The 112,637-nt window shown below is 36.9% G+C and overlaps 4 protein-coding genes, 1 non-coding gene and 2 pseudogenes across 5 annotated transcripts; 3 read left to right on the forward strand and 4 right to left on the reverse strand.

Moving 5' to 3' along the window:
* The first annotated feature begins 13,586 nt into the window (after positions 1-13,586).
* Positions 13,587-14,015, forward strand: LOC148575129 (uncharacterized). The gene has a single exon (XM_088506073.1). It carries the CDS (start codon positions 13,587-13,589, stop codon positions 14,013-14,015), a length of 429 nt encoding a protein of 142 aa, XP_088362199.1.
* A 5,876-nt stretch (positions 14,016-19,891) lies between these two features.
* Positions 19,892-19,999, reverse strand: LOC148575130 (small nucleolar RNA R71). Its single transcript, XR_015905985.1, has one exon. It is a non-coding gene; the product is annotated as a small nucleolar RNA R71 (small nucleolar RNA).
* A 14,979-nt stretch (positions 20,000-34,978) lies between these two features.
* Positions 34,979-36,793, forward strand: LOC148575131 (uncharacterized). The gene is made up of 5 exons (XM_088506074.1): positions 34,979-35,317; positions 35,372-35,866; positions 35,963-36,007; positions 36,107-36,351; positions 36,412-36,793. The coding sequence occupies exons 1-5, from the start codon at positions 34,979-34,981 to the stop codon at positions 36,791-36,793; spliced, it is 1,506 nt and encodes a 501-aa protein (XP_088362200.1).
* A 4,267-nt stretch (positions 36,794-41,060) lies between these two features.
* Positions 41,061-43,478, reverse strand: LOC148575132 (disease resistance protein RPV1-like; annotated as a pseudogene).
* A 2,594-nt stretch (positions 43,479-46,072) lies between these two features.
* Positions 46,073-49,659, forward strand: LOC148575133 (UDP-glucose flavonoid 3-O-glucosyltransferase 7-like; annotated as a pseudogene).
* Positions 49,660-55,185: 5,526 nt separating this feature from the next.
* Positions 55,186-55,647, reverse strand: LOC148575134 (disease resistance protein RLM3-like). Its single transcript, XM_088506075.1, has one exon. It carries the CDS (start codon positions 55,645-55,647, stop codon positions 55,186-55,188), a length of 462 nt encoding a protein of 153 aa, XP_088362201.1.
* A 15,391-nt stretch (positions 55,648-71,038) lies between these two features.
* On the reverse strand, positions 71,039-80,794 carry LOC110268969 (disease resistance protein RPP2A). The gene is made up of 8 exons (XM_088503699.1): positions 80,170-80,794; positions 76,557-77,622; positions 75,815-76,272; positions 74,405-75,509; positions 73,882-74,160; positions 72,722-73,546; positions 71,381-71,884; positions 71,039-71,226 (listed from the first exon to the last, which is right to left on the reverse strand). The coding sequence occupies exons 1-8, from the start codon at positions 80,625-80,627 to the stop codon at positions 71,167-71,169; spliced, it is 4,755 nt and encodes a 1,584-aa protein (XP_088359825.1). The 5' UTR covers positions 80,628-80,794; the 3' UTR covers positions 71,039-71,166.
* Positions 80,795-112,637: the final 31,843 nt, after the last annotated feature.

Consider the following 112,637-nt stretch of genomic DNA (forward strand, 5'->3'; position numbering starts at 1 on the left):
TGTATTGTTTAGAACATTTTTTAAGATTAAAATCATTTACATTGACTTCAAATATAAGTGAAGTTGCACAAATTTTTCAACTGGGATGGTATTTCAATATCATTACTTTTCTGGAGTGTCATTAGATTTGAAACAGTTGTACCCAACAATTTTTTTGCTTCGCCATCAAATAGTACAAAAGTTGTTGTACCACTTTGATCTGAAACCTTTAATTGAATTTCGAACCTAAAATAAGTATTGAGTTAGTAACTAATAATTTAATAGATGAGATTATGAAAAATATATAGAATTACCTTATTGTTGGATAGTGTGGTATTTGATTATATGTGCCACAAATGTAGTTATCTCCTTTTTCATATGCTTTCTTCTTACACTTTTCACATTCAACATAATTATTTCCATTGAGTAAGTTTGAGATGGTGTGTAGTTCGAAAATAAATTTTTTGTGCTAAATTTGATGTTATTTGAAGGAATAATAATAAGAAACTTATATGAGTAGTTCAAATAGTATGGATTTTGAATATTTGTAACGTAAAATTTATCATGATTAATAATATTATTATGACATATGTAATATGGATGTTTATTATATTGAATGAGTAATTTATAGAAATTAATAAATTAATTATTAGAATTATAAATTTATTGTATTAAATATAGAAATATGGATTTAATGTCTTTGTAAGTTACAAATTTGGTTAGACGCTATTAATTTCTAATTATTGCCGATGGTAATTATTGTATTATTTTTTGTATATTTTTTTTGCTGATTTGGAAATAATAGATGATTTGGCAAAAACTGAGTGGTTGATTCTAAAATTTTGCCAAGTAAGCGATGTTGCTGACATGGCATTAGTAGGAGAAGAAAAATGTCTTAAAAGTAATATGGATAAACTTATGTATCTACTTTTATATATTAAGAATAGATTATTAGTACCGTCTGCTACACATCCAAATTTTATTATCATCCAAATTCAACCAAATAGACCCAACACCAACAAAAATTACTCTCATTAAAAGAGCGTGTACACGTGCTCAAAATCTCCAACGTTACTCTTTGTGCTCTAATATGAAAGACCGTTGTTCTTCTTCTTTTTCTTTCCTCATGCTGCGTATTTTTTTTCTTTTTCTTTTTCGTTATTTTTCTCTTTCGTTATCATCATCACCAACAACACCAACATTTTGCTAACATATTTATTGGTTTTAATTTTTTCTGGTGACATCACTAAATAATTTTGGTTTAATTTTTAGTTTATTTAAAGTTAAAATTTGAATTAATTTCGGTTCATTTGTGAATTATTGAAGTTCACTTGATGCTGTTGATAAGTATTTGATGGTTTATCAGTGGCTAAGATTCAACCCCCTTCTCTTAGCCACTGATAAACCATCAATTGGTATCAGAGCTTGGTCTCAAAGGGATCAAGCTTTGCAGCTTGGAGAAAAGATCCTGATGACAGAAAACAGTGGTTCTAACCTGGTGACCTACACTCTGACGGAAGGGCAGTCAAGCAACAGACCTCCTCTCTTTAATGGAAAGAACTACACTTATTGGAAGGAAAGAATGAAGATTTTTGTCCAATCAGTAGATTACAGACTCTGAAAAATTATCTTAGAAGGTCCTCAATTTCCAACCACTACAGGAGCCGATGCTGTGGTTTCACTCAAGGGTGAAGCCAGCTGGACCGAAGAAGACAGAAAAAAGGTGGAGCTCAACGCCAAAGCTGTCAACTTGTTTAACTGTGCAATCAGCTTCGAGAAATACCAACGGGTATCAAGATGTACAACAGCAAAGAAAATCTGGGACAAATTACAAGTCACTCATGAAGGCACAACTCTAGTGAAGAAGACCAGAATAGACATACTAAACAGAGAGTATGAAATGTTCTCAATGAAGGAAGGAGAATCTATAGACGAGTTGTTCAAAAGATTCAATGTCATCATCACTGGCTTGGATGCTATGGGAATCACATATTCTGAATCTGTGCTTGGGAGGAGAATTTTGATAAGTCTCACAAAAGAGTGGAAAATTAAGGCAATAGTAATATCTGAGAGTAGTGTGCATGATTCCATGACATATGATGATCTGAGAGAAAATTTACTTGCATTTGAAAATACATATTTGAAAAAAGATACTAAAAGAAAAGGAATAGCTCTCAAATCTGTTACTGACCCCCTGGATGATGAATCCAGTGATTATTCTTCTAAAAATGAATTTGTTTTGTTTGCAAAAAAAATCAGGAAAATGGTGAAGCTAACGGAAAGGAGCAAAGGAAGCGGTTCAAGGAAACTAAGGAAAGATTCCAGCACTGTGATCTGCTACAACTGCAAAGAGGTTGGGCACTTCAAATTTGATTGCCCTAAACTGAAGAAGGAGGAGAAGCCAAAGAAGGAAAAGAAGAAAGGACTGATGGCCTCATGGGAAGACTTGGAGAACAATTCGGATGAAGATGAAGAATCAGAAACCAAGTCTCAAACTTGTCTTATGGCTGATCATGTTGAGCAGGTAGTATTTTATAACCCTGACACTGAAGATCTTCATCTCATGATTGATCATCTTTCTGAAAAAATAAGATGCTTCTTGCTTGAAAACCAAAATCTTGAGTCTCAAATTGAAATTCTTAAAGTTGAAAATGATTTTCTAAAAGAAAAATTGAGAAAATATGAAACCACTATTGATCTTGTTGAAGAAAACAAGCGGTTGAAAGCAGAAATAAAAAGGTGTGAAAAACAACATTCTGTGGTTGCATATCTTAACTGTTTTGAAGAAAATGAAAAGCTGCTCAAAGAGGTAAAAAGACTTAAAGAAGACTTAGCCACATTTGCTCAAAGTTCAGAAAATTTAAATCAACTATTGGCTAGTCAAAAACCTCTTTATGACAAAGCTGAGTTGGAATTTCATAAAGCTACAAAATTTGTTGAAAAACCTTATTTTGCAAACATAGCATCATCTTCAAATGATGTAAGGTTTCAAAACCCAACAAGCTTTGAGAAAACAGCTACTCATAGATTTTGTAGATTATGTGACCGGAATGGCCACTTTCCCATTCAATGTTTCTTTGGTGAAAGAATGATTGGAAACAAAGTTTGTAAAATTGTTTTTTATTATAATGGATTGGGACAAAGAAGATGGTTTAATGTGAAAGGATCCAAAAAGATTTGGATACCTAAGGTCACTTGAGCTTATTTTGTAGGTTTGCCTAGCATCTAAGCAAAAGGACAATATGTGGTATATGGACAGCGGGTGCTCTAGGCATATGACCGGAAAAACAACCTTCTTCATCAAGCTTGATAAATATGATGGAGGGTTTGTCACTTTCGGTAATAATGGAAAAGGAAAAATAGTGGCCATTGGAAAAGTTGGTAAAAGTTTTTCTTCTTTTATAAATGATGTTCTTCTTGTTGATGGTTTGAAACACAATTTACTAAGCATTAGCCAATTATGTGATCTTGGGTATGAAGTTATTTTTAGAAAATTGGATTGCTTAGTTATTTGTAAAAAATCTGGTGAAATATTGTTTGAAGCCAAAAGATGTAACAATGTGTATGGATTGACTCTTGAGGATTTAAAAGATCAAAAAGTAACATGCTTCACTTCACTTGAATCTGAAAAATGGCTATGGCATAAGAAATTGGGTCATGCAAGCATGTACCAAATTTCTAAACTTGTTAAAAAGAACTTGGTGAGAGGAATTCCCAACATTAAATTTGATAAGGATATTACTTGTGATGCTTGTCAACTAGGCAAACAAGTAAAATCCTCTTTTAAACCTAAAGATGGAATTTCCACCAAAAGGCCATTAGAAATGTTGCATATTGATCTTTTTGGTCCAACAAGAACTCAAAGTTTAGGAGGTAAACATTATGGTTTGGTTGTGGTGGATGACTACTCTAGATTCGGTTGGGTACTTTTCCTAGCTCATAAGAATGATGCTTTCCATGTTTTTTCAACTCTTTGCAAAAGAATTCAAAATGAAAAAGATTTGAAAATTTTCCACTTAAGAAGTGATCACGGAAAGGAATTTGAAAATCAAAATTTTGAAAAATTCTGTGATGATTTTGGAATTGCTCATAATTTCTCATGTCCTAGAACACCTCAACAAAATGTGGTAGTTGAAAGAAGGAATAGAAGCCTTCAAGAAATGACTAGGGCTATGCTATGTGAAAATGAGGTTCCAAAATTTCTATGGGCCAAAGCTATAAATACAACTTGTTATATTTTGAATAGGACTATCATTAGAAAAGAGTTAAAGAAAACTCCTTATGAGCTATGGAAAGGAACCCCTCCTAATCTTAAGTACTTCCATATTTTTGGATGCAAATATTTTGTGCTTAATAATAAAGAAAATCTTGGAAAGTTTGATCCAAAATCCTATGAGGGAATGTTTGTTGGATACTCTACCATTAGCAAAGCTTATAGAATTTACCTCAAAAAACATAGAACCATAGAGAAATCCATACACATTTCTTTTTGTGATACTAATTCAATTCCTAGTGTTGTGGTAGAAGATGATACAGGTTGTGAGGATATTATGAACCAGGAAGTTAGTGAAGAAAATTCCAAGATTGTCCCAAGTGAAGATTCTGTCCACCCAGAAATGTCTCATCAGGATGGAGGAGACATTTCCAGTTTGTCTCCTAAGCCAGTAAGAGAATCCGGAACAGATCAGAATGGTGAAGCTCATCAAAGCAGTTTCTTACCTCCAAGGCCAAGAGAATGGAAATTTTTGAAGGGTTACCCCCATGATTTTATCATTGGTGACCCTTCCCAAGGCGTGACCACTAGATCCTCAAGCAAGAAGCAAGTTGATCAAAGCAATGTTGCTTTCTTGTCCCAACTAGAGCCTCTCAATGTAAAGCAAGCCCTTGAAGACCCTTCATGGGTTAAAGCCATGGAAGATGAGCTTGCTCAATTTGAAAAGAATGAGGTTTGGACACTTGTACCCAATCCAAATGGTAAGAAGGTACCGAGCACTAAGTGGATTTTTAAAAATAAACTGGGTGAGGATGGTAGTGTTGTTCGTAACAAGGCTAGATTAGTGGCCCAAGGTTACGATTAAGAGGAGGGTATAGATTTTGATGAGTCTTTTGCCCCGGTTGCAAGAATGGAAGCAATTAGGTTGCTTCTTGCCTATGCTGCCCACAAGGGGTTTAAAATGTTTTAAATGGATGTCAAATGTGCTTTCCTTAATAGATTTATAGATAGAGAAGTATTTATGGCACAACCCCCCGATTTTGAAAATAAAAAATTTCTAAATCATGTTTTCAAACTTTCAAAAGCTCTTTATGGGCTTAGGCAAGGTCCAAGAGCTTGGTATGAAAGGCTTAGTGCCTTCTTGTTGGAAAATAAGTTTCAAAGGGGTCCCATCGATACTACTTTATTATTAAAGAATCTAATGATGATATTCTTCTTGTTCAAGTTTATGTGGATGATATAGTGTTTGGATCGGCCAATGAATCCTTGTGTGAAGAGTTTGAAAAACTTATGACTAGTGAGTTTGAAATGATTTAATGGGAGAACTAACATTCTTTCTTGGTCTCCAAATTAAACAAACTCCTAGTGACATTTTTATTCACCAAGGAAAATATGCTAAAGAATTAATCAAGAAATTCGGCCTAGAAAATTCCAAACCTATGGGAACACCAATGCATCCAAATACTAAACTTGAAAAAGATGAAATTGGAAAAGTGTGAGTGTATGTTCAAGGTTTCAATCTCACCCAAAAGAATCCCATCTTTCAGCCGTCAAAAGGATCATTAGATACATTAAGGGAACATGTGATTATGGCTTATGGTATCCTAGATCTAATGATTTCTGTGCAGTAGGGTTTTGTGATGCAGATTATGTGGGAGATCGGGTGGATAGAAGGAGCACCTCCGGAATGTGTTGCTTCCTTGGAAGCTTTCTAAATATGTGGTCAAGCAAGAAACAAGCCACAGTTGCTCTATCCACAGCCGAAGCTGAATATATATCTGCCTCTGCATGTTGTTCACAATTAATTTGGTTGAAAACTCAGTTGGAGGATTACAAATTAAAAATCAATAGTATACCCATATTTTGCAATAATATGAGTGCAATAAACATTTCTAAAAATCTTATTCTGCACTCTAGAACCAAGCACATTGAAGTTAGATATCATTTTATTAGAGAACATGTGCAAAAGGGAACTATTGATATTCAATTTGTAAAATTCGAAGAACAACTTGTTGATATTTTCACTAAAACCTTGTGTGAAGAGAGATTATGCTCTTTGAGGAACAGTTTGGGAATATTAGAATTGAATTCTATTGATAAATTGTGAATTTTCTGATTCTGTTTGGTTTTATCTCGTAGGTAGGGAAGAGACAAATCTGGCTGTGCGTGGAACAAAGTCATGAGATAGGGGGAGACCAAATCTAGTGTTAGTAACAATGGGCCCAACCAATCCTTCTTGACCCACTCCATGACTCTGGCCCGTTTGTGTTAATCATCATTTTAAAAATAGTTCATTTTGGTAGCTATCATATCATATATTGTTAGGAGGAGTTCTTGTCACATCATAATCTTTTTCCATACCTTCTTCCCTTGATTCAAGGAAAAGATCCAGCAGTTACTTGTTTAATTTTTAAAATTTTCCTTGTTGATAACCGCACCACTAAATGCTCATTACTCTAATTAATCTCTCTCCACTCAGCATTTATTGTGGTCTCTCCCTCTCTCCTCTCCAACCCATTTGGCCACCTCTTCATTTCCTCACCTTCCTATTCACTTCTCTCTCATTATGAAAAAGAAGGTAGCGCCTAGAAGAAGCAACAGAACCCCACATACCAAAGTTCCTCCATCTTCTTCTACTCCTCACACTCACACTCATATCTATATTCACTCTACTTCATCTTCTTCACTTTCTTCTCAGTCAACCGAAGCCATGAGGAGAAAAGTCATTGCCCAGAAAACCTCATCTCGAAAGAAGATTGGTAAGGAAAAAGAACCTGTGATAGAAGAAGAAGAGGAGTCACAATCCTCCCCACCCCCATCACCTCCAAGGAAATCAACTCCACATACCTCTGGCCGCAGCTCTCAGCGCACAAAAGGATATGTTCTTCGAAACAAAAGAGAGCCTCCAAACTTGGATTCTCTTGATTTCAAAAACAAGTACAACAAGAATCATTCACATTTTGATCCGGCTAGGTTCAATTCATGTGCTGCTTATGAGTTTCATTCCAAAGTTCTAGTCAACCGCAAACTGTGTTCATCTTATGTGGTTTCTCTGGAAAATCTGTTTGAAAAAGGTGTTGATTTGTCTACTTTATTTGATAAAATCAAATGGACCCCTCTGCTCGAGATCCGTAAGCCAGTTTACCCAAATTTAGTTCGTGAATTCTATGCGAACATGATGTACCACGATGGAGAAATCCACTCATATGTCAAGAAGGTGCACCTATCTCTGAATAGAGAGACCATCAGTGCTGCTCTTGGATATGAAGATACTGGACCAATGGCATATATGACAGGAAAGTGGGATTCTCAGGTTGGAATATCCTATTAAATTGCTCTCATTTAAGTTTGTGAGAACTTCTCTGCATTGGATGGGACGGTTTTGACTCATAAAGCTCTTGGACCTGTAAGAGCGTTACTTCACCGCATCATTAACCATATCTTGATACCTCAGAGCGGATCATATCAAAGGGTAACAGTTTGTGATACCCTGGTTTTATTTTCTGTTATCACTTCATCTCCTATTTCCTTTGCTTACTTAATAGTTTGTCACATGTGGGAATGTGTACAAAGTGACAAAAAGGCAAACTTGTCTTATGGTATATTTCTTACATGCATTTTCGAACATTTTAATGTTGATGTGCTCAATGAACCTATAGAGAACAGGGTTTCAACTTTGAAAGGAGGAGGAATTTTTGAAGCCATGAAAGGCAAAAAGGGAAAAAGCGCTGTTGAATCAGATGATGAAACTGAATATCATCACTCAAGCTCTTCCAAACTTTCTGACTCAGTCAAAGATGTGTTGCAAGAATTCTCTCAGATGACCCATTTGATGATCATATCTTTCAAGGAGGCAAGAAAACACGCTTATAAGAATGAGAAGGCTTGGAAAAAGTGTCATGAGAGAATTAATTTGTTAATCAACAGCTTTGGAAAGGACATGGGTGATGCGGATGAAGACAACGAATCCCTGGGATCGAATGTTAATCTTTCTGATGTTTGATATGCTATTGGCTGATAGTATCTTTTGAACTCTGTTACTTTTTATTGCTTTCTTATTTTGGTATTTTGTAACTATTAGATACTTGTTCTTGGATACTCTAGACCATTTTGTTTTGATGAAAAACAAATATTCTGCTTGATTGTATGCTGTTTTCATTTATTTTGCAGGACCCCCATTGATGACAAAAGGGGGAGAAAAGTTACGAAAATTAAAAAATAGGAGCTAAAATCTGAATGATTAATGATTACCCCTGTGATTATGTGCTCTAAATTTTTCCTATGCTTGTGATACAATTGTTTACTCTTTCCATGATTTATGCTCTGATTTTTTGCTTATGTGGTTCATGCTTTGAGTTATGTTTGATCATTGTATAAATTAGCTTGAGCTCTGATTATATTTTTGATGTGTTATCTTACCATTGTTTAGTATAAATTGTCTGAATAGTTTGGCAGGAAATCCTTTTAATAGGAATTATTTGTACATGATAGTTTGAAGTATGGTTATATGTTGAAATGTACTCTGAAGGTACTCAAGCATGCTTTTGGTTGTTTAAATGAGTAGAAAATTTTTTAGATGATAACAAATCAAGTTTTGTTTATCACTTCACATCTGCTTAAAAATCAAGCTGTTCAACATTCTTTAATATCCCATATGTTGAATACATTGTGGCTGTGAGCTTGGTTTTAAATGTTACAGGTAATGCTTCCTTTAATAAAATGGCACATATTAAGGGGGAGCTTTGTAACAATTGAAAAGGGGAAGGATTACAAACCAGCAAAGGGAGTACTCTAAACCTTTACTCTTTTCCAATTCAAATTTTAATAATGTTTGTCATCAATGGGGAGATTTATGAGTTTGAAAAACTCCAAATTAATTTGATGATGATCAAACATTATTAAAATAATTAATTACAAAATTATTAATTTAAATTTTGATGCACATTAGTTGATTAATAATTTTGTGTTGTGCATATTTTGTTTTGGGCTGAAAAATGACAAGCCCAATGTGAAGTTAAAATTCAGCCTTGGTACAAAAAATGTTTTAATCAGTATGGCTGTATTGTTATTATAGTTGGGCCAAAAAAATCTTTAAGCAAGTCCAATTAAACCTTTGGTAAAAATCCAACTAGCTTGGTCCGAATTAAAAAGAAAGAAGGAAAGGGGGTAGTGCTTGATTAGTTTCGGTTACCCTTACTCACTTTTGATGGAATTCAAATTTTATGAACTAGCTTTAATTGTCTTGGTAACATGAAAGAGAAAATGCAAGTGATTTGATGGCATTAAATGGGTTTTACACGTTACTAGACAAAAAGCATGGGAAGTTGGTTTTAATTGATTTTAATTGATATCACTCATTACTTCCAAAGCTTTCCTTTTCTCTTCTCTCTCTTCTCTCTCTTCAGATTCGGTCACATCCATCAGAGGAAGATGGAATGAAGAACAAGCTATCAGATGATGGAAGAAGAAGCTAGAAGCAAGAAATGAGCTAAGGTGATGATGGCCTTAGTAAAAAGAAAATCTATAGTAGGGTGTGACTGAGATCTTTGCCACAAATGGTAAGATGTGGTGAAGAAGTCTCAAACTCTCCATACCCAAAAATGGAAGAGATCCAACTCGGTCAGAGAAGAAGATCCCTGAGGCATGACTCGTCTCTATTTTTTGTTCACCCATCACAGAAGGTAGCTAGAGAGGCTACGTGAAGGAGGAAGCAAAAATGGAGCAGGAGGAGCTGTCAAGGATCAAGCACTCATCAAGGGTCAGAAATCCTTCTTGGGGACCAAGTCAAGATGGAAGGCTCAGATTGATGAAGCTTGATGAGATGGGATGAGGAAGAGGTAATTGCATGTTGGATTTTGCATTCGGTTTCCTCATCTCTCTCTCTCTCTCTCTGGCCGAACCGATTTGTTGTTGAAGAAGAAGAAGATTAGCACGGTTCAACTGTTTCAACCTTGGAGGCTTCCCCTTCTATAATAAGGGTGAACATCCAAGGCTTGAGGCAAGGAGAAAAGAGTGAAAGCACAGAGTTCTCATAGCTACCCAAGCTAACAGAAGTTCTTCTCCTTCAATGTATTTCATGTTGTATTTTTCTGTTTAATTTTGTCTGTCTTGAGTCTCATGGAAAAAGGAAAACATTGAGGTTTGTATGAAAAATCCATAGAGAGGAAAAAGGCAGAGTATACAAAATTAAAAGAAAAAGCCATAGATATCCTAGAGGTACTTTGTACATCTATGTTGTGTATCATGATTCTGTGGGAATCCCCTTATAAGTTGGGTTAACACTTAGCAGTTGAAAGCTTGGTAGGTGACCAAGTCAAGTTCAGGATTGGGAATAGATTCTGGACTTGTCCCGAATAGGAAGGGTAGTTCCTAGGGAGAATTAGTGTCTGTAATCAAGATGATTATAGTGAAATTTCATCATTGTTGTGATAGAGACTGGATATAGGCTGCATTGCACTTGGCAGATAAACCAGGATACTTCTTGGTCTGATTCTCTCTTTCTCTTCTACTCCATTTCAGTTCCTGTTGCTAAGGAGACAAAATTGAAAAATATCTCCTGACTGGGTACGAGACAAAAAGAAAATGTCTCGTGTCTGGTTATGAGACAAAACACAAAAAAATCTCCTAAAGCTAATTTAAAAGGCTGCAAGTATTATTACTCAGCAAAAAAGGGATAAGATTCAACCCCCCTTCTCTTAGCCACTGATAAACCATCAGTATTGATCAAATTTTTTATTTTTTAAGTAATTTCGATTCATTTCTTAGTTTAATTGAGGTTCATTTAGGTCTAAAAATAAATTCGATGTGTTTTTGTTGATGATTGAGTCTCTTTAACAAAGAAGAATGAAATTATTCATTATCACTTTTATTCAATCGTATTAGATTCCATTCAATTTGTTTTGAAAGTCATCCCAACTATTGGGACAAATTGTTCATCAACAACACACCTGAATTGCAAATGAACCGAAATATTATTGTAATAACACCATTGTGTAATAACAAATGAACCAAAAATTGTGCAATCTATAAACTCAGAAACTCTTACATTCTATTCAAATTCAAATTCATAAACAACATTGTTCTTAACAAAAAATGATTTAAATTATTCATTATCATTTCATTCAATTGTATTAGATTCCATTTGGGCTCTTTCAAAAAATTCCACTTCCCTTCCACTTCACATTATCAAGTACAAGAAATACCTTTGTACATGAAAGTCTTTTCCAAAACCCAAGACTTTCTGGGTCAAACTTACCCACTGTTCTTGTATGTTGTTCTTTGAAACAATAACGAATCTCTCTTTCCAAGATGTTCAAACGAAACAATATTAAAGAATAATTATCCAACATTTGTTTGATTATGGAAGACTTTTTATTTAATAGTAATGATCTGTAATGCGTATTTATTTTTTGTTGAGTTTCTAAATGTTATATGCTCTATTATATTACTGGTAGGATCTAACCATTCTTAATTATCATAATTTTTGTTAATAATGTATAATTATTTATTTTAGAATTTATAAAATTTATGAGATTATTTTACTGAATATTAGTCATGACTCTTTTTGGATTGTGACACAATTGAGGAAGGTGATGAATTTGTTAACCTGGCTATTTATGCAAATGGAGGCATCGACAATGCTAAAAGCGACCAATTTGATGAAGCCAAGCGTAGCAACAAGGAGACAATGGAGCAAACCATTTTGGAACAAAAAAGGTAGAAGTTTGATGAATTTATCTCTCATTCCAATAAAGAACTAATTAGGAGATATAAACAGTCTATATTGATGGTTTTAGAAACCCATAGTTTGTTCCAAAAAGTATGGAATTTGGTTTCTGAGAACTGCAACTAAGCTCTCTGTCCACTTCATTGATTCTTTTTCTCAAGCAATTATTGTTGAATTTGATTTCGTTACATTGAAGTGGTTATGTCCAACCAGTAATGGAAATCCAATCCCTCAAGTAAGAGAGCATTTATGGCAACATCTTACTTTCCTTTTTTTCCCTTATCATTACAGGTTATGCCTTTTTGTCTCGCAATTGGTGATTTTAAAATTTTAATGGTGTCTTATACCCTTATGAGGTTAGAGGTGGTCTGTTTAACAAGGGTAGAGTTGCTCAGTTTGAGACTTTTTGGGAAGAATGTGGAACACTGGACAGAGGGGGGCTGCTGAATCCAAATTTACTTGGTTCCATCATAGGCAAGATAATATATACATTCGGAAAAGGTTAGACAGATTGTGAGCAAAAGAGATTGGCGCCTTGTTATTCCAGAAGCATTCCTTGAAAATCTCCATAGAAGACTGTTGCGGCCCAGCCCAGTTAGCCTCATGGCCGACCCGGCCAACGTAATGCCTCGTCGGATCCGGGGGGCCGGTTTACGGGGCACCGCACAACCGGACCTTGACCCGGGTACCTCTCTTCCAAGGAGCCAGCTCACCTGGCAACAGCTGGCAAGGGGAAGCTTCGCGGAAGGTGGGTCTGTCCTTGAGGGCCCACTTTTGACACGGTATATATGGGGAGGGTCCTACCCCTCCCCCAAGGTACGTCACCATACCCTTATTCTCTGTTACCTGCATGCTTCCTGACTTGGGCGTCGAAGTGTCATTGCAGGTGGCTCCCCCCATATTACACCGCGAGCTCGGGAGATCGTCTACTTGCGTGTCACCCATACCAGACCTGGATCCAAGCTTACCCCATCAACATCCAGTGATCAACCTCGACCCGTCCAGAACCTCGAGTAACCGAACATTGGTGCCGTCTGTGGGGACCAGTTGACATGGACTTCATTCTGGGCACTGTGGCGATGGACGACGGAGGCGATCCACGCGGGGAGGAAGGCAGGGTGGCCACCCACTCGTGAGCGCACCAGATCCCCCCCGCGGCAACCCGAGAGATGACCCTTTGGAGGAACAGGTAGTGATAGCGCCAGAATAATACAAGAACTGCGCCACATGGTGCAAAACCTAGAGTGAGAAGTGGCCAACAGGGAATGCCATCAACCGACTCCTAGTCAAGAGCGTTTCCGATCTCCTCAAAGAGGAGAAAGAAGCCTCCGAAGAAGTCACTCCAGGCGCACTCCGAGCCCCCGGACAGAGTCAGAGAGCTGGGAAAGTAGGAAAGTGCCCAGGAGACGACGAGATCCCGTGATTTACTCCCGGTCACCAACAAGAGATACCGTAGAGAAAGACCGAGAAGGCAGCAGGGAAGGAAGAAGGAGAAGCCGACCACAGCATGAACACAACAGAGAAAGGTCAAGGAGAAGCCGACCATACAGAGAAGACAGCAGGGAAAGACCGAGGAGAACCCGGTGACCGGTGGTCATGTGGGCGACCCCTTTCCACCACTCGATCCTTGGAGTTCGGCTGCCGAAGCACTTTGATAAGCCAACAGATATGAGGTACGATGGGACTCAAGATCCCCAGGAGCATCTAACAGCCTTTGAAGCCAGGATGAACCTGGAAGGAGTAGGCGATGAAGTAAGGTGCCGCGCTTTCCCCGTAACCTTAGCAGGACCGGCGATTCGTTGGTTTAATGCCCTCCCTCAGGGCTCCATAACCACCTTTGCCGACATCAGTCGTGCCTTCTTGGCTCAGTTCACCACACATATCACTAAAGCGAAGCACCTGATCAATCTGCTAGGAGTAACGCAAAGAACCGGCGAGCCGACCCGAAAGTATCTAGATAGATTCAACGACGAGTGTTTGGAGATTGACGGCCTAACCGATTCGGTGTCCAGCTTGTGCTTGACCAACGGGTTATTGAATGAGGATTTCAGGAAACACCTTACCACCAAACCCGTTTGGACAATGCAAGAAATCTAGAACGTGGCTAGGGAGTATATCAACGATGAAGGAGTTAGCCAGGTCGTGGCAGCCAATAAGCGGCAGCCCGCCTACTCCAATGCTCGCCCGCCCGGCAGTGGAAAAAGGTCGAAGGAGCACTCCAAAGATGGAGGATCAGCTAAAACCTTCAAGCCGTTTCCCGGGTAGGGAAGTTCACCAACTATACCCCTCTATCAGCTCCAATTGTTGAAGTCTATCAGTAGATCGCTGACAAGGGCATCTTGTCGAAGCCCCGACAACTCAAGGACAGGATGGGAGGAAACAAAAACCTCTATTTCAATTACCACAAGGGCTATGGCCATAAGATCCAAGACTGCTTCGACCTGAAAGACGCCCTGGAGCAAGCTATTCGGGAAGGAAAGTCGGCTGATTTCTCCCACCTTATAAGGGAACCGAGGAGGCGGGACCACGATCGATCAACGAGGACAAAAGCTGAGCCGTGAGACAAAGACGGGAGCCCGAGGAGGACAATGAGCGCGGCCTCACTGTTGTAAACGTGGTGATCGGAAGAGATGTTCCCCCCAGATCAAAATCGGCTATCAAGAAGGACGCCAAAGTCTTAGCTATGTCCTCTGGCCCCACGCCGCCCTCCCAGAGGGTACCGTCGATATCATTCGGCCCCGAAGATCAATGGTTTGACGAGGTCACAGAGAACCCTCCAATGGTGATCACATCTAGGGTGGGCACCGGCTTAGTGAAACGGATTCTGGTAGACACGGTAGCTGATTCCAATATCATGTTCCGCAATGTATTTGATGCTTTGGGCCTACGGGATACCGACTTGAGGGGCCACCAACACGGCATGGTTGGTCTAGGCAATAACTTCATCAAGTCCAACGGAGTAGTTTCCCTCCTGGTCCTCATCGGTGGAGGCCGAGGAAAGAGGTCGCTAATGGCAGAGTTTGTTGTCTTAAGAGACTCCACGACCTACAACCTCATCTTGGGGAGGAAGACCATCAACGAGTTTGGGGCGGTGATTTGCACCAAACTGCTATTAATAAAATTTGTTGCTGATGATGGGTCAGTGGGGACCATCAGGAGAGATCTAGAAATGGCGGTCGCATGTGACAACGCCAGCCTCTCCCTGAGGAAGAAATCTAAAGAAGCATCCGGTGTCTTTCTAGCTGACCTGGATGACAGGGTTGATGACAAACCCAGGCCGGAACCCGAGGGGGACCTCGAAAATTTCAGGGTCGGCGACTCGGATGAAAAGTTTACCTTTGTAAACAAAAACCTGCCCCATGACTTGAAAGAACCCCTGATGGAGATGATCAGAGCCAACGGCGATTTGTTTGCCTGGACTCCGGCCAACATGCCGGGAATAGACCCCCAGTTCATGTCACATCAACTAGCCGTGAGACTGGAGGCAAAGCCAGTGGCCCAAAGGAGGAGAAAAATGTCCTAAGAAAGGGCAAAAGAGGTGGCCAGGCAAACGGCCAGTCTACTAGAAGCGGGCTTCATCCGGGAACTCGACTACTCGACGTGGTTGTCGAATGTAGTCTTGGTTAAAAAGCCCAGTGGGAAATGGAGAATATGTGTGGATTATTCCGACCTTAACAAAACATGTCCCAAGGACTCTTTTCCCCTTCCCAACATTGACGCTCTTGTTGACGCGGCGGCGGGTTACCGGTATCTGAGTTTCATGGATGCCTATTCTGGGTACAATCAGATACCGATGCACCGGCCAGATGAAGAGAAAACGACGTTTATAACGCCAGGAGGGACATACTGCTACAAGGTAATGCCATTTGGGCTGAAGAACCCAGGGGCTACTGATGCACCACTATTTCGTGGTACATCTTGTACTTAATTGAGTGGATTTTATCCACTATTCTCACATTCAGTCATGTAATTGCATGTTTTACATTTTCCTTCCTGATTTTGTGCTATGATTGAAAACATGCTTCTTTGGTCTTAATTTGGCTAATTTTAATCATCTCTTATTACCATTCAATGCCTTGATATGTGTTTAAGTGTTTTGATGAGCGGATAATTTATACTCTTTTTGGCATTGTTTTTAGTATATTTTTAGTAGGATCTAGTTACTTTTAGGGATATTTTTATTAGTTTTTATGCTAAATTCACATTTCTAGACTTTACTATGAGTTTGTGTATTTTTCTATGATTTAAGGTATTTTCTGGCTGAAATTGAGGGACTTGAGCAAAAATCAGATTCAGAGGTTGAAGAAGGACTGCAGATGCTGTTGGATTCTGACCTCCCTGCACTCAAAGTTGATTTTCTAGAGCTACAGAACTCCAAATGGCACGCTCTCAATTGCGTTGGAAAGTAGACATCCAAGTCTTTCCAGCAATATATAATAGTCCATACTTTGTCCGAGTTTAGATGACGTAAACTGGCGTTGAACGCCAGTTCCATGTTGCAGTCTGGCGTTCAGCGCCAGAAACAAGTTGCAAAGTAGAGTTCAACGCCAGAAACACGTTACAAACTGGCGTTCAACTCCAAAATTGACCTCTCCACGTGAAAGCTTCATGCTCAGTCCAAGCACACACCAAGTGGGCCCCGGAAGTGGATTTCTGCATCAATTACTTACTTCTGTAAACCCTAGTAGCTAGTCTAGTATAAATAGGACTTTTTACTATTGTATTTTAGATCTTCGGATTCTCTTTGATTAGTTTTATGCTATCTTAGACCTTTATGGGGGCTGGCCATTTAGCCATACCTGAACCTTTCACTTATGTACTTTCAACAGTAGAGTTTCTACACTCCATAGATTAAGGTGTGGAGCTCTGCTATTCCTCATGAATTAATACAAAGTACTACTGTTTTTCTATTCAATTCAAGCTTATTCCACTTCTAAGATATCCATTCGCACCCAAGAACATGATGAATGTGATGATTCTGTGACGCTCATCATCATTCTCACTTACGAACACGTGCCTGACAAACACTTCCGTTCTACATGCAAACAAGCTAGAATGAATATCTCTTAGATATCTAATACAGGGGACCGAGTCCGAGATATTAGAATCTTCGTGGTATAAGTTAGAACCCGTGGATAGCCATTCCTGAGATCTGAAAAGTATAAACTTTGTCTGTGGTATTTCGAGTAGGATCTGGGAAGGGATGGCTGTGACGAGCTTCAAACTCGCGAGTGCTGGGCATAGTGACAGACGCAAAAGGATAGTAAATCCTATTCTAGTATGATCGAGAACCGACAGATGATTAGTTGTGCCGTGACAGAGCATTTGGATCTTTTTCACTGAGAGGATGGGATGTAGCCATTGACAACGGTGATGCCCTACATAAAGCTTGCCATGGAAAGGAGTAGGAAGGATTGGATGAAGACAGCAGGAAAGCAGAGGTTCAGAGGAACGAAAGGCATCTCTATACGCTTATCTGAAATTCTCACCAATGAATTACATAAGTACCACTATCCTATTTTATATTTTATTTATCTTTTACTTATCAATTCATAAAATCAGTTTAATCCGTCTGACTGAGATTTACAAGGTGACCATAGCTTGCTTCAAGCCGACAATCTCCGTGGGATCGACCCTTACTCACGTAAGGTTTATTTCTTGGACGACCCAGTGCACTTGCTGGTTAGTTGTACGAAGTTGTGACACAGAATTAAGAACATGAACGTGCATATTGAGTTTTTAGCGCCGTTACCAAAGAAGGAATGATCACGATTTTGCACACCAAGTTTTTGGCGCCGTTGCCGGGGATTGTTCGAGTTTGGACAACTGACGGTTCATCTTGTTGCTCAGATTAGGTAATTTTATTTTAATTTTAAGTTCTTATTATTCCTATTTTCGAAAAAAAATACAAAAAAATTTCTTCTTTTTTTGTTTTTACAAAATTAATTTTCGAAAATCCAAAAAAAAAAATTTGATTGATAAAATCACAAAATCAAAAATATTTTTGTGTTTCTTGTTTGAGTCTAGAGTCAATTTTTAAGTTTGGTGTCAATTGCATGCGTTTCTTTTTCTCATGAATTTTCGAAAATTCATCATATGTTCTTCATGATCTTCAAGTTGTTCTTGGCCAGTCTTCTTGTTTGATCTTTGCATCTTCTTGTTGTGCATCTTTTCTTGTTCTTCATATGCATTTTTGCGTTCATAATGTCTAAAGTTTGAAAATTTCTAAGTTTGGTGTCTTGCATATTTTTCTTTTCTTAAAAATTTTCAAAAATAAGTCTTGATATTCATCTTGATCTTCAAAGTGTTCTTGGTGTTCATCTTGACATTCAAAGTGTTCTTGCATGCATTATGTGTTTTGATTCATAATTTTTATGTTATGAGTCTTTTTCATATTTTTCTTTTTCTTCATTAAAAATTCAAAAATCAAAAAATATCTTTCCCTTTTTCTCTCTTAAAATTTCGAAAATTTGGATTGACTTTTTCAAAAATTTTTAAATCTAGTTGTTTCTTATGAGTCAAGTCAAATTTTCAATTTAAAAAATCTTATCTTTCTAAAATTTTTTTCAAAAATCAAATCTTTTTCAAATTTTCTTAATAATTTCGAAATTTTTAAAATTAATTTTCAAAAATCATATCTTTTTCTTATCTTTATTTCATATTTTCGAAATTAATACTAACATTTAATATGATTGATTCAAAAATGTTAAGTTTGCTACTTGCCTAGTAAGAAAGGTTCAATCTTTAAATTTTAAAATCTTATCTTTTTGTTCCTTGTTAGTCAAGTAATCAACTTTAATTTTAAAAATCAAATCTTTTTAAATTTCTTTTTCAAATATTTTTTTTTAAAAATAAGTTTCAATCAATCACATCTTTTTGTTTCAATCATATCTTTTTTTAATTTCAATCATATCTTTTTCAAATTCAATTTCAAAATCTTTTCTAACTTCTTTCCTAACCTCTTATCTTTTTAAATTTGATTTTCAAATCTTTTTCAATCAATCCTATCTTTTTGTTTCAATCATATCTTTTTCAAAGCTACCTAACTAATTCTCTCTTAAATTTTCGAAAATACATCCCCTCTTTTTCAAAATTTCATTTTAATTAACTAATTAGTTTTAATTTTAAATTTAATTTAATTTAATTTTCGAATTCTAAGTTTAATTTTAAAAATATTTTTATTTTTATTTTCGAAATTTAACTTTAAATTTTTAGTTTTATTTTTCGAATTCTCTCACCTCTCTTCTCCTTCTATTTATTTATTCATCTACTAACACTTCTCTTCCATCCAAAAATTCGAACCCCATCTCCCTCTCTGTGTTCGAGTTTTTCCTCTTCTCTTCCTTACATTACATTCTTTTCTTCTTCTACTCACATAAAGGAATCTCTATACTGTGACATAGAGGATTCCATATTTTCTTTGGTGTTCCCTTCTTTTTCATATGAGCAGGAACAAGGATAAGAACATTCTTGTTGAAGCTGATCCTGAACCTGAAAGAACTCTGAAGAGGAAGCTAAGGGAAGCTAAAGCACAACTCTCTAGAGAAAATCTGACAGAAATTTTCGAAAAAGAAGAAGATATAGCCGAAAATAATAACAATGCTAGGAGGATGCTTGGTGACTTCACTGCACCTAATTCCAATTTACATGGAAGAAGCATCTCAATCCCTGCCATTGGAGCAAACAATTTTGAGCTTAAACCTCAATTAGTTTCTCTGATGCAACAGAACTGCAAGTTTCATGGACTTCCATCTGAAGATCCTTTTCAGTTCTTGACTGAATTCTTGCAGATCTGTGATACTGTTAAGACCAATGGGGTTGATCCCGAGGTCTACAGGCTTATGCTTTTCCCGTTTGCTGTAAGAGACAGAGCTAGAGTATGGTTGGATTCTCAACCTAAAGATAGCCTGAACTCTTGGGATAAGCTGGTCATGACTTTCTTAGCCAAGTTTTTTTCTCCTCAAAAGCTTAGTAAACTTAGAGTGGATGTTCAAACCTTCAGACAGAAAGAAGGTGAATCCCTCTATGAAGCTTGGGAGAGATATAAGCAACTGACCAAAAAGTGTCCTTCTGACATGCTTTCAGAATGGACCATTCTGGATATATTCTATGATAGTCTATCTGAACTATCAAAGATGTCATTGAACCATTCTGCAGGTGGATCCATTCACCTAAAGAAAATACCTGCAGAAGCTCAAGAACTCATTGACATGGTTGCTAATAACCAGTTCATGTACACTTCTGAGAGGAATCCTGTAAGTAATGAGACGCCTTAGAAGAAGGGAGTTCTTGAAATTGATACTCTGAATGCCATATTGGCTCAGAATAAAATATTAACTCAGCAAGTCAATATGATCTCTCAGAGTCTGAATGGATTGAATGAATCATCCAACAATACTCAAGAGGCATCTTTTGAGGAAGAAGCTTATGATCCTGAGAACCCTGCAATAGCAGAGGTGAATTACATGGGTGAACCTTATGGAAACACCTATAATCCCTCATGGAGAAATCATCCAAATCTCTCATGGAAGGATCAACAAAAGCCTCAACAAGGCTTTAATAATGGTGGAAGAAACAGGTTTAGCAATAGCAAGCCTTTTCCATCATCTTCTCAGCAACAGACAGAGAACTCTGAACAAAACACCTCTAATTTAGCAAACTTAGTCTCTGATCTGTCCAAGGCCACTCTAAGTTTCATGAGTGAAACAAGGTACTTCATAAGAAATTTGGAGGCACAAGTGGGCCAGCTGAGTAAGAAAATCACTGAAACACCTCCTAGTACTCTCCCAAGCAACACTGAAGAGAACCCAAAAGGAGAGTGCAAGGCCATTGATATAATCAATATGGCCGAATGCATGGAGGACAGAGAGGACGTAAACCCCACTGAGGATAACCTCATGGGACATCTCTCAAGCAAGAAGGAGTTCCCCCTTTGAGGAACCAAAGGACTCTGAGGCTCATCTAGAGACCATAGAGATTCCAATGAACCTCCTTATGCCCTTCATGAGCTCTGATGAGTATTCTTCTTCTGAAGAGAATGGGGATGTTACTGAAGAGCAAGTTGCCAAGTACCTTGGTGCAATCATGAGGCTGAATGCCAAATTATTTGGCAATGACACTTGGGAAGATGAACCTCTCTTGCTCATCAATGAACTGAATGATCTGGATCAACTGACATTACCTCAGAAGAAATAGGATCCTGGAAAGTTCCTAATACCTTGTACCATAGGCACCATGACCTTTGAAAAGGCTCTTTGTGACCTTGGGTCAGGGATAAATCTCATGCCACTCTCTGTAATGGAGAAACTGGGAATCCTTGAGGTACAGGCTGCCAATTTTTCATTAGAGATGGCAGACAAATCTATGAAAATGGCTTATGGACTAGTAGAGGATGTGCTAGTAAAGGTTGAAGGCCTTTACATCCCTGCTGATTTCATAATCCTAGACACTGGGAAGGACGAGGATGAATCCATCATCCTTGGAAGACCCTTCCTAGCCACAGCAAAAGCTGTGATTGATGTGGACAGAGGAGAATTGATCCTTTAACTTAATGAAGACAACCTTGTGTTTAAAACTCAAGGATCTCCTTCTGTAACCATAGAGAGAAAGCATGACAAGCTTCTCTCAGTACAGAGTCAAATAAAGCCCCCACAATCAAACTCTAAGTTTGGTGTTGGAAGGCCCCAGCCAAACTCTAAGTTTGGTGTTGAATCCCCACATCCAAACTCTAAGTTTGGTGTTGGGAGTCTATAAAATTGACATGATCACTTGTGTGGCTCCATGAGAGCCCACTGTCAAGCTATTGACATAAAAGAAGCGCTTGTTGGGAGGCAACCAAATTTTTATTTATTTAACTCTATTTTTATTTTTATTGTTCTTTCATGTTTTATTAGGTTCATGATCATGTAGAGTCACAAAATAAATCCAAAAATTAAAAATAGAATAAAAAACAGCAAAAGAAAAATCACACCCTGGAGGAAGGACTTACTGGCGTTTAAACGCCAGTAAGGAGCATCTGGCTGGCGTTCAACGCCAGAACAGAGCATGGATCTGGCGTTGAACGCCAGAAGCAAGCAACATCCTGGCGTTCAAACGCCAGGAATGCACCCTGAGAAGAGCTGGCGCTGAACGCCAGAAACAAGCATAGAACTGGCGTTCAACGCCAGAATTATGTTGCATATGGGCGTTGAACGCCCAGAACAAGCATCACTTCGGCGTTTAAACGCCAGAAATGCATGCAAAGGTGTTTTACATGCCTAATTGGTGCAGGGATGTAAATCCTTGACACCTTAGGATCTGTGGACCCCACAGGATCACCTCAGCATCTATGGACCCCTCAGGATCCCCACCTACCTCCACTCATATTCTCCCCTCTTCTCATTCATCTTCTCTTCCCAATAAACACCCTTCCCCAAAACCCTTCACCAATCACCTCAATCTCTCTTCCCTATTACCACCTACCACCACTCACATCCATCCACTCTTCCCCATAAACCCCACCTACCTTCAAAATTCAAAATCACTTTCCCACCTAAACCCACCCAATATGGCCGAACCTACTCCCTCCCCCCTCACTATATAAACCTCTCTATCCATCCTTCATTTTCACACAACACAACCCTACCTTCTATACCTTGGCCGAATACACCCCCCTCACTCTCCTCCATATTTTCTCTTTTTCTACTTCTTTTCTTTCTTCTCTTTCTCGAGGGTGAGCAATATTCTAAGTTTGGTGTGGTAAAAGTATAAGCTTTTTGTTTTTCCATTACCATTGATGGCACCTAAGACCGGAGAAACCTCTAGAAAAGGGAAAGGGAAGACAAAAGCTTCCACCTCCGAGTCATGGGAGATGGAGAGATTCATCTCCAAAGCCCATCAAGACCACTTCTATGATGTTGTGGCCAAGAAGAAGGTGATCCCTGAGGTCCCCTTCAAACTCAAGAAAAATGAGTATCCGGAGATCCGACATGAGATCCAAAGAAGAGGTTGGGAAGCCCTAACCAACCCCATTCAACAAGTCGGAGTCCTAATGGTTCAAGAGTTCTATGCAAACGCATGGATCACTAGGAACCATGATCAAAGTGTGAACCCGAATCCAAAGCATTGGCTCACCATGGTTTGGGGGAAATACTTAGATTTTAGTCCGGAGAATATAAGGCTGGCGTTCAACTTGCCAATGATGGAGGAAAACGCACGCCCCTACACAAGAAGAGTCAACTTTGATCAAAGGTTGGACCAAGTCCTCATGGACATATGTGTGGAAGGAGCTCAATGGAAGATTGACTCAAAAGGCAAATCGGTTCAACTGAGAAGACTGGACCTTAAGCCTATAGCTAGAGGATGGTTGGAGTTCATTCAACGCTCAATCATTCCCACTAGCAACCGGTCTGAAGTTACTATAGACCGGGCCATCATGATCCACAGTATCATGATTGGGGAGGAAGTGGAGGTTCATGAGATTATACCTCAAGAACTCTACAAGGTGGCTGACAAGTCCTCCACTATGGCAAGGTTAGCCTTTCCTCACCTCATTTGCCATCTATGTAATTCGGCTGGGATTGACATAGAGAGAGATATCCTCATTGATGAGGACAAGCCCATCACTAAGAAAAGGATGGAGCCAACAAGAGAGCCTATTCATGGATCTCAAGGGACGCATGAAGAAGCTCATCACCAAGAAATCCCTGAGATGCCTCAAGGGATGCACCTTCCTCCACAGAATTTTTGGGAGCAAATCAACACCTTCCTAGAAGAATTAAGTTCCAACATGGGACAACTAAGAGTGGAACATCAAGAGCACTCCATCATCCTTCATGAAATTAGAGAAGATCAAAGAGCAATGAAGGAGGAGCAACAAAGACAAGGAAGAGACATAGAAGAGCTCAAGGACATCATTGGTTCCTCAAGAAGGAAACGCCACCATCACTAAGGTGGACTCATTCTTTCTTCTTAAAATTTTCTGTTTTTCATTTTTTTATGTTAAATATTTATCTATGTTTGTGTCTTATTACATGATTATTAGTATTTAAGTGTCTATGTCTTAAAGTTATGAATATGAATCCATCACCTCTCTTAAATGAAAACTGTTTTAATTACAAAAGAATAAGAAGTACATGGTTTCGAATTCATCCTTGAAACTGGTTTAATTAGTTTGATGTGGTGACAATGCTTTTTGTTTTCTAAATGAATGCTTGAACAGTGCATATGTCTTTTGAAGTTGTTGTTTATGAATGTTAAATATGTTGGCTCTTGAAAGAATGATGAAAAGGAGACATGTTATTTGATAATCTGAAAAATCATAAAAATGATTCTTGAAGCAAGAAAAAGCAGTGAATACAAAAGCTTGCAAAAAATATATATATATGCGAAAAAAAAAAGAAGAAAATAGAAAAAGAAAAAGCAAGCAGAAAAAGCCAAAAGCTCTTAAAACCAAAAGGCAAGAGCAAAAAGCCAATAGCCCTTAAAACCAAAAGGCAAGGGTAATAAAAAGGATCCAAGGCTTTGAGCATCAGTGGATAGGAGGGCCTAAAGGAATAAAATCCTGGCCTAAGCGGCTAAAACAAGCTGTCCCTAACCATGTGCTTGTGGCGTGAAGGTGTCAAGCCAAAAGCTTGAGACTGAGCGGTTAAAGTCAAGGTCCAAAGCAAAAACAGAGTGTGCTTAAGAACCCTGGACACCTCTAATTGGGGACTTTAGCAAAGCTGAGTCACAATCTGAAAAGGTTCACCCAGTTATGTGTCTGTGGCATTTATGTATCCGGTGGTAATATTGGAAAACAAAGTGCTTAGGGCCACGGCCAAGACTCATAAAGTAGCTGTGTTCAAGAATCAACATACTGAACTAGGAGAATCAGTAATACTATCTGAATTCTAAGTTCCTATAGATGCCAATCATTCTGAACCTCAATGGATAAAGTGAGATGCCAAAACTATTCAAGAGGCAAAAAGCTACAAGTCCTGCTCATCTGATTGGAGCTAAGTTTCATTGATAGTTTGGAATTTATAGTATATTCTCTTCTTTTTATCCTATTTGATTTTCAGTTGCTTGGGGACAAGCAACAATTTAAGTTTGGTGTTGTGATGAGCGGATAATTTATACGCTTTTTGGCATTGTTTTTAGTATATTTTTAGTAGGATCTAGTTACTTTTAGGGATGTTTTTATTAGTTTTTATGATAAATTTACATTTCTGGACTTTACTATGAGTTTGTGTGTTTTTCTGTGATTTCAGGTATTTTCTGGCTGAAATTGAGGGACTTGAGCAAAAATCAGATTCAGAGGTTGAAGAAGGACTGCAGATGCTGTTGGATTCTGACCTCCCTGCACTCAAAGTTGATTTTCTGGAGCTACAGAACTCTAAATGGAGCGCTCTTAATTGAGTTGGAAAGTAGACATCCAGGGATTTCCAGCAATATATAATAGTCCATACTTTGCCCGAGTTTAGATGACGTAAACTGGCGTTAAACGCCAGTTTCATGTTACAGTCTGGCGTTCAGCGCCAGAAACAAGTTGCAAAGTGGAGTTCAATGCCAGAAACACGTTACAAACTGGCGTTCAACTCCAAAATTGACCTCTCCACGTGAAAGCTTCATGCTCAGCCCAAGCACACACCAAGTGGGCCCCGGAAGTGGATTTCTACATCAATTACTTACTTCTGTAAACCCTAGTAGCTAGTCTAGTATAAATAGGACTTTTTACTATTGTATTTTAGATCTTCGGATTCTTTTTGATTAGTTTTATGCTATCTTAGACCTTTATGGGGGCTGGCCATTCGGCCATGCCTGAACCTTTCACTTATGTATTTTCAACGGTAGAGTTTCTACACTCCATAGATTAAGGTGTGGAGCTCTGCTGTTCCTCATGAATTAATACAAAGTACTACTGTTTTTCTATTCAATTCAAGCTTATTCCGCTTCTAAGATATCCATTCGCACCCAAGAACATGATGAATGTGATGATTATGTGACGCTCATCATCATTCTCACTTATGAACACGTGCCTGACAAACACTTCCGTTCTACATGCAAACAAGCTAGAATGAATATCTCTTAGATATCTAATACAGGGGACCGAGTCTGAGATATTAGAATCTTCGTGGTATAAGTTAGAACCCGTGGATAGCCATTCCTGAGATCCGGAAAGTCTAAACCTTGTCTGTGGTATTCCGAGTAGGATCTGGGAAGGGATGGCTGTGACGAGCTTCAAACTCGCGAGTGCTGGGCGTAGTGACAGACGCAAAAGGATAGTAAATCCTATTCCAGTATGATCGAGAACCGACAGATGATTAGTCGTGCCGTGACAGAGCATTTGGACCTTTTTCACTGAGAGGATGGGATGTAGCCATTGACAACGGTGATGCCCTACATAAAGCTTGCCATGGAAAGGAGTAGGAAGGATTGAATGAAGACAGCAGTAAAGCAGAGGTTCAGAGGAACGAAAGGCATCTCTATATGCTTATCTGAAATTCTCACCAATGAATTACATAAGTACCACTATCCTATTTTATATTTTATTTATCTTTTACTTATCAATTCATAAAATCAGTTTAATCCGCCTGACTGAGATTTACAAGGTGACCATAGCTTGCTTCAAGCCGACAATCTCCGTGGGATCGACCCTTACTCACGTAAGGTTTATTACTTGGACGACCCAATGCACTTGCTGGTTAGTTGTACGAAGTTGTGAAACAGAATTAAGAACATGAACGTGCGTATTGAGTTTTTAGTGCCGTTACCAAAGAAGGAATGATCACGATTTCGCACACCATGTTTCCAGGGTTTACAGGGCAGGAATGGCTTAGAGGATAGAAAGGAAGTATGCAAAAGTGGAAGAAATACAAGAAATTAAAGGAACTGCTAAAGCTGTCCAGCCTGACCTCTTCGTACTAATTCGACCATAACTTGAGCTACAGAGGTCCAAATGAGGCAGTTCTAGTTGCGTTAGAAAGCTAACATCCGGGGCTTTGAAAAGATATATAATTTGCTATAGTTTGCACGCTGTTAGGCGACGTGCACGCGTGGATCACGCGCACGCATGACCTGGAGAAAATTCAATCCACGCGTACGCGTGGACGACGCGTACGCGTGACTTTGCCGCATGCTAGACGTATCAGAAATCGTTGGGGTGATTTTTGGACTATTTTTAACCCAGTTTTCGGACCAGAAAACACATATTAGAGGCTACAGAGTGGGGGAATCAAGAGACAACTTCTCATTATTCATACTTTTAGGTCTTAGATGTAGTTTCTAGAGAAAGAGGCTCTCTCATCTCTCTTAGGTTTTAGGATTTAGGATCTCTTCTTTCAATTTTCAGGTTCAATGTTCTTTTGATTTAGTTTCTCTTCTACTTTCATTTATTCTAGCATTCTAGTTTATTTATTTTTCCAATTTAGTTTATGAATTCTCATGTTTAATTTGATTTTCTATTTAATGCAATTTGAGGTATTTCAGATTTATGATTGCTTTCTTCAATTCATAATATTGATGCTTTCAATTTAAGTTAGATTTTTCTAACTTGGCTTTGGAGTTGATTATTATTTGGAGACCCTTGAGTTGGAAGACTCAAGAGTTAATTTGTGATTGGCTCTCTAGCCACTAACGCTAATCCTTCCCAAGGGAGAGGATTCGGACTTGTGAATAGAAGTTGGCTCCCAACTTAACTTTCCTTTATTTAGTAAAGGATAACTAAGTAGAGACAATAACCTATTACTATTAACCTTGAGAAATCCAACAAGGATAGAACTTCCAATTAATCTTCTCCTAGCCAAGGCTTTTTAATTTAATTACATAAAACCTCTTGTTTATTTTTATTGCCTTAATTTATAATTATTTATTTTCCCATTCTTCAACTCTAAAAATTCTCAGAAAACCTATAACCAATAATAACACACTTCCCTGCAATTCCTTGAGAGACGACCCGAGGTTTAAATACTTCGGTTATTACTTTTTAGGGGTTTTGTTACTTGTGACAACCAAACTTTGGTATGAAAGGATTCTTGTTGGTTTAGAAACTATACTTTCAACGAGACTTTATTTGTGAAATTCTTTACTAGCAAAAATCCGTTCATCAAAATGGTGCCGTTGTCGGGGAATTGCAGACGTGTGCCTTATTATTGGTTATTATAAATATTTACTTTTTCGTTTCTTTGTTAGTGTTTCTTATTTTAGGAGTTTATTTTCATTAATTTTTATTAGTTTTTATTTCTTTAGCTACTATGAATTCTCACCCCTTTGGCTTTAAGTTTGGTTCCAATGTTGTTGTAAGGAATGGAAGCTATAATGAGAATAGGCATCAAGGTTGGAAGAATCAAAGATGGGAGGAGCCACAAGGATTTGATCAACCCTCTTGGCAACAACCCCCTCCAATGCGCTATAACCAACAACCATTCTATGATGCATACCAAGACAATAGTCATGGTAGACCTTTTCGCGACAACCAACCTCCACTAAATTACTATGGTCAAGAGCCATTCCAGGGTGCATATCAAGATGATGAATATGGTGGACCCCCTTGTAGTTACCAACAAGCCCCACCATATGCTTATGAACCCCCTCCTCAACATGACTTTGAACCACCATACCAACAAGTCCCTTACCATCAAACACCCCCATATGACCCTAATCCTTACCCACCATGCCAAGAACCTTATGAGCCATACTTAGAAATACCCCAATCCCAACACAATTACTCTCAAGAACCAACACCTCAATATACGCCATCTCCATATCCTTATCAAGAAGAACCACCTCCGTATTATGAGCCCTTTCTCCCAACAAATAAACCCTCCTATCCACCCCAACCTCCATTGGATAACAACACACTTATCTCTAATCTCATTGGTCTCGCCTCTAAAATCCAAAATCTTATATCCCGCAGAAACCAACCCTCCACCTCCAATATTCAACCCTCAAACTCTAGTGCGCTTCCTTTCAACCACATAATGATCTTCCCATCCCATCACCACCCTCCATGGAAGAGCACCCACATCCATTAATCCAAGAGCAAGATGATCCCAACTATGCTATTGACAAGAAACAAGAAAAAAGGGATCGTCTTTGCGAATTCATACTTCATAAGAAGCTAGATGAAGCCCTACAGGTGGAGGTAGTGGAGACCCTTGAAGTCGAAGGAGTGGTTGAAGAATTAGTGAAGGAAGACATCAAGGAGGAGTCTGATTTTGTCTTAGAGCAAAAGGAGGCCCAAAATGTGGAGGTAGGAGAGACCCTTGTAGATGAAGGAGTAGTTGAAGGGAGTTGTCATGGAAAGGAAATCATCAAGGAGGACTACGAGTTTATACTAAAACAACTGGACAAAGTAGCAATTATTGAAGAAGAAGAAGAGGTTGCAGACTTAGGAGATGCTAAACCTCCATGGGAAAGTCCAGTTATAGAGCCTCCTTCCAAGATGTTTGATGTTGACATTGAGGAGGGTGTACAACCTCCAAGGCATATCATGGTTGAAGACTTTGAAGAGGTTGATCAAGAGATGGAGATTAAAGAAGAAGAAGCACAACCCCCTATGCCCTTGGTAAGCCATGAAGAAGAGTTTGAATTGGAAGAAAGCTACCAAGAGGAAGAGGTTGAAACTGAAGAAGCTCGCAAAGAGGTGGAAGTTGCCAAGGGAAAGCTCAAGGGAATAGAGCTGGAAATCACCTTGCCAAAGTTGTTGGAGACCTCTCTCCCAAAGCCATCACCATCCATTCCTCCATTCAAGTGGGTAAATCTTTCATCTCTAAGCTTAATTAGCCCACTTGAATATGGGCTACTTGAGATGGATGGTCAGCTTAGAGCTCTTTGTGGCTTTAAGAGTAAGAGGGAGATAGTTAGTGATTGGCAACACAATCCTAGGTTCGTTGTGGTTGGGAGCTCAAAATCTAAATGTAAGGGTTGGTGTAGAGCTCGAATGAATGGGTCTAGGAAGCTGTTTGGATGCCTTAGTGAGAACTTGGATTGCTTACCAACCGGATGGAACCATGATGATCAACCTGAAGACGGGTGTAGACTCAAGATTTGGGATCCGGGAATATATGAGGATCAATTTTGGGAGCTCAAAGCTTGTGAAAAATCCCATCAAAGCTTGGAAAATTTACTTGGTGTTGATAGAACTAATTGGAAGTCCAAGCATTGGTGGAAGTTTCAGGATGAGTTCAAGCATAAGCCACCATGACAAAGAGCTCACCAAATGTCCAACTTAAGGACTTTAACTAAAAGTGATAGGTGGGAGACAACCCACCATGGAATGATCGTCTCTTTTTATTCTTAGTTTTATTTTATTTTAATTTTATCAGTGTTAATTCATAAATTCTGCATCATCACCTGCATTTTGCATTCTGCATATATATAAAAAAAAGAAAGAAAAGTGCGTCCCACGCGTACGCGTGGGCGACGTGTGCGCGTCACCCGTATTTTAGTCACCCCACGCGTAAGCGTCAGCGACGCGTACGCGTGGATCGCCAGATCGGCGTCAATGGGTGATTTGGCCGAGAGTTGTGCTGCCTTGGTGCTGGTATTGTGCGTTTAGCACAACCAGTGGTCACGCGTATGCGTGACCGACGCTTACGCGTCACTAGGATTCTTGCTCACCCACGCGTAAGCGTGGATGACGCTTACGCGTCACCTCTTCTTTTGCACACCCACGCGTACACGTGGGCAAAACTTACGCATCGCTTCGCAGATTCCATTCTTCTCCTTTCTTCTCTCCCTTCTCCTTCTTCTCTCCTCCTTTCTTACTTCCTTCTTTATCATCTCTTTAACTTCTCATCCCTCCTCACTTTCATTCCATTTTACTTAATTTAATTACATACTTTCATTCATTGCATTTTAATTTTATGCATATTTTTACTTCTTTTCTACGTTTATTATTTTTTCATTGGTGTTAAATGTTCTTATTCAACTGTTGTATCTTTTCTGGTATTATTTTGGTGCTTCGTGACTTGTTTCCATTGTTGGGAAATATTATTTATAGGTTAATGCTAATTTTTTATGATACTTGTATTCCATTTGCATTGACATGAACCTATATTGTCTTTCATTACCCACACTCTCTCCCCTATTATTGCACTTTTTGCACTATTGATATGCCATTTGCTTCTATTATTTTCTCATTTGCATGTTGTAGCTACCATGTAATTTAGACCCTCATTATTTGGCATAAACCCACCCATATTTTATTTGTTTTCTATCTTTGCTCCTGGGTTACTTTTCCTCCTATTCCTCTTCTTTCAGGGTGGCCACCGAGAAGGGAAAGGAGAAGTTTCTAAATGGGGCGAACAACAAGTCCATCTGCATAATCCACTAAAGAAAGAGCATCAGTTGGAGCAACTCGCCCACTTGCGCATCTCAGCATGCACCGAGGACGGTGCAATCTTTAAGTGTGGGGAGGTCGATACCGATCTCCGTGGGTTAGTACCTTCCTGTCTCAACACCAATGTTTAAATTTTCTTTGTAGTTAGTTGTTGCATTTGCATGTTTGATTGCATGTTTGTTACATTTTGTGCATATTTTACCAACTACTTGGTTGAAGTAATATTTACTTTTTCAAGAAACTTTTTAGAGTATTTCACTAATTTGAATAAAATTTTTTGTTAAACTTGTTTGAAGAAATTTTATTTTGGAACATGGTTTAGAGCTCGAACACACAAAATCAGTGAGATTTTGCGCCTACTTGATTGGTTGCATTTTATCAACCAAAATTTTATTTTGGTGTGTGTTGTTCTCTCTAAAATTGTGATCTTTGTCTTGCTTAATTCTATATTTCCATTGTTTGATGTATGCATATACTTATATGATTTAGGCCTTGTTTCACTTAGCTTACATACCCATATGGCCTTAACCTTTTCATTATCCTTTGCAAACCAATTTTGAGCCTATTTTACCCCTTTGTTCTTTACTTTAGCTCATCACTAACTCTAAGCGAAAAACAATAATGTCCTTAGTTTGAATCCTTGGTTAGCTTAGACTAGTGACAGTGCTCATGAATTAAGTGTGGGGAAATTGGATTTGCCAATATTTGGTTTGAGAATTGGGTGTTGTGTATTCTTGAGAAAATATGAACAAGAATGTTAAGAACATGTTTATGCATTCAATACCTTAATCATATGCATTGAAAAAGAAAAGAAAAAAATTTATTAAGAAAAGAAAAATAGAAAAAGAAAAAAAAGAAGAAAGAAAAAGAAAAGATAAAGAGCAAATAATAAAAGGGGACAAAATGCCCAAAGTAAATGGTGAAAGCAATGCATATGAGTTGTACTCAAATTCGGATGCATGAATATGTGGAAAACATAATTAATGGGTAGTTAGACTTTATATTATGATTACATGGATTGTCCTAAGTAAGGTGAGAAGTTTAGGTTAATTAAGGATTCAGATTTTAGTCCACTTAACCAAATACAATCCTACCTTGACCCTAATCCCATTACAACCCTTAAAAGACCTCTTGATTTGTGTATTTGTGAATTAAACTTTTGTTGATTAGTAGAAGAAGAGCAAGACTTAGAAAGCAAGATTAGTAGAGAATTGAGAGAATCGAACCTCAAACACCTGAGCGATTAGAGTGTATACACTTCCAATGAGGGTTCGATGCTCGATTCCTTGTTCCTGGCTTTCATGAGCTATCTTCTTCTTGCAAGTCTATTTGTACTTCATTTTTATGATTTGAATTAGTGAAATCCAGTTCATATTTGGTCTTGAAAGATTTATTTACTTTTCACCGAGTAGGTAAAAGCATTTTGTATTTAGCTGCATTCATACAGATAGGTTGCATTTCATATATTCTACCAGTCCTTTTCACTCTTATAGCTTCTCTTGAGCTTAGCATGAGCACATGCTAATGTTTAAGTTTGGGGAGATTTGATGCACCACTATTTCGTGGTACATCTTATGCTTAATTGAGTGGATTTTATCCACTATTCTCACATTTATTCATGTAATTGCATGTTTTACATTTTTCTTCCTGATTTTGTGCTATGATTGAAAACATGCTTCTTTGGTCTTAATTTGGCTAATTTTAATCATCTCTTATTACCATTCGATGCTTTGATATGTGTGTTAAGTGTTTCCAGGGTTTACAGGGCAGGAATGGCTTAGAGGATGGAAAGGAAGCATGCAAAAGTGGAAGAAATACAAGAAACTGAAGGAATTGCTAAAATTGTCCAGCCTGACCTCTTCGTACTAATTCGACCATAACTTTAACTACAGAGGTCCAAATGAGGCGGTTTCAGTTGCGTTGAAAAGCTAACATCCGGGGCTTTGAAAAGATATATAATTTACTATAGTTGACACGCTGTTAGGTGATGCACACGCGTGGATCACGCACACACGTGACCTGGAGAAAATTCAATCCACGCGTACACGTGACTTTGCCACGTGCTGGACGTATCAGAAATCGCTGAGGGCGATTTTTGGGCTGTTTTTAACCTAGTTTTCGGCCTACAAAACACATATTAGAGGCTACAGAGTGGGGAATCAAGAGACAACTTCTCATTATTCATAATTTTAGGTCTTAGATGTAGTTTCTAGAGAGAGAGGCTCTCTCCTCTCTCTTAGGTTTTAGGATTTAGGATCTCTTCTTTCAATTTTCAGGTTCAATGTTCTTTTGATTTAGTTTCTCTTCTACTTTTATTTATTCTAGCATTCTAGTTTATTTATTTTTCCAATTTAGTTTATGAATTCTCATGTTTAATTTGATTTTCTATTTAATGCAATTTGAGGTATTTCAGATTTATGATTGCTTTCTTCAATTCATAATATTGATGCTTTCAATTTAAGTTAGATTTTTCCAACTTGGCTTTGGAGTTGATTATTATTTGGAGACCCTTGAGTTGGAAGACTCAAGAGTTAATTTGTGATTAGCTCTCTAGCCACTAACGCTAATCCTTCCCAAGGGAGAGGATTAGGACTTGTGAATAGAAGTTGGCTCCCAACTTAACTTTCCTTTATTTAGTAAAGGATAACTAAGTAGAGACAATAACCTATTACTATTAACCTTGAGAAATCCAACAAGGATAGAACTTCCAATTAATCTTCTCCTAGCCAAGGCTTTTTAATTTAATTACATAAAACCTCTTGTTTATTTTTATTGCTTTAATTTATAATTATTTATTTTCCCATTCTTCAACTCTAAAAATTCTCAGAAAACCCATAACCAATAATAACACACTTCCCTGCAATTCCTTGAGAGACGTCCCGAGATTTAAATACTTCGGTTATTACTTTTTAGGGGTTTTGTTACTTGTGACAACCAAACTTTTGTATGAAAGGATTCTTGTTGGTTTAGAAACTATACTTTCAACGAGACTTTATTTGTGAAATTCTTTACTAGCAAAAATCCGTTCATCAGCTACGTACCAAAGGTTGATGAATAAGATATTCAAAGACCTCATCGGCAAGACGGTGGAGGTGTACGTAGACGACATCCTGGTCAAAACCGCCAAAGCTGAGGATCTCTTCGGTGACACGATACGAGGCTTAATCCGCTCAAGTGTGCCTTCGCCGTCGAAGCTGGAAAATTGTTGGGGTTTATGATAACCCAAAGAGGAGTGGAAGCCAACCCGGAAAAGTGCAAAGTGATCCTACAAATGAAAAGCCCGGGATATGTGAAAGACGTGTAGAGGCTGACGGGCAGACTCACAGCGCTATGCCGCTTCCTCGGTGCGTCGACGGCCAAAGCTCTGCCCTTCTTTAACCTGATGAAGAAGGGGATCGTGTTCGAGTTGACCCCAGCCTGTGAGGAGGCTTTCAAACACTTCAAAGAGATAATCTCGGCGCCACCTGTCCTCGCGAAGCCTAAGAATGGAAAAGCGCTATACTTGTACTTGGCAGTAACCGATGAGGCATTGGCAGTGGTCTTGGTGCGAGAGGAGGGAAAGATCCAGTAACCAATATATTTTGTGAGTAAAGCACTACAAGGAGCAGAGCTAAAGTACAGCAAGCTGGAGAAGGTGGCCTATGCGCTCCTGACCTCGTCGCGCAGGCTGCGGCAGTACTTTTAAGGACACCAGGTAATCGTCAGGACGGATCAGGCAATCCGACAAATACTCCAGAAACCAGATCTGGTGGGTAGAATGATGACTTGGGTTGTTGAACTCTCCCAATACGACTTGCAGTATGAACCCAAGCACATGATCAAAGCTCAAACCATGGCTGACTTCCTGGTAGAGGTCACAGGGGACCCTGTCGGGACTCTGAACACACGGTGGAAGCTCCACATAGACGGAGCATCCAACCAAATATTCGGAGGAGCAAGAATCATCTTAGAAAACCCAATTGGACTTGTATATGAGCAGTCAATCAAGTTCGAATTACCGGTGTCGAACAATCAAGCAGAATACGAGGCCTTGCTGGGCGGCTTAGCTTTGGCAAGGGAGGTCAGAGCTACCAGACTGGAAATATGCAGTGACTTACAGGTCATGACCTTGCAGATCAATGGGACCTACCAAGCCAGAGATTCACTATTATAGAAATACCTGGAGAAAATCAAAGAGTTGAGTAAGCAATTCGAGGAAGTCACGGTCCAGCACGTCCCGAGAGAGAGGAACACACGGGCAGATCTCCTATCAAAACTAGCGAGCACAAAACCAGAAACGGGGAACCGATCTCTCATCCAAGGTTTGATAAAGGAACCGGCAGTAGCTTTGCATCTGACTCAGGCAGATCCCTCCTGGATGAGCCCAATCATTGATTTCTTGGAAAGGGCCAAACTCCCCAGCGACGAAAAGGTGGCAAAGACAATAAGGCAAGAAGCGGCAAAGTATGCAATCATACAAGGCCAGTTGTTTAAGAAGGGGCTTAGCAAACCCCTGTTGAAGTGCCTACGTCCCGACCAAACGGACTACGTGCTCAGAGAAGTCCATGAAGGATGCTGCAGTCATCACATCGGAGGAAAGGCCCTAGCCAGAAAGCTCATCAGAGCCGGTTATTACTGGCCCTCTATAATGGCAGATTCTAAGGAATTCGTTAGAAGGTGCAAAAGATGCCAAGAGAATGCCAACTTCCACAAAGCACCAGTGACTGAACTGAGGCTACTAACGGCTTCCTGACCTTTCTCGCAGTGGGGAATCGATCTGTTGGGACCCTTCCCAGCTAGGCCAGGGCAGGTCAAATACCTAATAATGGCCATTGATTATTATACAAAGTGGATAGAGGTCGAGCCGCTGGCTAGCATATCCTCGGCAAACTGCCGAAAGTTCATGTAGAGACAGGTAATAGCCAGGTTCGGAATCCCGGATGTCATCATCTCGGATAATGGAACCCAGTTCGCTGATAAGAGATTCGGAGAATTCCTTGCCGGTCTGGGCATACAACAAAAGTTCTCGTCAGTTGAGCATCCCCAGACTAACGGACAAGTCAAAGCAGCGAACAAGGTCATCTTGCAGGGCCTCAAGAAGCGACTTGACCAGCAAAAGGGAGCATGGGCAGACGAGCTAGTATCGGTCCTCTGGTCCTATCTCACAACCTAGCAGTCATCTACCGGGGAGACCCCTTTCCGATTCACATATAGGGTAGACACAATAATACCTGTAGAGATTAGCGAACCGAGCCCGCGGCTACTCCTAGGAGGAGTCGAAGAAGCCATGGAAAAAGACTTGGTGGATGAAGCCAGGGAGATGGCCCACTTGTCAGAGACGGCTTTGAAGCAGAGGATGGCCCTGCACTACAACGCCAAAGTACTCAAGAAAGAGTTCAGGCAGAGCGACCTAGTCCTGCGACGTAACGACGTCGGGCTACCAACACCTGGGAAAGGAAAGCTGGCGGCAAATTGGGAAGGCCCGTACCGGGTGAAGGAGGTGCTCGGCAACGGCGCCTACAGATTGGAACAGCTCGATAGCAAAGAAATACCAAGGACTTGGAACGCGATTAACCTGAGGAGATTCTATCCCTAGCAGCCGAGGCATACAAGGCGAGCAGGAGTCCCACCGGTTTAACCGGGCGAGTAAGATCTGTATTGCTGTATGTGGGATCGTTTGTCCTATGTTTATTGTTTATCCTATGTATTTTTTGCCCTGCATTTATATTACTTGACATTATCATGCCCAATTGATTTTGTTCAAAACTCATCATATTCTCTTTTCGCGCCCAAATTATTAAAACAAAACAAAACGGCACCCCGGGACTGATCACCCCGAGAACCACTAAGCGAGGAATGCAATAAACGGCGGTCAAATTGTTAAAAGCCACAAGTCGGCTCCAATAACTACCAAGCAATTAGTTACAAATACGCCAAAAAACGGCAACCGAGTTTACCAAAACAATATTTGTTACATATACTCCAAAAAACGGCGGCCAAGTTTGCCAAAAGTATATAGAAATCTACATATTACAAAAGTAAAGTACAAAGGCAAGACCAAATCACTTCTTCGGCATGTCGAAAATCTTGCCGTCCTTGATAGTCTTGAAGACGCTAACAGCTGAGGTGTCGAAATCGAGGGCTAGCAACTTTACTTGAGCCTTGAGGGCCTCCTCGGTCATCAAGATAGTGTTCTTCCCCTGCTTCACAGTCTCTTTATACTTCCTTTTCAATTCAGCCGCCTCGTCTTTAGCTGCGGTTGCCGAGGCAAGGGACTCATCACGCTCCTTCTCGACTTCTTTTACCTTGCCCTGGGCAGCGTTGAGCTGACCCTCCAGAGTCATCTCCCGCTCGGTAAGCCGCGCCACGGCGGCATCAAAAGTCTTAACCTTCTATGCGGCAGTAGCCAGCTGCTCCCGAAGTTATTGAACTTCAGCTTTATATTTGTTGTTTGCTTGAATAGAGGACTCAAGCTTGTTCTCCAAGGAATGCGTTCCCGCCAGAGCAAACTCCACCTTCCTTGCTATAGCGGCTCCTTGGAGCAAGGTACGATACATCCACCTTGCCTGCACAGGAAGATCCCCACCATGGAAGAAGTCCTCCGTGCCCGGGAGCAGTTGGGAATCGATTATAGTTTTCGGCATTGAAGTTCTTCTCCATCACGGTAAGAACTCCCTCCGGGATAGAAGACGGCTTCCTCTTTCTTGGGTTGTCCACTATCATCACGTCTGGATTCTCCACCTTGATCTCTGGCTGAGGTTTCGGGCCACCACTAGTCTGGATCACCTCACCCTGGGAGGGCTGGGATTGAGCTCCGACCTCGAGGGCGTTCTGAGGAGGTTCCTCCTGGTTATTGGTGGCCTGGTTCTCGGCGACCGGTTCCTCGTCACTATCACCGGCAAGAAAAGTGTTGAACAAAGCAGCAAGACCAACCTGGTCGCCAGCCATCGACACTACAAGGAGAAACAAAACCCATTAGTCGGTAAGGTGGATAACGAAGCGACAAAAAATAGCAAACTAACAAACGATTAAACGACTACCTACCAATATAGCCTCTAGCCACATTCTGATCCCCCATAAGAAGATGGGGGTTTACATGATTCTTACCAAAGACAGCCAGCAGGACATCAACAACCTTCTTGTTCTCCACAGACAACCCCTTGTATGTCACTTTAGTAAAGACATTAGCCCCCACTCCGAAACTCCAATAGGTCGGGATGCGGCGTTCTCCCTCCAATGTCAACCAGAAGGGGTGCCGACCTTCCATCGGACGAACCTTAAAGTATTTATCCTTAAACCCATGATAAGAATCCTCAAACAAATCGAAGATCCTCCGACCTTGGACAGATCGGAAAGACATAAAGCCCTTCTTGGCTTTCCCCTCTTTAGAGGGATTTGTCAAAGTAAAGAGAAATAAAAAGACTTCAACAGAAACCGGCAGTTCCAAGTATTCACAAACCATCTCGAAACAGCAGATCGAAGCCCAACTGTTCAGATGCAGCTGAGACAGTGCTACGTCACACCAATTGAGTAGCGCCATCTGAAAGGAAGAAAAGGGGATACGAACTCCTAATTGGGTAAACATCACCTTGTAGAACCAGATCCAGTCGGCAATCCGGGGGGCATGCAGATTTAGTTGGTATATGCGCTCGTGAGAGGCAGGGACAAAGACCTCATAATTGGCCTCCTCGTCACCCCCGCCACACAAATAATCGGCTTGTCGGAACTCGGTGAGCTCCTCCAGTTCCATCTGGTTAGAGGAGTCCTTCACGTCGGAGGTTACCCAAGCGTATCGATCATAAGGTGCTCTCACAGCCGGAGCCCGTGCAACAGGACGTTAAGCCATACCTACAATGGGGAGACCACTCACAGTTAGTCTAAGAGGCCGGGAGATCGGTACTAATATCAGAAACTACAGTTTACTTACTCGAAGGCTACAGTTAAGCAAGGGATAAGTCTATAGCCAAAAGAAACAAAAGCCTAAAAAGCCAAACTGGAATGGTAACTTCCCTAAATGCATCTACCTAATACTAATATCTTTCAACATGCAATACAATTTAGAGGAACAACACGCATACAGAAGCAAAACAGGAAAGCAAGCAATATGAACAACAAAACAAAGGGGTACAGGCTGAAGAATGGGAGATGGAACTTACCAAGACAATCGCGCTAATCTAACCGAAAGGATGAGGGGCCTGAGCGAAACAGCCGAGTTGCAGCAAGGAATTTGGAACGAAAAAGGAGAATATGAAAGGAATGTGATGATAGTAGAAAGTGGAAAACTGAAGGAAAAACTGAATGAGAAACTGAAAAGGAAACTGACGCATGAAGAAGCGCGAAAGACAGGGGTAGAATAGTCATTACACACGGGGTTTTGAATAACCCATTATGAGCATTAAATGCTCGGCGCAAAAAACGAGGTGAGAAGCAGCACACCCCTGCAACAAAGAAGCTCACGCGCCCAAGAGACGCGTCCCGGTCACGAGCTATCGGCCAACCGACACCACACGCGATGGGAAACAGAACGCGCCACCTATGATGCTCACGGACATAGCTGGCGCGTTGGGGGCACTATTGCGGCCCAGCCCAGCTGGCGTCATGGCCGAGCCGGCCAACGTACTGCCTCATCAGATCCGGGCGGCCGGTTTACGGGGCACCGCACAACCGGACCTTAACCCGGGTACATCTCTTCTAGGGAGCCAGCTCACCTGGCAATAGTGGGCAAGGGGAAGCTTCACGGAAGGTGGGTCTGTCCTTGAGGGGCCCACCTCTGACACGGTATATATGGGGAGGGTCCTACCCCTCCCCCAAGGTACGTCACCATACCTTTATTCTCTGCTACCTGCATACTTCATGACTTGGGCGTCGGAGTGTCATTGCAGGTGGCTTCCCCCATATCACACCGCGAGCTCGGGAGATCGTCTGCTTGCGTGCCACCCATACCAGACCTGGATCCAAGCTTACCCCATCAACATCCAGTGATCAACCTCGACCCATCCGGAACCCCGAGTAACCGAACAAAGACAATCTGATCATTGTCCTATTCTACTATGACTCAGTGGAACCAAGCAAAGGAAGGGTGATCATCGGCTCGGGTTCCAAGCACTATCGGTTTCTTATCATGGTTTTTACTTCTTGAAGATGGATCCTGGTCTACTGAATCTGAAGAGATTGATTTACAAGTCTTTGCAGAGCAGCAACTCCCCCAATTGGTTGTATAAATCTTCTTAAAAATGTTTCTAAAGATATGGTGAGAACAACTATTATGAAAATGGGATCTTTCAAGGCACCAAATAGAGCCAGCTAAGTGTAATTCATATATCAGGTAACTATGTAACTGGCTGGATGGCAAATGATGCTTTAAAACAGCAGAGAGCTTATATAAGATGGTTAGAGCCTGAGCATCAGGTGCAACATATTTGGTATCACAAGACTTATGATAGATTATATATCTATCAATTTCTTTTTTTAATTTGTTGTACACCTAAAAAAAGAAATACCAACAGAAAGAGCTGATTAATGTAATTTTAATTTTAAGCAGGTGACATTGTCAACTATAGGTTATATTATTAGTACTTCAAAGGTTCAAATGTTTTCCATCATATTACCTTTATTGAGAACTAATTTGGCTCAAGAATCACAATTTCTCAACTAAAATGATTCATTCATATATTATAAGTTTACAGGGACTAATTAGAGCTCTTTCAACCAAGAAGAAAAGTTTTTTTTTTTTTTTTGCAAGGGTTTTTGAACTATAACATTATTTATTCAATGGTCAGCATTTCCAACAATATTTTGAAATACCTAAAAGAATTATAAAAAAGGAAAGAAATTATAAACTATTTTGATGATATACAACTATTTTAGCATATTTCTATCTACAAAAAATGAAGAATAAAATGATAAAACAACGATATAGACAAACCTGCAAAATATTCTCTCTGAGTGCCTTTGTGATAGAACAATTCATTCTCATTTGGATTAAAATTGAATTCAAGGAATTTTCTGATTCAGCAACATCACCTTCACTGCAACAACCAACTGATGATGCACATGATGACACTATCATTTCATTGCAGTTTGTGACATTACAAGTATCTGAAGCTACATCTCCTGTTATTTGGAGTTGTGAGCCACACTCCATCCTAACATTCTGAACCTGTGGAAGGTCTCTGATAATGGATGCTAGGCCTTGAGAATTTCTATTTGGGACTACTAATATACACAATGCTCTTTAATCTTAGTAGTGCATAAGGCACTTGTGTTATGGCAGTTTTATCTGCCATCAAAGTTGCCAATGATTCCATCTGTTCTATGTCTTCCTCTAGCTTATCAATCAATGAAAATCCTGAGAGAATGAGAGTTTTGAGAGATTTCAACTTGTAGATGCTTCTTGGAAGTACACAAAGCCCTGAACATCCTTTCAAATTGATTAGAAGAACTTGCTTGAGATGTTCAATGGTATGAGAAACCCAAGTCAATTTTGGGCAATATTTGAGTATTAACTTTTCAAGATTGGGCATATTTGAAAAGTCAGGAGTTTGTGTCAAGTGTTGAGAATGACTAAGATTGAGAACTTTTAGATTCTTCATCATCTGCAAGAATTTTAAGGAGATGAATTCAAGAACTGAAGAAAAAAAACTAGATTTGAATATATGAAAATTCACTTGAATTGTTTTTAGAAATTTGTTAATAGGTATATACTTTTTTATAAGAATTTCATTAATATGAGAAAACAGAAATACAGAAAAGGTTCCCAAATAAAAAAACAAAACACAAAACAAACACCTATAAGAATGCAAAGCTCTCCAATCGTTCAACATGTCTAAAAAGACCATGAGCTTTGTTTTTCTCACTTGTTCTTGAAGTTTTCTTTGTTTGAGTGCTATGTCCAACCACAAAAGTAAATGAAACTCAGAATTTATACCTGACCCTTCTTCCATACTAGGTCGAGTTTGCTATATTTGAAGTCAATGGCAACTAAATTTCCTTGATAAAAGTTTGCAGTTGTATATTCTGGAGAACATTCATGCCAGCACAACCATCGAAGATCTGTTGAAAGGTATTTAAAGTCTCCAACAAGTTGCACATTTGCAAACTGAAGCAATCTCAGTCTCTTCATCTCCTTAAATGCTTCTGTCTTTAATTGAGTTGGATTCAATGACTTTGGCAGGTTCAAAGCAAGTCCCTCAATAGCTTTTGTTCCCTATAAATTATAGGAACCAATAATTAAAATTGGATTAAGGGTAGCTAAAAGAGCACTAAAAACTCTTGATAATACATTAAGCACTTCCTCTGGATTCCACAACCTACTACGTTTCTCAGGTTTCATTGGCAAACTCTCGCGAATAATTTCTTTTCCCATGTCTCGCAGCAAACCATGCATGCCAAGTTTTCCCTTAGTGTCCACAGTAATAAGGCATCGTTCCATAAGAACATTTATTCCAATTTCAGCTGAATGCCCGTAGCCATTTAATATATCAATCACATCATTTTTGTCCATTCCAATAAAGAAAAATGCTACATCAAGAAATATTTCTCTATCCCTATCATCACTTAGACCATCAAAACTTATTTTAAGCTTCTTCTGTACATCGTTGTTTGGAATAGCTTTGAATTTATTCAAAACATTCCTCCATTCATATACTTTCCTATTAAATAGATGTGACCCAATTACCTCAAGAGCCAGTGGCAATCTCTCACAATATGAAACAACTTCATTAGCAAGTGAAGCAAACTCTTCTTTTGGACATGGTTCTTTGAATGCATGCCAGCTAAAAAGTTCAATGGATTCTTTGTCATTTAACTCTTTCATACTATATAACTTGTCAATTTTAAGACAACTTAGAAGATGGTCGTCTCTTGTTGTGATGATTATTATGCTACCGGGACAGAGTATTAAATCTATGCAGCATACATTCACCTTAATTAAAATTTTTTTTGACAATTTATTATATTAAAAATTTTATTTTTATTATTAATGAATTTATTGAGTTGCAATTTCTTTTCTTTCTTTGTTATGTTCCAAAAAGAGTTTCAAAAACAAATGGCAACTATAAATCAATTTATGTGCATATAAACCATAACATCCTACAAACCTGAGGCTCAATCGATGATTCCTTCATATACATTTCTCTTCCGATGTCTTGTAGTAAATGATTCATGCAAAGCTTGTCCTCATCAAACCACACAAGATTATGCTCTTCAAGTCCTTTAATTGCTCTTGGTGCGGCATTACGTCCAGCTTCTTGTAATATCTGATTTATATCATTTCGATTCATTCCAATAAAGAGATATCTCAAATAAGCTAGTTCAAAAAATATTTCCTTTTCTGCATATCCAACAGAATCTATGTTTTCTTTTAAAACCTGCCATACATCTTGAAAGGGTTATCTTTTGAAGGTGTCCAATACATTCTCCCACTCTTCTATACTTTTTTCAGATACAGCAGAGCTAACACACACAAGAGCCAGTGGCAGTCCATCAGAATATTCAATTGCTGATTGTTGGGCCGACCGTGGGGAGCTCTTGACGACCGGAGAGAATTCAGGGAGGAATCAAGTGAGATAACATAAGATGAGAAGACACCACATCCAACTCAAAACCTTAAGGTGTCAAGTTAATGGGTCTCTCATCTTATAAACTCCTCACTCTTCCATGCTTTCTTTGATGTGGGACTAACTTCAATACTCCTCACACTTGCAACACTAACAATCTCCCCCTCAAGTGTGAGCCTCCACATCAAGCACAAACTCCCCCTCTTTCTAGCTCCACCACCACCACAAGTATTCGTCCATCACACCACCGTAAAATATTGCGGAACACGCCGCCCGGACCACTTTTGCCGGGAAGACTTTCGATGCTTCACCTTGAATACCCCTTAAAACCAGACCGATTAAACCATCGGCTCTGATACCACTTGTTGGGAAAATGATGATGTTCCAGAGAAAGTTTGGAGAGGAAAAGATGTCCCTTATAGTCACTTGCGAGTGTTTGGTTGCAGGGCTTTTGTTCACATTCCAAGAGATGAAATGTCTAAACTTAATGGAAAGTCAAAGCAGTGTATCTTCATGGGTTATGGTCACGAAGACTTTGGTTACAGATTATGGGATCTGGTGAGCAAAAAGATAATTAGAAGCCAAGATGTGATTTTTCTTGAAGACCAAACTATTGAAGATCTTGAGAAGACAGATAAGCCAACAATAACTGTTAGACGTTCTGCTGATGATGAACCTGGTCTTTCCACTAGACCTCCTGTTGATGGGGGAGATGTACAAGTTGATAATGATGGTGATGATTTGCATGATGAACCTACACCTCAACCTGAGGTGCCAGATGTTGAAGTTCCACCTGAACCACCAGTTGAGCCTGAATTGAGAAGATCTACTAGAGAGTGTCATCCTTCTCAGAAATACTCTCCTCATGAGTATGTGATGAACACTGAGACTGGGGAGCCAGAGAGCTACCAGGAAGCTATGTTTGATGAGCATAAGGAAGATTGATTGAAGGCCATGTAAGAAGAAATGAAATCCTTGCATGAGAATCATACTTTTGAATTGGTGAAGTTGCCGAAGGGTAAGAGAGCATTCAAGAATAAATGGGTGTTCAAATTAAAAGCGGATGAAAATGTCTCACAGCCAAGGTACAAAGCTTGATTGGTTGTGAAAGGCTTTGAGCAAAAGAAAGGTATTGATTTTGAGGAGATTTTCTCTCCGGTTGTAAAGATGTCCTCTATTCGAGTTGTGCTTGGGTTGGCGGCTAGCTTGAATTTAGAGGTTGAGCAGCTTAACGTGAAGACTGTATTCCTTCACGGTGACATAGATAAAAAAATTTACATGGAGCAACCAGAGAGTTTCGAGGTTAAAGGAAAGGAGCATCTTGTATGCAAGTTGAAGAAGAGCTTATATGGGCTGAAGCAAGTGCCAAGGCAGTGGTACACGAAGTTTGATTCCTTCATGGAATGTCATGGGTACAGTAAGACTTCTTCTGATCCTTGTGTGTATGTTAAGAAATTCTCTGATGGTGATTTTATAATTCTCTTGCTTTATGTTGATGACATGCTGATTGTTGGTTATGACACTAAGAAGATTGAAAGTCTTAAGAAAGACTTGAACAGATCCTTTGCTATGAAGGATTTGGGTCCTGCAAAGAAAATCCTTGGCATGAGTATCACTCGTGACAGGAAGAATGGGAAACTGTGGTTGTCACAGCAGAAGTATATTGAGAAGGTTTTAGAGAGGTTTAGTATGAGTAATTCCAAACCTGTTAGTACTCCACTTGCTAGTCATTTCAAGCTGAGTTTGCAGCAATGTCCTACAAGTGAGAAGAAAAAGCAGAAATAAAGAAGATTCCATATGCATCTGCAGTTGGCAGTTTGATGTATGCTATGGTTTGCACCAGGCCGGATATTGCTCATGCAGTTGGAGTTGTTAGTCGGTTTCTCTCTAATCCTGGCAAGGAACACTGGCAAGCAGTGAAGTGGATTCTCAGATACCTTAATGGTACTTCCAGAGTTTGTTTATGCTTTGGGAGTGGCCAACCTGTGTTGGATGGTTACACAGATACGGATATGGCTGGGGATCTTAATTCAAGAAAGTCTACTTCTGGTTATATGATGACCTTTGCAGGGGGAGCTGTGTCGTAGCAATCTCGACTTCAGAAATGTGTTGCTTTATCTACTACAGAGGCAGAATACATTGATGTTGTTGAAGCTTCTAAGGAACTCTTGTGGATGAAGAAATTTCTACAAGAGTTAGGCATCAATCAAGAGAAGTTTGTGTTATTTTGTGATAGTCAGAGTGCTATCCATCTCAGCAAGAATCTGACGTTTCATTCCAGATCGAAGCACATAGAGGTAAGGTATCATTGGATACGTCAAGCACTTGAGATGAAGTCATATGCACTTGAGAAGAAGTCATATGCACTTGAGAAGATCCATACTGATGATAATGGTTCAGATATGATGACTAAGAGTTTACCTGCAGTGAAGTTTGATTCCTGCAAAGAGAAGACGGACTTGGTGGAGCAGCCTATCCCCACTTGAGTTGGTGAGGGGGAGATTTGTTAGTGGGTCCCCAACCAAGTGGGGCCCACAAGCTTTAAAAAAAAAGAAGAATAAATAAAGAGAGAAAATGGCATAAGCCATAGGAGATAGAGTGAAGCTTCCCGTCCAAAAAAAAAAAGAGTGAAGCTTTCTTTTGAAATTGAAAGCAAGGAAGCAAGGGTTTTTTTCGGCGTCGAAGAGAAGAGAAAATTTGGGAGAAAAGAGCATGCCAACCTTGATTATATTGACTTGGTAAACTTGCTCCATTTCTTATGAAATTTTAGTATGTTATTCCTGGTGTAGAGATGAACATTAGGATATAACTTGCTAGTTGTATTGCCTTCTCTTTTGGCTGATTTGAGATACCCACTTTGTAGGGTTTATGTTGATTCCACCAGTTTTGGTGATGTATTTTGTTGATTGTTGAGATGTCCTAGTGTCACTAGGAAGACTGTTTATATACCCATTATTCTGATAGTGGAAGATTTTACTGGACTAGGTCCCATGGGTTTTTTGTCCCTCTTTTGGGGGTTTTCCCACGTTAAAATTCTGGTATCTGATTATTTAATTTCTGCCATTATAATTGTTGCTTGGAGTATCTTTGGTGTTGCCCATTTAATTGCACAGGTTGTGGGAAAATTATTTCTGGTGCTTCCGCTATTAGACAGGTTCTTGTTTGAACCTTTTGTTGAGTTTTTCCCAACAAAGTGGTATCAGAGCCAGGTTTAATCGGTCTGGTTTTAAGGGGTATTCAAGGTGAAGCATCGAAAGTCTTCCCGGCAAAAGTGGTCTGGGCAACGTGTTCCGCAGTGTTTTGCGGCGGTGTGATGAACGAATACTCGTGGTGGTGGAGCTAGAAAGAGGGGGAGTTTGTGCTTGATGTGGAGGCTGACGATTGGATTTTTGATGGTTTAGAATTTCACAAATGAATTCTCGTTGCAAGTATAGTTCCTAAACCAAACAATAATCCTTTCATACAAAAGATTGTTTGTCACAAGTAACAAACCCTTAAAATTAATAACCGAAGTATTCAAACCTCGGGTCGTTCTCCCTAGGAATTGTAATGAAGTGTTTTGTTATTGGTTGTGAGTTATTTTTGGGGTTTTAATAAGAAACATGAAAGATAAATGGCAAGAAAGTAAACTAAGGCCTAAAAAGGTCTTGGCAAGGGTTGGTGGTCAAGGATCTCTATCCTAATCACTAACCACAATATGAGAATTGGCAAGGATTAATCTCATTAAATCATCCTCTAACTAGTAGTAAAGAAAAGTCAAATGAGCTATGTCAATCCTAGTCCATAAGTCCTAACTCTCCACTAATTCAATTAGTGAGAACTAGAGTCAATGGATCCCAATCATCAATTACTTGGACATTAGTAACTCAAGAGTTCCTAAGTTACCTTTCCAAGCCAAGAACATAAAACTCTACTCTAAAATCCAACCAAGCATTTCATCAAACACTTGGAAGGCATAAAAGGAAAGCATAGTAAAATTGCAAGAAAAGTAAATCTACACTACTCAATTTGCAAGGAATTAAACAACAACAAATCAAATGAACACAATTATTATGATTTACCTTGAATTGAATTGAAAGAGAAAGGAAGGAACAAAAGTAGATCTACAACAAAATGCAAGAACAACATAAAGGAAATTACAACAAAAGGATGGAAGAAGAATGAATGTAACAACAAGGAATTGAGAAGATAGAAGTAGAAGAAGATGAATTAAAATCTAGATCTAAGAACTAAACCTAATCCTAATTCTAGAGAGAAGTGAGAGCTTCTCTCTCTAGAAACTAACTCTAACTACTAAACTAAGCTCCACTAAACTAATGGTCAAAAGTAAGTAAAAGTATGAAAAGTATGTAAAAGTATGTTGATTCCCTTTCAATCCTTGGCTTAAATAGCATCAGAAATGAGTTGGATTGGGCCCACAAGGCTTCTAAAATCGCTGGCCACGTTTGCATTAAGTGGGTCATGTGCCACCATCGGCGCGTCCGGGTACTGTGCGCGTGCGCGCCCCTATGCGCGATGCAACTATGGAAAATCTTATATCGTTTCGAAGCCCCAAATGTTAGCTTTCCAACCCAACTGGAACCGCATCAATTGGACCTCTGTAGCTCAAGTTATGGTCGTTTAAGTGCAAAGAGGTCAGCTTGACAGCTTTCCGGTTCTTTCATTTCTTCATGAGTTCTCCAACTTTTCATGCTTTCTTTCTTCATTCCCTTGATCCAATCTTTGCCTCCTAAACCTTAAATCACTTAACAAACATATCAAGGCATCTAATAGAATCAAGGTGAATTAAATTTAGCTATTTTGAGTCCTAAAAAGCATGTTTTCACATTCAAGCACAATTAAAGGAGAATATACAAAACCATGCTATTTCTTGAATAAATATGGGTAAAAGGTGATAAAATCCCCAAAAATCAATACAAGATAAACCCTACAAATGGGATTTATCAGAGGCTCACACTTGAGGGGGAGATTGTTAGTGTTGCAAGTGTGAGGAGTATTGAAGTTAGTCCCACATCAAAGAAAGCATGGAAGAGTGAGAAGTTTATAAGATGAGAGACCCATTAACTTGACACCTTAAGGTTTTGAGTTGGATGTGGTGTCATCTCATCTTATGTTCTCTCACTTGATTCTTCCCCAATCTCTTGAAGTTGCCTTCACGAGTGTGTTATGCAGATCATTTCAGGAATGTTCTTGGAAGAAAAGCATGGCATATTGGACCTTTGTTTCTTATAAACAAAGACAAAGCTCAAAGAAGAAAAGATGCATCTATTGATGAAAACGAGTGTTTGAAGTGGCTTGACACAAAGAAGCCCAATTCAATTGTTTATGTTTGCTTTGGAAGCATTGCGAATTTTCCGGATTCTCAGCTAAGAGACATTGCTATTGGTCTCGAGGCGTCGGGGCAACATTTCATTTGGGTAGTGAAGAAAAGCAAGGAAGATGAAGATGAGTGGCTACCGGAGGGGTTCGAGAAGAGAATGGAAGGAAAGGGACTAATCATAAGAGGTTGGGCGCCACAAGTGTTGATTCTTGAGCACCAAGCAATCGGAGCCTTTGTTACTCATTGTGTTGGAATTCGACTTTAGAAGCAGTGACTGCTGGGGTGCCAATGGTAATTTGGCCTATTGCGGCAGAGCAGTTTTACAATGAGAAATTGGTGACTGAGATTCTTAAAATCGGAGTGCCCATTAGCGCGAAAAAATGGTTGAGATTGATAGGGGATACGGTTAAATGGGAAGCAGTGGAGAAAGGTGTGAAGAAAATAATGGTAGGAGAAGAAGCAGAGGAAATGAGGAATAAGGCTAAAGTGTTGTCTCAGTTGGCTAAGAGTGCTGTGGAAAAGGGAGGATCATCGTACTCTGATTTAGATGCACTCATTGTGGAGTTGGCTTCACACAAGCACTGATTTCCCATATTTTAAAAATAGATTACTCGTTTTAATTTAGCAACTTCAGTTGTAATTTTAAATCACAAGGATATTTTCTTGCGAATGAGTTATAGCTCAAATGGTATATGATACCATATATATATTAGTTTAAAAAAATTATATTTTTATGATGAAGTAATGTCATTTTTATTTAATATTTCAACAATCATGTCATACTAATATTATGTCTTATCATCAATTATATTTTATTTTATATAATCAATTTGTTTATAAAAAAATATTTTTTTATTTTTTTATTTATTTGCATTCTATTTATATGTTTGCATGTATTAATGTTATTTTCATTCTTTGGATGTTTAGGACATAAATTGATATTTTTTAATCTTTACTTAAAATATTTTTTTAATTTCCTACCATTTTTTACAGTAATGTGTTTTGCATTCATTAATCTTTGGAATTCTAATTTCCTACCTCTTGCATTTTTTTTTTGTAAATAATTAAAAAAATGAATGAATGAGAATGAAAAACATATAAAAATGTTATATTAAATTTAAGAAATATTTGACAATTAATATAAGAGATTAAGAAATAAAGAGTGGTAAGAGTCTTAATATGTATAAGTTGTAGAATTTGAATATTTGTAACTGAATTTTTTTATAATTATCATTATTATGATATTTTTAATGTATATTTATTACATTTAATTAGTACTTGATGTTTCAATTGAATAATAATAGATAAAAGTTTTTTGTTTTAATTTTTTAAAAATATTTTACTAAATAGTGATTGGTTGATTTTAATCTTTTGTCAAATCATTAGAATTGCTGATGTGGCATCATTAGCAAAGAAAAGATGGCTTAAATTCATTGCGAATAAAGTTAGTATCACGCTATCAGCTTTTATATATTACTAGAGAGACCCGCGCGATGCGCGGAGAGGTAGATTATTTATACTATATAGTATATTTTAATAAATATTATATTAAAAATATTTTGGAGAAGATATTATAAATAGATTTTTAATTTATTTATTTTTAAAAAATATATAGGTTATTTATATTAGAATTATACAAAACTACATTTTCATTTTTTTTTTCATTTTTCGATTTACATTAATGGCTACACTTTGTCTTTTCTTGTAATTTTTTTGTTTGTAAATAATTAAAAAAATAAATGAATGAGAATGAAAAATATATAAAAATGTTATATTAAATTTAAAGATTTTTGACAATTAGTATGAGAGATTAAGAAATAAAGAGTAGTAAGAGTGTTAATATGTATAAGTTGTAGAATTTGAATATTTGTAACTGAAATTTTTTATAATTATTATTATTATGACACTTTTAATGTATGTTTATTACATTTAATTAGTACTTAATGTTTCAATTGAATAATAATAGATAAGAGTTTTTTGTTTTAATTTTTTTAAAATATTTTACTAAATAGTGATTGGTTGATTTTTATCTTTTGCCAAGTCATTAGAATTGCTGATGTGGCATCATTAGCAAAGAGCTTAAACTCATTGTGGATATTAAAATTTAAGGAATTTTTGACAATTAGTATGAGAGATTAAGAAATGAAGAGTAGTAAGAGTCTTAATATGTATAAGTTGTAGAATTTGAATATTTGTAACTGAAATTTTTTATAACTATTATTATTATGACACTTTTAATGTATGTTTATTGCATTTAATTAGTATTTGATGTTTCAATTGAATAATAATAGATAAAAGTTTTTTGTTTTAATTTTTTTAAAATATTTTACTAAATAGTGATTGGTTGATAGATAGATAGATGCAAAAGATTTCATTTTCATCCTACATAGCAAATAATTACAACAAACTGTATGGATTTTTTCCTATTAATTAGCTATGAGTAGCAACAATGAGAATACGAGATAAGTCTCAAAGTAGTCCCTGAAGTTGCACTCGAGTCTCAAAGTAATCCCTGAAGTTAATAATTCCTCAAATTCGTCCCTGAAATTGCACTCCGGGACTCATAGTAGTCCTTGAAATAATTTCCGTCCATCCTTGCTACCGGAAAACTGAGCTGGACTGAAACGACGTCGTTTTGTATTTATTTAAAAAAAAACCTAATCCCCAATACGACGTCGTTTTATATTTATAAAAAAAAAACTAATCCTTATCTTCACCAATTCTCTTCTTCACTGATGTTCTTCTTCTTCTTCAATTTCAGAGAAGCAACAACAACATATTCAGAACCAACAAAAATCACAGAATTGAAAAAAACTAACAATTACAAAAAATCACAAAAAAGAACCAACAACAATTAAAAAAGATCAATTAACCTAAATAACCAGCATCAATCAACCTAAATAGCAACAATCACAAAAAATAGTAACAATTACAAAATCAAGAACACAAAAAATCAACCATAGCAGCTACATTAAAACACAACCATCAGCAGCAATAATCATGCAAAATATTAAACAATAATGATTCAATAACTAAAAAAATTAAAAAAAACTCACCTTTGCCGCAGAGAAGAGAAGAAGAATGCAGAGGGAGACAGAGAGGAGAACAGAGAGCAGACAGCGACAAATAGGGAGGGGCTGTCAGCCGAGACAATGGAGAGCGCCTAGAGCTGGCCGTGAGAGACATTCTGTTTGTGGCCTGGAGCGCCTACCTCGTTGTGGAGCTGTTGGTGGGCTTTGGAGTTGCCAGCGTGCGGCAGGCTTGAGAGCAAAGACGGCGGCGACGAAGGGTTGGAGGCGGTTGACGAAGCGCTTGAAAACAGTGGGAAAGTGTGAAATCTGGATGGCGAAGTCGGAGAGCACCTCGATCTCGTGGTGGTGCGAAGAAGCAGATTGGGAACGTGAAAGACTAGGTTGGGGAGGGACGATTGGTGCGGCACCGAAATGGAGGCCGGCGACAGAGAGGGTTGAGGAAAGCTTGCTTGTGAGGGAGAGAAGGGAAAGGGAAATGGCAGATTGGGGAAGGGGAAAGGGAAGGGTTGGGGAAGGGAAAGGGAAGGCTCGGGGAAGGGGTGGGGTTAGCGTGTTTTATTTATTTATTTATTTATTTTTTAAATAAATGTAAAACGACGTCGTTTCCAATGTTCCTTTCTTTTTTTTTTTTTTTACTTCTCAAAACGACGTCGTTTTAAGATTCTGACGAACGGAAAATTCCTCAAGGACTACTATGAGTCCCGGAGTGCAATTTCAGGGACGAATTTGAGGAATTATTAACTTCAAGGATTACTTTGAGGCTCGAGTGCAACTTCAGGGACTACTTTGAGGCTTATCTCTGAGAATAAAGCATGTTATAAAATCATTTCTAATTACCTAAAGTGAAAGCTAAATTGGCAATACTTCTTAATCTAAGACATAGCTTTCTCTTCAAGGGTTGTAAAATTATTATTGAAGTAATTTTTTTAAAAAAAATTATCCCATGAAGTATTAAAAATACAAATAGGCTTCTTAATTTCTTTCTCAACAATTTGATTTAACTAATGGATTGAACAATCTTATAACATAATAAAATTGGAAGGATATTCATATTTTTTTTATGGATTGTAAAATTACTATTCATGTGATTTTTTGACCCAAAAATTATCCTTTTTTCACCGATTTTTATGATTTTAAATATAATACAAAATATTTTATTTAAATCCTATGTAATGATTCGTAAACAATTACAAAAGAATTTTTTTTTTCTATTGGTACCAAAAATCAATACAAAAAACAGAACATAATATGTTATAAGACTCTTTTGTACTAACCTGAATTGGAAGCTAAATTGGCACTCCTCTTCGACCATGTTGGAGGCACATATCTTCTTGTCTTTTTTTTTTTTTAAAGGATTGCTCTCCGCCTCTTTAATCTAGCAATTTTGGGTATTAACTCTTTCAGCCTGTCATTACCACTGCAAATCCTTCTATAACAAAGAGAATAAGACATGGTCAAAGAATGATAATCCATTTCAAGTAAATTATGGAAGCAATACCTACTTTTATGGAATAACAATTTGAAAAAGAGGAACATATAAATGTAAATTGTGGAATAATTTTAAATGCACATTAATTTTGGTTGTGATTGTTGGACAGAACCCGCTAAAAAAAAGGAATACATAAACATGTGCTACTTGCAATGATTTCACAATTAAAATATTATTTATAACAATAGAATTAGAAGAGAAAACGGTAAATTTAAAAATTTTTAGGAAAATACATGGGAAGAATGATGACGTTGGCCTGAGATCCAGAATCGAGCTCCGGCAGAAAAATCGCAACAGGAGGAATGTAGTTTGGTCTGGTTTCTGCAATTTATGCAATGTGGCTCCACCGAAGATGGACATCGCGATGGACAATTTGTTTTGAAGAAAAAACAATGGCTCATGGGACCGGAAGAGGATGTAGGTAGAAAAAAACAATGGCTCATGGGATGGTACGGAGAAGTGTCAGGAGAAAGAGGGTTTTGAGAAGTATGAGAAAGGTAAGGGGTTTTTTTTGGTAAATGTTAATTTGTGTTTTTGTTTTTTTAGAAATAAGGATTGATTTGGAAAAAGTTAAGTTGTTGGTTTTTATTGTGTTTTTTAGTTTCGTTTTGTATTTTTTTTTTTTGTTTGAAAATAAAAGTTGATTTGGCAAGATTTGATTGGTTGATTCTAATATTTTGCCAAGTAAGCAATGTTGGTGACATGGCGTTCATAGAAGAAGAGGAATAACTTCAAAATAATGTGGGTAAACTTATGTATCTACTTTTATATATTAAGAATAGATAAATAAATATGTTGTTGGATTACTAAATTAAAGATACTAGAATAAAAAAATTGATTTGATGGCTAAGTAATGGTCAAAATTAATAAATTTTGGAGAAAATGACAAATAGGTCATTAACCTTTTGATCAGCGGACATTTAAGTTCTCAAGAATTTGAAAATATATTTAAGTCTTTGACCTTTTCAAAACCCAAACATATTGATCCCTCATGTTCACTTGGGTCTGTGAGACCCAACAAAAAAATCAAACGTAACTTCCGTTGTAATGACCTAGTTGATACGGATGCACACGTGAGAGAGTTTTTAAAATGGAACAAATTAGATCCAGAGATTAATGTGTACAGATTTTAAAGAGGTTCAGTTACTTAAATGTATTTTTAAATCCTCAAGAACTTAAAAATCTATAGACTAAAAAGTCAGAAATCGATTTGTCATTTGATCTCAATTTTGATAGCCCCTACGAAAAATGTTAGGAGGCAACACTTTATTTTTAATTTTTTATTCAATTAGAATTTAGAATTTAGTTTAAAATTAGTCAAATGTTGACAAAAAAAATAATAAATTTTGTTAGTCGCTCGTTTTACTCGTTCTCTGTATCTTTGTTTTCTCTCCCAACTCTCTTCAAACCCTCTCAGTCTCTGGTACCTTCACAAACATTGATCAATATGCACATTTATCAGAGGAACAGGATAAGAATTGAATGACAAAATCACGTTCCACTCTAGTCTCCAACAAGCCAAAGATACTCAAAAGGTCATGGCTCATCAAGAATAAAGATCAGAGCATTAAAAAACATGGGAGAATTTAATTACCAGATATCTGGAAGAAACCTGGGTAAAATGGAAGCAGCTTGTTGAAGAAGGGCGGCCTCATAACTCAACATCCTGTGTTCATCCCTTGAGATTCCTTGCAGAGTTCGCGACAAAATCTCCCCAAAATAACCGCTCAGATTGCATACTTGGGAGGGATCTAAGCAATAAAACACGGGCACAACCTTCTGATCTTTCCTTCGATGACACTCCATTATTTTCACGAGTTCTTGCAAGTACAAGGTTGATTCAGCATAAGCTATTGTGAAAACTATGATAGAAACTCTGCATCGTTCGATTGCGCCAGATAATAAAAGTTTATTAATCTTGGGCTCGGTGCCGTCTGCTAAAACATGCAGTCCAACACTTTTGAGTGCATCATAGAGACCTGAAATAAAAGGATGAAGGAACTGCAATCCGGAACTAATGTACGCATCATATTCTTGGTTTTGGGAAGACATAGCAGCGACTGGTTAAAAGTGATGCTCTCACTCAAACATATACAAGCTGAGGCTTAGGAGGCTTATGGAGGAGGCTGGAAGATCTTTTGTCAGTTCGTAGGAAGTTAGAGAAGAAGTAAACAGACTTGATACCTTCTTTGTGAAGCAAATCAGGTCAATGACACGGTTGGGGGTTGGGAATGCGATGCTGCCTCTGTAACATTAATATTAGGACAATTTATTTATATAAAATAAATAAAAAAAATTTACTCAAATATAACAATTAAGAATTAGTTATTTGTTTGTCCTATTACTATTTTATATAATTCGTAGAACTCCTTTCATATTTTAAGATTAACACATAAATTGTGGTATGTTTCAATAATTAATAGTTTATGAAAGAAGTATTATAAACATAAACCATGGTACTTCTCTTACTATTTATAAAAAATATATTGTGGGCATAAACCGTAGTATCCTTCTACAATTTATATATATAATTCGCAAAATCAAAGGACGGATTATATTGTTGGAGAGTTAGAATTTTTGGTGGTGAGAGTAGTGGAGGAAAATCCAGGGGCATCAAAACTCTGGCGTGGTGGAGTCATGGAAGACCAAATTCGTATGTACTGATTGAACGGCGTTGTGCATGTGGCTGGAAATATCGACCAATAGTTTAGTATTAAATATGTTAAAATTTCATCCGTAAGAAGGAGTTAATTTTTTTTTGTTAACTTATATGTTAGAATGTTATATGTGATTTGTGTAATTCATAAGTAATTTATGGATTTGTACGTTAAATTTTGGATTAGTATCGAATTATCCTTTTCGTTAATCAATTGTATTTATTTAAAATTTGATATGTATGGAATTGATTTTTTCGCTAAAGAACCAAATTTTGTTGAAAATTGATTTTTTGTTAGTGAGCCATATTTTTTAAAATTTGATACGTGTCGAATTAATTTTTTTGCTAAAGAACCAAATTTTTTTAAAATTTGATTTTTTGCGAATTAATATTTTCGGGAGTGAAGCATATTTTTTTATAATTTGATGTGTCGAATTAATTTTTTGTTAAAGGGCCATATTTTTTAAAAATTTGATTTTTTATGAATTAATTTCTCCATTAGTGAACCATTTTTTTTAATAATTTGATAAGTGTCAAATTAATTTTTTTTGTTAATAACCATAATTTGTTTAAATTTCATGTGTCGAATTAATTTTTTCATTAATGAACCCTGTATTTTTAAAATTTTATGAGTGTCGAAATAATGTTGTCTTCCACATATTGCAACCCACTAGGTGTATTTTTTGCGTTCAGAGACAACAGAATATGCCTTTGTATGAACGGATTATACCGTATTTGGAGACTGTGGGTTTGTATCACTTGGCTAGGCTGAACAGTCATTAGTTCTGGGTTGATGAGGCTTTACTTAGCACATTCATTGAGAGGTGGCGTCCTGAACAATCACTGATTCTGTGTTATTCTAGAATGATTGCCCAATTTGAAATTCTATAGAAAAAGTCCCAACGGCGGCATCTCCGTTTGACTTATGCCCCATAGCCTCCAAGTTTAGAGTGGAGAAGTGCGGAGGGTACTGCTGTGTGCCGGAACTTGAATGGTTATACTGTGTACGTGGATAGGCACCTGTATCATCATCATTGTCCCCAATTATATCAACAAGCTCCTAGTTTGAGTCATCGTCTCGCATTGCATTCTCAACTCGATCAGGTCCCCCCAACCCTAGAACATCAGGAATAATGTCAGGACTATGATCCATCTCATCATATGTCTGTTGCAGGACACCACGTTCTCGAATGGTATAGAACCAACTGCCTCTGTATGATCCAAATCAGCAAAGGAAGGAAATGCAACATACAGAACAGTTAGTGCAGCCGCAGCCATCGAACTAGAGACACCGCCCATGGCAGTCGAGCCAGGAACCAGGGCTGATGCCCCAGAACTATCGTTACCGACCTCCAACTTCGCATACAACTCGTGTATTCTGACATTTGGAAAATTCCTACGACAATGAAACAGAACCCAAATATCTTCATCGGCCGTTATCACAAACGTATCAAACTTCACACCGGTTGATACAACTGTGATAGGGATCTTATAAAATAACTTCTTCAACCACTTGCTCCTAAATACCCCAAACTTCTGCAATATGCTGTTCTTTAGATCTGACAAAGTATTTGATGAACTAATAAAAACACTCAAGGGTTCTCTGTCAGTGAACTTCACACCGTATTTCTTGCTTCTATAAATTTTTCCAGAGCAATGCACTAGTACTAGGAAACTCTCATCCTCACTTGCCATTGTGAAAATGATCCTCTTCATCACAATTGATTTTCACCGAGTATATATAGAATTTTTACTCTTCATAAACCGTAGAAGGGTACCACAGTTTATGTTTGCATGACTCCTATTTATAAACCGTGAAAGGGGTATCACAGTTTATGTGTATAGTGCTTTCTTCATAAACCGTGGTAGGTTTATGTGTTAATCCTAAAACGTGCGTGGAAAGAGTTCCACGAATTATATAAAGTAGTAATAAGACACGCAAGTAAACACTTCTCAATTATTGTATTTAGGTAAAGTTTTCCTCCATTTATTTCATTTACGTAAATTGCCCTTAATATTATATGTACGCATTATGTATGTATGTATTATTTATTATTATTATTATTATTATTATTATTATTATTATTATTATTATTATTATTATTATTATTATTATTATTATTATTATTATTATTACAGATATGCTACACATCCAAGTTTTATTGTTATTCAAGTTCAACCAAGTAGACCTAACACCAACAAAAACCACTCTCATTAAAAAGACGTGTACATGCGCTCAAAATCTCCAACGTAACTCTTCGCGCTCTAATATGAAAGACCGTTCTTCTTCTTCTTTTTCTTTCTTGATGCTGCGTCTTTTTTTTTTCTTTTTTCGTTATCTCACCAATAGCACTAACATTTTGTTAACATATTTATTGATTTTGATTTTTTCTGGTGACATCACTAAATAATTTTGGTTTAATTTTTAGTTTATTTAAAGTTTAAATTTGAATTAATTTTGATTCATTTGTGAATTATTGAAGTTCACTTGATACTGTTGATAAGTATTGATCAAATTTTTTATTTTTTAAATAATTTCAATTCATTCTTTAGTTTAATTAAGGTTCATTTGGATACAAAAATAAATTCTTTAGTATGGACAATGTAGCTTTTGGTCAAATGCATTATTCCACCTATAGTTGTGTCAATCATTTTGGTTGTTGCATTCATAGTAGTTCTGCAATGTAAGAGAAAAAAATGTTAAAACTCATCGTGAGAGAAATTCGTCAACTTTGGAAACAAGAAGCCTTTCCTACTATGAACTTGTACGAGCAACTAATGGATTTAGCAAGAGTAATTTAATTGGAAAGGGTGGATTTGGATCTGTATATCAAGGGAAGCCCTCTGGTGGGTTGATAGTTGCAATCAAAGTGCTTGATTTGGATTCAGAAGCAACATCAAATAGTTTTGAAGTGGAATGCAATGCAATGCAAATGCTAAATCTACGCCATCGAAATCTTGTTAAGATTATTAGCAGTTGTTCAAATGATGATTTCAAATTTTTGGTGATGGAGTTTATGCCAAATGGAAGTTTTGACAAATTGTTGTACTCACATGAGTATTGTTTAGATTTGACCAAATTTTTTATTTTTTAATTAATTTCGATTTATTTCTTAGTTTAATTGAGGTTCATTTGGATACGAAAATAAATTTGATGTGTTTTTATTGATGATTGAATTTTTTTTACTGTTTGTTTAAATCTGGACTAATTTTAGTTCATTTATGTGTTAATTGAGGTTCACTTGATGTTACTGATAAGTAGTGATCAAGTTTTTTTATTTTTTAAGTAATCTTGGTTTATTTTTTAGTTTAATTGAGGTTCATTTTGGTCCAAAAATGAATTCGATGTATTTTTGTTGATGATTGAGTCTCTTTTTTATCAAAAAAGAATGAAATTATTCATTATCACTTTATTCAATCGTATTAGATTCCATTCCATTCCATTCAATTTGTCTTGAAAATCATCCCAGTCATTGGGACAAATTATTCATCGACCTGAACTGCAAATGAACCAAAATATTATTGTAACTGTTACGGCCTGGCCCAAATCCCCTTACGGGCTGGCCCGACCCGAGAGTCACCCGACCCGAACGGTCGGGGGTGGGACGCCCCGTAGCCGACCCGGACACGCGTCCCTGACAGCTCTGTTACAGCTGTGAGGAGCACGCCTCGAAGAAAGTGGGCTTGCCCTTATCGGGCCCACATCTGACATAGTATATAAGGGGAATGACCTACCCTTCCCCCAAGGTACGTGACATGACTCTATCCCTTTTTCGCCTGCACACCTCATTGACTTGCGCGTCGGAGTGTCTTTGCAGGTGACACCCCCTCCCCTTTTTTCACATCTGGAGAGTTCGGGACCTCGCCTACTCCAACCCGGAGACGTACGACCAGACGACCTCCCCTCTTGTTGATCAGGACATTCACCCGATCGGTCCGGTACCCGACCTACCGAACATTGGCGCCGTATGTGGGGAAGGTCCATGGACTTCGTACTGGTCCAAAGTGGAGCAGGCCGCGAGGCCGAGCCCAGAGAGGACGCTGCCGCGACTATTTCCCAGCAGCGCACAAGATCCCCCCCAAGACACCCAACACAATCTCGCGAAGGACGCCCCTTCGGGGGAACTGGCGACAACCACGCCAGAATAATGCAAGAACTGCGCCATAGGATGCAAGACCTGGAACGCCGGCAGGCAGACAGGGAACACGACCAGCACACCCCAGAACAAAGCCACTCCCGCTCTCACTCTAGGAGCCACTCCAGACGCACGCCCAGCCCCCAGGCCGAATCCGAGAGCGCTGGGGAAAGAGGACGTGCTAGGAGACGCCATGACCCTGTCATCTACGCTAGACAAGAAGGGCGGCACACTACAAGTCGGAGAACCGAAGACGCTCGTCGGGAGGACGACGAAGAAAGAACGAGGAGAACACGGGGACCCGTGATAATGGGGGCGACCCCATTTCATCGTTCCATACTCGAGGTCCGGCTGCCAAAACACTTTGACAAGCCAACGGACATGAGGTACGACGGAACGCAAGACCCGCTGGAACACCTCACGGCCTTTGAGGCCAGAATGAACCTTGAGGGAGTGGGAGACGAGGTAAGATGCCGCGCCTTCCCGGTCACCCTGGCGGGGCCTGCAATACGGTGGTTCAATAACCTCTCGCAGGGCTCGGTGACCGGCTTCGCGGACATCAGCCACGCCTTCTTAGCCCAATTCACGACCAGGATTGCAAAGGCGTAGCACCCAATCAACCTGCTCGGGGTGACCCAGTGACCCGACGGGTCGACTAGGAAATACCTGGACAGATTCAACGATGAATGCCTGGAAATCGACGGGCTGACAGACTCGGTCGCGAGTTTATACCTGACGAATGGACTCCTGAATGAGGACTTCAGAAAGCACCTTACCACGAAACCAGTGTGGAGTATGCAGGAAATCCAATGTGTGGCCAAGGAGTACATCAACGACGAAGAAGTGAGCCGAGTCGTGGCTGCCAACAAACGGCAGCCCGCTTACAATCAAGACCGGCACCGCGGAAGCAGAGAAGGACAAAAGGAACATGCCAGAGACGGCAGCCCGAGCAAGGCTCCCAGACCATTTCCTCATGTTGGGAAGTTCACCAACTACACCCCCCTCACCGCGCCGATCATGGAAGTTTATCAATAAATTGCCGAAAAGGGGATCTTGTCGAAGCCACGACCACTGAAGGAACGAACAGGGGGAAACCGAAGCCTCTACTGTGACTATCACAAGGGCTATGGGCATAAAACCCAAGACTGCTTCGATCTAAAGGACGCGCTGGAGCAGGCCATCAGGGATGGAAAGCTAGCCGCATTTTCCCACCTCATAAGGGAGCCGAGGCGACGAAATCGCGACCACAACGGTGAGGATAGGACTCGGGCACCGAAGCGACGCCAAGAACTGGAGGACGACAACCAGGGCCTCACCATAGTGAACGTGGTAACAGCTAGGAATGCAGCACCTAGGTCAAAGTCGGCACACAAGAAAGACGCCAAAGTCCTGGCGGTCTCCTCATCCTCCACGCGAAGCACTAGGAAGCTCCCACCCATTTCGTTTGGCCCAGAAGATCAGTGGTTCGACGAGATCGGAGAGAGTCCTCCCATGGTCATAACGGCCAGAGTAGGAACCGGTCTCGTCAAACGAATCCTTGTAGATACGGGGGCAGACTCGAACATCATGTTCCGCAATGTGTTCGATGCTTTGGGCCTAAGGGACGCCGACCTACAGACGCACCAGCACGGTGTCGTAGGGCTTGGCGACCATTTCATCAAGCCAGACGGCATAATCACCCTGCCGATCTCACTAGGACAAGGACTGGGGAGGAGAACAGTAATGGCCGAATTTGTGATCCTACGGGACTCCACCGCCTACAACAAAATCCTGGGGAGAAAGACAATCAACGACCTAGGAGGGGTCATCAGCACGAGGATGTTAGTAATGAAGTTCATAACTGAAGAAGGGTCAGTAGGATCTGTGAGAGGAGACCTGGAAACGGCAGTCGCTTGCGACAACGCCAGTCTCTCGTTAAGGAAAAAGTCTAAAGAGGCATCGGGAATATTTCTCGCCGACCTGGACGCCAGAGTCGATGACAAACCCAGACCCAAGCCCGAAGGGGACCTGGAGAAGTTTAGGGTCGGGAACTCAGAGGAAAAATGCACGTTCGTGAATAGGAACCTCCCCCATGAGTTAAAAGAACCTTTGATGGAAATGATCAGAGCTAATGGCGATTTGTTTGCTTGGACACCCGCCGACATGCTGGGCATAAACTCCAGTCTCATGTCGCACCACCTAGCCGTCAGACCGGAAGCCAAACCAGTGGCCCAAAGAAGGTGAAAAATGTCTCAGGAAAGAGCAGAGGAAGTGGCCAAACAGACGGTCGGCCTCCTCGAAGCGGGGTTCATCCGGGAGCTGGACTATTCGACCTGGCTATCAAATGTGGTCCTGGTAAAAATGCACAATGAAAAATGGAGAATGTGTGTGGACTACTCCGATCTCAATAAAGCATGCCCTAAAGACTGCTACCCCCTTCCCAACATCGATGCACTCGTCGACGCGGCTGCGGGATACCGGTATCTTAGTTTCATGGATGCCTACTCCGCCTACAATCAGATACCGATGCACCGGCCCGACGAGGATAAAACGGCGTTCATAACGCCAGGGGGGACCTATTGCTACAGAGTGATGCCGTTTGGCCTAAAGAACGTGGGGGCAACGTACCAGAGACTGATGAACAAAATATTCAGCAACCTTAACGGCAAGACCGTGGAAGTTTACGTGGATGATATCCTCACAAAAACCACCCACCCAGACGATCTCATAAGCGACCTGGAGAACGTGTTCGCGTCCCTCCGACAACATGGCATGAGGCTCAACCCGCTTAAGTGCGCCTTTGCCATGGAGGCCGGAAAGTTCCTGGGATTCATGATAACCCAGAGAGGAGTGGAGGCCAACCCTGAAAAGTGCCAAGCAATACTCCAGATGAGGAGTCTGGGCTGCATCAAAGACGTTCAGCGGCTGACGGGAAGGCTCACAGCGTTGTCCCGTTTCCTCGGTGCGTCGGCAGCAAAGGCCCTGCCCTTTTTCGCTTTGATGAAGAAGGGAATAGCATTTGAGTGGACCTCTGCGTGCGAAGAAGCCTTCAACCACTTCAAAGAGATCCTAGCAGCACCCCCAGTGCTCAGGAAGCCGAAAGCCGGAGAGCCACTCTATCTATACCTAGCCATCACAGAGGGGGCGCTCGCAGCGGTGTTGGTATGGGAAGAAGGAAAGGCCCAGCAGCCGATCTACTTTGTGAGTAGAGCACTGCAAGGGGCAGAACTCAGATACAGCAAGCTGGAGAAGCTGGCACTGGCACTTCTGGTCTCCTCCCGCCGATTGCGACAATACTTCCAGAGTCACCAGGTGGTCGTGAGAATGGACCAGGGGATTCGACAGGTGCTCCAAAAGCCTGATCTAGCGGGAAGAATGATGACCTGGGCCATCGAACTATCCCAATACGACTTAGGCTACGAGCCCCGACACGCGATTAAGGCGCAAGCAATGGCAGACTTCCTAGTGGAAGTAACTGGGAATCCAACCGAGGAAACGGACACACGGTGGAAGCTCCATGTAGACGGAGCCTCCAACCAGACGTCCGGAGGTGCCGGGATCATTTTAGAAAGTCCGGCCGGAGTCATCTATGAACAATCGGTTAAGTTTGAGTTTCCCATATCAAAAAACCAAGCAAAATACGAAGCCCTCCTAGGGGGTTTGGTTCTAGCTCAGGAAGTCAGGGCCAAGAGGTTGGAGGTATGCAGTGACTCACAGGTTGTCACGTCACAAGTGAATGGAAGCTACCAAGCCAGAGACTCATTATTGCAGAAATACTTAGAAAGGGTCAAAGAGCTGAGCAAACGATTTGAAGAGGTCACGGTCCAACACGTTCCAAGGGAGAGGAACACACGGCAGACCTCCTATCTAAGCTGGCGAGCACAAAACCCAGAACCGGCAACCGCTCCCTCATCCAAGGAATCACGAAAGAGCCAGCAGTTGCCCTCCACCTGACCAAGTTAGCCCCCTCTTGGATGGACCCCATCATTTACTTCTTGCAAAACGGCAAACTCCCCCAAGACGAAAAGGAAGCCAAAGCGGTAAGAAGGGAGGCTGCCAAATATACGATCATACAGGATCAGCTATTCAAAAAGGGACTCAGCCAACTTTTGCTGAAGTGTCTGCACCCCGACCAGACGGACTACGTTCTTAGAGAAGTCCATGAAGGGTGCTGCGGCCACCATATCGAGGGCAAGGCCCTAGCAAGGAAGCTCATCCGAGCTGGATACTACTGACCGACAATGATGAATGACTCCAAGGAGTTCGTAAGGAAATGCACGAAGTGTCAACAAAACGCCAACTTCCACAGAGCGCCAGCCTCCGAGCTGAGTTTACTAACGTTCACTCGACCTTTCGCACAGTGGGGAGTCAACCTCTTGGGACCCTTCCCAGTTGGCTCGAGACAGGTCAAATACCTCATAGTTGCCATCGACTACTACACCAAATGGATAGAGGCTGAACCGCTCGCCAGTATATCCTCATCCAATTGTAGAAAGTTCATGTGGAGGCAGGTGATAACCTGTTTCGGCATCCCGGAGATCGTCATCTCGGATAACGGGATGCAATTCACTGACAAGAAGTTCGCAGAGTTTCTCACTGGCTTGGGGATAAAACAGAAGTTCTCCTCAGTTGAACACCCCCAAACAAACGGGCAAGTGAAATCTGCAAATAAGATCATCTTACTAGGTCTTAAAAAGCGTTTAGACAGCAAAAAGGCGCGTGGGCCGACGAACTTGCCTCGGTTCTCTGGTCCTATCGAACAATCGAGCAAAGCTCCACCGGGGAAACTCCCTTCCGCTTAACATACGGAGTCGAAGCAGTGATACCCGTGGAGGTCGAAGAGCCAAGTCCGCGGCTACTCCTCGCAGGAGTAAAAGAAGCAGTAGACAAAGACCTGGTAGATGAGGTCAGAGAGATGGCCCACTTGTCAGAGGTAGCACTAAAACAGAGGATAGCCCTGCGATACAACACCAAGGTCCTCAGAAGGGAATTTGAGGAAAGAGACCTCGTCCTACGACGAAACAACATCGGACCACCGTCCCCAGGAGAAGGAAAGCTGGCGGCAAACTGGGAAGGCCCCTACAGAGTCAAAGAAGTGCTTGGCAACGGCGCCTACGAGCTGGAAAGACTCGATGGCAAAGAAATTCCGAGAACATGGAATGCAGGTAACCTAAGAAGATTCTACTCATAGCTTGGACACACTAGCCAAGCGGCCTGGCGAGTTAGATAGGTGTTTAATATGTTGAAATGTTAATTTCCAATGATTTCCTTTCATTAAACGCCTACCGTGTTCATAGAACTGTCTAGCTAACGACTACTTTTTACTTGTCTAAATTCTCCTATCCATTATTCCCCAATATGTATCCCACATCGTCATGTTTTTCAACGTATGGCAAACGGGACTACGATACGGCAACCCGGGACTGATCACCTCGGGAGCCAAACACGTCAAAGCCATAACAAACGGCCGCGATAATAAGACCAAGACAGTTTCGCTCGAGTTACCAACATAACGGCAAAATGGACACAAGTAATAAGTCCGCACCGAAAAAACGGTAACAAAACAAAACGCTACTAAACAAACAGACAAAGGCGATAATTAGAAGCCGACCAGGCGACCACTAAAGTATAAAAGTTAGCGTTTTCAACAAGTATTCTACAAGGAAACATAAAGGCACAAGTTACAAGAGTTCACTTCCGGGGCATGTCGACAATCTTGCCGTCCTGGATTGTTTTGAAGACTCCAATAGCTGACGTATCGAATTCTGGGACCACGATCTTCACCTGGGCCTTGAGAGCCTCTTCGGTCATAAAGATCGCGTTCTTTCCCTGCTCCCTGACCGCCTTGTATTTCCTTTTCAACTCTTCCGCCTTGGCCCGCGCAGCCTCAGCCGACGAGACGGCCGCGTCACGCTCCTTCTCCACAGCGACCACCCGGCCTTGCGCAGCGTTAAGCTGGCTCTCTAGAGTCATCTCCCGCTCGGTTAGACGGGAGACGGTGGCGTCGGAGGCATTCATTTTTTCCTCAAAGGGCGCAGCCCTTTCCTCGGCATCCTTGCGCCCCCTCTCCGCCGCGGCCAGTTGTTCCTGAAGCTTTTCAACCTGGACCTTGAATTCGTTGTTGGCCTGGGCAGCAGTATCGAGCTTCCTTCGCAACGCCTGCATGCCCGACAACTCGAATTCAGCCTTCCGGACTATCACCGCTCCGCGAAGAAGGGTGCGGTACATCCACCTTGCCTGCCCTACGAGCTCGGTACTAAGGAAGTGATCCTCCATACCAGGAATCAGCTGACTATCAATAAAGGCCCCATCATCGAAGTTCCTCTCCATCACGGTGAGAGCTCCTTCTGGGCTGAAGGATGCCCTTTGTCTCTTGGGAGTAGGGACAAGCTTAAAATCATCATACTCCCGATGAGGAGAGGACGACTGACCAATACCGTCTGTCTCATCGGGAGCGGGAGAAGCCTGCCTCCCGGCAGAATTCTTGTCGGACATCTCGACGTCCCGGGGGGAAGGTACAGCTTGATTCTCCTTCTCCCCGGAAGGGCCTTCCGGCTTCTCGGCATCCTTCTCGTCAGCCTTCTCCTCATCGCTATCCTCCAAGAAGGTCTTGACCAAATTTTTGAGCCCGGTCACCGAAGCAGACATCTCCACTACAACAGAGAGATAAATACGTAATTTGTGAAGTCGGGAAGAGCAAATTAAACAATAAACAATACAAAAGTACAAGACAAAACAGCTCACAAATATAACTCCTGGTGGACTCCCGCTCACCCATAAGGAGGTGGGGGTTCACGGGGTTCTTTCCAAAAAGAGCAAACAGCACATCGGCAATCCTCTTATTTACAGGGGACATTCCCTTGTAGGTCACCTTAATGAAAGAATTCCCCGCCCCGAAGCTCCAATACGTCGGGATGAGGCGTTCCCCCTCTAGCGACAACCAAAAGGGATGGCGACCTTTAACGGGGTGACTTTGAAGAATTTATCTTTGAACCCATGATAGGAGTCCTCGAACAGGCCAAATACCCTCCGACCTTGGGCAGGCCGGAAGGACAAGAACCCTTTCCTCGCCTTCCCTTGTCTGGAGGGGTTGGTAAGGTTGAAGAAAAAGAGGAAGACATCCACCGACACCGGCAGCTCGAGATATTCACAAACCATCTCGAAACAGCGGATAGAAGCCCAGCTGTTCGGATGGAGCTGCGACGGCGACACGGATATCCGATTAAGAAGCGACATCTGGAAATCGGAATGCGAACGCCGACCTGGGTGAACATGGCTTTGTAAAACCAAATCCAGTCGGCAACCCGGGGAGAGCAAAAATTGATCTCGTACAACCGCTCATTGGGGGTAGGAACGAAGGTCTCGTAATTGGCCTCCTCGTCTGTCCCCCCGCACAGATACCCGGCCTGCCGAAATTCCGTCAACTCTTCCAAATCCATCTGATTTGGCGAGTCCTTCACATCTGAGGTCACCCAAGCGTAGGGGTCATAGTTCGCGGCGGAAACAGAAGCCCGGGAGATGACGCGAGGCATACCTACAGTAGGGGTACCACTCCATTAGTCTATGAGGTCGGGAGTCCGGGAAAAACCCAGAAACTATGTCCATCCTATTCAACAGTTAAGATCAAGCATGGCCAAAGCTATACCTATCACGCAAGCCACCTAAAAACCTACCCTGGAATGGTACCCCTCCCCTAACACATCTACTTAGCACTAGAAAGTCATCTAGCAACAAAAATCAAACAAGATAGCAAGAACGCAAAACAAATACAAACAACAAGCGTAAAACAACGAAGCAGAAAAGAGAGAGGACCAGAGGTTACCTGAAACGGTTGTGAAAACGGAGAAGGAAGAAGGAAAAATGCACAAAGATGCTAGGATGATGCTCTGGGATTTTCTGGATGAAGGAGAATGAGATGGTAGGAGCGAGAGTGGAAAAAGGAAAAATTAAAACAAACTGTTTAAAAACCGCTATGCAAAGCGCGAAAGGGCCAGGGCCAGAATGGTCTTTACACGCGGGGTTTTGCAACCCATTATGAGCATTTAATGCTCAGCGCGAAGAACGAAGCGACGAACGGTTGCCTCAGTAACTAAGGGACACGCGTGCAGGGGGCACCTCCCTCCCACGGGCGGCCGACCTGACGACGACGCATGGAACAAGAAGTAACACGCCACTAATAGCTCTTACGACTATTACTAGCGCGTGGGGGCACTGTTACGGCCTGGCCCAAATCCCTTTACGGGCTGGCCCGACCCTAGAGTCACCCGACCCGAACGGTCGGGGGTGGGACGCCCCGCAACCGACCCGGACACGCGTCCCTGACAGCTCTGTTACAGCTGTGAGGAGCACGCCTCGGAGAAAGTGGGCCTGCCCTTATCGGGCCCACCTCTGACACAGTATATAAGGGGAAGGACCTACCCTTCCCCCAAGGTACGTGACATGACTCTATCCCTTTTTCGCCTGCACACCTCATTGACTTGCGCGTCGGAGTGTCTTTGCAGGTGACACCCCCCTTTTTTCACATCTGGAGAGCTCGGGACCTCGCCTACTCCAACCCGGAGACGTACGACCATACGACCTCCCCTCTTGTTGATCAGGACATTCACCCGATCGGTCCGGTACCTGACCTACCGAACAGTAACAACACCATTGTGTATAACAAATGAACCAAAAATTGTGCATTCTATAAACTCAGAAACTCTTGCATTCTATTTAAATTTATAAACAAAACTGTTCTTAGCAAAGAATGATGAAATTATTCATTAATACTTTATTCAATTGTATTAGATTCTATTCCATTCCATTCAATTTAAAATTGTTGAAGATGACGATAACGAAAGAGAAAAATAACAAAAAAGGAAAAGAAGAAGGAGGAGGAGGGGGGGAGGAGGAGGAGGAGGAAAGAAGAACCTACATGTACGAATTTGGAAAAATAAAAGGAAGAAAAAGCGGCAACAGAAGCACAAAAAAAACATGCACGCATCCAACTAAATAATTTAGTTGGACTTGGTTGGTAATATAACTTAGATGCAAAGCATTATTATTATTATCGTCATTAGAATTCATTGTTTTTAGTCATTACTTAACTATTAATTCAATTTTTTTAGTCTAGTAATTTAACAACATATTTTATTTGATGAATATTAGAGGATCATCAGAATTTATTATTTTTTGCCATCAGTTAACCAATAATACGAATTCTGATGCTAACAAGAGGTTTTGCCAGTAACTCGCGAATACTTTTGTCCTTATTTAATATTTTTTTTTTGTTGTTTACGATATTTTTTATTTTGTAGAATGAAGACTAATTTATTACGTATCTAAGCTCTATTTAAAGATTTAGCACAAAATAATAAGTTATTGCATATATAAGATGGAATTTAAACTTCAAACACTTTTTTAAGAAGACAAGTGAGCTGAATAATCAACCAATTCAGGTTAATTCTCTATTTAATATTTATAATACAAAAACTGATGTAGAGTTATATTTTATGACAAATAGATCATAAATAGATATTAAATAGAATTTTTTAGTCGAAATACTCTAATTATAAATTCTAAATTCTAAATTCTAAATATATCGGCCAATGGCATTCAATTGCTCTGCCAAAGATTTTGTTACAGGGGACTCTGTTTATAGTGATGAAATTTATGATACATTTATATTCCATGTCCAAGTCTCGGACAAGAGGTATTTGATGATCATTGCCCTGTTGAGTTGAGTCTTAAAACTCCATTGGAAATCTCTGAACCTCAAGGTTTAAAGGCATATAATCTACTGAAGAAACATATGTCAAAATGGAAACAGCATTTTGATTTGTATTCAATCTAGATTTGAAAGAGGTAGTTAACAGGTGATCCTTAATTCTTTTGTCCTTGTCCCCACAGATAAACGCAGATGAGTTTTTATCCTCTGAAAGAGATTGTGTTGTATTTGCAGTCTCTTCAAATGCGTTGTATTTGGGTGTTGAAGCAAGTTTGAGGTCAGCTTTCATAATTTTCTTGGTAGAATCAGAAGTCTCCTTTTAATACTTTGTCTAACACATCTAGTGATTCTTAACCTGCCATAGCATGGTTTTAACTTGGCTGTGGAAGATCTTTTATCTCCTCATACAGTCATACTAGAATGCAATAACATATTTGACTCTTGTAAAGTACATTTTCAAAATTTTGTTGCAGTTTTATGCAGGGGGTCTAGGGAAAAGTTGGATTGGGGCTAACTCGGTTAAACTAATTTGGTTCATGGTTGACAATTTTGTCAACTAAAATGACTCATCCATATAATTAGATTTACAGGGTCTAGATAGAGCTTTATTTAAACCGAGGAAACAAATACAAATTTGCAAGGCGACGGTTTTGAACTATATACATTATATATAGAAAAATAAAATGCTATGCATATATCTGCACAATCTCTTTTATCTTAGTATGTAAAAGTTAAGACTATTGATTAGGTTCGCTAATGGCTTGAGCAAGATTTTCTGATTCTCTCATTAAAATGTACTAGTTAGTAGCGGTCTAAAAGTTAAGTGCATCTCATGTTGCATCATCTATGGAGCCAATACTTGTATTACCCCTGCCATCAATTTTTCATGATATACAAAGTGTCTAAACATAACTTAGTGCATCATACATTAAAAGTTTAAAACCATTTGATGATATATATTTAATAGAAATTAATAAATATAAAATTATACTAAAACTACTGGTAAATTTTATCTTTCTTTAGCTTATTCTTACGTGCATCTTCAACTCGTAAGTGCCAATAGTCCTTGATCATCTAAAAACATCTTCACCCTATTAATGATTGGTATCATCATACTCTTTGAATTTTCGTTTTGTATGTGACTTCAAATTTTTCTGAAAATAAGATATGAACATTAGACAATTAGCAAATGAACAAAAAATAAGCACAAAAAATACCTTTGAGAAATTTTGTTTTTAAAAAATATGGACAGAACTAAATTGTGTTTTTAAAATAACATTTGTAGATATTTAGACAATGAGCACTTACTTTTGAGAAATTCTTGTTTACTCCTTGAAGTAAATCATTTTCTTCTCCATCATGAACAATGATATTTCCATCTGCTACCATATCATCACCACAAACAATACCTTCAGCTTGTTGCTCTGCATATATGAGATAAACTGCTGTCTTCTTCACAGTGAATCCTAATCCGGAAGAAACAACAATCTGCACTTTGTCACCAGCTTCAAGGTTCGCTATTACTTTCTGCCATTCATCATCTCTAAGTGAAGCCAGTGTATCTCCATCGTAGAGAAAAGGGGTGGTCTTTGTATGATTTATGATACACAAATTTTTAATGATAGGGCCTTCTAAAGGTACAATGTTTGAGGAAGAAGAATAGATGATACACAACATCACTGACTTTAACTTATGCCCATTCACCTGAGGGATGTCAAAAATTACAAAAGAACCTTCACAACTGAATGTTAACCAATCAGGATTCTTGTTGCCAGGAAGCAAGCAATCTCCAGGTACTCTTGCATTAAACTTCTGTATAATGAAAAACATACTTCAGTATTGGAATTTTAAGTATTAGGTATAAATAGTTAATTTCATGACTTAGTTTGAATTAGGTGCCAATGAGTAATAGCTCAAACGGCATAGACTCCCCATACTCAATTAAGAGGTTGCGGGTTTGAGTCTCCTATCTTTCCAAATTTTGCTAATGAGTAATAGCTCAAATGGCATATACTCCCCATACTCAATTAAGAGGTTGCGGGTTTAAGTCTCCTATCTTTCCAAATTTTTTGCCAATGAGTAATAGCTCAAATGGCATAGTCTCCCCATACTCAAATAAGAGGTTGCGGGTTCGAGTCTCATATCTTTGGTAAAAAAAAAAAAAAAAAGAATTAGGTGAATTACATACATTTGTAACGATTAAGATGCAAAGACAATACCCTAAATATTTTGACTATGACAAAATGGACTGCAAAGAACAAAAGTTGTTCAATAAAAATTTAGACCTGCTTAGATTATTTTGTCAAACACCCATAATATTTTGGAGAACCACAAGGGATTTAATTCTTTAGAAATCCATTTTATCAGGGTCAAAATCTTTCGGGTACATATTTTGGCAGTACACGAAAGAGAGATTTTTCTATTATTATGAGATAAAATAAAGATACAACAAGATATCATTTTTATTTTGTTAAAAAAAATGAATGAGATAAAATAATTTAATTCTGAGTTTTAGGATGGACCATATCATATATTAGCATTTTCTAAAATTTTGAAATACCTTCTAAAACATTTTAAAAAAGATAGAGATGTTAAACTATTTTGATGATAGAACAAAAGGTAAATTGGTAGAAAAAGATAGAAACAAACCTGCAAAATATTTTCCCTAAGTAACTCTGTGACTGAACAACTCATTCCCATTTGAATTAAAATTGAATTCAAGGAATTTTCTGATTCAATAATGTCATCTTCACTGCAGTAACCAATTAATGATGAGCTACTCCCTTTTGAGATATTTGAAGCACTTGATGTTACTTTCATTTCATTGCAGTTTGTGACATCAAAAGTATTAGAAACTACATCTCCTATAATTTGAAGTTGTGAGCCACATTCCAGCCTAACATTCTGGACCTGTGGAAGCTCTCTGATGATGGATGATAGGCCTTGAGAGTTGCTATTTGGTACTATTAAGGAAACAAGATTTGACAAGTCCAAAAATGTTTGCACTTGGGGTGAGAAGTTATTTGTTGGAGAGGTCCATGACCAAATGATTGAAGGAAACACATTGCGCGATAATCCTTTAAAGTCACACAGAGAAACATACACAATGCTTTTTAATCTTAGAAGTGCATGAGGCACTTGTGTTATGGCAGTTTTATCTGCCATCAAAGTTGTCAATGATTCCATTTGTTCTATGTCTTCCTCTAATTTATCAATCAATGAACATCCTGAAAGAATGAGAGTTTTGAGAGATTTCAACTTGTAGATACTTCTTGGAAGTACACGAAGCCCCGAACACCCTTTCAAATTGATTAGAAGAACTTGCTTGAGATGTTCAATGGTATGAGAAACCAAAGTCAACTTTGGGCAATATTTGAGTATTAACTTTTCAAGATTGGGCATATTTGAAAAGTCAGGAGTTTGTGTCAAGTGTTGAGAATGACTAAGATTGAGAATTTTTAGATTCTTCATCATCTGCAAGAATTTTAAGGAGATGAATTCATGAACTAAAAAAAACACTAGATTTGAATATATGAAAATTCACTTGAATTGTTTTTAGAAATTTGTTAATAGGTATATACTTTTTTATATAAGAATTTCATTAATATGAGAAAACAGCAATACAGAAAAGGTGGGGGAATAGGGTTCTCATATAAAAAAACAAAACACAAAACAAACACCTATAAGAATACAAAGCTCTCCAATCTTTCAACATGTCTAAAAAGATCATGAGCTTTGTTCATGAAGTTTTCTTTGTTAGAGGTTTGCTATGTCCAACCACAAAAGTAAATAAAAGTCAGAATTTATACCTGACCCTTCTTCCATACAAGGTCGAGTTTGCTATATTTGAAGTCAATAGCAACTAAATTTCCTTGATCAAAGTTTGCAGTTGTATATTCTGAAGGACATTCATGCCAGCACAACCATCGAAGATCCGTTGAAAGGTATTTAAAGTCTCCAACAAGTTGCACATTTGTAAACTGAAGCAATCTCAGTCTCTTCATCTCCTTAAATGCTTCTGCCTTTAACTGAGTTGGATTCAATGACTTTGGCAGGTTCAAAGCAAGTCCCTCAATAGCTTTTGTTCCCTATAAATGATAGGAACCAAAAAGTAAAATTAGATTAAGGGTAGCTAAAATAGCACTAAAAAATTGGAAAAAAAGTCAAATAACTAAAACTCCAATCAGGTGGAATGATAAAAATTCAAGAGAACAGAATATAATTGAAGTTCCACACCCTTGTTTGAAAATATAATTAAAAATGATGAAACAAAAGTTTTCACAATATATCATTGTTGTTATATGAATTTGAAAATATACTTGAAATTCTTACCATGTCTTTTGATAATACATTAAGCACTTCATCTGGATTCCACAACCTACTACGTTCGTCAGGTTTCATTGGCAAACTCTCGCGAATAATTTCTCTTCCCATGTCTCGCAGCAAACCATGCATGCCAAGTTTTCCCTTAGTGTCCACAGTAATAAGGCATCGTTCCATAAGAATATTTATTCCAATGTCAGCTGAATGCCCGCAGCCATTTAATATATCAGTTACATCATTTTTGTCCATTCCAATAAAGAAAAATGCTACATCAAGAAATATTTCTCTATCCCTATCATCACTTAGACCATCAAAACTTATTTTAAGCTTCTTCTGTACATCATTGTTTGGAATAGTTTTGAGTTTATTCAAAACACTCCTCCATTCACATACTTTCCTATTAAACAGATGTGACCCAATTACCTCAAGAGCCAGTGGCAATCTCTCACAATATGAAACAACTTCATTAGCAAGTGAAGCAAACTCTTCTTTTGGACATGGTTCTTTGAATGCATGCCAGCTAAAAAGTTCCATGGATTCTTTGTCATTTAACTCTTTCATACTATATAACTTATCAACTCTAAGACAACGAAGAAGATGTTCATCTCTTGTTGTGATGATTATTGTGCTCCCAGGACAGAACCATTTATGACTTGCAGCTAAAGAATTTAGCTGCTCCAATTTGTCCACATCATCAAGTACAAGAAGTATCCTTTTCTGGCCAAGTCTTCTCTCTAATATTGATTTTCCAGATTCAGTGTTTTCAATCTTTATTTTCGTTGTGTTGTAGATAGCAGAAAGAAGTTGTTGTTGTAAATGAAGAATTCCATTATCTTGATCCCAAACTTCTCTTATATTTAGGAGGAAACACCGACCTTCAAACTCACGGAAAATTTTATTATAAACCGCTTTGGCAATGGTTGTTTTACCACACCCTCCCATGCCCCATATACCAAGTAGTAGAGGATTTTCTTGGTGCTGGTCTTTTAATAGTTGAATCACCTCTTCAACACGAGATTCAACTCCTACAGGATGATTAGCAACGAACAATTCCTTCATTTCCAGCATATGAGTAACTTGTTCAACAATGTTCTTAATATCCTCACTTTCATTCCTGCACCGTAGGCACTAGAGATTATACACACAGTAAGAGAAGATTTACAACTTTCTCAAGGTGTTTTAGTTTCATTGTAAGTATAGTGTTGCTTAAAGAAAATAAACACACGCAAGTTAGACAAAATTAAGTTGAATTATATCAGTAAGAATTTCATATGCTTTTATATCGGAAGAAATTTTAAAGAAAAAGAATCTTAGTATGCAATTCCTAAATTTAGAATTTGTCCAAACTTTATATATTTAAACACCTGTAGATAGAATAGAGAGATTCCTGCAAAATATGAAGGATATTAATTAATTTACTTGGATTTTCGGATGACAAACCCTGCAATGCACCCAACTTCACGGAGTGCTTTCCTCCAACTCTGCTCCTTGCCTTTTATTTTATCCGGGCATCTTTTCATAAGATTATCAAAAGCTTGTCCAAACTTACCAGTCTGATTTCGCACTTCCGAGGGATCTATATGGTAGAATACTGGCAGCACCTTTTGAGTTTTGTTTTTACAACATATCATGATGTCTTCCAACTCTTGCAAACACCATCTTGAAAATGCATAATTTGGTGACAGAATAATGATAGAAGTTTTAGACTCTCCAATTGCTTTCAGAAGCGAGATTGAGAGTTTTTCCCCTCTTGCTAGCCCGTTTTCATCCTTGAAAACATAGATACCAGCATTTTCAAGAGATGCATAAAGATGTGAGATGAACTTTGAGCGAGTTTCTTTGCCTCGAAAGCTCAAGAATACATCATATGGCCTTTGCTGCATAAGTTTTTAAATGTGAAAATAAAACACACTGAACTAACTTTCGGACAAGTATTAAATCTATGCAGCATACACTATAAACTGAATTAAAAGTAGGATACATTCACCTTAATTAAAAGTTTTTTAACTATTTATTATATTAAAAAAATTATTTTTATTATTAATGAATTTATTGAGTTGCAATTTTTTTTCTTTCTTTGTTATGTTCCAAAACGAGATTCAAAAACAAATGGCAACTATAAATCAATTTATGTGCTTATAAACCATAACATCCTACAAACCTGAGGCTCAATCGATGATTGCTTCATATACATTTCTCTTCCGATGTCTTGTAGCAAACGATTCATGCAAAGCTTGTCCTCATCAAACCACACAAGACTATGCTCTTCAAGTCCTTTAATTGCTCTTGGTGCAGCATTATGTCCAGCTTCTTGTAATATCTGACTTATATCATTTCGATTCATTCCAATAAAGAGATGTCTCAAATAAGCTAGTTCAAGGAATATTTTCTTTTCTTCAGATCCAACAGAATCTATGTTTTCTTTTAAAACCTGCCATACATCTTGAAAGGGTAATCTTTTGAAGCTGTCCAATACATTCTCCCACTCTTGTATACTTTTTTCAGATACAGCAGAGCCAACACACACAAGAGCCAGTGGCAGTCCATCAGAATATTCAATTGCATAATTAATAAGACCAGAAAAACTTCTTTCAGGAGTGGCTTTGTTGAATGCGCTCCAACTAAAAAGCTCAACACATTCGTTGTAGTCCATTTCTTTCACTCTATATATATGATTAACTCCAATCTCATGAAGTCGATCGTGTTTAGTCCTTGTCGTGATGATTATTATACTCCCTGGACCAAAGCATTCAGGAATTACTGGCAAAACCTCCAGCTCTCTTTCACTTCTCATATTATCAAGTATAAGAAGTACCTTTAAGCAACGAAGTCCTTCCCACCATATATTTCTTGTTGAGTCGAAGTTTTGCGCTTTTGTTTTAACTTGGTCTTTCAAAAACAAAAGAAGCCTCTCTTCTTTAAATTTGGAAGCCAACCATATTGGATAATCCCCCTTCCCATCCTGGATGTCTGGGACAAATCTCCTCACCTCGAAATTGTGCCTAATTTGGTTGTAGAGGGCTTTGGCAATTGTAGTTTTACCTATTCCCGCCATTCCCCATATTGCTATTATGAGGACACCATCTGCTTTCTGATTGTTTAAGAGTTGAATCAAATCTTGCACACGAGAGTCAACTCCCACCGGATGCTTTGCAATGAATAATTTCGTTGAATCTATCAAGGATGTAACATGTCCAACTATATGACTCATAACTTCTCTGTTATTCCTGAAAAAAATATAAATATAAAGCATAATCATTAACCAATAATACAAATGATTAGGGATATTAGTTAAGTTAGTTTGTTAGAAATATTGATAGCTGTCACTATGCTGTTAGGTAGTTATGCAAATCACCTATTATTTCCAAATCAAAAAAAAAAAAAATACAAAAAAAAAATAAAAAACACCGATAATTAAAAATTAATAATGTCTAATCAAATTTGTCACAAAAAAAAAAATCAAATTTGTAACCACACATTGAATCAATATTCCTATATTTATTATATTTTACCATTATAAACAATACAATAAATTTATAACCCCCAATAATTAATTTTTATAAATAACTTCTTTTTTTTTTACCAAAGATAAGAGACTTGAACCCGCAACCTCTTAATTGAGTATGGGGAGATTATGCCATTTGAGCTATTACTCATTGGCTTCTATAAATAACTTATTAAATGTAATAAACATCCATATTACATTACAAATGTCATAATAATATAATTAATCATAATAAATTTTATGTTATAGATATTCAAATTCCATAATATTTGACCTACTTATATAAGTCTCTTATCACTATTTCTTCAAATAACATCAAATTTAGCACAAGAAATTTATTTCTGAACTATACAACATCTCAAACTTACTCAATGGAGCATCATTCTTTGGACAATATTACCAAACAAACAGACAATTAGTTTATCAAAGTTTGCGTAGTTCGTCTATGAAAAACATTAACAACCACAGATGAAAAGTAACCTCTTTGCTTAGAAATGATTATATTAGATGAAAAGAAGACAACTACATTTGTGGCACATATAATCAAACTCCACAATATCCAACAATAAGGTAATTCTATATACTTTTCATAATCCTATCTATCAAATTATTAGTTACTAACCCAATACTTATTTCATATCAAAGTGCTACAATAATTTTTGTACTATTTGATGGCGAAGAAAAAAAAAATTGTAAAGCACAACTGCTTCAAAAGTAATGACACTCTAGAAAAGTAATGACATGGAAGCACCGCCTCAATTGAAAAATTTGTGCAACCTTACATTTATATTTGAATTCAAAATAAATGATTTTAATTCCAAAAAAGGTTGTCAACAATACACTGTTACCAAAACATTTGTTCCAACCAAAAACACTGAACCTCAACACCTATTACAACAAATAAAACAGGTGATACTTCAAAAAAAATCCCTTATTCAAGACATCATTTTTATTTTTAATTTATATTATTAGTTGATTATAGGAACCAACTTCGCCAATACTAATATCATCAGACGAATATCACATTCTCATCAAGAGATTAAGGAGAAAGAAAATCATACAAATTCAAAACACGGAAGGAGAACATACATGCAAAGATAGAACAAACAACATAATAGAAAGTGCATACAACTTAACAATTCATAAAGAACATGTCTTTTCAAGAACCTACAATAGAAAGAAGAAAACAACAACTCTAACAACAACCAATAAAAAAAAGAACAAGTGCCACATAAGAAGACTAAATCCATCAACTAAAACAAATGCAAAAATTAAACCACCAAATAAAAATATCACTTTGTATAACTCCACCATCCAAATCTTTTGTACTACAAATTATTTTAAATAAAACACCTTTCAAATTTAACTTTAGTTTACATATATTTAATTTAATTCTACAAAATATAATAATTTTTAATATTTATTATATACTACCATTAATTTACCGTCCCGTCCCGCGTATCACGCGGGTCTCATTCTAGTTATAACATAAAGTATGTTGTTGGATTACTAAATTAAAGAAACTAGAATAAAGAAATTGATTTTATGACTAAGTGATAGTCAAAAATAATAAATTTTGGAGAAAAGAATAAATAGGTCTTTGACTTTTTGATCCACCGATATTTAAGTCTTTGAAGATTTAAAAATACATTTAAGTTTCTAACCTTTTTCAAAATCTAGACATATTGATCCCTCATATTCATTTGGGTCTGTCAAACTTAAAGAAAAAATCAAATGTGACTTACGTTGTATGACCTGGTTGATACAGAGATGCACACGTGAGAGAGAGTTTAAAATGGAACAAATTAAACCCAGAGATTAATGTGTACAGATTTTGAAAAGATCAAGAAATTAAATGTATTTTTAAATTTCCGAACTTAAATATCCACACACCAAAAAGGCAAGAAGTTAGAAATCGATTTATCATTTTCTCTAAATTTTAATTTTTTTATACGATTAGAATTTAGATTTTAGAATTTAGTTTAGAATTAGCCAAATGTTGACAAAAAAAAATAATAAATTTTGTTAGTCGCTCGTTTTACTCGTTCTCGCTATCTTTGTTTTCTCTGCCAACTCTCTTCAAACCCTCTCACTCTCTAGTACCTTCACAAACATTGTTCAATATGCACATTTATCAGAGGAACATGATAAGAATTGAATGACAAAATCACGTTCACTCTAGTCTCCAACAAGCCAAAGATACTCAAAAGGTCATGGCTGATCAAGAATAAAGATCAAAGCATTAAAAAACATGGGAGATTTTAATTACCAGATATCTGGAAGAAACCTGGGTAAAATGGAAGCAGCTTGTCGAAGGGCGGTCCCATAACTCAACATCCTGTTTTCATCCCTTGAGATTCCTTGCAGAGTTCGCGACAAAATCTCCCCAAAATGACCGCTCAGATTGCATACTTCGGAGGGATCCAAGCAATAGAACACGGGCACAACCTTCTGAACTTTCCTCCGATGACACTCCATTATTTTCACGAGTTCTTGCAAGTACAAGGTTGATTCAGCATAAGCTATTGTGAAAACTATGATAGAAACTCTGCATCGTTCGATTGCGTCAGATATATTAGTCTTGGGCTCGGTGCGGTCTGCTAAAACATGCAGTCCAACACTTTTGAGTGCATCATAGAGACCTGAAATAAAAGGATGAAGGAGCTGCAGTCCGAAACTAATGTAAGCATCATATATGAATTGGGGTTCCTGGTTTTGGGAAGACATAGCAGCGACTGGTTAAAAGTGATGCTCTCACTCAAACATATACAAGCTGAGGCTTAGGAGGCTTATGGAGGAGGCTGGAAGATCTTTTGTCAGTTCGTAGGAAGTTAGAGAAGAAGTCAACAGGGACTTGATACCTTCTTTGTGAAGCAAATCAAGTCAATGATAGTAGTCACTCCTCGGGGGTGGGTTGGTATTCATTGTTTAATTTTATTTTTTTATTATTTTTTTATATTTATTTTTATTTCTATTTATAAAATTAATAATTTAATAGTGAAAAATCACACTCTATTTTTTCAAGGGGTTAAAAAAAATATATGAAACACGGACACTTCGCTGAGTTATCGTGTCTGCGTGTCGGATACGCCGGGACACATTTTGGACACGACATTCACCGACACTTGTCCGACACGCGTGTCTGTTGTGTCCAATCGTGTCTTAATAAAAAATAAAAAATTCTTCTCCGGACACCTGGACACACCTAAATACCATCACGTGTCCGCGTGTCCAGTCTTATTTTTAACATATATTCTTAAAATAAATTTAGATATAGTATATATTATTATTTATTAAAACAAAAAATATTTTAAATAATTGATATAATTAAAATAAGACAATTAAAATAAATAAAAATTTTAATTTATATTTTAATATCAATAAAATATCAAAATATCATTACAATTTATCTAAAAAATACTTTATATTTTATATATATGCGTATCCCCGTGTCATGTAAGATTTTAAAATTCACATGTCGGCGTGTCCCATGTCGTATCGTGTCCCGTATCTGTGTCAGTATCCGTGCATCATAGAAAAAAAATTAAGAAACCATTCCCATCACTCCTCACTATGACACGGTTGGGACTTGGACATGCAATGTTGTCTCTATAACACATTAATGTTAATGTTCAGCTGCTTTTCTATTAATTTAAAACCATTAATTTTTATAATTTTATTTTTAAAATTATAAATTTAATAAAATAATTTAAACATTAAAAATAAAAATAAAAATTTTATAAATTATTTAATTTTTAAAAAGTATAAAATTTATAAATTTAAATTAAATAAAATATTAAATATATTTATTATATTATTATGTATAATAAAATAAAAATAAAAATTTAGAAACATTATTTATAATTAACTATATAAAAATGTTGTTAAGTTTATTTATTTATTTTTAATAGTATTTAATTTAAAATAAAGATAAAAATTTATATTTAAAATACTTTTTATTTTTATGTATAATTTCAATTGATATAAAATATTTTTTATTTTATATTTAATTTTTTAAATTATCTTTAATTTATTATTTTTTAAATTAGTTTATTAATTTTATTATATCCCCTCACTGTATCAAACACTATTCTTTTTCTTATTATATATTATTCTCTATACACATACCTATCATTATCTCATCGTCATTATTATATTACCTTATTCTCCTTTCTCATTTTTTTCTTCTCCTTTTACATTCTTTTCATCCGATCGTAATTAATTATCCCAAGTATCATCATCGCAATTTCTACTCTTGTCTATCACTTTGATTTATAACCATCTATTGTATTAACTTCTATGAATTGTTAAAATTTTGCTAAAAGAATTAAGACATAAAGCATTTAAAACTTTTTTAGATTATTAAAATTTGATATGAGTAATCCTAAAAAACAATATCATAAAATATATCATTTTCAACTAAAATAATTAAAAATAGTACATAATTGTAAGCTTTTCAACTAATAATTATAAATTTAAGTTGCAGTGTAATATAGTACCTTGAGACAGAAAGCAATCATTGCTATCCACATTTAAGTGTGTGTTTGGATTGACATTGGTCAAACTAGAGTTTGAATAAAAGTGATTTTGTAGAATTGATTTTGGGTAGAAGTGAGTTGTACAAACATTTATGTTTGGCAACTTTTACTAAAATGGATTTTGATAAAATAAATATTGTTTGGATAATATTAATTAAAATTACTTCTAAATAAATAATTAATTAATTATTAAAAAAATATAATATTAAATTATAATACTATTTTTTTAAGTATATTTAATCTTTTTTATACTTCTTTTAGTATTTTTTATATAGTATTTTTTTAATAGTACTCTATTTTAGTATATTATAATTTTTTACTATTATAATAAAAAGTAATATTTATTTATGAAATTAAAAATAAACATATAAAAATTAATAACTTTTTATCTATTTTTTATAATAAAAATTAATATTTATTTATTAAATTAAAAATAATATATAAAATAACATATTTTAGTACTCTTTTTAAGTACTCTTAATAATCTTATTTTTATTATTATTTTAGATTCTAACTTTTCATTAGTTATATTTTTGTTATTATTTATAATTAATTTTTTATTTAATTTATCATTTTTAATAGAAACAATAATACATATTATAAAAAATTAGAATAATAAGCGGTGTACAAAAATTAAAATAATTGTTTTAATACTCTCAGTATTCTTTTATTTAAAAAAAATTATGGAGAAAATCAAGAATGACTAGCAACAAACCTAAACGTACGTTGAGTGAAAGCAGAAGCTATAATTTCTTGCTTCTAATGAACGAACTTTGAGATGCAAAATCACGTCTATGTTTAGAGAAAAAAAGTTGCCAAACATCAAAAAACAGCGTCCAAAGCACTTAAACACACTTTTATTATATTCAACATGTTTACCAAACACACTCTAACTGCTATTTTATAAGTTTCATATATACTTAATATACTAAAACATTAAGTAATAATGCATAATTATACTAATTTAGGAAAATATCTTTATTATAGTTATATAAAATCAATATTTAATGCATTATTAAATTACTTATCAATTATCAATCGAAAATATTTTTAATCATTTTAATTATATTGATAATAATAATAATAATAATAATAATAATAATAATAATAATAATAATAATAATAATAATAAGATATGATAATTATATGATAATGGCACCGGCTATTAATAACCAATTTATATTTTTTAAATAAATTTATTTTAAAAAATATCTTTATTATAATTATATTATAATATTACAATTAGTATTTAATGAATAATGCATAATTATACTAATTTAAGAAAATATCTTTATTATAATTATATAAAATTAATATTTAATATATTATTAAACTAATTATCACTCAAAAATATTTTTAATTATTTTTATATTGATTTTAATTATATTGATACAATTCTAATTCTTATTCATTATCCAATGATTTTATTAATGGCAAGTTGTTATCTTAATGGTGATCCATTTATTTTAATAATAATAATAATAATAATAATAATAATAATAATAATAATAATATGGTATGATAATGATATGAAGTTGGCCCCGATTACTCTATTCATGATAAAAAATAATTATTCTAGTCATGATATAATATGATAAAATCATATAATTTTAACTAAACAAATATATGATGTATAATTAACGTAAATAATAAAAAATTACCTTAATAATAACTAATTTACATATTTGTTTGTTTTTAATAAAGCCTATATATAGAGTTTTTTTGTGGTACATGAGCTTAGATCTAAGAGTCAACTCATTTTCTTTAAATTTATTATTTATTATTCTTCTTTTACTACCTCGTAGAATGTTATCGAAATTGATCATTTTAAGGTACAATTTATAATTTTGTATAGTATTTTTTATATACTCATTTTATTATATTATTCTTTTGATAATTTAATGATTGTTCTTAATCTAACTTATTCTTTTCGTCTAATGTTTCAATGTGATTGTCTTTTGCCACAATTGTTTATAATGCATCACATCCATGAAATACCTCATCGAGTTGTATTCACTGATTCAGGTTCTAACTACATGAATGTAAACGTCCAAAGAAGAGGTAGTAAACTCTATTTTATCGAAGGATGGTTGGATCTACTCACATATTATGACCAACCTAATGGAATGTGAGTAAAATTAATTTTCTTGGGAAGGGTTCAATTTTTTATTGAGGAATTGTTTCCACGGAGTTTTGTAGGCCAAGTTCAAGTTCCATTCCCTCCATGCTTTCTATGTCTGCCCGGAGATCTTTGAAGTGGAGCACATAATGAGATTGCTAAATTTGTGTCAAACTCGGATATGCAATTTCATCGATTGGTAATATATTTAAATTTTCTTATTTTAAGTTTTTCGTTATTAAAATATTTTTATAACATATTGTGATTTTTTTCAGAAATTACCGGCCTTCTTTTGCATCAATGCAATGCCATTGAGGGGAATAAGGGTCGGTTTAGTTTTCCGGTGTGGCAATTCTATACCTTGCCATATTGCATGGATAGCAGATGATGAAGCTTATTTAACAAGAGGATTGTCTGAATTTGAACAAATTCTAAATTTCCAAACTTATGATATTTCACTTGGTTGTCGTTACGAGAATAATCCTAATCTATTCGTGTCTAAGGACTAGAATAGACTAAATATTATTTTAGTAATTTAGTTCTAACATTGGTATTTGATTAAATTTATTTTACATTAATTTAAATTTAAATTGTTACCTCAATTTACATATTACGACTATTTTTACTGGATATGTTATTTTTAAATGCTTTAATATAATATTTTTTTTCTAATATTGAAGGTTTTTTTTCTTAGATATATGTATCATCTTTTTCTCTCTTTTGTATTTTAGATTATTAATACAATTCTTAATAAAAGTGTACTTAAAACAAAAAAAATAAAATAAAATAAAGTATCACTATTTAAAGGAAAGAGAAAATGTATGTGAAAGAAAATAAAACAAAAAATTAAAATTGTTCTATTAGAAAAATTGTATACAGTTTGCGTATGAATGGGGCTGGGATTGGAGACTATATATGGATATTAATCATAAAAGCATATTGCACGTATTGTGGAATAATATATAATATATATATATATATATATATATATATATATATATATATATATATATATATAAAAGAAAATAATTATAACAAAAAATATTTAATATATGTGATTTAAATATTTTTATGTATAATTAATATATATGTATGTATAAATAAAAAAATATTTAGAATTATTTAACAAAATTAATATATATGTATACATAAATAAAGAAACTACTGTAATTTATGAAGATTACACATAATTTTTTTTCTTTCAAATGAATTTATTCTAATTATATTACAATTAGCTCATGAATAATGTATAATTATATTATTTTAAAAAAATATCTTTATTATAATTATATCAAATCAATATTCAATGCATTATTAAACTAATTATCAATCATTAATATTTTCATTCATTCTAATTATATTAATTGATATAGTTCTACTTATTCATGTGCAATAATTTTAGGTTTAATTACTCTGTTGGTCCCTATAGTTTGGCCGAATTTTTAATTAGGTCCCTATAGTTTTTTTCCTTTTAATTGAGTCCCTATACCAATTTTTTTGTTTTAATTGGGTCCTTACGGTGACAAAAAACGTTAGGAGTAACGGAATATTCCGTTTCAAAATAGAATATACCCAATTATAAACGTTTTTTGTAATTGTTAGTGTATTTACTTATTATGTATTGTCAAAATTGCCCCTTCCTTAATAAAGGAATAACCCTTCATTTTCTCTGAGGTAAAAACCCTTCTTCTTCACTCCCTCTCCGTTTCTGATAGTTGGAGAAGGAGTTTGCATTCCACCATTGTATAATCGAGGTTTGTGATTGTCTATCGTCGCCGTCTTTATCGAAGTAGCTACTGTCGTCGTTGTTGCAAAGGTACGAGTTACACCTTTTTTCATTCTTCATTCTTTCAAATGTTGCCGAACGTTATGGCGTTGAAGTCATTATCATTGTTGGTGATGTTTGATTAGGGGATGACTACTCAGCATTTTTCTTTTTTTTGTTGTGTAGCAATGGGAGAATCAGAGTTTACAATAGAGCTCCATCACGGAGGAAGATTTGTTGACACGGGCGGTGGACGAGAATATTTAGGTGGGGTGGTTGTGGAGGACTTGCATTATGAATTAGATGAATGGTCTCTGCAAGAGATAGTGTTTTTGCTGAAGGGTCTAGGCTACAAGGGTTATGCAAAGCTATGGTGGGTTGAACCTGGAATGGACTTGAAGGTAGGTCTGAAAGAGTTGAAGTCAGATGGGGATGCCGTTAGAATGGGTAGGGCTTTAGTTGCTGATCCTGTGAAGCATGGTGTAGTGTATGCTGTTGATGGTTACAGAGAAGGTAATGGGGTTGAAATCACATCAACGGATCCAGATTATGTCCCAAATGAAGGCGAAGATAGTACTCTGATAGAAGTAGAAGTCGATTCTGAGTCAGAACCTTCAACTGAGGAGGATAGGTTTGAGGACAGTGCTGATGATGGTGAACATGAGGATTATTTTGGGTTCGATGTAGAGGATGGTGTTGATGGTGGGCAATCAAATGCGTTTGGTGGGATCAATGGCCCGCTAAATCAAGAAGGGACAACAGATAAGGGTGCTGGTGATAATGAAGCTGCTGGAGAGATGGATGAAGAAATTGGGGACATTTCGGATGGTTATGAAACTGAAGACATAGATAGTTACGAGGGAGATTCTGATGACATGATTAAGAAAAAAAGGTTTCCTAAGTATGATGAGGCAGAAATGTGTAGAGAGTATGAGTTTAAGGTTGGGTTGGAGTTCAAAACACTGTCCCAGTTTAAAGATGCAATTAAGGAGCATGCCTTATTGAATGGGAGAGATATTAGGTATAAGAAGAACGACAAATTGAGGTGTAGAGTAGTGTGTAATGGACAAAAAGGAAAGTGCAAGTGGATTTGCTTTGCAAGTAAGGTAGGAGGATCTGATTGTTTTAGGATAAAAACCTTGAAAGGTAAGCATACCTGTGGGAGGAGTTATACTGGTAGGCTTGCTTCTAGTGAGTGGATATCAAAAAATATTGTCAACAACATTAGTCGTGGAGAAGATATGCGGCTAGCCACTATTATTCAAGCAATTCAGGATAAATATATGGCAAATGTTAGTGTTGGAAAGGCTTACTGGGCAAGGAGAAAAGCAAGGGAAGAAGTACATGGAAGGGCCATATTACAATATGCCAAGTTGAGGGATTATTGTGCTGAGATTTTAAGGGCAAATCCGGGGTCCAAGCTTAATATTATGGTGGATAGGCCATCTTTAACTCACCAACCCCGATTCATGAGGATGTACATGTGCCTGGATTCGGTGAAGCAGGGCTTCTTGGCTGGTTGTAGGCCGATCATAGGAGTGGATGGATGTCACTTGAAAGGGGACCATGGTCAACAATTACTAGTTGCAGTAGGGAGGGATCCTAATGACAATTACTTTCCAATTGCGGTTGCAGCGGTGGAAGCGGAAACAAAGGACAGCTGGGGATGGTTTATTGATTTGTTGTTGGATGATATCGGCTCTGCAAGAAGATGGGTTTTCATGTCAGATCAACAAAAAGTAAGAATAATAGGACTTATGATAGTAAATATGTCATTGAACAATATGAATTATGACTCTAACTATGTCACTGAATAATCATTGTTCTTGGCTGATTGAATATTGCTACAAGTTTTTGGCTGATTGAATAATCATTGTTCTAACTATGATTCTAACTATGTCATTGAATATTGTTTTTTTCTTGGCTGATTGAATATTGCTACAAATTTTTGGCTGATTGAATAATCATTGTTCTAACTATGATTCTAACTATGTCATTAAATATTGTTCTTAGCTGCTTTTTTTTTTTTTATATATATATAGGGATTGATGCAAGTTTTTGCTGAGATGGAACCTTCTATTGAGCATAGATTATGTTTAAGGCATCTATATGCCAACTGTAAGAAGGCATATGGTGGAGGGACAGTTTTGAGGGATCTAATCCTATCCATTGCTAAAGCCGCCTATGAGGAAGAGTGAGAGAGAAGAATGAATCTGTTCAAGGAAAAAAATAGAGATTGTTATGATAAACTGATTGGAGTGGACCCAAAGTTGTGGACAAAGAGCCATTTCACGTTTATGGCAAAGAGTGATATGCTAATGAATAACATATCGGAGGCTTTCAATGGCAGGATTCTTGAGGCAAGAGACAAGCCCATTCTGACGATGTTTGAGTGGATTAGATGCTACTGGATGTCAAGATTTGCAGAGAAGAAGAAGAAGGCTGAGAAGTATGAAGGATCCATTCTTCCTAAACCCAAAAAGAGGTTGGATGTCATTGCAACAAGAAGTATGGAATGGCAAGCTAGATGGGCAGGCGATCTGAAATTTGAGGTACATCACAAAAATAGGATGATCATGGAAAGGTTTGTGGTGGATTTGTTAGCTGGTACTTGTAGCTGTCGATTTTGGGGTTTAAGTGGCATGCCATGCCCTCATGCATGCAGTGCCATCTTTGAAAAGGGTGATAATCCCGAAGAGTATTGCAGCAACTACTATAGTCCAGGAGCTTACCTTGCAACCTATGGAAAATCAATTGCTCCAATTAATGGTGAGAACATGTGGCCAAAGGTGAACTGTGATACCATCATACCCCCAGTGTTCAGGGTTAAACCTGGTCGACCAAGAATGGTGCGGATTAGAGAACCTGATGAAAATAGATCGCAAACAAAGTATAGAAGGACGGGTACCTCTGTGACTTGCAGCAACTGTGGCCAGTATGGACACAACAGGAGGCACTGCCCAAATCCTATTCTCTCAGGTAAATCTTGTTTTGTTGTTGTTACATAGTTGTTGATTGTACCAGTTCTTTTCTGTAATGTTGTCTTGATTCTTGGGAACTTGCATTAGCTCCTGAACCTGCTGCTGCTGCATCTGATGGTGCACAAGATGCTGGAGCTGCTTCAAGGGGGAGAGGCAGAGGAAGGGGTGCGGGACTGGGTAGAGGAAGGGGCAAAGGAAGAGGAACTACTCTCACAGGTACTTCTATGATTTGTTGCTGGTACTAGAGGATTGATAATGTTTTATTATGAAATGAATTAACCATTGACACTTTTGTTCCATCAGCCTCTGCACCAACTACTGCTGCTGAAGCTGCTCATACGACTGACACTGCTGCTGCTGAATCTGCTCATATGAATGACACTGCTGCTGCTAAATCTGGTGCTGCAAATGGCTCACCTACTACTGTTACTGAATTAGTTGCTGGATCTGCTGCAAGGGGGAGAGGCAGAGGAAGGGGTGTTGGACTTAGCAGAGGAAAAACAACTAGTTTCACAGGTATAACTACATTTTGCTATTCCATACTACATGTTTGAAAGGATTTGGTGATGGAATGATTTAAAAATTTAGCTGTTGTTGCATCAGCCCCTGCACCAAATACTCTTGCTGGATCTGGTTCTGGTTCTGCAAATGACTCACCCCTTGCTGGATCTGGTGCATCTGCTACTGGAGCTGCTGCAAATCCTCCACATACACCAGCAACTCAACCAACTCCCTTCATTGAACCACTCATTCAGTTAACTCCACAAGTAGCACCAGTTACACAGCCTTTACCTAAGACTAGGACTCTTGGGATGAGAAGAAGTGAAAGATTGAAGATGGGAAGAACAAAGGGAGCAGCCAAACCTGCTGAACACATAGACCTCACGGATGATTGAAGCTTTTAGGGTTATGTAGCTCCTCCTACTATGGATGTATGTAGGGCTTTTTTGTGTATTATAGTCTACTGTGGAAGTATTTTGGTATTGGGAACATAACTTTTAGGTGGAGCATTTTGCTTTGTGGTGGACCACTTTTGATAGTTCATTTTAGGTGGAGCATTTATCTTGTCTCTAGTGCAACTTAGATCTACTGAACTTATGTAATGTGTGGAATACTCTAAGGACCACTTTTGTGAATTATATTATGCTAATGATGCATCTCTGATTGGCTGATAGCAGTTGTTTTTAGTTGTGTATATTTTCATTCAATATTACATTATACTTATAGTAGCAAACAAAAAAAAATTCATCCATTCAATCTAAATAATTTAACATACACTTCACAATAACTGCTCTTTTTAAAGCCAACATTGACCACTTCATCAATAAACTTTACCACATAGCACTGCAACTATTAGGGTTACACAACAAAAAAAAAACATCATCTGCATCTTGGTCTGCTTCTTCATGTTTTCTTCCAACTTTCGAAGTTCCTCCTGGACCGAATTCAACTCTACACATATTCTTCCAACACAATCATCAACTTCTCCAATCTCCACCTTCAACCTCTCCGTGTCAACACTAAGTCTATCAACCCTTCTTTCTTGTGCATTTTCACCCCTAATTTCACCCTCTACCTGACCAGAGTGATACTGTGAAGACAATAAGCAAGCATCACGAACCTTCTTTTCTTCATCAACCCACTCAAAAAATTTGCATCTTCTACTTGGGCAAGACATGAACCTTCTGTTTGGATTCTTGGGTGTATTAGAACTTTTCAGAATCAGAGAGTCTCCACAGAAGCAACGACTCCTCCTCTCCTTCTGCTTCAACCACTCACCTTTCATATCATCTTCATTGTCAATCCACTCGAAAAAACTGCACCTTGGCACTCGTCCACAAGCTACATACCTCCTTCCATGGCCACTTCAGAAGAAGACAGAACAACAACTGCCTCCCCACAGTAACACAAATGTCTTTTCTTGTTGAGAGTTCTTGAACTCGATATTCTCGAAGAACGTTGGGTGGAATCCATGCAAGATGAGAAACTTTCAGCAAGAAATCAGAAGAAATGGAGAAGAGGAGAACGATGAACAGAATACGATTCTGGTGTTTCAGGATAGGCCAAGGATTATGTAGGGTTAGACACAAGGGTATTTTCGTAACTTTAACAGAGGTCAACGTTTTATTTAACGTTGACTGCGACTAAGGACCCAATTAAAACAAAAAAATTGGTATAGGGACTCAATTAAAAGGAAAAAAACTATAGGGACCTAATTAAAAATTCGGCCAAACTATAGGGACCAACAGAGTAATTAAACCATAATTTTATTAATAGATAGTTGTATCTACAATAATTAATTCTATCCATAATTTTATCAGTAGATAGTTGTATTCACAATAATTCATGCTATAATTCTCACCCATCCTAATAATGGTTCGTTAATTATATGGTGCTTTATCTTTTGCTTTAATTAGTGGATAATAATAATAATAATAATAATAATAATAATAATAATAATAATAATAATAATAATAATAATAATAATAATAATATTGTATGGACATAAGATTAATTAGTTAACAAATTGAATTTTAATTATTATGTTTTATTTTTTACTCATATTTTTATTCATTAGTTATTTTACTTTTTATATTTACAGTAAATATTGAATGTAAAAAAGAAAAAAATAATATTGATTGTTATCTATTTTATTTATTTAGATTTATACTTAAATTTAATATAATTGTAGCAAGTATCTATAATTAATAATGATATGATACTATAACTTTAACTTGTATAATATAATAAAAAAGAACATAGTAATTTATATCTGCTTTCTATATAGCAATAATATTATATATATTAATATATCTCTTCTTTTAGTTTTTTTTTTTAAATATTGGCACAAAATTAATGTAGATAAATAACATACATACAAAGCAATTATCTCCATTGAATTAATCATAAAGGCTAATAAAAGATAATAACATAATTTTTACTTAATTGTTGCAAATATCTTCATTAAAAATTAAAATTACTCTATTAAAAAAATTGTGTACAATTTGCGTATGAATGGGGCTGGGATTGGACACTATATATCGATATCAAATATAAAAGCTGTGAGAATAAAAGAAAGGCAGAGAGAAAACAAAGAGAGGCAGACAAAGGATGGAAGAGAGAAAATGGTGGATAGTTAAGGAGCTTTTATAGGAAACTATTTTATAAGGAGCTTTTATAGGAAACTATTTTATAGTATGCTCTCTTGTTATTTATAGAAGTTAGGAAACTATATAAATGAGTGAAATAAAAATGTATTCAATTCAATTAAAATTAAAGAAATTCACATCCATAAAAATTATTCATTTTCTTTCTTTTTTCTCTTTAATAATTATATAGCGAGTGTATTATTGTGAGTAATGTTCAATTTTATATTACTTTCTATCTATTAGAAGTCAAAATTCCGCTGCAGACTCAACAATTGATATCAAGAGCCAACGTTATATTATTCATTATTTGAGTGGTAAAATTCAATTTTGAATATAATTGCTTCTACTAGTAGTAATGTCAAAGTAGTAAAAATATGAAATTGAGAAGTTCAATGGGAAAAATGATTTTTCCTATTGGAGGATGCAGATGAAAAATCTGCTTATATCACAAAAGTTACACAAGGCACTAGCGGAAAAAGAGAAAAAGCCGGAAGGAATGAAAGATGAAGATTGGGAAGAATTAGATCTTGAGGCACGGGCCGCAATAATCTTATGCCTTGAGAGGGATGTTGCTTTCTTGGTGAACGAAGAAACAACTGCAGCAGGCGTTTGGACAAAGTTAGAGAGTAACTTCATGATGAAGACTCTAACTAATAGGATCTACTTAAAATCCAAATTGTATACATGCAAGACGGAGGAAGGTACCTCAATTCGAGAATATAACAATAAGTTTGATAGGATCATATCAAACTTAAAGGATATAGATGTGAAGGTTGATGATGAAGACCAGGCACTCATATTGTTACTCTCATTACCGAAGTCCTATGAAAATCTGGTACAGACATTGATGCTGGTGGGTGACACTCTGACCATGGATGAGACGAGGGCATCACTTTTAGCGGATGATCTACGTAAGGTTACTACAAGTGTAATGTCATCTTCAAATGGAAGAGAGTATAATGATCAAGCACAACGATTGTTCGCGACTAGAGGAAGGACTAATGAAAGACGAAAAGGTAATAAGCGTGGAAAGTTTAGGCCAAAATCTAGACCTCACGCGGAGAGAACATGCTTTAAATGTGGTGAGGTTGGACATTTCAAAGCAAATTGTCCAAATAAGAAGATAACTTTCAAGAAACAGAACAACGACAACCCAAAAGAAAAGCAAGAAGCAAGCTACGTCTCAAATGATGAGGAGGATTGTTAATCTGTAACAGAACAATCTTATAAAATCTCCGGTAAGTGGATTCTTGATTTAGGAGTCTCACCATATGTGTCCAAATAGGAAGTGGTTTACTACCTATGAAAGCATAAATGGTGGCACAGTTTTAATGGGCAACGATCATGCTTGTAAAACTGTGGGGTTGGGTACTATAAGAATCAAGATGCATGACGGAGGAGTAAGAACCTTAAAGGATGTGAGACATATTCCAGACTTGCGAAAAAATCTTATCTCCATAGGTTTGTTGGAGAAAAATGGCTGCAAAATAGTTGCGAAAAATGGGGTACTAAAAGTTGTTCGTGGTTCTTTGGTAGTGATGAAGGGAGTTCGTCACGGTAATCTTTATTCTCTTTTGGGGACAACAGTCACAGGTGAGTTAGCAGTTGGAATCGGTGGAAGTAGAGATCAAACAAATTGCACAAGAATATGGCACATGCGGCTTGGACATATGTCAGAGAAAGGTCTATCATTGCTTTGTGGACAAGGTTTGCTGAAGAATATGAAGAAATCACAAATGAAATTTTGTGAGCATTGTGTGTATGAAAAGGCACATAGGGTGAAGTTTTCTACAAGCAAGTATAAAAGCAGAGGGTTGTTAGACTACGTGCATACTGATGTTTGGGGCCCAGCTAAAGTTACTTCCAAGGGTGGTTCCAGGTATTTTGTTACTTGTGTTGATGATTATTCCAGGTATGTTTGGATTTACTTCCTCAAACATAAGAATGAGGTATTTGATACTTTTAAGCGGTGGAGAACAATGGTTGAAAACCGAACAGGTAGGAAGCTGAAAACTCTACGATCTGATAATGGCATAGAGTACACGGATGGGGCTTTCAAGGAGTTCTGTGACCGAAAAGGCATTGCAAGACACTGGACAGTTAGAGAAACACCACAACAGAATGGAGTCGCCGAATGAATGAATTGTACGCTACTTGAGAAGGCAAGGTGTATGCACTCTAATTCCGGGTTAGGCAGAGAATGGTGGGTAGAATCGGTTGCTACAGCTTGCTACATAGTGAATCAATCCCCACATTCTTCTCTAGATGGAGACACAACTTATAAGGTGTGGTCAGGGGAACATGCAGATTACAAGAAACTCAGAGTCTTTGGATGCATAACCTATTATCATGTCAAAGAAAATAAGCTTGATGATAGAGCTAAGAAGGCAATCTTTTTGGGATATCCAAGAGGGGTTCAAGGATATCGCCTTTGGAGTGTATAAATGATTCTAAGTTTGTAATTAGCAGGGATGTTACCTTTGATGAACGATCTATGGTAGCTTTGTCTAAAGATATGGTGCCAGATGATGGTGATGTTGAAAAACTTCAAATACTCAAGTGGTAGAGATAGAGTCTAAATACCAACAAATAGACTAGTAATGTTCAGGTGGAGCATCCTAATGCTACTCGAGATGACGCAGAGGATGAACTTGATCATGAGAAAATTCAGCGAGAAAATGCACATGCATTACAACAGCAGCAGCAGGATTCTTTGGCAACTACTAGGCCAAAGAGGAATTATGATTTGTTCAGAAGTTCGGGGCAGACAAGCCTTTGAGACATTATGGGCAAGTAAACTTGGTAGATTATACACTCTCAATGGAGGATGATGAGCCGGTCACCTTCAAACATGCTATCAAAGACAAAGATAGAGAGAGTTGGTTGGTCCCTATGGAGGAAGAGATGCAATCTCTTCACAAGAACAAGACATGGGATGTGGTCCCATTGCCCATGAGAAAGACTGCAATTCGTTGTAAGTGGGTGTATAAAAGAAAAGAAGATCCTACCAAGTCAGATGGTACAAGATTCAAAGCTAGGTTAGTAGCAAAGGGATTTGCACAGAAAGAAGGTGTAGATTACAATGAGATATTTTCTCCTGTGGTGAAACACACTTCCATACGGGTGCTTTTAAGTCTTGTCGCTCATGGTGATCTTGAGTTGGAACAACTAGACATGAAGACTGTATTCTTGCACGGTGACTTAGAGGAAGAAATCTACATGTATCAACCTGAGGGTTTCAAGGTTAAGGGTAAAGAAAGTCAGGTATGTCGCTTGAGGAAATCGCTATATGGATTGAAACAATCTCCTCGGTAATGGTATAAGCGATTTGAATCCTTTATGTTAAAACAAGGTTTTTTCAGAAGTAATTATGATTGTTGTGTATACATTTGCAAGATTCCTGGAGGTGATTATATCTATCTTCTATTGTGTGTGGATGACATACTTATTGCCTCTAAGAGCAAGGTAGAGATAGATATGTTAAATGTTCAACTTGGTAAAGAATTTGAAACAAAAGACTTGGGTGCTGCACGGAAAATATTAGGCATGGAAATTAAAAGAGAGAGATCAAGCCAAAAAATGTTCTTGAGTCAAAGAGGATACATTGAGTGTGTCATTGAAAGGTTTGAAATGAAAAATGCTAAATTGGTGGTAACGCCGTTGGCTCCATATTTTAGGCTCTTTGGTAAATAATCTCCCACAACAGCAAAGGATAAGGCTTACATGGAAAATGTACCTTATGCTAGTGTAGTCGGTAGCCTAATGTATGCTATGGTGTGTGCACGCCCAGATATTTCACAGGCAGTCAGTGTTGTTAGCAGCTTCATGGCAAACCCGGGTAAGGCACACTGGGAAGCAGTCAAGTGGATATTAAGATACTTGAAAGGTACCACTGACACAGGTTTATGCTTTAGTGGAAAATCATGTCAAATCAGCGGCTTTGTTGATTCTGATTATGCTGGTGATCTAGATAGAAGACATTCTACGACTGGTTATATATATATAATACAAGGTGCTCCAATTAATTGGCGATCGATGTTACAAGTTACAGTGGCACTATCTACTATAGAGGCTGAGTACATGGCAGTAGCAGAAGGGGTGAAAGAAGCATTGTGGCTAAGGGGTCTTCTAGATGATTTGGGATTAAAGCAAGATTGCGTGAATCTGAGTTGTGATAGTCAAAGTGCAATTCATTTGGCTAAAAATCATGTTCATCATGCTCGTACCAAGCATATTGATGTAAGATATCACTTCATGAGCGATGTTATAGAGAAAGGTAACATTTCTCTTATAAAAGTACACACAGATGAAAACCCTGCTGATATGTTGACTAAAGTAGTGTCAGGAAACAAGTTCTAACACTGTTTGGAATTGCCCAATATTGCTTCATGTTAGGCATTACATGGAGAAATAGAGGAACTACGATTGGTTTGATTCTGAACAAGGGTACGTAGGCAGTCATTGTAAAAATGATGCAACCGGATATGAATACCACACTTTGATCGTCCAAACTTTGAGTAGATTTTAAATTGTGAACGAGGTGGAGAATTGTGAAAATAAAAGAAAGGCAGAGAGAAAACAAAGGGAGGCAGACAAAGGATGGAAGAGAGAAAATAGTGGATAGTTAAGGAGCTTTTATAGGAAACTATTTTATAGTTTGCTCTCTTGTTATTTATAGAAGTTAAAAAACTATATAAATGAGTGAAATCAAAATGTATTCAATTCAATTAAAATTAAAGGAATTCACATCCATAGCAATTATTCATTTTCTTTCTTTTTTCTCTTTAATAATTACATAGCGAGTGTAGTATTGTGAGTAATGTTCAATTTCATATTACTTTCTATCTATTAGAAGCAAGGTTCTGAAAACCGAACCGGTCATCGAACCGTTCTAGCTACTGGTTCACTGGTTCATAGGTTTAACCAGTTCGATCGTGGTTGAACCAAAAAAATCATTTTATAAAAAAATATTAAATAAAATATAAATAAACACACAAAAATATAATTATAGACTAATATAATCTTTTAAATATTATCCAAATTAAAAGTATTACATCAACCACAATATTATAATCTTATCGACTTATCCAAATACAAACACAAAAGTCAAATAACAAAAAAAAAATAATCAATCACAAACCATTCAATTATTCACCATCTTCATATTACATGTCAAATTGCTGCATAGAGAATACTAACATTTTGAGGTATTTTATTTGATCACCGCCAGTCTTCTGTTGCATCATGAGTGTTGTTCATTTAGCAGTAGAGAGTATGTAAAGGTAGGATTCGGTGAATTAGAGAGATGGTGTATTGAGGCCACTGATGAGGTGAGCACCAATCAACTATTTGAGACCATTCCTTCTATTCCATATTTATATCATAACCTGAATCTATCATGCACAGTATGTTGGCTCAACCTGGGAGGAACTGAAACATATTGAGCAAGCTGTAGGATTCCTAGTAAAAGTCAGTTTTACAGAATCTTGAATTCATATTCAAACAAACAAACGCAAAGAAAGTCAATATTGCTCATCTTCCATTCAATTCTTAATCTCAGGTATTGCATTAGAAACCCAAAAAATATTTAATGAAGTAACAAAGGAGCTCCGCCTAGTGAGTATCCTCTTTTTAATTTATAGCTACCTGTAAATTGATATACCTCAATTCCATTCTCTTTCTAATAACAAGAAGTCAAGAACAATTAATTAAGAGCAACATCATGAACAATTTAGCAAATTAAGATCAACAACATGAATAATTTATCAAATCAACATTAATAACTTGAACAATTTATCAAATCAAGAATAGCAAACCATAACAAGAACAATTTATAAAATTAACAAATTATCAAAAGGTCAAGAACAACATAACAACTTAACAATCTAAAATTTAAAAGTTAAGAATAGCACTAAAACATTAATTTATCAAATTAACAAGTTAATAAGATCAATTAGAACTGAAAATCAAAATAACAAGAACAACTAAAGCTTTAAAATATAGCAAACCAACAAGAAAACAAGAACTAGAACAACATACTAATCATTAAAAACAAAGCTGGAGCGCGGGAGAACAGAGCTTCTCGTTATGGGTTTTCTTAACATTCCACAAACTCATCTATGAAAAACATAACATCTAAAGAAGCATATCAAAGACAGCTTCTCGTTCCTTCCTTGTGGACACCTGCATCAAGCTTAGAACTAAGGAATTGATGTGAAGAACATTGAATTACCTTTGTTCGTATTACTAATAGTGTTCAGTATTACATTGAATAACCTTTTGTCTAGTTCCTTCCTGTCTACACCTATATCAAAATCAAAAATAACAAACCACAAATACAATTTATCAAATTAATAAGTTACTAAAATATCAAAACCAGCACGATCTAACAATTACAGTTTACAAAATCAAGAACAGCCCCTAGAACAACAATTTATCAAAGTAACAAATTAGAAAGATCAAGAGCATAACAAAATAAGTTAATATAGCAATCCAACAACCAAATAAGAACTAAAACTGCAACCTACTAATTAAAAGAACCACTAACTAAAACAAGATCTGCAATGTTCATCCAGTCATTGTTCTGCACAATTATCCCCAATTTAATCAAATGCTCAACTAAATGAATAAGCATAAAAAAAACCTAAGCAAGATCTTGAATGAATAAACTAAATCATACTAGTCTTACCAAGCAAAGGAGGAAAGGGACATCTCTGAATCTGAACAACAAATGAACAAAAAAAAGGCAAGAAAATAACCATTACTTTCAATATGAGACTTTGAGAAGTGAGCAATGAGTAGAGTATGAGGGAGAAGGAGCAAGAATGCTGGTGATGAGAAGGTGAGGGCGACGGTCGACTAGGCAATGAGCACGACGACCCACGACGTGCAACGGACGACGGGCTATCAGGAGAATATACAGGCGGAGGCACCGATTGTTTAGCGCTGAGTCGAGCCTTGCAGCAGTGGGGGGGACTGTAACCTAGGGTTGAGAGTTGAGAGAGGAAGGACTGAGGATTGGGGGAATGGCTTGGGGGAGAGTGGCTGGAGATGACAGTTGCGACGGCGGTGGCTAGATGAAGCAAGTGACAGAGTGATAGAGGAGCTCGAAGGCCAGATGTTCCTGCGGGTAGTGTGAGTGAAGTGAGTGCTCAAGGACGGGAGAAGAGGATTAGGTTTTGGACTTTTGGTGGAAAATCTGAAAACCGGCCGGGTCCCGGTTCGGTTTGACTGGCCGGTTCCCAGCCGGTTCGGCGATTTGATAACGGTTTTAAAAAAGGACGGTTACTTCACTGGTTCACAGTTCGACCGGTTCGACCGGCCAGTTCGAACCGATTTTCAGAACCTTGATTAGAAGTCAAAATTCCGCTGCAGACTCAACAAAAGCTTATTGCGTGCATTGTGGAATAAAAAAAATATATATATATATATATATATATATATATATATATAAATAAAAATAATTATAACAAAAAATATTTAATATATGTGATTTAAATATTTTTATGTATAATTAATATATATGTATGTATAAATAAGGAAATATTTAGAATTATTTAACAAAATTAATACATACGTATACATAAATAAAGAAATTACTATAATTTATGAAGATTACACATGAATTTTTTTTAAATAAATTTATTTTAATTATATTACAATTAGTTCATGAATAATGTATAATTTTATTATCTTACAAAAATATCTTTATTATAATTATATCAAATCAATATTCAATGCATTATTAAACTAATTATCAATTATCGATATTTTTATTCATTCTAATTATATTAATTGATATAGTTTTAATTCTCATTCATATGCAATAATTTTATTAGTAGATAGTTGTGTCTGCAATAATTAGTTATATCCACAATTTTATTAGTAGATAGTTGTATCAACAATAATTCATGCTATAATTCTCACTCATTCTAATAATGGTTCGTTAATTATATAGTTCTTTATCTTCTGCTTTAATTAGTGGATAATAATAATAATAATAATAATAATAATAATAATAATAATAATAATAATAATAATAATAATAATAATATATGGACACAAGATTAATTAGTTAACAAATTAAATTTTAATTATTATGTTTTATTTTTTACTCCTATTACAGTAAATATTAAATGTAAAAAGGAAAAAATAGTATTAATTGTTATTTATTTTATTTATTTAGAGTCATAATTAAATTTGATATAATTGTAGCAAGTTTCTATAATTAATAATAATATGATACTATAACTTTAAGTTATATACTATAATAAGAAAGAACATAGCAATTTATATTCGCTTCCTATAGAGCAACAATATTATATATATTTATATATCTCTTCTTTTAGTTCTTTCCTAAAAATATTGGCACATAATTAATGTAGATAACATATATATATACTGAGCAAGTATCTCCATTGAATTAATCATAAAGGTTAATAAAAGATAATGACATAATTTTTATTTAATTGTAGCAAGTATCTCTATTAAAAATATTGGCTAATTATTACCGTGTACAATGAGTGTGTGTGTGTGTGTGTGTATATATATATATATATATATATATATATATATATAAGGAGTAATAGTAAATTGTAACAATTATTTATCATCTAGAAAATTCTTATCTCAGACATAGTTCTTTTTCTATTTATTATTTTTCAATGTTATTTTCCATACCTAATGGCCTACGATTCTATCAACAGTATTACTTATGGTAGATTATGTAATGATAAAGTTTGGAATAAAGGTAAGAGTAATGAGTAAAGATGGTCTGCGAGTGGTATTGCAAGATTACGGACACTTGGAAAATAACTGCACCATGAATGTGGTATATAGAGAAGTTTTTGAGAGCTTATAATGAAAAGATAATAATGAAATCTCTTAATTAAATTTATTAATTTATTAAAATTTATTACTATCAATTTAAAAAATTGACAAATTCTAAGGGATAATGGGTAATGCATTCTTATTGTACATTTATAGCTTGAGAATATTAGAATTATCATAAAAATTCGTATTAAATTATTATCCTGATAAACAATTTTATAATTACGTTAATCATATAATTTTGGAGTAAATACCCATAGTCGTCCCTGAGATTCACGCAATTACTCATAGTAATCCCTAAGATCCCGATTTCCCCATTGTAGTCCTCCAGATAGAGCTCCGAGCACTCAAACTGGTCCCTGGCCGTATTTCAGGTGATGATTCATCACCGGAGCACTGACATGGACGCGGATTGCCACGCTGGAGGGCTTCCAACGGCTAGCTGAGCTGGCTAATTTGCAATTTGTACCCATATTGGTCCCTCGTACTATATATAACCCTAAATCCCCAAATTCAGATACTTCATCCCTTCGTCTTGTTCATCTCTTCTTCTTCTTCTTTCATACACTTTTTTCTACTCTCACACAGTTTCAGCTGGGACTGCTACTCATGTCGATGATGGGTGGTGGTAGCACTGCAGGTTGAAGCTCTGTTCGTTCCCCATCTAGCTGGAATCGGAGTAGAACGCAAACGAAGAGCAGAAGATCGGTCCTGCCAGAATGGTGCGACTGTGGCTGCAGGCCGGTCCTCAGATGGTCTGGCACAGATTGGAATCCGAACAAACCGTTTTATGGCTGCCCCAACTATAATGTGGGTTAGAATAATTACTTGTGTTGTTATGATTCTCCTTCCCTGACTGTTCTTGTGTTGTTCCTCTCTGAACTTTGATCCTTTCTTGGTTACAAACAAGTGGGAAGAGATGGTGCGGGCTTTTTGTGTGGGCCGGGCAGATTCTGTGGATGAGGAATAGGTTGAGAAGTCAGAATCGTGTGGTGATGAAGTGAAGATGAATTTTGATTGGAGACTTCGAAGGTTGGAGGAGGATGTCCAGATGCAAAAAGTGATTACCCAGTTGTTAGTGTTAGCTGTGTTTGTATTGATAGTGTTGTTGGTGATCCTGTATTGTAAATGATGAATGAGTTGGTGGTTTAGGGTTTCCTGTTAGCAACAGATGTAAAAAACTGCTTGATGGAATGAAAAATGTTGTTAACTATGAAACTGTTGTTAAGATAAATTCCATTGTTTATCAAAAAAACTGCCTGTTGATGGAATGAAAAATGCTGTTAACTATGAAACTGTTGTTAAGATAAATTTCACTGTTTATCAAAAAAATAAAAAACTGCTTCCACCTGAATGGTAAACCACAAAACATAGTATATTAAGATAAATTTCATTGTTTATAAAAAAACAACAAAAGATGAAGATAAAAGGCAGCTTAGAAACCATTATGCTGCTATCTGTAGTTTCATCAAAAGCATGACATATCAAAAAGGTCTTTGGATCACAATTCACCATCTAGTCATTGTATGATGGAAAAGACTAATTACACAAAACAGAAACTCCTAAATATGGCTGAATGAGCTTCTGGTCCAAGCATCCATCGGCCACTTCTCTAAATATGCCCAAGCATCCTCATTTAACCTTTTGATCTTGTCCATTCCATCTCTGAATTCTTAGTATGTTGTTGCCCTTGCACATTCCCACAAAAGTTTCCGTAGTTGTAAGTCCTTCCAATTCTTGTTGAAATTTTTTGATAAATGCCAGACGCAGAAACGGTAATGCACATCAGGCATCACCTCTTTCGCTGTTGATATCAGTCCCTGCCAGATTCAGGAAACATTATACATATATAGCTTCAACAAAATGTACACATATATGACCCTGACTTTATATTCGTGACTCATAATAGTCCCTAACGTTTATGCTTATCCCCATAAAGGTCCTTAAAATTTACAATCGATCTCCATAAAAGTCCCTAACAGATATGCATATAATCAGACAATGATTCAGGAGCTAAACTATAAACAAAAAACATGTGTTATAATGCAATTGGAGTGACAAATTTCTTCTAAAAAAGATGGTATCAAATGAATAAACTTGTTTACCACAGGTACCATGTAAAAAGTTGGTAAGAACATGGGGTATGTTACTGTTGAAAAGCTATCATCAATTAAGTATTGAAGACAAAAAAGAACAGAACATATAAGAAGAAACCTATACCTCAATTTGCTTTGGTCAACTAAGGCAATAGCAATCTATTTCCCTGACAATATGAGAATGAAAATCTCTCTTCCACTAATTGATCTACACTGCAAAATGATGGAAAGGTTTTCTGACTAAATGTTATAAATAAATTACAAAGTTGCTAATGAATAAAATGCATCAAGTTGTTAGTTTCCTCAAGTCCAACAAAGCTGGCAGAACACAACTTTATTTTTTATTCTTTTTTTTTTGTGATAAAAACACCACTTTCATTTTTCTATTCTTATTAAAAGTGCAACTAATTTTCCACCATTCAATTAGTTCTTGTTAAAATCTAAGTATAACAATAAACCATTAATAGACCTGTATGTCAATTTCAGATTCCACTGTCTTTTAAAATAGCATATCTAGTCTGACTAGATTATTAGGCAATTCCTCCTACACAACATTTATCACAAATTTCAAAGAGGCATTTAGCCAAGCATGGAAACATTTTAGGCAAAACAAGTCCACCTTGCTGTCAAACTTAACTATATAGTATTCAATAGTGTACTTCAAGACAATGTAAGCTTTGATAAATTTACTGTAGTACTAGTATATTTTAACTCATATCCAAATCACTATCAAATAAAAACTCATCTCTTAAATTCATCTTACTACAAAAACTTAAGTGCACAAAGATAAAATTAAGATAAAAGCTCATTATTTGCCCCTGAAATTTTTGGAATATCAACATGCTCTTGGAAAGATTATAACAATTGGTCCTCAAATAGAAGTAATTAGTCCAGGAGCTACTGCAGGACGGCCAAAAAAAAATCACTCCAAGATCAAGTGAATCTCTGAAAAATTAAACTGATATTTGAAAAACTGTTCATAAACTGGGATTTTTTTGTTGGCACCTTGGGTTGGGTAGGAGTCTTTGACACTGGTGGTGGCTGTGTGACTTTAGATGTAGTATGAACTTTGGTGTTGGAGTGTGACATCAACACCTCAAGAACACATTTTTGAACCATATCCCTGTTTTATTCCGGTTAAATATAGCAACCCCACAAACTCCAGCCAACCTTCAAACCCTAGACACTACAACGACCCTAAAATTTCCGAACCTCAAACACACAAACAACTTGCATATCAACAACCAATACTGAATCGAAAATGCAAAGTAAAAAAAAGGGAGGGAGATTACCTTGAATACGATCACAAAGTCCGAACCTCTTGCTTCTGGTGATGGAGGGGAAGAACGAAAACCTCTTGCTTCTTCTTCTCTCAACTTTTTCAACCCAGGGATTAGAACCCTACGGTTACGCCATTGATGAGTATACGAAGATGGAGTCAGAGGGTGGAAGAAGAAGAGACGAGTGAAGTTTGTATTGGCGAGAAAACTGATATTCATGTTAAATAACGTCAAAACGGCGACGTTTTTGGCTATCAAGGGCACCAAACTAAAACAACGCCGTTTTGGAGCCTTCCAGCGTGGCAATCCGTGGCCACGTCAGCACTCCGGTGATGAGTCATCACCTGAAATATGGCCAGGGACCAGTTTGAGTGCTCGGAGCTCTATCTGGAGGACTACAATGGGGAAATCGGGATCTTAGGGATTACTATGAGTAATTGCGTGAATCTCAAGGATGACTATGGGTATTTACTCTATAATTTTGTATACTAACATTGATATAGTATTATTTTGGGTATATATTTTTCAGGCATCAAAAGACAGTATTGAGTTGTTATTTAGTGGGTTTAAATTATTTACTGTTTATTGGAGAATTTTCTGTATTAGATTTTTCTAATAATTTGTTCTTCATTTTCAGCTTATTTTGATATGTTCTTACACATATAACAATTTGTTGGTAAATTTAGGTATTACTAGATTATTTATGATCACATTTAGTATATATGTCTGATTTATTGAAAAAAGTAGATTACTAAAACCGGTTAATAACTATTTTAGAGTTAATACAATTAACACTAAATTAAGAAAAAAACAAACAATGCATAACTCATTACTTTTTTATTAGTCAAATTATTATAATTCAGATTAATTTTAACAAAATAACTTAAAATTATAATTTCAATTTTATCAGGTGCATGACACGGGTAATTACACTTGTTTATTTTATTATGCACATCAATTAAACTATACTTTAGAAATAATGTCATCGTATTATAATAAGTTTAAAATATTTTTAACTTTCTATATAATAAGTATCTTTTAAATTATCTAATGCATAAAAAGTTACATTTTTTATGTATCTTGAAAGTTAAAAATTAAAGTTAAATGATATTAGTTTTTTTATTAAGTACAAAAATAAACATTGTCTAAATGATATTAGTTCTTTTATTAAGGCAGAGAAATTCTATGAAAGGGTAATATTAAGTTCCATGTTCTTATATATGAGAACATGTACTCTTTATTATATTATATATAATATATAACTTTTGTACCATATAACAAAAGATGAAAATCTATATCTTCTTTTTGTTATGTTTTTTTTTATGTCTAAATTAGTTTGTATATTATCAACTTATTTCTATTATTTATGCAATATTTTCTTTTTTTAGTAGTTATCCATGAATAAATATTGAATTAATGATTTTGTTTATTGTAGTTCAATGTGTTTATTTCGATTAGGCTTGATATATTACCAAAATTCAAACATATTCTCTTGAATTACTTTTTGATCATATAGTTGGAATCGTTTAACGAAAAATCTTTAGACCCTAAAATTTTTAAAGTAAAAAATACAATAAAATAAATTAAAAAAACCTAATAAAATAAAATGATTTTTAAAATAGAATATATATAAGAAAAATAATAAATTAAAACTTACATGGCACATGCCATAGAAAAATAAAGAGAAAAAAATAATCATAAAAGTTAAAATAACGAAAATATATAACAATTTTTATCTTGCCATATTTAAATGTTATATGTCAATCTAATACTGAATAATAAAATAGATTAAAAATTAAAAAAATAACAAAATCAATTAACAAAGTTCTCTTACGTTGCCAGATTATTTAAAAAATTAATTACTAAAGTTCTTATCTTGCTATATTTATTGTATTACATGTGAATCTAATAATCAATAAAAATTAATATTAATTATCTAATGTAAAATAGATTAAAAATAAAGAAAAAAAGAATTAACAAAATATAAGTAGAGATTTTTTACTCTACCATTGGTAGGTATATATTTTTTTTATTTTGCATATTTTATATGCCAATCATGTGACAGACGAATAATAAATTAATTATTCTTTTTGCAATATAATTTAAAAAATTAATAAATATCAAATTTAGTATTCTATATAATTAAATGCCAAATTCAATATTCTACATAATTAATAGTTTAGATAGATTAAGAAATTAACATATTAATATTTTTAACGAACCTTTGATAGGTACGAACTTTCTTGCATCTTTTATACATGTCAATTAAATAACTTAGCCAATATATAAGACAAATAGTATTATGATAGATAAAATTAATAATTTCATTTTATTTCAGAGAAACTATTTATGTACTCAAATTTTAAATATAATATTCTATATAATTAATTATTTAAAAAATTAAAAAATATCATTGCAAAGCAATTTAAAAAAAATAAGTTAACAAAATATTTATGAAATTTCTTCATTCCATTATTGATAAGTAAAGACGTGTAAACAAAAATAAAAACATATATCAGATGAAAAATATTTTCTTTCTACATCAAATTGATGAGATAAAAAAAACAATTTTTTTACATTAAATTGATAAAAGAGAAAGACAGAACTATTTTTTACGTGAAAGGTTGTAAATGAATTAAAAAAATAGGAGAAAGATTGAAAATATAGATTAAAGAGTAAAGTATCGTTTTTGTCCCCAACGTTTGGGGTAAGTCCCAAAGTTGTCCCTAGCGTTTCAATCGTCCTATTTAAGTCTCTAACGTTTTAAAATTGACTCAATGTTGTCCTGTCGTTAGGGATCCGTTAACAGAATTGACGGCGGGACAAAATTGAGACAATTTTGAAACGTTAGGGACTTAAATAGGACGAAAACGTTAGGGACAAAAACGATACATAAAAATAAATTTTAATTTAATTTTATCTTTCAATAATATTAATTTTTTACTGTGCATAGTATTCAATTATTTTTTAATTATATCTAAATAAATTATTCTTAATCACATTAATTACTTTCATTTTAAATAAATTTATTTTTTTATAATTTTAAAGAATTTCGATACATTAGAGACAAAAGGTATAATTTATATTTTATTGTATATATATTATTTTTTTATTTTCTCCAAGTTTATATACTAGTTATTCTACAAACATTTTTTGATAACTAAAAATCGTTAAGAGTAAAATTATAAAAAAATTAATTTATTTAAAATGAAAGTAATATGATTAAGTGTAATTTATTTAGATGTGATTAAAAAATAATTGAATACTATGTATAGTAAAAAATTGAAATTATTGAAGGATAAAATTAAAATTTATTTATATGTATCATTTTTGTCCCCAACGTTTTCGTCCTATTTAAGTCTCTAACATTTTAAAATCGTCTCAATATTGTCCCGCCATCAATTCTGTTAACGGATCCCTAACGGCAGGACAACATTGAGTCAGTTTTGAAACGTTAGGGACTTAAATAGGACGATTGAAATGTTAGGGACAACTTTGGGACTTACCCCAAATGTTGGGAACAAAAACGATACTTTATTCTAAATTAAATAAGTAAAATGAAGAGAAGAAAAAATATAAGTAGAAGTTATGCGTGAAATCGAATGAAGATGAAGACAATAGGACGATGGAGGTGATGCAATTGAGGATGCTGAAGAAAGGAGAAAGGCGATTGTAAGAGAAACACGTAAAAGTGTACATAAAGAACAAAATTAATAGATTTTTCTAAAAAATTACAAAAAAAAACTTTAATAGAATAATTAAAGTAAAACCAAGCTACTGGTGAGAGTAGAACGTACTCAAAACAAAAGAATATAAACTAAAACTAACATAGAATTAAACAAAATATGAAAATGGTGAAGAATGTCAAGACATTGATAAAACAAAAGATATAAATTAAAACTAACATAGAAATAAATAAAACGGTGAAAAATATAAAAACATTGATGTTTACTTAGTCTATTTTTTGATTTATTAGCAATTTGCAGACACTCAATGTATTTTTTGTTAGGAAATGTGTTATCATGGTTATGGTTATAGGAGTATCAAAACTATTTTATTTTAGTGGGAGGTTATTGGATTTTTTAAAATAAATTTTATGTTTATTTTATCCTTATAATTTGTTTTATGAAATAATTTGTCAGAGAATAAATATAGTTCAAAAGAATTGGAACCAAAGTCATGGTCAACTCTTTGTATTGGCTTTATATATTGTTATATTATCTATAACAATATATAAAGAGAATACGGAGAGAATGATATCCAATTTTTGTATTTCCATTTTAACCTTATTAATAAACAATGATTGACGTAACTGCATTTTTAAAACTGGAATAAAATATAATTATCATTAACTTTTCTTCATTCATATTGCAGTTACCTTTTTATTTTACACACAACTCCTACTCATGGAGTCCTCTTCTTCATTCTACGAAGTACAGGTAATACTCTCTTTTATCTTTCAGGTAATTCTATTAGCATCATATTTACAAATTATAATTATCAAAGTCAGATCTCTTACTGTAATTAATACATAGATATTAATTGTGTCAACATTTACATAATTTTTTTCTCTGTCTTTTTCTATCTCTTGGGTTATGTAAATTTGGGCAATTTACTATAATAAATAATATGGAAACCAATTTTACTAGAATGCACAAAATGAAAAATGGATATCAAAATGCATTTTTCCCATAATCTATGTAAACCGCGACAGGGGTCCTGCGATTTAAGAATACACGTAATCCGCTATAGGGTGTCGCGGTTTACGTGCAACGAGAAATAAGCATAAACCGCGACAGGGGTGTCGCGATTTACGTGTAGGCGCAAAATGTGCATAAACCGCGAGGGGGGTATAGCGGTTTATGCGTTTGTATAAATACGCTGAAGGGGTCTCACGAATTACATTTGTGCTGGAGGAAAAAGTTTCTAAAGAGAGAAGTAGTGGTTTTCTAGAGAGAGGAAAAGAGAGAAAAGTGGTTGAGTTGAGTTGGAGATCGGAGTCGGACCATGGCGGAGGCACGCAGTCTATACAGGCTCAACGGCGTGGCGCACGTTGCTGGGAGCATAAACGAAGAGGTTAGTTTGGTTATTTTAGTTAATGTATTTTGTATAATATGTTTCGTGTTTTTCTTTTTTTTGGTTATTTTTAGTTTCGTTATTGTTAGTTAATGTATTTAAATTATTATTTTAATCGTTTATGTCTTTCATTGAATTTTGTGATTAGAAAATAGGAAGTGTATGTTACCAGTTTAAACTTTAAAGTTGTAGTGTTTGTGATAGATGACTATAAATTACTGTTGGGTTTTTTATATGTTTGGTTTCTTCTGTCACATGCTCCAGCCGACTAGGTGTATATTGTAACACCCTAATTAGCCTAAGCTTTACCTCGCGTCGTAAAGCAAAGGTTAATCAGAGATTACGATAGTTCTAAGCTCATACATAATATTTATATAGAAAGAATAATATAATCTAGAAGCCCGATGAAAGATATAGCTCAAAATATGGATTTGAAAAGCGCAAAACGTACTAGCAAAGCTACTAGCTTAAAGCACAAGAAATGGATACAGTATATCAAAATATAATAGTATAATATCATAAGAATCTAGCCACGGCTCGCGGAGTTTAAGCCGGCTAGCCATATACAGACCAAAAAGAACCAGACAATAAACACAGCTTATACAAGTTTTGTTCTCTCAAATACAATCCTTTAGGCAAAACAAAATACAAAAGTGAGAGACATATACAAAATAAGCCAAAAAGAGACTCAAAAGATATCCGGATCCTCCGCTTCTGTCACCAACCAGACAACTCACCGAGGTGGGTTGCGACCTGCATCTGAAAAATACAACAGAAATATGGTTTGAGAACCGGAGGTTCTCAGCATGGTAACAATGCCCAGTGATGTAGGATATAAGATCCCATGATGCCAAAGGCAATCCTAAGCTCCATATCAATCACAGATTCAAACTTAAGGAATACTAAAATAGTTAAGCATAATATAGACCTTAACATAAATAAACCGGGTAGTCTATCTTAGGGGATTTCTATTCTAACCAACACCGCTGTCCCACAGCCTTCACCAACCGATCCTCCATGCGATCCATCGCCACCGCCTTCCGAACCTCCTCAATCCCAGTAGAAAACACAGATAATATACAATGCAAGTAAAACACAAGTAGAAGCATATAAGGCAAATAATTCAAATAGCAAATAAGCATGTTATTCAAATAGGCAAGCCATTCCAAGTAGTCAAAGCATACAAACAGATAAAAAATGCATATGATGCATGTCTGTCCTACTGGTTGTGATATCACATTGTCGGTTCAACTGTCAACCCGACACATCTCCATGGAGATGTCGCCCTTCGGAATCATCAATGGGAACCCTCGAGATATAGTGCTCGGATCACTGTCTAGGGTTTTGCGCCTGCACGCTCTATTGATCCGAAGGGATGCGAGCGGGATACTCTTGCCTCAGACCTCACATCTCAACGTAAGCGGGATTAACCACCGTCCTTACGCCACTGCCGCTACCTTGACAGGTGGGATTAACCACCGTCCCTGCCGGGCGCATAGCGTCTCATAATCTCAGTACAAATCAGTACTTCAGTGGTTTTCAGAAAACATTTTCAATATACATGGATCCATCATCTCATTCAGAGTCCTCGACTCATCTCAACCACCGTCAATTCACATTTCAGTTTTCGAACATCAACAATTCATCATTTCTCATCTCATATATCAATCATCCTTCACATGACATCAAACCATCCTTAGCACACCAGAAACCTAGGCCTCCGTTTTCTAAGTTTTCCAAATAATATTATCTAAATCCATTAAATTCTTTCCCATGTTTTAACTATCCAAAACTAGGCCCAAGAGTCCTAAAATGGTGTTAGAGAAGCTTACAACCTTGTTGGGAAGGTAGAATAGTTGAAATCAAAGAAAAATTTGAGAAACAGGGCGTATGCGGCCGCACAGGGGTGTGCGTGCGCACGCTCTGGAGAGTTTTAAAACGTGTTCATATGCACAGGGGTGTGCGTATGCACAGGTGTCAAAATTTACAAGGTCTGTTCACTCGCACAACCTGTGCCAGCGCCCTCAACAAACTAGCCTCCGATCCACAACGTGTGCTTGGGCACAGGTGCGTGCGTACGCACAGGTTGTAATTTCTTGATTGGAGTGTACACGCACCAGCTGTGCTATCGCTGTAACTAGTGAGCACTTCCCTGCCTGTGCATACGCACAGGTCTGTACGTGCGCACATACCAGAAATCTCACAATTCTGCAACTTAGCAAAATTTCAGATTTTCAACACCAACTTTGAATGACCATAACTTCCTCTACAAAATTCCAAATCTTTCAAACTTTATATCATTTCAAATAGTTTTTAATAAAATTTAATTCTAAGCCAATTTCAACCGATTTTGAAAATCGAGGCAAAAGTTATGATCAGACAAAGTTCACCAAAAATCCAATTTTACCAAACTTCACAATTTTCACAAATTCTTACCATACACATTCCAACCCATACCAAACCATTCAAAACTCTATTTTTCAGCAAAATTAACCTTTTGTGTCCTAATACACCAACATTACCATATTTCCCTTCACATTTCACTATTCTCAATCTCAACATCAATTATATAATACTTATCATCAAACCACATTCAAATTTATCATTTCATCAACCTCAACCTCACATCTATCACAATAAACCAACTTTCTAATCCATACAATTATTCAACATCATAATATCACTATAAACCATCATAATTGAACCCAACATTTATCAACTCATCATAAACCATCATTCATCAACATTCAACACACCAACAATCATTTTATTTCAAACCTATCCTATGGGTCACTAGCCTAAGTGTCCATGAATATTATATACTACATAGAGAAAATCGAAACTATATCTTGGCCAATTCTCTATATGCACCAAAATCCAAAATGAGCACAAGCAAGCTCTCAA

This window comes from Arachis ipaensis, chromosome B2, assembly GCF_059453495.1.
Source record: "Arachis ipaensis isolate K30076 ecotype BB chromosome B2, ASM5945349v1, whole genome shotgun sequence".
Taxonomy (NCBI): domain Eukaryota; kingdom Viridiplantae; phylum Streptophyta; class Magnoliopsida; order Fabales; family Fabaceae; genus Arachis; species Arachis ipaensis.

What these genes read in the sequence shown, in the direction of transcription:
- LOC148575131 (XM_088506074.1), top strand. Translation starts at nt 34,979, where the DNA reads ATGACTTGGGTTGTTGAACTCTCCCAATACGACTTGCAGTATGAACCC. An exon ending in AAATATGCAGTGACTTACAG is followed by an intron (nt 35,318 to 35,371) that starts GTCATGACCTTG and finishes TCACTATTATAG; the next exon opens with AAATACCTGGAGAAAATCAA. An exon ending in GAGCTAGTATCGGTCCTCTG is followed by an intron (nt 36,352 to 36,411) that starts GTCCTATCTCAC and finishes ATTCACATATAG; the next exon opens with GGTAGACACAATAATACCTG.
- LOC148575134 (XM_088506075.1), bottom strand. Translation starts at nt 55,647, where the DNA reads ATGTCTTCCCAAAACCAAGAATATGATGCGTACATTAGTTCCGGATTG.
- LOC148575129 (XM_088506073.1), top strand. Translation starts at nt 13,587, where the DNA reads ATGAGGTACGATGGGACTCAAGATCCCCAGGAGCATCTAACAGCCTTT.
- LOC110268969 (XM_088503699.1), bottom strand. Translation starts at nt 80,627, where the DNA reads ATGTCTTCCCAAAACCAGGAACCCCAATTCATATATGATGCTTACATT. An exon ending in TTGTATGGAAGAAGGGTCAG is followed by an intron (nt 73,547 to 73,881) that starts GTATAAATTCTG and finishes AAATTCTTGCAG; the next exon opens with ATGATGAAGAATCTAAAAAT. An exon ending in TAAACAAGAATTTCTCAAAA is followed by an intron (nt 71,227 to 71,380) that starts GTAAGTGCTCAT and finishes TCTTATTTTCAG; the next exon opens with AAAAATTTGAAGTCACATAC.